General features: G+C 36.5%; 4 protein-coding genes across 4 annotated transcripts in view; 3 read left to right on the top strand and 1 right to left on the bottom strand.

Annotated features, from left to right (window-relative positions):
* macf1b (microtubule actin crosslinking factor 1b) overlaps positions 1–53512 on the top strand; it is a 79820-nt gene extending 26308 nt beyond the window's left edge. Inside the window, exons 13-40 of the mRNA XM_056475030.1 lie at positions 2595–2826; positions 4627–4853; positions 7670–7792; positions 8087–8188; positions 11092–11193; positions 14801–14965; positions 15049–15204; positions 17387–17584; positions 19741–19869; positions 19944–20114; positions 21692–21847; positions 22410–22616; positions 22707–22826; positions 27002–27171; positions 27587–27746; positions 31997–32191; positions 33696–33821; positions 33987–34130; positions 35339–35527; positions 39242–39356; positions 39436–39602; positions 41943–42105; positions 43777–43931; positions 46870–46944; positions 47024–47141; positions 47495–47661; positions 50728–50839; positions 51146–53512. Of these exons, the coding sequence (XP_056331005.1) occupies positions 2595–2826; positions 4627–4853; positions 7670–7792; positions 8087–8188; positions 11092–11193; positions 14801–14965; positions 15049–15204; positions 17387–17584; positions 19741–19869; positions 19944–20114; positions 21692–21847; positions 22410–22616; positions 22707–22826; positions 27002–27171; positions 27587–27746; positions 31997–32191; positions 33696–33821; positions 33987–34130; positions 35339–35527; positions 39242–39356; positions 39436–39602; positions 41943–42105; positions 43777–43931; positions 46870–46944; positions 47024–47141; positions 47495–47661; positions 50728–50839; positions 51146–51171 (4170 nt within the window). The 3' untranslated portion in view covers positions 51172–53512. The remainder of the gene's footprint in view (positions 1–2594; positions 2827–4626; positions 4854–7669; positions 7793–8086; positions 8189–11091; positions 11194–14800; positions 14966–15048; positions 15205–17386; positions 17585–19740; positions 19870–19943; positions 20115–21691; positions 21848–22409; positions 22617–22706; positions 22827–27001; positions 27172–27586; positions 27747–31996; positions 32192–33695; positions 33822–33986; positions 34131–35338; positions 35528–39241; positions 39357–39435; positions 39603–41942; positions 42106–43776; positions 43932–46869; positions 46945–47023; positions 47142–47494; positions 47662–50727; positions 50840–51145) is intronic.
* An 18641-nt stretch (positions 53513–72153) lies between these two features.
* On the top strand, positions 72154–80684 carry zgc:91890 (solute carrier family 52, riboflavin transporter, member 3-B). The gene is made up of 4 exons (XM_056476134.1): positions 72154–72440; positions 75738–76816; positions 79906–80029; positions 80138–80684. Exons 1-4 carry the CDS (start codon positions 72297–72299, stop codon positions 80345–80347), a joined length of 1557 nt encoding a protein of 518 aa, XP_056332109.1. The 5' UTR covers positions 72154–72296; the 3' UTR covers positions 80348–80684.
* Positions 80685–83401: 2717 nt separating this feature from the next.
* Positions 83402–115421, top strand: cyth2 (cytohesin 2). Its single transcript, XM_056475493.1, has 12 exons — positions 83402–83555; positions 92123–92273; positions 92498–92564; positions 94385–94503; positions 98088–98168; positions 98367–98479; positions 101375–101523; positions 103138–103249; positions 106020–106096; positions 106272–106343; positions 108808–108962; positions 110904–115421. Exons 1-12 carry the CDS (start codon positions 83489–83491, stop codon positions 110989–110991), a joined length of 1251 nt encoding a protein of 416 aa, XP_056331468.1. The 5' UTR covers positions 83402–83488; the 3' UTR covers positions 110992–115421.
* Positions 115422–125034: 9613 nt separating this feature from the next.
* On the bottom strand, positions 125035–136285 carry si:dkey-283b15.2 (neuronal pentraxin-1). The gene is made up of 5 exons (XM_056475924.1): positions 135626–136285; positions 132381–132828; positions 129960–130210; positions 126400–126579; positions 125035–125315 (listed from the first exon to the last, which is right to left on the bottom strand). Exons 1-5 carry the CDS (start codon positions 136283–136285, stop codon positions 125106–125108), a joined length of 1749 nt encoding a protein of 582 aa, XP_056331899.1. The 3' UTR covers positions 125035–125105.
* Between the last annotated feature and the right edge of the window lie 7894 nt (positions 136286–144179).

Below are 144179 nucleotides of genomic sequence, written 5' to 3'. Positions count from 1 at the left end.
AGCAGCTCCTTTGGGAGGTTAAACTTCCTCAGCTGACGAAGAAAGTACAGCCTCTGTTGAGCTTTTTTGACAATGGAGTCAATGTGAGTGTCCCACTTCAGGTCCTGAGAGATGGTGGTGCCCAGGAACCTGAATGACTCCACTGCTGCCACAATGCTGTCCATGATGCTCAGTGGGGGGAGAGCAGGGGGGTTTCTCCTGAAGTCCACTATCATCTCCACTGTCTTGAGCGTGTTGAGCTCCAGGTTGTTGTGGCTACACCAGACAGCCAACTCCTTAACCTCCTGTCTGTAAGCAGACTCGTCACCGTCCTGAATGAGGCCGATAAGTGTGGTGTCGTCTGCAAACTTTAAGAGCTTCACAGAGGAGTCTTTTGAAGTGCAGTCATTGGTGTACAGGGAGAAGAGCAGTGGGGAGATGACACACCCCTGGGGGGCGCCAGTGCTGATTGTGCGGATGCTAGATGAGAATTTTCCCAGCTTCACCAGCTGCTGCCTGTCCGTTAGGAAGCTGTTGATCCACTGACAGACAGAGGTGGGCACAGAGAGCTGAGTTAATTTGGGCAGGAGAAGTTTTGGGATGATAGTGTTAAACGCCGAGCTGAAGTCAACAAACAAGATCCTCACATAGGTCCCTGGTCTGTCTAGGTGTTGCAGAGCATAATGCAGTCAAAATTCATTCATTTTCCTTCAGTTTAGTTCTTTATTTATCAGGGGTCCTCACAGCAGAATGAACCGACATGATAAGAAGTCAAATTATGAATTTAAAAAGAGGCAATTATGGCAATGAAGAAAAAGAACTTTAATGGTAATGAAGTTTTTGATGTTGGATGTGGAACTCACTTTTATTTCTGAAAACTCGATGTGAAACGCACTGCATTATTGTTGATTTTATAAAAGACCCTTTTCATTTTATGATGGTCAGGCGCTATTTCTGCAGAGTTGACTTTTTCGAACTCCAGGCGCACAGAGCGCACCGTCAAAATGCGAAGTGCAGCAGGCGAACACAGGGCACATGATCACATCACAAAACACTGAATGCCAATAGAACACCATTTTAAAATGGTGCCTTTTGCCATAATATGATGCCTTCAATATAAGGCCCCAGGCCTACATGATTATTGCGTACGTGTGATATAAGTTGAATCGCTTTGCAAATTTAGAATAAATTTCAGTACGAAAGTTTTGATAAATCATGATTTATTTGTGAAATTTGTTCGTACACAAAGTTCATGTGACCAAATATCTTTTACTCGTCAAATATCTTTTACTTGTCAAAAATGCTTCTTTATTTAAGACTATTTTGATATTTGGACTAGAAACAAGATAAAAACTAAAAGTTACTAAAACTAAAAGTAAGAAAAAATGTTTTTTGCAGTGTATAAATTGCAAGATCCTAGAATTTATTAAGTCACACATCCGCAAAGGTTAGTACTTCTGATGAAAGTTTAAACCCTGATGTGAATAAATACTATAGCATTTTAGAATACATGTACTAAATAATACGTAGTAAATGTCCTGCATTCGTTGTCGTAACTATTATAGTAAAATTGAAAATACATACTTTATTCTCCAACTGTATTATACTGTATGTGTGATCCCTTTTAAAGTGTTTGGTGTGCCTACAATAAAGAAATAACAAGCACTAATTTTTAGTGGTTCCTCTATTAAAGAAATAGGTGGTTATTGGGGGTCATTTTAGCCTTTATAACCTTTAAAGGCATGTTTTGCTGTATTTAATATTTCAGTTGTAAGGCAATCAGAAACCCAACCATTTGCTCTAAAAGATATTTTACTACATTATAATGCACACTGTTCACATTAGCAACTCTATTTTACAAAAAGAAACTCTTATAAAATATTATCAGTCAATAATATTTATTATGGGCAGCACGTGGCGCAGAGGGTAGCACAATCGCCTCACAGCAAGAAGGTTGCTGGTTCGAGCCCCGGCTGGGTCAGTTGGCATTTCTGTGTGAAGTTTGCATGTTCTCCCCAAGTTGGCGTGGGTTTCCTCCGGGTGCTCTGGTTTCCCCCACAAGTCCATAAACATGCTGTATGGGTGAATTGGGTAAGCTAAATTGTCATTAGTGTATGTGTGTGAATGAGTGTTTATGTGTGTTTCCCAGTGATGGGTTGCAACTGGAAGGGCATCCACTGCAAAAAACATATGCTGGATAAGTTGCCGATTCATTCCGCTGTGGCGACCCCAGATTAATAAAGGGACTAGGCCGAAAAGAATATGAATGAATGAATATTTATTATTTCACTACAATTCTTTCAATAATATGCAAGTTTAAATACTATAAAAGTCTACTAGTTCACTGTGGTAAATTGTAAAGTGTACTACAGTATTTACTACAGTTTATCAGTTCATTACAGTTAACACTATACTGTAGTATGCTGCATAAGATGTAATAAAGTCAAACTGAACTGAAACAACGCATTTGTTGAGATTTTTTTAGGGCAAATTAATTATTTTATGTCCAATCCACTTGAATTTAAGTTAATTTAATCGATTTGGGTGGGGACGACATGAATGAATTGAACCCTGCATGTAAGCTCACTCTGTATGTTTCTCTATGTCCACATCAGCTGAATGAGAGAATGACTGTGATTGGTGAAAGACTGGAGCGTCTGTGCAGCCACCTGCAGGCCTCGTCTGCGCTTCAAGGCCTCACGCCACGCATTCAGGAGCAGCTGCAGGACAACAAACACACACTGACAGAGCTCTCCAAACTGGATCTGGACCTCAGCAGTGCACAAACACAGGCTCAGGAGCTCCTGTCCAGTGCAGGGGCTGTCGGGGGCACTTCCATAGGCACAGGTACTTTGACTCATTCTAGAATTTGCAGGTACATTTGAAGCATTGAAACTGGATTAGTATACAAATAATGTAAAGTTTACAGTAAACTGAATACATTATTGATGTAAAATAACACAACGTGCTTAAATGTGATAGAGAACATTTGATTCTGTTACTAATTGTTGTTTAACTTATTCATTCATTCATTTATTTTCCTTCAGCTTAGTGCCTTATTTATTAGGGGTCACCACAGTGGAATGAACCACCAACTATTCCGGCATAGGGGAGCGCGGGGCACAAAGTAACGCAGGGTTAAATGTAACACAAAGTTTTAAGGTATTTGCTCAGGGTTAACCATGACATGCTTTCTAGGTTTTCACCACAGTGTCAGCAGACGTCTTCCTGCTGAGTATTGAAAAATTTCGGCGAAATTTCATTTACATTTACATTTAGTCATTTAGCAGACGCTTTTATCCAAAGTGACTTACAAATGAGGACAAGGAAGCAATTTACACAACTATAAGAGCAGCAGAGAATAAGTGCTGTAGGCAAGTTTCAGGTGTGTAAAGTCTAAGAAGCAAAGCATTAGTAATGTTTTTGTTTGTTTTTTGAGAGAGAGAGGGCACAGTTAGTGGTATAGCCAGAGAGGCAGTTAAGATTAGGAGGAAAAGTGGAGACTAAACAGTTGAGTTTTTAGTCGTTTCTTGAAGACAGCAAGTGACTCTGCTGTTCTGATGTAGTTAGAGAGTTCATTCCACCAACTGGGCAGATTTAATGCGAGAGTTCGGGAAAGTGATTTCTTCTCTCTTAGGGATGGAACCACGAGGCGACGTTCATTCACAGAACGCAAGTTTCTGGAGGGTACATAAATCTGAGAAACACAGGAGAAACCATTTTTGCAGCATAAAAGTATTTTTTATTATAGTCGATATTTTTTTATTTTAAAAAAATCTGTGAAAGTATGAATGTAAAATCTTATATTGTTGTGATTACCATCTTCTAGGCTAAAAGATGAAACCATTTTGCAAGATGTAAGAGAAACAGTGACTGCTAGCCAGTTTTGAGGAAAACATGACACAGCGGGGTTAGTTGTAACAGGGTGTAACAATTAAGCCACACTGTGCTATGTAGAATAAAAAAGAAATGAGCCAACTACTAAGGAAATATAGCTACTATTTAAAGTAAACTAAATTTAAATTAATTGTGTGGAATCTGCCTTTGTAAGCATGTGTTACAACTAGCCCTCTATCTGTTACAACTTGCCCCGCAGGTGGGTAAATAGTAACATTTTTACTCCTGGCACTTTTGGCAATACTGCACAGAAACCACAGGTCCGGCGATCATAATTCCAGTGCTCATTTGTAGGGGAAGCTCGTGTGTTGTTGGTAAAAAAAATGCTTTGTCTAACCCCATTACTTTGTTCATTATTTGACCAAAACCAAAAAATATTACTTTGTGCCCCGCTCTCCCCTATGTTTTATGCAGCGGAAGCCCTTCCAGCTGCAATGCAGCACTGGGAAACACCCATACACTCTCACATTCACACAAGCCCTCATACACTACGGCCAATTTAATTTATTTAATTCACCTATAGCGCATGTTTTTGGAATGTGGGGGAAACCGGAGCACCCGGAGGAAACCCACGCCAACACAGGGAGAACATGCAAACTCCACACAGAAATGCCAATTGGCCCAGCTGGAACTCAAACCAGTGACGCTCTTGCTGTGGGGTAACAGTGCTAACCACTGTGCCGCCCACCCATTTAATACGCACTATTATTTCCAAACTATGGTCTGTCAGTGATTATCTTCCAATTCCAGCTATTCAGGAGCGAGTCTGCTGTTTGACAAGCCGCTGGGAGGAGGCTCAAAAACAGACTCGGGAGAGGGAGAAGTGGTTGCTCAACCTGCTGGATCTGGCAGTAAGATTCTGGAACGACGTGAGCGACGTCACGGCTGGTCTGAATGATGCTCAACAAGCCGTTCTGGACCTCAACTCCAATCGATCAGATTCAGAAACCATTCGGCAGAGCTTGGAGACCATGCAGGTAGAGAACAAAAGGATGAGAATGTTGTCACTGTTTTACCAAGCTGGTTCAAGTCAGCCATTGATGATTTGGTGCTTTTTTGGGGATTTTGGTTTTTGATGGCTTAAAAAACTCTGGTTAAGTTGACTGACCAGTGTAATCTACAACCCCAAATCAGAAAAAGTTGGGACAGTTCGGACAGTATGCAAATAAAAAAAATTAAGCAATGATTTCTAAATTTACTTTGACTTGTATTTCATTGCAGACAATACAACAGACATTATTTAATGTGTTCCTCATGATTTCTATAATTTAAAAAAAATAAATAAACATGTATTCCAATTTTAGTTACATATTCTCTATTGGAGACAGGTCGGGACTGCAGGCAGGCCTTTTAGAATTAAAAAAACGACTTTCTTTTTTATTTGTGTTTTTCTTATTTGAGGTTGTAATACATCCAGTGTTTTTTTTTTTGTTTTTTTTTTTACATTTTTTTTATTTTATTTAGAAAAGAAACAAGACAAAAGACAGGAGGGAGAAAAATTGAAATTAATTACAAAAAAAAAGAACAAAGTGATGTCATAAGGGTTACAAAATCAAACCATAATATATTTGACATACATTATCACTAATAGTTTACAATGATGTATTTAGACCATTTTTGCACTTTTCATTTCTTTTTTTCATTTTTGACTTGTTGCACTTTTTTGAATCTTAGGTTAAAAGTCGGTCTCTCCATACAGTGTATTTCCTATACAATTCTTATCCATTGAGCCCTTGTTGGAGGATCAGACTGAAACCATTTTCGAGTTATGGCTTTTTTGCTGCTTACCAAAAGGATTTAAATTAAGTTTTTGTCAATAGTTTAAATAATTTCTGGTATTTTCCCAAGGTATAATGTAATAAATGAGTAGTCCAATTCTTCTCCAGTTATCTTTTTTATTTCAGTCTGTTACGTCCCTGATGTTAAACGCCTAGGAGTGGGAGTAACAGTGAAAAGTTTTCAAATGTTGGTTGGGGTGAGTGTGGATCAGTCCCCTGCACACCAAATTCAAGTTAAATAATTTATTAACAAATGTACAATAGTAAATCAAAACTGGGAAGCAAAAATAGACTTCAGGAGGGGGAAAGGCCAAAACAACAAACAAAAGTACCCTCTAGCTATTTAGGGAGTAAAACTGTCTAAACTGACAAAGTAAAATTAAATCAACAACAGAAGTGTACACTAACTCCCTAACTAAACAAAAACAAGAGAAAAAGGGTTTTAGAAATAAAATGGCACCCATCTCCCTACAGCTTCCAAACACAAAGTTAGTTTTCAAGAACAGAGTTCTTGTGGTTTCAATAGCTTTTACAACAGATTTTTAACTTTAACAAGTTAAGCACAACAGCAAAGATAATTTCATTCAGGAGAGAGACCATACTCTGGAAGCAAGCTTCAATGTAGCTTGCAACTGGCAGGCTTTTAAGCTTGAGAGAAACCAAACACAATACATTCAAACACCATAGAATGTAACAAGTCGCTATTTCATATCAGAAGGTCTGTATTTTTAAGCCCAAAAAACGTGAAAATGGTTTGCCATTGAGGTTCACATTGTCTCCAACAAGAGCCCAAACTTTCAACCCCTGTACTCAATGCAGTTTAGGAATTATGAAGAACCTTATCAGATTTTTCCATCCAATTTCCCACCAAGCTCTCGAGTTTGTGGTTTTTGCGTCCATGACACATATCTGTCCAGTCTCCCTCTGTTATTTGTTGGTTTGACTCTTTCTCTTATTTTGTTTTATGTAATTTGATGAATGAGTCTTACTGTTTTGTATGCATTTATATAATTTAGAGACCAGTTTTTTGTTTTCTTCTTTTATGTATGCATCCAAAAATACTGTGATCAAATTTTAATCATCTATACATTTTATTATTTTTTTTATTTAAGTAATTTCTAACCTGCAAGTATCTGCAAAAGTCCTGCTTCTCTGGGCCAAATGTGTCTGATAAGGTCTGATAACTCATGAAATGTCCATTAGAGGTCACGTAATACATCCAGTTCTGATGACTAGCTTGTATTTTAAGGGTTAGTTCACCCAAAAAAGAAAGCTCTGTTTTTAATGACTCACCATCATGTTCTTCTAACACCCTGAGACCTTTGTTCAATTTCAGAACACAAATGAAGACATTTTAGTTGAAACCTGACAGCTCCCTCACCCTCCATAGACAGCAAGGGTTCTGAGATGCTCAAAGTCCTGAAAACAAATCAAAAATAGTGTTAAAACATTCTAATCTGACTTTATTGGTTTAACTTTGATCATACGAAGCTCTAAAAACACTTTTGTGCACCAAAGGTAAACTGTAAAGAGAACTTTGTTCACCTATTTCTTCATCAGGTCCTCAGGTTGTGCATTTACTACAGGCAGTATGACGTATCGCCATTTAAGTCAGCAGCACAACACACAAGCACCATATTTCCCATAGTAAAAGTGCATCCTGATTTGATGCGGAAGACATTTGGCAATGGTGAACAAAGTCATTTTTACTGTTTTTTGGCAGGGTTTTTTAGTGCACAAAAGTGTTCTTGGAGCTTCGTATGATTGCCGTTGAACCACTGAAGTCACATGAAATGTTTTTGGTTCCTTTTCTGGACATTTTGTAACCCTTGCTGTCTGTGGAGGATAAGGGAGCTCTCAGATTCTTTCTACAACAACTTCATTTGTGTCCTGAAGATCAATCAAGTTCTCAGGGGTTTGTAACAACATTAGACTGAGCAATTAATAACAGAATTTCCTTTAAAGATGTTTACTCATTGACATATTTTGCCTTTTCCCCTATTTTATTTCCTCAGACACTCAGGGAGGACATTGATGCTCTGCAAGGTGACCTGGAAACACTGGGAATTCTGGGAATGGAACTTATGTCAGCTTGTGGTGACACTGACAAACCGGAGGTCACCAAGTGTTTGGATGAGGTTTGTATTTGAAGCTACATCACTAAAATAAATGATTCATTGAATTCACATTTTTTAGGTAAGTGGTTGCAAACAATTTATATGGGCTGAATTTAAACAAATTAAGTTGAACATTACTAAACTGAATTTGTTTGTTTGAATTCAGCTCATATAAATTGTTTGCAACTACTTACCTTAAAAAAATTGTGAATACAATGAATCATTTTTAATTGAATGATACTCTATAATTTCCTTAAAATGTACAGCTAATTCTTCACATTTCAGTACATGGTAGTTTTTTTTCTTTCTGCACAGCTTTATGGCACATGGAACAATCTCAGTAAAATCTGGACAGAGTGCAACAGTAAACTAGAAGAATGTTTGCGAATGGCACTCCATTACCAGGACAGCATGCAGGTCAGTTAGCGACAAGTTCTCCATTCCTTCCAACACATTTTTAATAAACATGATACTTACTGTAAGAAAATTTGAACTTTATCCTTATTTGTATAAAATCCATCCTAATTGTATTAAAAAAATAAAACTAGTGTGTTGCAAATTGTATGAGTACTTAAAGGGGTCATGAACTGAGAAATCAAAATTTTCTAGATCTCTTGAAATATGTGAGCTTTTAGTACTACAAAAACATCCTGTTAGTTTTAAGACTCCAAACTTTGTGGTTCCTCTAAAAACAGCTTATATTGAAGGCGGCCTGACAAAACGACAGGTTTTGTTATGTTTTACTCTATGATGTAATAGGGTAGATTGAGCAGCGGGTGTTTACTTTTGAGTCTACAATAGGCCACACCCATTCAAACAGAGCCTATTCATTTTGAAAATAAAGGTCAAAATCAGCACAAAAAATAGTCATTTATTTCTAAATCAAAATGTATTTTAAGATCTTAATGTTTTGATAATATTCTAATTGGACATCAGAGAACAGTATAATATAAAAAACTGGGGTAGTTCATTACACCTTTAAAGTTTACCAGATCTAATATTGTCCAAAACACATTGTGCATTGGACATGAATTTAATTAGAACCATTGGTAATAAGTGTTAACAAACTACAAACATGGTGGAACAAACTAAGGTTTAAGTGGAGAAGCTTAGGTAAATATGTTTGAGTGACTGTTTTTCTATGTTTTCCACCTGATATTTGATCTGCAAGAGCAATGTCAACTTTTCTTAAGATTTTTTGTTTTGGTTGTTAACTGAATGCCTAATTTTGCAAGCACTTGAGGAGATTTCTCTGCATGAAAGACCTGCGAATGGCAGATTAACTTGCTGCTGCATCTCCAATACAGTAGGATATTAATTACAAAATAAATCATGTGATTAGATGATTGACAAAGCATGTAACTAGGCAACAGAGCGTTCCCTTAATATGGCAGTAGGACATCCCAAAGCTTATATACTCTTCTGTTACACACTAAGTAGGCAAACTGAGATGCACTAATAGTCACAAAGAATAGTCTGCTCAGCACCATTTTTTTCCCAATGGTGGTAGGTCTCTGTCTACAGTTGTAGTATTTCAGTATTCATGCCCCATGTGGTTGCGTTGGCCAATTTCCTTTGGCTTTGGATTCCCCTCTGAGAGAGGCCATCCCATGGGGAATTTGGATGATTATTTTTGTTGGTTGTCATGAGAAAATGAAAAAGAAACACAGTAAACATACAGTTTATTGTAAGGTAGCTTGGGTGAACAAAAATGCAGTAAAATCAAGCGGCAACCTCCCGCTCTCCCTCGGGAAGCCAACACGGAAGTAACTGAAACTGCAATTCATCAAAATTCCGCTAGTCCTGGCTCCATAATAGAGCAAATTGCAATTGAGCCCACTGTTAGAATGGCCAACTTTACAGCAGAAAAAAAGGTGTTTACACCCTGGTACAAAGAACGATTTTGGGTCATATAGTTATTACTACCCTTCATAACTACTGTGAGGGGGGTGGATTTTTTTATAACTCATCTATTTCCTTTATTTTAGGTTATATTAGTTTATTATATAATTGAGGGCGTGGCCACTTGAGTGACAGCTAGGTCTCGCTGGTCGCCGTCACTTCACCTCAGCTGAATCCGGCAGATTAGCCACTGATCTCGGCATATTCATCGTATTTTTGTGTTGTTTATGTGGCTTTACACAGTCAGCTGTCTTTTGGACTTATTTCTTACAATTATCAGATGATATGGGATGCTGTGTGCACTTAATTATGCTCACAAACCGTTCACGTGGCCTCCGTTTCCCATGTGAGTAAAGTTATATACTTGTATACCATCTCTATAAATGTATTTGTTTTATTTAAGATCATTTATCATTAATATTTTTCTTTAGACCTGTAATGCACTCCAGAATGTGACAGATTGATTAGCTGTAGGCTCTAGAACAGTCATCTGAAGCATTGTCATACAGTGTTATGCTGGAGTTCATCAATAGTCTTGCATTTACTAACACAGACTACATCTGAAGTGTTTGGAAGTAATTCGCGTTTTCCTCCTGTAGAAAAACGTCATAAGAACAATGCTTAGAGGCTCAATGTATTACAGCAGTGTTTTTAAAAGTCTAAACACTTTATTGATATAGTGTACAGCCAAGCACATGTGGTCAGAACACAAACGAGTCGCAGGTAATAGAGTATCAAGCGTTTCTCCCAAAGTTAAGTCTGTCTGCCAGGTCTAAGCAAAGTGCCAGCAGGTGTGTGTAGCTCCGCTCACTCTCTGCCTCTTTGCCCTTGTTTGGTATCCCGCCGTAGGTGCGATGACGCGCGAACAAAATGGCGACGGTTGGCCGCACCTACTTGTAGCTTCTTTTGCAGAGTTCAGAAACCTATGGGTGACGTCACGGATACTCCGTCCATATATTTTACAGTCTATGAGTAAAATACACTAGTTAGTACAACTCCATAGTATACATAAAGTGTGCTTTTTAGCACAACTAATTTTGTACTTATTATGTATTAAAGGTTAATCAAAGTGTACTCTACAAATTAGTGTATTTATATTAAATTAATTTATATTAAAGTAGCACATTTGGGAACACATACTTATAACTATTAAATGACTAATATATTTGGAATAAAATCAATATACATTGATCAATATATATTATGATGGCTGTATTTTTTGGCAACCTACACTTCAGTGCGATGTACTAAAAATGTATTTAAATATTAGTGATATTTAGTGTACTTTTCAAATTGCACTTAAGTACCAGATTAGAAATTTATTTTACTTAATGTATTATTGGTGTGTTTATAACGTGTATTTGAGTATTTTAAGTGCATTTTTTTACCTGTTTAAAAAATATAATCTTCTCTTGTAGGGACTCTTCCAGTGGCTAAAGTCTGCTGAGTTGAAATCCACCGAGGAGTTCTCAGTGGGATCTGACCTGGGATCAGTTAAAGAGCAGCTGTGTGACCTGAAGGTGAGACAATGTACAGACAAAATTATTTTGAAATGATACTTTCATTTCAAATATTTCCCAAGTGCTGTGAAACAGAGAGAAGATTTTTCCAACAGATTGTTAAACAAGTTTTCTTATAACTAATTTCTTTTGTCTTTGCCATGATGAGAGTACATATTACTAGATATTTAGTAAGAAGCTGCGATTTAACTAGGATAGCTAGGTTAATTAGATTAACTAGGCAAGTTAGGTTAATTAGGCAAGTCATTGAACAACAGTGGTTTGTTCTGAAGCCAATCAAAAAAATAATCTTAAGGGCAATAATACTGACCTTTTTACACTTTTAAGAATATTCTTTTATATTCCAGCCAAACTAAAAGATATAAGACTTTGTAGTGCATTGTAAAAATATATAAATACATTTAGCTGTATATCCGTTATATCTATCACTTGTTTATGTAAAATTTAATTCTGTTTATTTAGCTTATTTTTTAAAAGTGCTTAAGTTTTATCTTTGATATTGTTAAAGATTATTGACATACATTTAATTAAGGGTGTGTTCAATTATTTCTCAAATTTAACAACAATTTCTGAAATTTTACAACAGTTTTTCTCTCAAATATTTGAAAAAGAATATAAACTTTCGCAGGAGGGCTTAATAATTTTTTCTTTGACTGTACCAGGGTCTGTGGGTTCTTAAAAAGCCTTAAAGGGGTGGTCCACAGTGTATTTTTTAAGGCTTGGTTGTGTTTTTAAGATGCAAAGCAATGTGTGCCCATGCTTAATTCGTAAAAAATCCCTTTATTTTTTCATATATCTTACTTTGATTTTATACTGCTACTCAGCTAACATGAAAACGACTGTCATATTTCCTAGTTCCTCTGAAAGGCCCGCCCTCAAGAGGCTTTGATTGGTCAGCTAACATAATGTGCTGTGATTCGCGGATTGGTTTCATGTCACAAGGAAGCATCACGTTGCATTAGGCATGTGCTTTTTGCGCTGTGTAAACAGTCAGTCAGAGAATTAGCCGCAGCAGTTTGTGCTTGAATCTGGCAGAAAATGAAGAGGACACAGTTAAACCTCATGTCTGCACTCTAAAATAAAATCTGACTAGTGTCTTTTGCATATATGTGGAACAGGCATGTGTAAGTAATATCAAATGTTCACATATATTTTGCGAGTTTGTTATTTGAGATGTAGAATGCAGGGAAAGCGACCGCATAGAGAGACGCTGAAAGTGTCGCATAGAGAGACGCTGATTCTGGGTTTTTACAGTGGTTTGACGGATAAATATGAATTTATAGCTAAATTGTTAACGGTGCCAAACAGTATTTCCCATTGTTTACATCCTTGTTTACGTCTTCGCTACAACATAATGTTAACTCTAGAAACTGTGCATGTAGTTAATTAATTTAAACAAATAAAAATACTTACAGGTTGTGGCTCACAATCCACAGCTTTCCAAAATCCGAATCCAGCACTGAACTGGGAGAGATTCTGGAAGCTATCCTTTGTCAAATGCTAGCTATATATTTTTTGTAGAATTCTCTGGAACATAATTAAAATGAAATTGTAAGCACTTATCTCTTTGTGCTGTGTCCTTTGGAAGTTTAAATACAGAAACAGAACTAGCATTTTACCAGCATTTTAGTTTTCTCTGCTATAACATTACAGCGCCTCTGGCCACGCCCTGTTTCTGCGCAGGGTGTGTGCGCATGGTGAATGCGTGTAACTGTAAGCCCTCTCACTAGCCAGGATGTATTTTTTTTGTTGTCCCCAAACTTAATTTGCTGTGTTCTTTGCTAAGCTAACTCTGTAAAGCCAATGTCTCCATTTGCATTGATCTTTGAGTGTATTGCATTCAGAGAAGTTGTTTGTTCACACAGCTACATTACACATCAACTAAAGTTTAAAGTATGATATTGTAGTGGACCGCCACTTTAAATTCACCGAAAAATTGTTGTTTTAAACAGGTCTTAATTTTTCTACGTCAATGTAAAGCTACAAAATCTGGCCAATACCAATCCAGTCACCAATGATCTATCTCCATAAAATGTTTAACAAAATATTTATTAACTTTTTCCCACTATAGTTTAATTATCTTTATCTTCCTTACAATTACAATTATTGGTTCAAATGTTTATGATTTATAGCTACCTGGTGAGGACACTGACAAGGACAGACATTGTATTGTGCATGCATTTTTAATTTATTATAGTTTTTTATTCTTGTCTTGTTTTAAAAAGAAAAGTTATGTTGAGATGTTGAGATATGTTGTCTATGTTGAGATATATGTATACATATATATATATATATATATATATATATATATATATATATATATATATATATATATATATATATATATATATATATATATATATATATATATATACATATATAAATATACACACACACACACACACACGCACACACACACACACACACATATATATATATATATATATATATATATATATATATATATATATATATATACACATATATATTTATATGTGTATATATATATATATATAAATATATATACACACACACACATATATATATATAAATATATATATATATATATATATATATATATATATATATATATATATATATATATATATATATATATATATATATATATATATAGGGGAAAACTCATACACAGTGAAGTAAACAGGACTTTCCCGTGGAGTAGTCGAAGAGCAGGCGTTAGTTGGGGCTGGCAGAGAACAATCTAATATGAGAGGCAGGCAGAGATCAGGGCTGGTGGCGGACAGTCGGAAACGATATAACTAATAGTGGTCAAGGCAGGCAGAAAACTTCAGAAACGATAAATCAGTCCAGGTCAATACACAGGCAGGCAGGTAACAACAGGAAAAAGGCTCAGAGTGAGATAATAAACGTGTTTATATAGAGTCTAAATGAGTTTCAGCTGTGCTTAATCAGTCCCAGTAGAGCAGCGGAAGAGTTAAGCTACGGTCACACCGGGCTTTGTGTGTGCGAAATTCTGTCGTGTGGCACTGCGAAAATGGGCGGGATAAAACAAGATGATTAGACATTTAAAAAAGCGAGAAATTGCTCCATGCTTTAAATTTCTGTCCAGAGAGGTTATGTTTTGATCCTCGATTGGTCTCACGCAGTCAAGTGATGCGATTTCGCAGGTCAGAGTTCACCAAGCTTGAACTTTGCACTGCAGCAACCTGCGAAACTTAACGCATGACCCCGCGTTTCCGGTCTGACGTATTCGTGTGCGTATGAATGGAAGTCTATGGAGGAAAAGTCAAGTGTGACCGCAGCTTCAGTATTCTGGTGATGGCAGAATACACAACAATATATATATATATATATATATATATATATATATATATATATATATATATATATATATATTACTTTTATATATAAATACATGGATAATATTTATATGAAACAACTCAATTTCTTTTTTAGCATATATCTCTGTATAAGTCTGAAATATCATTCATGATGGTCTTAAAAAGGTCTTAAAAAGTCTTACATCTGTCTAGCTGAAACCTGCAGAAACACTGTTCACCTTATGAAAGTCAAAATGATGTCACAAATGAATGACAGATTTCATGCTGATTCTCTGTCCTGTCAGAAATTTAAGCGAGAGCTCTATCAGAAGAAGATCGAGATCGAAAGTTTAAACCATCGCTTCGTGTGTCGCCTTCCTCCGGGCACTGAGCGGCCGGGGTCTGTTTCTCCACTGTGTGACTTCAGGCAGAGATGGGACAGCCTGGAGTCAGAGACTGTCAGTAGACAGGTAAGATCTCAGCTACCCGAATTTGCATATTGTTTGATTAGAACAGTATATGAAAGAGTATGTGTGTGTGTGTTTCTGAGCAGCACCAGCTGGAGTGTGCGCTGCTGGGTTTGGGTCAGTTCCAGAACACCCTCGATGAGCTGCACGCCTGGCTCTCACACACAGCTGACCTACTGCAGGCCTCTCAGCCAATCAGCATCGACCTGCAGACCTGTGAAATAGAGCTAGCCAAACACAAGGTACCAACACTTGCTTTCAAACACACATTGCAGCTATAAGGCCCTATCATACACCCGGCGCAATATGGTGCCAAGCACGTTTTCAGACCAGCGCAGCTATTATTTTCACGTTTTGCGTCACGTTGTTTAAATAGCAAATGCATTATCACTGTTTTATCGATTGGTCTATAAAGGAGGTGTGTTAAGGCACGTTGTTGGCGCATTGCTATTTTGAGGAACTGAAATCAACCGCACCATTGATCAACTAAAAGCTGCTCTAAAGTCAATGACGCAGAGTTTTTATTAATTAAAGAGTGTGTTAGTTGTGCACTTATGAGGGTCCAAAACATGCGTACACATTGCTTAATACACACAGGATGTACAACAATATAGTAAAATCTTTACATAAGAAAAATTTAAAGAATTTAAATTATTATTTTCTACATAAATGATCTCATTATTATTTTTATTATTATAATTATTTTTAATACCATTATTCATTCATTCATTCATTCATTTTCTTTTCGGCTTAGTCCCTCTATTAATCCGGGGTCGCCACAGCAGAATGAACTGCCCATTTATCCAGCATTTGTTTTACACAGCGAATGCCCTTCCAGCTGCAACCCATCACTGGGAAACACCCATACACTCATATTCAATCACGCACACACACACACACACACACACACACACACACACACTGGAAAATTTAGCTCAACCAATTCATCTGTACTGCATGTCTTTGGACTGTGGGGGATACCGGAGCACCCGGGGGAAACCCACGCGAACACGGGGAGAACATGCAAACTCCACACAGAAATTCCAACTGACCCAGCCGGGGCTCGAACCAGCAACCTTCTTGCGATCATGCCACCCACTGTGCCACCGTGATGCCCTTAATACCATTATTATTAATAATAATATTTATTTATTATTATACATTATTATGATTAATATTATTATTATTTTTATATTTTTTTGCACTGCTTTGATTTTCAATTCTTAATTTTCCCTTTACACTATTTTGTGGGATTTTTAAATATTTTTTAACACAATAATTTATTTTTCTTTTGCAAACCTTTATATTCTTTTTAGATTATTTGCCCCTATATTGTCTTCATACTATGCATATAGATAATATAATAAGAAAATATCAGTTTGCGACATCAAACATCATAACAAGCTGTTTTATATATATATATATATATATATATATATATATATATATATATATATATATATATATATATATATATATATATATATATATATATATATAAATAAATAAGGTCACACTTAATTTTGATGGTCCGTTTATGTTATAGTACGTATATGTGGAACAGCACTGTAAAAATAAAGTGCTACCATAAATGCTTTAGAACTATTATTCATTGATAATTCATTTTAGGCATGCCTAACTAATGTTAAAATATGCAATCTTAGACTTATGGACATTATGTTTCAGTTCAAGGACTCTTATTTTGTGTATTTTCATTTTTCCTTAAATACTGATTGATTTTTCCATAATTACTGATTGATTTCTGTTATAACTGGTTATGTTCACCTGTGTCTTGGTTGGTTTGTTATTTAGATATGTACAGCCTTTAGTTTCTTTCTTGTCTTTGCAAAAGCCAGTGCATTTATACTAGTGCTGAGCAAAGATTAATAGTGATTAATCACATCCAAAATTAAAGACTGTTTTGACAAAATATATGTGTGTATTATATAATATATATTTAATATGTGATACACGCACATACATAGAAATTAAACTATACAAAAAAAGTTTAAATAGATATTTAAATGTATATATAATTTGTATCATACACATATATAGTTTATATATAAATAAAAATAAAAAAATGTCTCAAATATATGCATGCATGTGTGTATTTGGTCACACTTTATTTTGATGGTCCTTTTGCTGAATTTAAGTTACATTAGTTCTACATGCCAACTAATTCTCATTAGATTATAAGTAGACTGTTAGGTTGGGGTTGGGGTTTGTGTATGTTGACATGTACTTGCAAAATTTCTTATAGTCAGTTAAATGTCTGTTGAAGGAGCTGTATCAACGGATATTAAGCAGACAGTCTACTAATACTCGAATGGACCATCAAAATAAAGGGTTACCGCAGTGATATGGCATTTCAAAGATGACCATGGTATCGCCAGTTGAATGATGGTTTTTGTGTGTTTTTAGGTTCTGAGGAATGACGTGATGTCCCATGTGCACACGGTGGACTCTCTGAACCGGGCCGGCAGGAGTCTGATGGAGTCTGGAGCGGGAGACATGTCACATGTCCTGCAGACTCGTCTGGAGCAACTGAATGAACGCTGGGAATTTGTGCGCTGTGAAACCGAGCGCAGGCAGCTCGAGCTGGAAAACAACCTCAGTCAGGTGAGCACAGTAATCAGCCTCAAAATGAGAAGATCCCAATTAGAGAACAACATACAATTTACACAATTTCAAGGCGACTGCTTAGTCCTATTAGTAGTTATACTAACAGCAGCAAAAAAAAACAAGTTTTTAAGAAATATTACATACATACAGTCATAATTATTAGCCCTCTTATGAATTTTTATTTCTTTTCCAAATATTTCCCAAATGATGTTTAGCAGAGCAAGGAATTTTTCACAGTATTCTCTATAATATTTTTTCTTCTGGAGAAAGTCTTATTTGTTTTATTTCGGATAAAATAAAATCAGTTTTAAATTTTTTCAAAGGGTCAATATTATTAGCCCCCTTAAGTGATATTTGTTTTTTCGATTGTCTACAGAACAAACCATCATTATATAATGATTTGCCTAATAACTCGCACTTTAAGCTGAATACTAGTATCTTGAAAAATATCTAGTAAAATATTATCTACTGTCATCATGGCAAAGATGAAAGAAATTATTAAAACTATTATATGTAGAAATGTGTTGGAAAAATCTTTCTGTTAAACAGAAATGAGGGAAAAATATACAGGAGGGCTAATAATTCTGACTTCAACTGTATATTCTGAATCACATTATAAAGAATTAAAGGAGATTTGAAAAACAACTAAAAATACTTCTACTCCCTGCTCATTTTGACTGCTGTAACATAAAAAAATATTTTAGTTGAGAATGTTCCTCGTGCTTCAGTCCTTGTTGTTCTCTAATTACATTTGATCAACATGTTTTCCACAACATAAAGTTTTTGTTGTTGTTATAGTTTTTGTTCTAAAAGAGCTATAATTATTGAATAAAGCTGTTTACATGTTCTTCGCGCATGGTATAGACACAACAAAAAGTACTTCAAATTTTGAATGATTATTTACATAATTTCAAATAAAAATTGTTCATAAGTTGTTCTCTAATTTTGCACTCTATATTTATATCCACTAAAATGTAAATAACTCTTTATTTGCACAACCATTATTAAATGTATTAATACATGCTGTATTTGTTGTTTTTAACTTTCAAAATGTTACATTTTACTTTTACCTTTTCACTTTTCACCTAATGATACATTTTAATCAAAAAGATTAACAAGTCCTTGTATTAAATAAGGCATTTTAATCTATCTTCCAGTTTAGCTTTGGTTAAGGCTTTAGCACTGTGTCCTGAACACCCTGCAGGCAGAGGACTTCAACATGACATGAGATTGGCGTTGTACCCCAACATCGTGCGACATTGCATTTTGTTTGTAAATGAAAATCGAGTTGACGTCAGAACCCAACGTCAGGCTGACGTCAATGTCCAGACGTCACATTTTGGTTACTTTCCAATGCAACCTAAAAACAACAAGATATCAATGTCTTATGATGTTACAGATGTTTACACTATGATGTCTATCAGATTTTGGTCATTTGACATCAATATGACGTTGGTTTAAGATGTTGACTCGATGTTGGATTGTATTCACTTTCCAACACAATCTAAAATCAACCAAATATCAACGTCATTTCACATCCGTATTGGACGTCAAAATAACTTTGTCCTTAGATGCTGGCGACCTAAATCTAAGCTAATGCTAATGTCTTTTGTTGTGTGTCTGCTAGGCAGATGTAATGTGACACAATTAAAGCTATTGATCTTATTCTTTAATGCGGAAGTGCACACATTTTTGCGATTATTTTAGAACTTCTGATTCAGTTGCCTATGGGAGAAATGATTAGGAATAATAAACAGCAGGAAACGGTCAAACTGCTTGCTCTGCAAACAAGTGTGTCCATGACTATACATAAAAATGAGAATAAAATAATAGGAAAATATCAGTTTGCAACATCAAGCAGCATAACAAGCTGTTTATAATGTCTAAAAGAATTGAAGTGAATGAGACCAGAAGTCTCGAGCCAAAAAGATTCAATTGGCTGCACCCACTCGTACGCGAAGAATAAGGTCAATACCGAATTATAATTTTTATCTGCTCAATACTCACTATAGGTCATGAAAATTCAGGATTTTACTCAGTGAAAGTCAGAGAAAAGTTTAGCTGAAAGTAGGTTAACCAAGTATAATATCTTATGTTCTCACAGGATTGCTGTAGAATTGCATTGAAACTCTGCCTTTCTGACTGTATTTCAGGTTCAGGATGTCAGCATGGAGATCCAGGATCTTCTGCAGTGGCTGGAGCACACAGACCTTAGGCTGTCCTCTAGTAAGGCGGTGTGGGGGATGCCGGACTCATCTAGCGAGAGACTAAACGCTCACCTGGTGAGGATCAAGGTTTTGGACTCTGTGTTTATGAAGCGTGCTCCTGTACTGAAGTCTGTGTGTTTGTGATGCAGGAGCTGTGCAATGAGATGGACTCGAAAATGCACGCCTACACAAACGTTCGCTCCGCCATCCACAGGATGCTGGAGGCCAGTGAAGTGGCCCGCGGCTCCAGCACCGAACACAGCTTATGCATACTGGAGCAGAAGTGGAGCGCCGTCTACGCTAAAATGCAGGAGCGAAAGGTGATGAGAGATTACTGTGCATGTCTAGACTGCACTGTGAAAGCACTGTAATTAGATGAATTTACTTTTAAAAATTGAACCTGTTGCTTTTAAAGCGATTAGTTGACTTTACTTAAAAACATTAGTAAACCTGTTGCTTTTAAAGCGATTAGTTGAATTTACTATTAAAAGTGAGTAAACCTGTTGCTTTTAAATTGATTAGTTGACTTTACTTAAGAACGTGAGTAAACCTGTTGCTTTTAAAGCGATTAGTTGACTTTACTTTAAAAAGTGAGTAAACCTGTTGCTTTTAAAGCGATTAGTTGACTTTACTTAAAAATGTGAGTAAACTCGTTTCTTTTAAAGCGATTAGTTGACTTTACTGTAAAAAGTGAGTAAATTCGTTTCTTTTAAAGCGATTAGTTGACTTTACTTAAAAATGTGAGTAAACCTGTTGCTTTTAAAGCGATTAGTTGACTTTACTTAAAAATGTGAGTAAACCTGTTGATTTTAAAGTGATTAGTTGATGTTAACTAAGAACATGAGTAAACTCATTTCTTTTAAAGCGATTAGTTGACTTTACTGTAAAAAGTGAGTAAACTCGTTTCTTTTAAAGTGATTAGTTGACTTTACTTAAGAACGTGGTGTAAACCTGTTGCTTTTAAAGCGATTAGTTGACTACTATAAAAAGTGAGTAAACCTGTTGATTTTAAAGTGATTAGTTGACGTTAACTAAGAACATGAGTAAACTCGTTGCTTTTAAAGCAATTAGTTGACTTTGCTTAAGAACGTGAGTAAGCCTGTTTCTTTTAAAGCAATTAGTTGACTTTATTTTAAAAAATGAATAAAGCTGTTGCTTTTAAAGAGATTAGTTGATTTTACTTAAGAACGTGAGTAAACCTGTAAACCTGTTGCTTTTGTTGGATTTATTACATTTACATTTATACACACACACACATATATATATTAAAAATATATATATATATATATATATAAAAAGTATATATATATAGAAAAAAATATTAATAAAAAAATATATATACATAAAAAAATATATATATATATATATAATTTTTTTTAATGTATAAATATTTTTTTATTAATAATTTTTTTATATATATACAATTTCTTTAAAAAATATAAATACCCTAAAAATGCATATTCACTTATTTCAGATTTCCCACAATATTTTAGATTTTTAAAAAAGTTTAGCTCAGTTTAATTTAAGGGATGTGCCAATGTCAGCCAATTGGTTTAGTTAATTTTAAATTCTAAGCATATTGGCAATAATGTGAAAAAGGCGAAAATAGAGAAAAAACTAGCTAGTACAGTATAGTACTGTATACAATTGACCAACACCTGTAACTGTAACAGAATTTTGTTTTGTTTTTTAAACCAGTATTAGTATCGGCAACAAAAGAAAATCTGATTAGTGCATCTCTAATAAAAATCTATTTAGGAAAAAGGCTGACACTGATGGTTAATAATTACATGAAGACAGCGACTTTTAGAATAATCCAACATTTTTCTCAGCAAAATCATTAAATACTTTATTTATTTATTTATTTATTTATTTATTTATTTACTTATTGTTTTAGGCAAAGTTAACTGAGGGTCTTGGTCTTGCGAAGGAGTTCAACAGTAACGTCCAGGACCTGCTGACTAAAATGGGCAAGTGTGAGGAGACCATAAACACACTGAGCGCTCCCAGCTTCATCCTGGACACCATCTGTTCACAGCTGCAGGAGCACAGGGTACACACATGTGTGTGAGTGTGTGTGCGCGCGTGTGTGTGTGTGTGTGTGTGTGTGTGTGTGTGTGTGTGTGTGCGTGTGCGTGTGTGTGCGTGTGTGTGCGTGTGTTTGTTTGTCTATGAGTAAGTGTGAGACTGTTAGTGTGTATGTATGCATGCACTTTGTGTGTGTGTGTCTGAGACTATGTGCATGTGTGTCTGTGCTTTAGTAGTGTTGTGTGCAGGTATTGTTGTGTGACTGTGTGTGTGTGAGCTTACTCTGCAGGTATTGTGTGTGCGTGTGTGTGTGTGTGTGTGTGCGTGTGTGCGTGTGTGTGCAAGTGCGAGTGTGTTTGTTTGCAACTGTATGTTTGTGTTTGTTTGTTTACTAGTGTGTGTCTGCGACTGTGTGCCTGTGTGTTTGTTCTTTAGTAGTTTTGTGTGCAGGTATTGTTGTGTGACTGTGTGTGTGTGCGCGCGCATGTTCTGCAGGTATGGTTGTTTTTGTGTGTATAAATGTGTGTCTCTGTACATATGTGTGTGTGTCTGTATGTGTGTGTGTGATTATCTGCTGTTGTTTGCAGGTGCTTGTGGGTGAGGTTCAGTCTTACGGAGACAGGAAGTCGAGTGTGGAAACTGCAGCCACTCGTCTGTCAGAGCTCAGCAGGAAAGAGGATTGTGATGTCATACAGAACCTGATCATGACCATTCAGGACCGATTCAAGAAACTCCTGCAGCACACCACAGAGAGAGGCAAAACACTGGAGGAGGCAAAGAGACTCGCTAAACAGGTACTCGCTGCTCCTCTCATCTGCACAGAAAGCCCTCTGTCCTCAGTGTCCTGGAAAATAAATCAGCTTTTATGCTCTTGACTTGCACAGTTCAGTGAATCGTGGCACTTACTGGTGGACTGGATGACGGAGGTGGAACAGACACTGGACACACATAAAGAGATCGCTGTTTCACAGGAGGAGATCAAACAGCAGCTGACTGAACAGAAGGTACTCCAGCACTGAGCATTTGACATCTCAGACATTTGAATTGCAGTTTTGTAGCCTGTTTCTACTGAGCTTTATGGTTCAGTACAGTATGCATTTACAGGGGGAATATGTATTGAGCATGTCATGTTTTTTCCTGGCAATAATTTTTTTAGAGGAGCTGTTGACATTGAGTTGAACCAGATTTTGGTAAAAACCCAAACAATACAAGCAGAAATATAAAACAAACAAACAAAAAATCTACTGAAATGTGTTTAACGCTTTATATAAAAGGCTTTATTGGTGATGGCAGCTTAAAGACGCCTCTCATATGGAGAATGAAGTCACATGTAGGGCTGTGACGGTAACGGATTTTCTGTTATCGCGGTGATGAAGCAAGAAATCATGCGGTATGTCGGTTAACCGCGCATATATATATATATATATATATATATATATATATATATATATATATATATATATATATATATATATATATAAAATCGCTCCACAGAAAATAAACATTTTTAACGCACTGCTGTAATTTCTATATCCCAATCTCTTTATCAACATTTTTAATGCAAGTCATTACAGTTCAGTTTAAAACAGAACTGAACTCAAACACTAAAAACTGAACTACACTGTTCCAATTTACTATGACCTTTAATGTGAAGCTGCTTTGACACAATCCACATTGTAAAAGCGCTATACAAATAAAGGTGAATTGAATTGAATTTTAAAGATTATGACTTGAGAATATAATTTTACCTCAGCGCTGCACTTTTCTCCTTCTCCCTCGCGCTCAGTTCAGGTGACGGTGTGCTGTGAAGCAGTTAAACTATCAAACTGGCACAGGAATATCAGTATATTAATATATGCTAAAAGGCTGGTCAAATGTAGGTCTTTTTTTACAGAAGCTATAAACAGACGCGCATGCTGCGACCAAGAGTAACAATTTAATATATTTTGACTGCGTTAAAAATGCTTATTTTCTGTGGAGTGATTGATTTGAGTTAGTAGGTCTGCTTTATAAAATAAGCTTAAAATAAAAACAGCCTATGCTGGTTATTAAAAACGATTCAGTGTTTTCGTTTTGTAAACTAAACTTGTAATTTAAGTGGAAAATACTTAGGGCAGGCCTTTAATTCCTTTTATTTAGTTTATTCTGTTTTTCTATTCAATCCTGAAAGATTCACAAGCAAAAATAAATAATAACCTAAAATGGGCGGTGATGACGGTAATAACCACATCACCGCGGTTGACATCTCATTATGGCGGTAAGGCGGTGATGCGGTTATCGTCACACCCCTAGTCACATGCATTGCTCAGGTGTGAGTTTTCAGCCTGATCTCACGAGGAAACGTAAGTATTTTACGTTTTGTCAGTTAAGTGGCTAATTCGTACAATTTTGTACAAATGAAGTCGTACAAACTCGTACAATTTTTAAAAGGAGGCGTGGCAGCTAACCCCGCCCCTAAACCCAACCATCACTGGGAGACGAGCAAATCGTACTAAATTGTATGAATTAGATCGTATGAATTCATGCGAATTATCCACTAAACCAAAAAGTTACGAATTGCCGTGAGATTATATTGGAGTTTTCACAGACTTCAACAGAGTGTAAAAATCTTGATGGTTCTCGTCGATCAAATCTGATCTTTATTTTGTATTCTCTATTTGATTCAAGTCAGGTGATTGGCTGGGCCATTCCACAGCTTGATTTTCTTTCTCTGAAAGCATTTGACAGTTTCCTTAGCTGTGTTTTGGATCATTGTCTTGCTGAAATGTCCACCCTGGTTTCATCCTCATCCTCCTGCTAATGTAGATGTTAGACTGAAGCAGCTGATATTCATTTAGACTGAGGAAGGGCAGAGGGTTGCTAAATAACTACTGAGAGATTTCAGCTGCTGTCTGGTCTTTCACTGCCTTTCTACACCTTCCTTTTTTCATGTGTTCAATACTTTTTTTTCTGCGTGATTTCATTTTAGTACAAATAACTTCATTTGTAAACTAATTGGTTTTGTTTTATTTGCACATATTGATATTTTGGTTGTTTTCAACATGCGGGGAAAATTTCAATTCAACAGCACCTTTAGAAATATGTTTTCTGAGAAAAATGGTGATGTGTTCAATACTCATTTCCCCCACTGTATGTCCGTTTCCACTGTCAAAGATACCAAAAAAGCTAACTGTACCATACATCTTTTTGCCACCCTTTCCAAAGAGTACCTAGCGCAACATAGAGTATAAGATCATATCAATTAGCAGTTTTGTGCTGCTTTGTAATTTTGAGGATATTGTGATAAATTATGATTAAAAGTAGATACTTAAAAAAATACTTTTATCCAGCAAGGATGTAATAAAGGGGACCTATTGTGCCCCTTTTTACAAGATGTAAAATAAGTCTCTGATGTCCCTAGAGTGTGTATATGAAGTTTCAGCTCAAAATACCACACTAATAATGTTTGAACTAGTTGAAACTGCCCCTATTAGGCTTTGATCGCACGGCCACTTTAAATTCAAATGAGATTGTGCTCTTTTCAGAAAAGGCTGGAGCTATAAATGCCTGTGTGTCAGCATAGTGGCAGATTCAAAACAAAACTAACATCCTAGAGAGACATGGTCACTAATGAGCAGGGCTTTTCCCCTCTGATGACATGTACAAGGGGGGAATGTCAGTCACGGTGTTTATGCAGACTGTTTTTATCAAGTGTGATTATATAAAATAAAATTGATAAATGTTTACCATTAGATGCTGGTTATATTTACAGACTGTGTTCACACAACTGTGTTTAAACCAAGCGGCAACCTCCCGCTCTCCCTCAGGAGGCCAATACGAAAGTAACTGAAACTGCAATTCATCAAAATTCCGCTAGTCCTGGCTCCATAACAGAGCAAATTGCAATTGAGCCCACTGTTAGAATGGCCAACTTTACAGCAGAAAAAAGGGTGTTTACAGCCTGGTACAAACAACGATTTTGGGTCATATAGTTATTATTACCCTTCAAAACAACTGTGAGGTGGGTGAATTTTTTTATAACTCATCCATTTCCTTTATATTAAGTTTGCATAATTAAGGGCGTGGCCACTTGAGTGACAGCTAGGTCTCGCTGGTCGCCGTCACTTCACCTCAGCTGAATCTTGCATTTACTAACACACACACATCTGAAGTGTTTGGAAGTAATTTGCGTTTTCCTCCTGTTGAAAAACATCATAAGAACAATGCTGAGTTGCTCAATGTGTTACTACAGTGTTTTTAAAAGTCTAAACACTTTATTGATATAGTGTACAGCCAAACACATGTGGTCAGAACACAAACGAGCCGCAGGTAATAGAGTATCAAGTGTTTCTCCCAAAGTAAAGTCTGTCTGCCAGGTCTAAGCAAAGTGCCAGCAGGTGTCTGTAGCTCCGCCCACTCTCCGCCTCTTTGCCCTTGTTTGGTATCCCGCTGTGGGTGCGATGACGTGCGAACAAAATGGCGACAGTTGGCCGCGCCTACTTGTAGCTTCTTTTGAAGTGTTCAGAAAACTATGGATGACGTCACGGATACTCCGTCCATATTACATATATGTTACAGTATATTTTACAGTCTATGGTTTAAACCCTTTATAAAAGTGATTTTTGCATAATAGGCCCCATTTAAATAAATGATCAAGACAGCACAATTCTTTTAACATACATAATAAATAGAAAGGTAGAAACAAGTATGTTTCTGGATAACACTTTAGTTTAAGTAACAATTATCACTATCAGCCTGTGGCTTATTCTACATCCCTAATCCAACTCAATACCTAAATCAACCATTTTTTTTTTCTTTTTTTGTAAAATATTTGCATCGACAAAATGTCTAACTTTTTTTTAACATGTAGTGCTTAAAAAAATATATATATATTATTAATAATAATAATATTAAATAATAATTAACCTAAACCACAAAATAAATGTGCTGTTTTAACAAAAAAAAATAATAATAATTCTATTTATTCATAAGGAGCTTTTCTCAGACCCAACATGCTACAAGAATGTAAAAGAAGACTAAAAAAAATACTAGATATAATCAAATATAAACAACAAGATATATTGAATAATCCTCGATCGACAACATACCCATAATAAGCTATTTTCAAGAGGTGGATTTTCAACAATTTCTTGTAAATACTTAGTAAGTTCTTCTCAGTGGGTCATTTGTGTATTTACAGGAGTTCCAGAAACTCCTGCGCTCGAAGCGGCCCATGTATGAAGCGTGTCTGAAGAGTGGCCGCTCGCTCCATGAGAAAGCCCAGAGTCCTGCAGACACGCAGCAGCTGGAGAACATGGTGTCGGAGCTCAGGGACTCATGGGACACCATCAGCGGAAAATCCAGCGAGAGGTTGGTATGATTGAGGTTTTGTGCTCCAAATGTACACTCAAAAATAACTCCTACTTGATAAAATCCTCCAATCAATTTTCACGAGTCCAATCATTTTGATTAATCTTATATCTAGTGCAATTATCTAGTTAATCTTATATCTAGTACAATTAACTTTTCAGTCTCATTTAAAATTAAAATACGTTTTCTTTTTCAATGTTAGCGTCAGTCTGTTAGTCTTAACTATATCTATAAGCTATTGTGCTTCAAAATAGTGACACAATTTGCATTTAGAAGATATAAACCTGATATAAACAACCAAAAACATCCGCCGAAATGATCACTGCTTTTTTTAACCTCATACTTCAGTTTCTCATCAAAATTTCTGACCAATCAAATGCCCTCTACTAGTCATTTTTGATCTCTCCTTCCACAGACAACACAAGCTGGAGGAGGCGCTGCTGTTTTCAGGCAGATTCACTGACGCTCTGCAGGCTCTCAGTGATTGGCTGTTCAGAGCGGAGCCACAGCTGGCTGAAGACGTGCCTGTCTGCGGAGAGAAAGACCTGGTCAACAACCTCATCGACAAACACAAGGTGCGTCTCAGCTGATATTCCTCCATGCACCACAAAAGACGCTGAGGGGGTCTAGACCCCCAGTAATCAAAACTGTGAAATTAGCCATGTATGCTTGTAATAAGTTAACAAACATATGCAGACTGCTTAATATAAGTGGCTAATGCACTTTTATGCATCATGTCATATCACTCAGCTCTTACTGTGATTCCTCTGGGGTCAGAGAATGCCACAACAAAACTCAGGAGCGAAATTGGTTACTCTGGTTTCTTAAATTAGATATACCTTACTCATTCCTTCTAGCTAAAATAAACCTCTTCACCAATTCAGTTGAAAAGATGTAAGGCAAGTTTTTTTTGACAATATTTTTCATATTTGATAAATGAAGCAGGATTATTTATTAATTAATTGTTCTGTAGCCACTCATATGAACTATGGGAGCATCAGAGCAGAGCTTATTAATAGCAGAGCCATAGAGAGACAATTGACTCCAATGTAATGTTTTTTTTCAACAGCAATGGCGGTATTAATTATGGCGGAAGTTAGCACTTAAACCTGAGTTACTGCTTAAGACGGCTGGTTTTGCAATTTTAGTTTTTTTAATATAAGATTGTGTATGTTTGAATGTTGTCTAACATTATTTAAATAAACCACAAAGCACTTCCTGGAACTATTTCAGTCTTCATGAATCACGTGAACATTTTGGACTTCCGTTGTCACAGCTCTCTCTCTCTCTATATGGCTCTTATTAATAGTCACAACCCTTCCAAATATGGTCAAAATGGAGCTTGTCATTCTAGGGCTAATTTGTGTTCATAAATGAGAACATAAAAGCGTTTCTGCACTGCAAAAAATGCTTTTCTTATTTAGATATTTGATTTTTTCGTCTTATTTCTAGTCCAAATATATAAAAATATAAGAAGCATTTTATTGACAAGCAAAAATTACAGTGTTGTTTTAAGAAATACTAGGTCAAAATTAAGTGAGTTTTTCCTTAAAACAAGCTAAATAATCTGCCATTGGGTTAAACAAAATAATCTTATGTCAAAAGGAATAACAAGATTATTTTTCTTAACCCATTGGCAGATTAATTTGCTTGTTTTAAAGAGCCCATATTATAGATGAAATAGGGTCATATTTAGGTTGTAAGGGTCTCCAACAACAGTCTAATATGCATGCAAGGTCAAACAACACTTTGATGGTCTTATAATATGCATTTATTTTTACCTAGTTATCCCAGCGACTCCCATATGAATCGTTCAGCGATTCATTTGTACCCAAACCCCTCCTCAGCGCGAAGCTAATCTGCGCTGATTGGACCAATGACAGCCTGCTGCGATTGGTCGACGACACTGACAGGCTTCAGGGCGAGACAGAGTGAAATGCCCAGCAGATTATCAACAATATAAAAGTAGTCACAGTGCACACACGCTTCATAGTGGATTTTGGCTGCCAGTGGGTGAATGTAAATACAGACGATGGACTAGAAAATACTGACGACTAACTATTTTATCAAGCAAAAAGTCCAAGAACTGGCGAGGATATGTCCTAGCAATCTACTTGCTCTTTTTGCACACACAGGGCCGGCGCGTCCAGAATAGAGACGGCGCGGCGGCGACACCTCCCTCCCCCTCCGCGTCCTCAGTTACATCCGCGATTACAACCCTAAGATTTCAACCGCGACACCCCCTAAAGTCCTCACTTTACAAACGGGTCCCTTTGATCACCCTTTGCCTAGAGCTTTACCCTATTCAGAGACACACACACACACACATCAACCTCCTAAGAGGAGACACTCACACAAACGACCGTCCTCAGAGGAGCCACACACACACACATTACACACACACACATAGCTGACTATCCATAAACAAAGCGGCACGCGTCGCGTTTTCAACGTAGCTTTACACGCAATATGAGAATATAAAGAGTTAACCTGATACAGTACACGCGGTTACAAGTAACAAAACACAACTAAATGCATAATTTGCAAGCTAGAGTAAACGAGGCAACAATTTTAATCGCACGTACTTACACTGGTGAAATGGGGGAAGAAACTGATTCATGATCCACTGATCCTTGTTCTGACAGTCTTTACCGATCCTTCCTTTAACAAACTGATGAAGTCTTCTTTGTAAGCAGGTAGTTTCCAGAGGCTCTCGATCTGCTCAAGGCTAGGCTATATGCTAAGGTTTCATCTTTGGGTGAACTGTCAATAATCTCCATCTGCACAGCGTGACTTCATTCTACCGGTGTCTGTGTGTGTCTCTCTGTGTGTGTGTGTGACTTTTTTCTGTTAGTGGGCGGGGCCGCAGGTTTCAAATCTCCCGGGCTTGCGCGTGCAACTACTTGTGTTTCGTAGCTGCGTCATCGCGAAACACCTAATAACTCGTTATCAAGACGACTCGTTTGAAGCACTATGAGTCGACTCTTTTATAGATGAATCAATAGTTTTAAACACTGTACACTTACAGATTTAAGCCTTAGCTGGATATTTCACTTCACTTAGAGCTGTGTGACACACTACATAGAAGGGCATTTTCAAAAAGCCATAATATGGGCTCTTTAAGAAAAAAACTCATTTAATTTCTGAAGAAAATACAGTATTTTTTGCTTGTCTAGATAATGCTTAAAACGGTGAAAACTCTCTCCACTGAACACATCCACTAGCCTACATATTTAATTTTGTTTGTTAAGCACAAAGATTAGTTTCAAAACTATTTCTATATTCAGTTCTAATTTCCAGCAAATGAATAAATGAACAATATTAATCAAGTGTGGTCAAAAAACTGAGTTATATCCAAACACACGTCCTATTCTTATCCCCATATGGTGATGCAGACGTCTCCAAAACCTGACAGGTGGACAAATCTGAACTTGTTTTTATTAAAACAAAAATTAACATGCATTTAATAACTAATACAGCTGATAATAATAACATTAAACAAATGCAAATTGTCATGAATAAACTGAAATGTTCATGGAGGCATGTTTCAATATTAATGTAGAAAATAATGCACATTTTAGTCCTTTGATTTTTGTATTTATTTTTTTAATTACTGTAAAGATATTTGTGTATTGCTGTACATCCTGTGTGTATTAAGCAATGTGTAAGCGTTTGGACCTGCATAGGCGCAAAACTAACGCTTTCTGCACTGGACTTTAGACTAGCTTTTAGTTGGTCAATGGCGCGGTCTATTTCAGTTCCTCAAAATAGCAACGTGCCAACAATGCGCCCTAACACACCTCTTTTATAGACCGACACACTGGTCCACAAAGTGGCGCAAATGGATTTGCTATTTTAACAACGTGGTGCAAAACGTGAAAATTACTGTTGTGTTGGTTTGAAAATAGCAACAAATCCTGCCATACACATCTTGCGCCTTTTTGCGCTGGGTGTATGATAGGGCCCTTAGTAACAAATCATTTTTTGCAGTGTGGAGAATTTTTTAATTGACCTAAGCCACAGACATACAGTACTATGCATATCAGAGAACTTAATGAATCCATGTATTCTATTATAGATTAAGGTACAGTCAAGTCTAAAATTATTCACACCCCAGGGGATGGATGGGTGGATGGATGGATGGATGGATGGATGGATAGATAGATAGATAGATAGATAGATAGATAGATAGATAGAGAGAGAGAGAGAGAGAGAGAGAGAGAGAGAGAGAGATAGATAGACAGACAGACAGACAGACAGACAGACAGACAGACAGATAGATAGATAGATAGATAGATAGATAGATAGATAGATAGATAGATAGATAGATAGATAGATAGATAGATAGATAGATAGATAGATAGATAGATAGATAGATAGATAGATAGATAGATAGATAGATAGATAGGCAGATAGATAGATAGATAGACAGACAGACAGACAGACAGACAGACAGACAGACAGACAGACAGACAGACAGACAGACAGATAGACAGATAGATAGATAGATAGATAGATAGATAGATAGATAGATAGATAGGCAGATAGATAGATAGATAGATAGATAGATAGACAGACAGACAGACAGACAGACAGACAGACAGACAGACAGACAGACAGACAGACAGACAGACAGACAGACAGATAGATAGATAGATAGATAGATAGATAGATAGATAGATAGATAGATAGATAGATAGATAGATAGATAGATAGATAGATAGATAGATAGATAGATAGATAGATAGATAGATAGATAGATAGATGGAGAGGTTGTGGGCTTGCCGTGTGCTGTAGTTATGATCGTTCTGCTCTGGGTCTACAGGTGTTCCAGCGGGAGCTCGGGAAGCGGGCCAGTTGTATCCGCACACTGAAGCGCTCTGTGCGGGATCTGACGCGCAGCAGCACTGCCGATGCTCACTGGCTGCAGGAGCAGATGGAGGAGCTGGAGAGCCGCTGGGAGGCCGTGTGTAAACTCTCTGTGTCCAGACAGGCCCGACTCGAAGCCGCACTGCAACAGGTACAGCACCAAACTTTTTTTATATTTACATTTGTGCATTTGGGTGATACATTTATCCAAAGCACTCACATCACATTCAAAATAGAAAGAGCTTTTTTCATTCATTGAAGTAAATGGGGTAACACAATAACACAAGTGCCAGAGCGGGGCACGTGGGATATATTTGCTGCTATTAGATTTAGTTAGTTTTTATTTTAACGAAGGGGATAATTCAAGGTAAGTATAAATTACTGCTGAGCAAAAATGTATCACAATTCAACGCATCCAAAATAAAAGTTTGTTTTCACATTATATGTGACTGCGTGTTATATATATATATATATATATATATATATATATATATATATATATATATATATATATATATATATATATATATGCATGCATGTATTTGAGAAAGGATTTATTTATATTTAAATAAAAACTATATATGTATATGATACAAATTATGTATACATTTAAATGTCTATGTAACACAGTTGTTTTCTATAGTTTAATTTCTATGTATGTGTGTGTATCAAATAATATTTGTATATATATGTATATATATATATATATATATATATATATATATATATATATATATATATATATATATATATATATATATATATATATATATATATATAACACACATATATTATGTCATAAGAATCTTTTATTTTTTGGACGCCATTAATCTTTGCCCAGCGCGGGTATAATGGCAACAGCTTTTGCAAGGACAAGAAGGAAACTGAAGGCTGTATATATCAAAATCACAAACCAAACAAGACACAGGTGAACATAACCAGTTATAACGGAAACCAATCAGTAACTATGACAACAGATAAAACAAAGGAAAAATGAGAATACTCAAAATAAGAGTCCTTAAACTGAAACACAATGTCTGTAACTATAAGATTCCATATTTAACATTAGTTAGCCATGCCTACAATAAACTATTAATGAATTATACTTTTAAAGCATTTATGGTAGCACTTTATTTTTACAGTGCTGTTTCACATGTATGTACTGATACATAAACTGGGTAATAATTACCCCTGAAACTGGGTATGTTAAGTACAAATACTGTAAAATGATCAATGATTAGTGAATAATGTAAGACATGTATTGCTTATTATTAGTTGATGCTAACTAATGGTGCCTTTTTGAAAATATATACACAAATTGAATACAGTTAATTCAGTAAAGTATATACTGCAAAACTTTTAAATTTAGCTAATTTCTTTAAGCTAATTAAACATTAAATAACTTAATAACTAATGTTATCAAGGACAACTTTGGATTTTAATAAATAATATTAATAATAAATGTTAAGCTATGATATAAAATATTCATGTTATTTAATATTCATTATTATTTCATGTTTGTAAATACATTGGCTAACATTAACTATTGAAACTTTATTGTAAAGTGTGACCAAGTATTCAAAGTAATACTGAAATACTTAAAAATGTAGGATCAGACACATTTGATGATGTCAGCATATTTGTGTTATTTTTAGGCGGAGGAGTTTGATAGTGTGGTCCACTCCTTTCTGGATCAGCTGTCGGAAGTGGAGCGGGTGCTGAAGTACGGAGTGCTGCCGGAGGAAGAAGAGGCTCTTCTGGCGTTTCGCACATGTCATCAGGTATGCTGACAATTAAAGGGATAGTTTGCTCTAAAATGAACATTTCCTGGTCATTTATTCACCGTCAGGTCATTTAAGTGACTTTTTGTCTTCAGTTGAACTCAAAAGAAGGTTTATAGCTCTGTGATCCTTGATGATTTTCATGATGATGTTTGTGAACCGCAGGAGTCGTTGAGTTCACTGAACGCCCAGCAGGAGGAGCTGGAGAACATCCGCAGTCTTGGTGAGGAGATCCTGCGCTGCTGCCACCCGGATTCCATCATCACCATCAAATCATGGATTAGCATCACCAACACTCGCTATGAGGAGGTCAGTTGAGTTAACAGGAGGATTACTGGGTTAGTAAGTCGGCAGCAGTTTAATGCTGCGTTCACACCAGACGTAGCTTGTGCTAATAAATCACGCTATTTGATAATTAGATCATACCTGCCAACATTTGTTTTCTAAAATCTGGGAGACCTGGGTGCGGGGAGGGGGAGGTTGCGGTTGAGGTGGAATTCCAGGAGTTTTCACAGAATTATTCAAGTGAGTGTTGGCAGGTATGAATTAGATGCGTGAACATTTTGAGTTTACTCCATTCATTCACGCATCAAATTCGCTTCATTCGCACGTCAAATTAATTTCACAATAGATGCGGATTCGTATCATGGGCAGGGCTTCTGTCTGCCCTGTGACTCTAGCTTCATTGCTCAATGGCTAACATGGATTTTATTGAGAGAGTAGCTGTATTTATGTGCTTTAGGAATGCTGAAAAACAGCGTAGTTTCATTCGGCGCTGTGTCTGAGACTACTAGATCCATCAGAGGTGCACCCATCTCTGTAAGTTTATCAACTCCTCCAGAAACTATACCTGGATGATGGAGGCCTTCAGCTGTGCTTCAGACTGAGCCCAGCCCAGTTTGATGAGCTGTTGTCTGGTGTCGGCAGGAGGACTTTCCCATGGAGATACCAACAACAAGCACTACATCATAATTATGCCCATCCTAGAGCAAGCTCCTGATTGGTTAACGCAGTGCGAATGTCTGCTAAAGTTCAGATTTTTCAACTCAAGCGATTGGTATGACACACGTCATTCGCGCCGCCCAATTGGTGCGAATAGCACCGCAGGATGTTTTTGCATCTATTTGCATCTTAGCATTGAGTTAACATGTAATTTACTCATGCTTGACGATCCGCGTCTGGTGTGAATGCACAATAAAGCGAGTCCTACACCGGATGCGCCACACAGCACGCACATGGCAGTTGGAAGTATTGCACACCAGATGCGCACATTTGCATGTTATTTTAAACAAAACTATTCAGATGGCTCTCTGTGGCGCTGCAGAAATATGAACAGTCTCCTGAGTCGTAGCTGGGCACCTCGGACAGTTGCGACTTGATATAAATCTATGTTTAGAATTCTAAAAATTACGTCTGCTTGTGAAAACACTATAGGTTGGGTTTTGGCAAATTGTAGGCTGAGGTGCGTATTTTTGATAGACCTGAACTGCTTAAATGTGTTTTATGTATATTTTCAGGTGCAGACATGGGCAAGGCAGCAGGCCGAGAGGATCCAGATCTCACTGACAGCTCTACAGGGCGAGAGGGAGCAGATTCAGAGGATTCTGGACTGGATCTGCACCGCTGAAGACTCTCTCAGTCTGAAAGAGCAGGAGCCGCTGCCTGAAGATCTGGAGCTCACAGCAGAGCTCATCATGCAACACACGGTATTCATACACAACTATAATATTAATAATAATACAGTTATTCTAAACGAACAAACAAACTGTCCTCTTTTATTCAGTTGTTTTGTATTTAACATGTATGACTTTGAAGAAGTCAAGGTTTTGAACAACATGAGGATGGGTTTTTTAGGTGAACTACGCTTTTGCTAGTGTACTTGTATACACTTAAAACACAAATGCACTTTATTGAACATGTACACAATGACATCACCTATATAGTATATAACTGCAGGTTAACTATGCTCACATATAATCACTTTAGCTGTTAAAAACTATTAGTTACTATTTAATTAAATTAATGAGCAACTAATAAAGTTATGGTCACTAAGAACTTTTTTGATTGTGATACAATAATGTGCAACTTTTGTAAAGCTGCTTTGAAACAACAACCATTGTGAAAAGCGCTATACAAATAAACCTCAATTGAATTCTGAGAAAAGCAGAAATAAACATGCATTTAAAATAAAATATATATATTTCTGCTTTTCTGAAAGGCTTCTTATCATTTTATTTTTACTACATAACATTTTTACTACACACAAATGTAGTTGATTTTTTTTGAGCATATTTTAGTTTTAGTTTAGTATAAAATGAGGCAAAATCAACGAAAATTTACATAAAAATGTGCACTTAATATATTTCACTTTCTTTTAGTTAACACAGTCATAGTGTCCAAGATTAGAGTTATGATTTCCTGGTACCCTAAGGCAGTGTTTCCCAACCCTGTTCCTGAAGGCACACCAACAGTACACATTTTCAACCTCTCCCTAATCAAACACACCTGAATTAACTCATCATAACATCAGAAGAGACTCCAACACCTGAAGTTAATGGGTCAGAAAAGGGAGACATCCAAAATATGTACTGTTGGTGTGCCTCCAGGAACAGGGTTGGGAAACACTGCCCTAAGGAACAGGAAATAAATATATTTTTGTCAAAGATTATGATGTGATCATTCGTACATTGTATTTCGTTATCCTGTTTGACTCATGTTTTGAAAAATATCAGTGAAGGAACATCTATGTTTCAAAATCAAAATAAAAAAAAAAATTAAAAGTAACTTTAACTATGCTTCTTAACAACAAAAAAGATTCAAATGTTACATTTTATTGTTTTGTTAATTGTTTTATCATGTTTCCAAAGAAGCATTTAGAATTGTATTTTGCTTAATGTACTAAAATTACTGAAACTAGAACTAAAAATGAATGACAAACAACGTAAAAGCCTTGGAGTAACGATTGATGACCAACTGAACTTCTCTGAGCACATTTCTAGAACTGCTCGATCTTGCAGATTCGCACTCTACAACATCAGAAAGGTCCGACCCTTCCTATCTGAACATACAGCTCAACTCATTGTTCAAGCTCTTGTTCTCTCCAAACTGGACTATTGCAACTCTCTGCTAGCCGGGCTACCAGCTAGTTCTATCAAACCTCTTCAGCTGCTTCAGAACGCTGCAGCACGAGTGGTCTTTGATGAACCCAAAAGAGCACATGTCACTCCGCTACTCACCCGTTTGCACTGGCTGCCAGTTGCTGCTCGCATCAAATTCAAAGCTCTGATGTTTGCTTACAAAGTGACCTCTAGCTTGGCTCCTTCATATCTGCTCTCACTTCTGCAGATTTATGTGCCCTCCAGAAACTTGCGTTCTGGGAATGAACGTCGCCTCGTTGTTCCATCCCAAAGAGGGAAGAAATCACTTTCCCGAACTCTCACATTCAATCTACCCAGTTGGTGGAATGAACTCCCTAACTACATCAGAACAGCAGAGTCACTTGCTGTCTTCAAGAAACGACTAAAAACTCAACTATTTAGTCTCCACTTTCCTTCCTAATCTGCAACTGCCTCTCTGGCTATACCAATAACTGTGCCCTCTCTCTCTTTCTCTCAAAAAAAAAAAAACTACATTACTAATGCTTTGCTTCTTAGACTTTACACACCTGAAACTTGTCTATAGCACTTGTTCACTGCTGCTCTTATAGTTGTGTAAATTGCTTCCTTGTCCTCATTTGTAAGTCGCTTTGGATAAAAGCGTCTGCTAAATGACTAAATGTAAATGTAAATGTAAATGTACATATATATGTTTATATATATATATATATATATATATATATATATATATATATATATATATATATATATATATATATATATATATATATATATATATATATATATATATATATATATATATATATATATATATATATATATATATATAGGATGACAACTGCCACCTTCTCCTGGACGTGTACAAGAGGGACGTGTGTCTGAAATGTACAGAAAACACACCCTAAGTAATGTATTTCAGATTTGCAAATATGTAGACAGCGCCCTCTAGTGGACTTTTCATCTGAAACGTGCATCAGATCATACCATACCATATTAAAAAACTACGTAAATATAAAAAAGTGGGCAGTAGGTAGTGATGTCGCCTCACAGCAAGAAGGTCGCTGGTTCGAGCCTCAGCTGGGTCAGTTGGCATTTCTGTGTGGAGTTTGCATGTTTTCCCTGCGTTCGCGTGGGTTTCCTCCAGATGCTCCGGTTTCCCCCACAGGTACAGGTCCGTAGTGTGAGTGAGTGTATGGATGTTTCCCAGCGATGGGTTGTGGCTGGAAGGGCATCCGCTGCGGAAAACGTGCTGGATAAGTTGACTTATCCAGGTTCATTCTGCTGTGGCGACCCCGGATTAATAAAGGGACTAAGCCGAAAAGAAAATGAATGAATGTAAAAAAGTAATATGACAACAACGACCACCGCCTTCTAGATGTGTACAAGCACCTGTGTCTGAAATGTACAACAAAACGCACCCTAAGTAACGTATTTCAGATTCACAAAAGTGGAAACGGCACCCTCTTGTGGATTTTTCATCTGAAACGTGTAACGAAACGTACCTGGAAACTAGAACTGAAAATGAATGAAAAAAAAATACGTAAATGTGTTAAAAATAAATTAAATATGTCAACAACTGCCGCCTTCTCCTGAACGTGTACAAGAAGAACGTGTCTGAAATGTACAACAAAACATACCCTAAGTAACGCATTTCTGACTCGCAAAACTGTAAACAGTGACCTCTATTGGATTTGACATCTGAAACGTGCAACAAAACCTACCTAGAAACTAAAACTAACAATGAATAAATAACTACATAAATGTATTAAACAAACTAAATATGTTGACAACCCCCGCCGTCTTCTAGACGTGTACAAGAAGGAAGATTGTCTGAAATGTACAACAAAAAGATTTGAAAAAATGGAAACAGCGCCCTCTAGTGGATTATTCATCCGAAACGTGCAACGAAATGTACCTAGAAACTAGAACTAACTATAAATAAAAACTACATAAATGTATTTAAAAATAAATGATGACAACCGCCGCCGCCTTCTAGACCTGCACAAGAAGAAATTGGGTCTAAAATGTACAACAAAACGTACACTAAGTAATGTATTTCAGATTTGCACAGCGCCTTCTAGTGGATGTTTCATCTGAAATCTGCTTGTTTCAAAGCAGCTTTCATTGCAGTACAATCAATTCGGAAAAGTTAAGGTTTGAGTTTCCATAACTTTATTAGTTACTTATAACTTCAACTAATCAACTAGTAACTAATAGCTTTTTAAACGAAACATAATGTTGACGCCATGCAATCATTTAAGAAGGGTTGTGGTCAGGAAATGCTTCTGTTGGTTTTTTTTGCAGGATTTTATGGATGAGATGAAAGCCAAGCTACCAGAGGTTGAGAATGCCACAAAATCCTGTAAACACAAGCTGGTCCCCAAACAGCAGGTTTCGCCCAGCCGCAGACCAGCAACGAGTGAGTCCAGAATCACTGAGATCTGCTGATGTGTTGAGTCTGCGCTTGAATTTAACTCTGGATTCTATTGCATGTAAAGAGAGAAGAGGAGCAGCGAAGCCTCCACCATCTGTCCCCGTTCCTCTGGAGAAACTGGACCCTCAGACCCCCATCATGTGTCGCCTGGTGAAAGACTGGAGGAAACTCTGGCTTCAAGCTCACGGCAGACAAAGCAGGCTGGAGGAGCATCTGCAGCGGCTCAGAGAAGTGAGAATCACAACCAGAGCCAATACTAGTCATTAAAAAACAAAGGGCTAGGCATGAGAGGATAACCAGTTTTACGGTTTGGAAAAGTCAAGGTTTTAAAACCGCTTACATTTTCCGTTTACCGTTTCTATAGTATATGTAAATTATTACATGTTTTTTACAACTATTTTATTTAGTATTTTAGGGGATTAGTATCTCCAGAAAAAAACGGAAAAAGGTTTCCCAGTACTGGGTTGCAGCTGGAAGAGCATCCGCTGTGTAAAACATATGCTGGATAAGTTGGCGGTTCATTCCGCTGTGGCGACCTTTGATAAATTAGAGACTAAGCTGAAGGAAACTAATTAAACATTGTGTTCAATGGGGAAAAAACAACCCAGGCATTTAAAAAGAACATATTTTAGAGCCGAATCACAATACCGTAATACCGTGAAACAGTGATAATTTTATCGGTTATCGGTTTATCGGTTATATAATTTTAGGTTATCCTACCCTCAGAATCTTAAACCAGCTAGTCAGTGCTTTAATAAGAAAAACCCCAAAAGATCCTAAACACCTTAAAGCAGGGGTCTCAAACTGACGGTGTTGACGATCTGTGCTACCTTATCAGAATGTGCTACCGGTAGCTCAATCTATCATTTTTCATCTAAAAAAACAGGGTTAGCACATCTTGTCAGCTTCAAATGTCTATCAGAATGAACTACCTCCTTAAAGAAGGATGTAAAAACAGAAGTAGCACATCTTGTCAGCTTCAAATATCTATCAAAATTAACTAATACTCTATTGAAAAATGTAGGAAAAGGCGTAGCAGCTTCAAATGTCTATCAGAGGGAACTACTGCCTTATTATTTTATTTTTTCATTAGTTTTATATTTAATTTGTTTATTAGAGTGGTAGTTTATTCTGATTTGAAGCTGACAAAATGCGCTACCCCTGTTTTATATATATATATATTTTTTTTTTTTATTCACAATGTGAAGTTTAGTTATAAACTAATTTTGAGAGGATCACGTGCTTATGATTGCTAGCGGCTAGATCCACATTATACAATTCTCAATGCACCAATCAGTAGACTCCTAAGCTATTACAAATACCCTGGGTTACTTACCACCGCTATCTTCGTTTTGAAGAATCCCCCCATCCACCCCTACTCCTCCTTCTTCCTAGATGGGTGACACGGTGGCCCAGTGCTTAGCACTGTTGCCTCAGAGCAAGAATGTCTCTGGTTCTAGGCTTTACCAAACCAGCAGACATTTCTGTGCGGAGTTTGCATTTTCTCCCCATGCTCACGTGGGTTTCCCCCGGGTTCCCCGGTTTCCTCCCACCGTCCAAAAAACATGCAACATAAGTTAATTGACTAATCCAAACCAGCACTCTAGACATGCTCCTAGTAAATCGTTGCAGCAATCACTGGCTGTTCACTGGTTATTACAGCGGGGGAGTTCTCGAGATCTACCTGAGCTCAAACTTCCCTCTCGCCTTGCAACGGGAGGGAGCCCCGGGCTCGAGGATCTTATGAGCTCAGGGCTCTCTCCCGGGACAGCATGCCAAACAAGCTTATAATTAATCATCAGCTAAGTGTGAACTCTTGAAATAGTATTTTGGATGAAACCTATCTGCATTCAAGCGGTGATAAAACATGCACGTATCATTCATTTTTGGGTAAATTAACCCATTAAGTTACAATGGACGTGCTGCTCTTATATTCCAAAAAAAGCTGGATTCCAAAAAGGAGAATCAGCTCTGAACGTCACTGAACTCTACATTTCTATCTGTATCAGGTGTGTAGGCTTGACTAACCATCTGTAGGATACTCTCTCCTCTCTGTATGCTTAAATAAATAAATACAATAAAAAATCCCAAGTTCTTTTTAAGAGAGAAAATATTTTACTACCCATTTCTAACCATAATAGTTTTAATAACTCATTTCTAATAACTGATTTCTTTTATCTTTGCCATAATGACAGTAAATAATATTGTAATAATTTTTTTTAAGATACTAGTATTCAGCTTAAAGTGACATTTAAAGGCTTAACTCGGGTTAATTAGGCAGGTTAGGGTAATTAGGCAGGTCATTGTATAATGATGGCTTGTTCTGTAGACTATTGAAAAAAATTGCTTAAGGTGGCTAATAATTTGGACCTGGAAATGGCAAAAAAAAAATGAACTGCTTTTATTCTAGCCGAAATAAAACAAATAAGACTTTCTCCAGAAAATACTGCTACTCTCTGATGATTTGAAGTGCTTCTTTTATCCTCACTTGTAAGTCACTTTGGATAAAAGCATCTGCTAAATGAGGAAATGTAAATTCTGGTCTGAGACGCTTCTCTTTGGCACCTGCAGATGGAGGAGTTTGCTAATTTCGACTTCAACATCTGGAGGAAAAGATACATGCAGTGGATCAGTCACCTTAAATCCCGAATTCTGGATGTTTTCCGGAGCATCGACCGAGATCAGGATGGCAGGATCACTCATAAGGAGTTCATCGACAGTGTTCTGGCCTCCAGTGAGCTGTTTGAACTATTCCCATATAGAAATCTGATATATGGCAATATACGAAAATTTGTTCATATTTGGAGGGCGACACGGTGGCTCAGTGGTTAGCACTTTCGCCTCACAGCATGAAGATTGCTGGTTGGCCAGTTGGCATTGCCAGTTGGCATTTCTGTGTGGAGCTTACACGTTCTCCCCGTGTTGGCGTGGGTTTCCTCTGAATGCTCCGGTTTCCCCCACAGTCCAAAGATATGCGCTATAGGTGAATTGGGTAAGATAAATTCCGGTAGTGTATGAGTGTGTATGGATGTTTCCCAGTACTGGGTTGCAGCTGGAAGGGAATCCGCTGTGTAAAACATGTTCTGGATAAGTTGGCGGTTCATTCCGCTGTGGCGACCCCTGATGAATAAAGGAACTAAGCCGGAGGAAAATTTATGAATATATATATATATACCTATATATATAGTACTCAACATAAATGAGTACACCCCATTTTGAAAATTAATATCTTTATCCATTTCTCAGGGAATACAGGTCATATATTTTGGTGCATTTGAACAAAACAACTTATTAAATGGATATATTTATTAAAATAATACTTTAGTCACCGAACATTTTAGAAATAGAAAGATAATACATTTAAATTCATGGTAAATATTGGGGGGAAAATACAAACTACAAAATTTCAACACAATTTTATACATTTTTTTGTTTCTCTTGAATTTTGCTCTTATTTTATTTTATATTATATTTTTCTCTAATATATACATTTGGGTGTACTAATTTTGGACCATTATCATATAATTGAACATATATTTACATATATGTTGCATAATATGGCATATTTTATATATGTAAATTCCAAAATTGACTTGTATGTCATATACAGTGGTGAGCATAAATAAGTACACCCCTCACAAATCTCTCTTGAATTAATATTTTCTATAGGATGCTTAGGATACAATAATATATTTGTGCATATACATTAGATTAGTCAGCACTGAAGCCAAATCTGGAGCTAATCTCAGAAAATAAAACTTAACATCACAGTCCAAAAATTAGTACACCCTTATAAAAAGTAATTAAATAAAAATTTAATAAACAGGTAAAATCTAGAGAAACATACAAAATATAAAATTTAGTTGAAATTGTCCATTATCTTTTTATTCTGGGTCGCTGGTTCTAGTCCCGGCTGGGTCAGTTGGCATTTCTGTGTGGAGTTTGCTTGTTCTCCCCATGTTGGCGTGGGTTTCCTCTGGGTGCTCCGGTTTCCCCCACAGTCCAAAGGCATGCACTATAGGCTACTGGGTTGTGGAAGGGCATATGCTGCATAAAAAATATGCCAGAATAGATGGCGGTTCATTCCGCTGTGGCGACCCCTGTTAAAAAAGGGACTAAGCCGAAGGAAAATGAATGAATGAATGTATCTTTCTATTCCTAAAGATGCTATGTGACCAAACTTTTATTTATATGGATATAACCATGGATGTTCTGTTCAAATGCACCAAACATTATTGTCTATATCCACTGAGAAATGGATTCAAATATTAAATGTCAAAAGGGGATGTACTCATTTCTGCTTAGCCCTGCATGTAATTTGCACATATTAGATTTCTATATGATATGCATTGAGTTGTTTGTTATGTGTTAATGTTGGTAATATGAACCTTTTGCTTGTGGACAGAATTTCCTACTAATGCGCTGGAAATGGCTGCGGTTGCCAACATATTTGATGGTAACGGAGACGGATTCATTGACTATTATGAGTTTGTGAGTGCGCTTCACCCCAGCAGAGACCCTTACAGGAGGACAGTAGATATAGACCAGATCAACGAGGAGGTGCGTGCGCTTCTGCTTTCAGAAACACTCTCAAAATATGTCTTATGTGTTCAATTATGAATATGTAAAAAAAAAACATCAATTAAAGGGGGCATATTATGCAAAATTTACTTTAATAAGGGGTTTAAACACAGTTGTGTGCCAACAGACTGTGAACATAACCAGTTTCTATTGGTAAAAAAATTCTACAGAGATAATGTTAGTCCTGAATCTGCCACTATGCTGACACGCAGGCATTTGTAGCTCCGCCCTCTTTTGAAAAGAGCACAATCTCATTTGAATTTAAAGCAACAGTCACCAAAATGGCACAATTACAATCAAAGCCTACTAAAAGGTGCAGTTTCAAAGAGTTATAACACATTATTTGTGTGGTATTTTGAGCTGAAACTTTACAAACACACTCTAGGGACATTGGATACTTATTTTACATCATGTAAAAAGGGGCATAATAGGTCCCCTTTAAGATGCATTTACAGAAAGTGAAGAAGGATGCAATATTTTATGTTCTCTGACAAAAACAAAATCAATATTAAGTGAGTTTATGCTTAAAACTAACTAAAAATATGAATCCATTTTATTTAATTTTATTTTTCTGAGCCCATTGATAGTTTTTTTCATCATTTTAAGTCAGGATAATTCTATTTAGCTATATATAATAACCAATACAACCTTTTGGAATGAAACAACTGAAATAAAATAAAGTATATAATAGTCAATGTTCCAAGTGGATCAAAACGTTTCATCAAAGTTGTCCTAAAACTATTAAATGACACCAATTTTGAAAACCCTTATGTGATCCACTTCAAATGTTGGCTACTGTTTATAAATATATAAGCAGATTTAGGCCTATTTTGTCTCAAACTAGTTACCAAGGAAATATTGTGCATTTTTAAATAGTTGATCTTTTTGTATTAAAACAACTCAAACTTTTTTTAAATTATAAAAACACAAAAAAAAAGCCATACCAAAATTAAAAACATGCAAAATAAATCTGAAAGCTGTAATAGTAGCTAATACTAAAATAATGATAATAAAAGAACACTCTTTTAAAGATACGGTCATTTAATTGTGATGCATTTCAAATTTAAAAACACGACTGTATATCATAAATCTTGATTTCTTTGGGCTCAGAAAAATCTGTTTAAATAAAAAGATTTTTAAAAGAAATCAGGATTTAAGATTGAAAAGTTTGTTTAAAAAAAAACTGTCAATGCACTCAGAGAATTTTAATTCAATAAAAATTACATATATTTTTGTCATTATTTTTGTCATATATTTTACTTAGTTCATGAACTCACTTAATATTGAAAAAAACTATATAATATATTTATATATATGAAAAAATATATAGAGAGAGATTTTTCATATACATCATAGGTCTCAAACTGAATTCCTGGAGCGCCGCAGCTCTGCACAGATTTGCTCCAACCCTGATCAAACACAGCTGATCCAACTAATGAAAGGTGTTCATGGCTCGATTATTTGAATCAGCTGTGTTTGATAGGGTTGGAGCAAAACTGTGCAGAGCTGCGGCACTGAAGGAATTGAATTTGAGACCTATGGTGGACTGCAGTGGTGCTCAACCCTGTTCCTGGAGATCGACCTGATCAAACTCACCTGAACCAATTAATTAGGACCTGAACAGCACTTGATAATTACAGGCAGGTGTGTTTGATATGGGTTGCAACTGAAATCTGCAGGAAGGTCGATTTACAGGAGCAGGGTTGGTCACCCCTGGTGTACTGTAATACATCAAATATACAGTGTATATATATATATATATATATACATATACACTACCGGTCAAAAGTTTGGGGTGAGTTTTTTTTTTTCATGTTTTTTTTTAAGAAAATTATTCTGTTCAAATGGCGGCAATTATTAAATGTAAAAAAATTGGTAAACTATTAAATATTTATTACAATTTTAAATAACTGCTTTCTTATTGTATGTGGTTTCAAATGAAATTATTACTCTAGTCATTACTGCTTTTATATTATCATTATTAATAATAATAATAATAATAATAATAACAATAATATAACAATAATAATAATAATAATAACAATAATATAACAATAATAATAATAACAATAATATTAATTGTATTAATAAGGATCATGTGACTCTGAAGACTGGAGTAATGAAGCTGAAAATGTATTATTAAAATCACTGGAATAAATTATTAAATTTAATTATAAACCACTTTTGAACAGTTATTTTATAGGGTGATAACACGTCATAATTTCACAATATGTACTGTATTGATGAAGTATGTAACGAGGGGAGGCCGAGTCTTCTGTAACATGGGGAGTGACTCTGACAACAGAGGTGAGGATCCACATGGAGGTTTATTGGGTAGTCAGGCAAGCACTGGTCAATACAGGAGCAAACAGATGTATAAGGGCAATCCAGAGTCATAGTCAAAAGGCAGGCAGATGGTCAGAAGGCAGGCAGTAAACAGGATGAAACAAATAAACAAGGCAAATGATTAAAATACGGCAAAGGCAGACAAAGAAAACGCGTTGTAATGTCACTGTAGCAGATAACAAGACTCAGCAATGAGTGTCTCAAAGTGATCTGTATATTTGTGTGTGTAATCAGTACTTTGCAGTGTTTGCAATCAGTGTTTGCAATCAGTCAGGATCTGGAACCTGTTGTGTGTGTGGAGCATGACTGGTTCTTGTAGTCCATTCACCAGCAGATTTGTAGTTCATGTGAATGTGAGTGTTTACCAGCGACCTCTGGTGGTTAGATCGCTGGTGATCATGACAAAGTAAATGCAGCCTTGGTGAGCAGGAGAAGCTTATTTTAAAACATGTAAAAATCCTACTGACCCCAAACTTTTGACCGGTAGTGTGTATATATAATATTTTTTTATTTGCATTTGCTTTTCATTGATTAATTCTGTTAAATCATTAACTACAAGCTGATTCCGCAGGTGAGTCGTCAGGTCTCTCAATGCAACTGTCCAAAGAGATTTCAAGTTGAGCAAATAAGTGCAAACCGCTACAGGGTGAGTACAGGTATATTATAGACACAAATAATGCTGTTTATACCTGTTATAAACACAGTCTTTCTGTGTTTGTCTTCAGTTTGGAGACTCTCAGCAGCTGCGGATGGTCCGGATTCTCAGAAGCACTCTGATGGTTCGGGTCGGTGGAGGATGGACGGCATTAGATGAGTTTCTGGTGAAGAACGACCCCTGTAGAGGTGAATAACACACACCCATTCAAAAACTGCAGCATCTCTAAAACATTTAGATTTTATGGTTTTACAGGAAGAACATGTATTAATAAATTTGAAAGAACCTGGCCTTTTAGCTGGGTAGTACAAAAATATACAGTACTGTGCAAAAACCCAGGGCCCCCATTTACATTTGTTGGTTTAGTGAGGGTATAATGACATTATATATTACTTCTCATTCTCTTTATTAAAATACAATCAGAAATGACAGGTTCTAGTTGGTTTTTTTAGTCTGATTGTTAATATGAAAGATAGAGTTAAAGAAAGATGTCTTGGTTTGATCTGCATTTCTGACCAGTCCTCTTTTTTTTCACACCCAGTAAAGGGGCGCACAAACCTGAAGATCAAGGAGAAGTATCTGTCTCGAGACGCCTTCGAGACGTCGGGTCGCAGAGGCAGCGCTAAAGGACTGACAGTCAGCAGATCAAACTCCAGCCTGAGTTTATACAGCAGTGCTTCAGCTCCCAGCAGCCCTCTGACACGCAAGGTACTGGAGAACACTAACACAACCACAAATAACCATAAGCAACGACACACATAACCACAAATAACCATAAACAACCACAAACCACCATGAAAAAGCACAACTACAAACAACCATAACCAATTATAAACACAACCAAAAACAACCATAAACAATTACAAACACAACCACAAACCACCACAAACACAACCAAAAACAACCATAAACAATTACAAACACAACCACAAACAACCATAAACACAACCACAAACAATTACAAACACAACCACAAACAACCATAAACAAAACCAAAAACAATTACAAACACAACCACAAACAACCATAAACAAAACCACAAACAATTACAAACACAACCACAAACAACCATAAACAAAACCACAAACAATTACAAACACAACCACAAACTACCATAAACAAAACCACAAACAATTACAAACAAAACCACAAACTAGAGAACTGCGCAGGACTGAATTTTTAGTCCCGCTCCTGCCAGGTTTTTTTCCGCACCCGACCGCTCCCGTTGTATATTCAGCCTTTGTTCACCCGCTGCTTGACCCGCCCCATTTTCTACCTGACCTGACCTGACCGTTCCCACTAAATTTAGATCTGGTTTCCAAAATCTCACATTAAAATTGGCTACTACCAAAAGAGAGAGATAACAGATAAAACTGTAGGTTGTACAAGGATTGTAGGCTAAATGTCAATTTGTGGCTGGTGAGGCACTGGCACTTTCAGAGTCAGTTAACAAACATGTACACTCAATATATTTGCCAACTACCGATTTCATATATCATATCAGCATTATTTCTGTACATATTGGGCCAAGGAAGAATGTAAAATGTATAGCGAATAAATATGCCTCCCAAAAAACACCCAGCATTAGGGCTGATGCAGGTACTCTCTCTCATTCACACACACACAAACACAGTGGCCATGACGGATGCACACTCTTTCTCTCGCTCGCTCTCCCAGGAATAGTATTGTTAGACCGCCCGCTCCCATTCAAATTACACCAGAGTTACCCACTACTACCATGTTTTATTCGGAAATATATTTAATTTAACGCAGACCTCTACCACAAACAACCACATGAACCATAAACAATTATAAACAAAACCACTAACCACCATAAACAAACACAACCGCAATCACAAACCATAAACAATTACAAACACAACCATAAACTACCATAAACACAACCATGAACAATTACAAACACAACCACAAACCACCACAAACAAAACCACAAACAACCATAAACAATTACAAACACAACCACAAACCACCATAAACAAACACAACCACAAACCCAAACAACCACATTAACCATAAACAATTACAAACACAACCAACTACCATAAACACAACCATAAACAATTACAAACACAACCAAACCCCCACAAACAATCGCAACCACAAACAATTACAAACACAACCACAAACCACCGTAAACAAACACAACCGCAATCACAAACCATAACCAATTACGAACACAACAACAAACTACCATGAACACAATCCTAAACAATTAGAAACACAACCACAAACCACCATAAACAAAACCACAAACAATCACAAACAATTACAAACATGACCACAAACTACCATAAACAAACACAACCACATTAACCATAAACAATTATATACGCAACCAAACCACCATAAACACAACCACAAACCATCACAAACAATCACAACCACAAACAATTACAAACTCAACCACAAACCACCATAAACAAAACCACAAACCATCACACACAATCACAACCACAAACAATTACAAACACAACCACAAACCACCATAAACAAACAAAACCGCAATCACAAACCATAACCAATTACAAACACAACCACAAACCACCATTTACAAACAAAACCGCAATCACAAACCATAACCAATTACAAACACAACCACAAACCACCATAAACAAACAAAACTGCAATCACAAACCATAACCAATTACAAACACAACCACAAACCACCATAAACACAACCCTAAACAATTAGAAACAACCACAAACCACCATAAACAAAACCACAAACCATCACAAACAATCACAACCACAAACAATTACAAACTCAACCACAATCCACCATAAACAAAACCACAAACCATCACAAATAATCACAACCACAAACAATTACAAACACAACCACAAACCACCATAAACAAAACCACAAACAATCACAAACATGACCACAAAGTACTATAAACAAACACAATCACAACCCTAAACAACATTAACCTTAAACAATTACAAACACAACCAAACCACTATACACAAAACCACAAACAACCACATTAACCACAAAGCACCATAACCACAACCACAAACAACCATAACCACAACCACAAACAACCATAACCACAACCACAAACAACCATAACCACAACCACAAACAGGGCGAGTTTATGTTTAAAAAGGCAACACAGTGGCGCAGTCGGTAGCGCAGTTGCCTCACAGCAAGAAGGTTGCTGGTTTGAGCTTCAGCTGGGTCAGTTGTTATTTCTGTATGGAGTTTGCATGTTCTCCCTGTGTTCGTGTGGGTTTCCTCCGGGTGCTCCGGTTTCCCCCACAAGTCCAAAGACATTCGGTACAGGTGAATTGGGTAAGCTAAATTGTCCGTAGTATATGTGTGTGAATGGGTGTATGGGTGTTTCCCAGTGATGGGTTGCAGCTGGAAGGGCATCCGCTGCGTAAAACATGCTGGATAAGTTAGCGGTACATTCTGCTGTGGCGACCCCAGATTATTAAAGGAACTAAGCTGAAAAAGAAAATGAATTAATGAACAAATACAAACACAATCTTAATTAACCGTAAACAACCACAATTAACCCCAAACCGCAATAACCAAACAGAAGCACACACAACAGCAAAATGTTTTTGGTCGTGCTTATGGCTGTTTTCATTTTGTGGTGTTTTCAGGTTTTTCGGTTGTTTTCAGGGGATGGGGTGGGGGGTATTTATTAATACACAACACATCGGACTCTCAGTTTCTGTGCGTGACATTTTTACAGATTTGTAAGTAGTGCAAAGAGCTGAACTTTGTGCTTTGTGCTGCTGTAGGCGTTGCTGCGCAGGAGTTTCTCTGGCGAGAGGTGTGTTCGGCCCAGGAGCTCCATTGCTGCTTTAGGAAGTGACCATTTCTGTGCTGACATCGACTCGCCTTCACCTACAGGTCAGTCAGTCTGCTTTAAACTGATCATAAACCTGATGCTATGTTTAATCACAAAAGACTGAAACCTTGCTTGTATTTAAAATAGATGGTTTACCCAAAAATGAATGTTTACTGACTATTTAAACATTGACAGAGACATTTTTGAGTATTTGTACAGTAATAAACACAAAAAACTTAGAAAGGGTTGCGCTATTTTGGTAAAAACATAATTTTTTTCATAGCAAAGTTGACATTTGCATGGAATTGCTCATAATCAGTCATTTATTTATTTATTTATTTGTTTATTTGTTTATTTATGTCCTTCAGAAGAAGCAGAAAGACCACCAACATGACCACATCTCATCCCGAACCATGAGCTCAATCATACAGACAGATGTTCATTACTGTACCGACGCACAGGATGGACCGAAAAAGACCCGCCGCAGGCCTCAGATCAGTGGCCACACCAGGACGAGTCTGAGTTTACCGTCATAACGCTCATTTTCTTACCTCCACAGATGTTGTTTGTACAGAACCGACTGGATTTGAGTCCTGCTTTGAGTGTAAATTTGAGAGCGCTGGATGTCCTGCATGGGTTTGAGCCGCACGATTCCTGTAGATTACAACAGCAATAGATTATTTAGTGCTTTACTCAATATATATATGCATATTATTCGCTGTAGATGCACACTTTTTTCAAAACACTGCCTTCTTATGAGTTTCACCCCAGCGGTAGTGATGCGAGATACTGTACAAGCCAAAAACAATGTTGATTTGTGGTTTAGGCTTTATGATAATTCTGTTTTTATTGTTCTGCGTAACTGTGGTTATTATATCCTCAGGTTCGAAGTGCTAGAATACTGTATATCAGGGTATTAAATGGACGGTTCGCCTAAATGAAAGTTCACTCATTTTATAGTTTCTTTGTCATTGACTTTCATAGTATTTGTTTTTATTAGGCTGTAAAATATATCACAAATAGTTCACAAAATGTGTATTTTGTCATTCATTTATGAATGCTTTTGAATTGCATTATGGGACGTTGATTTTCCCTCTAATAACCTTTGATGTTCAAAGTTAGAAAAACAGATTTTTATTAACATTTTTAATAGTTTGATGTGATGTATCGTCTTCACGGTTCAAAAACCTGGAAATAAACTGTTAATACAATTATTTCTTATGCAATATATTGTTTCAAACTACTTAAATGTTAATTCAAGAGTTCACACTTAGCTCACGATTTATACATAGCTTGTTTGGCGTGCTGTCCCGGGAGAGAGCCCAGGGCTCCCTCCTTTCACAGGGCGAGGGGAGACTGAGCTCAGGTCGATCTGAAACTCCCCCGCTGCTGAGGCCAAGGTAAACTTCCTGAGAGTAAGACATTAGAAAAAGATTTAGGCTTATTTTATCAATAATATAGAGCACATTTGCATGGTGGGAGGAAACCAGGGAACCCGGGGGAAACCCACATGGAGAACATGCAAACTCCGCACAGAAACACCAGATTTCCTAGTGAAGACCCAACGCCATTGGTATTCTTGCTGTGAGGCAAACGTGCTAGTCATTAGGCCACCGTGCCGCCCATTCTTGATAAAGGTGGAAGAAGGGGAGGAGGGGGGTTTCTTCCAGACGAAGATAGTTGTAGAGAGGAAATGAGGATATATATAGTGACTTGGGATCCTTTGATTGGAGGATCATGATTAGCTAATGTGGACCAGCTGGGTCAATCATGAGCACATGCTCCTCTCGAAATTAGTTTAACATTTAAACTTCACTAAGAAGTCACTTTGTTTACCTGCAGAGTGGATTTTTCAACATCTAAAGTCGACAGAGCAGAGATCAACATCCCATAATGCAATTTATAACTGTAAATAACCTGAAAAGATAAACATGGAACCTGTTCATTTAAGGGATATTTTTACAGTGGACTATGGAAGTCAATGGTTGCAGGTCCAACATTCTTCAAAATATCTTCTTTTTTGTGTTCAACAGAAAAAAAGAAATTCATACAAAGGAAGCACTAAGAGTAAATGTTCATATTTAAGTGAACTACCCTTTTAAGTCTGAATTTAAAGACCACATGAAAATATTACGTGTTGATTAAAGATGATGAATGAAGTTATTTCATTGTTTTTAGTCCTGGAGGGCAAAACATCCACAGAGCTGTCACTATATCATCTAGCCTTACAGTATATACACTAATTTAAACACTCATTTTACTTATTTATAATGAGCTGAAACTACGCATTTCTTGAGTTTTTTGGGGGACAAATTATTTTATGTTCAATCCACTTAAATTTGTAAAAACTAGTAAGTTAACTTATTTCCTTCATGTTGTCCCAACACAGATCGCTTGTGTGGAACCCAGCATTTTTTACAGATTATTTAGATCATCTCTTAGAAAAAGAAATACAAGAATAGCAACTGATTATTCCAAAACAATGTGAAAAAATGAGTGTGGCCAAACAAAAAAAAAAAAGATTAAGGATCACAATTAAAATGCAACACTTTAAAGGGGACCTATTATGCAAAAATCACTCTTTTAAGGGGTTTAAACACAGTTGTGTGGCTGCAGTGTGTGAAAATAACTAGCCTCGAATGGTAAAAATTAATTAATTCTATTTTTTATAATCACACTTGATAAAAACAGTCTGCAGAAACACGTTGTAATTCTCCCGCTATACGTGTCATCGGAGGGGGAAAGCCCCGCCCATTAGTGACTATCTCACTAAGGCATAGGTGTTTGTAGCCCCGCCCTATTTTCCAAAGAGAGCTGGGAGCACAATCTCATTTAAATTTAAAGCAACAGTCACCAAAATGGCACGATTTGTATCATAATAAGTTATAAACATTATTTCTGTGGTATTTTATACTGAAATTTCACACACACACTCTAAGGAATTATTTTACCTCTTGTAAAAGGGGAATAATAGGTCCCCTGTAAAGTCATCCATATGAGCTCACAATATTAATGCACTTGTATAAATTTAATGTATAAAATGCAGCATTAATATTGTGGCTTTATGTGCTTGCCTTTACGTAGTGTGTTGTATTAAAGAAGTGTGTGCTGAGCATGGTCATAAGGTGCATTAAGCCACATTAAACCTGTTTATCACGGTTTTTATTTGGGAAAACACTTAACGTGCGAATTAGAGTGTGAATTAAAGCAGTTCTTTTTGCAGAATAAAGTGCGACAGGTTTATCAGCAGCTGTTGTATAAGACAGAAGGGCTTTATTCCGCGAAGACAACCGCCTGGATGTACTTTATCCCGCTTTTTCGTGGCTTCATGCCACAACACACAAACAAATCAACCCAAAGCATTGTTCTAAGCCGTAATATTTCATCAATTCTTTAATTAAACGCAAAAAGCTGACAGAAACAAAAACTGCTGAATGGAGTATACACTAACCTACGTAATATTCAATCACAAGATGGCGCCAAACAGCAGATAAACATATAAGCATAGACATGAACGTATTTACTGATGGTCAAGATTATTCCCGGTGAAGCCTGTGTTATAAATTTCAGCAGTTGTTATCTGGGAATAACATACCTTGGAATGTCTTATTGACCAATCGGAATCAAGTATTCCAGACAAACTTGTAATAATCTGTGATTACTACAGCTCTAGTACAACGAATCATCTTGACCATTAGTGAATTAGAGTCTGTTTTATTTGTTTAATTGGTTTAAATCTGAGAATAACACTGTAACTTCGTGATTAACCAATCAGACGCAAGTATTCCACAGAGCTGTGTTATAAATATGAATAAATCATGTATTCCAGCCCTAAATCCAGAGATTTGTAACACAATCGTTCCAGAATACCTTGAAGTGCACACAAGAAGATGAAAAATAACAATATTATTTTCATGGGGTCTTTAAATACTTGATTTCTTCCATTGTGAGATGGTTTACGGTTTAGAACAGGGGTGTCCACACTCGGTCCTGGAGGGCCGGTGTCCTGGAGAGTTTAGCTCCAACCCTAATCAAACACACCTGAACCAGCTAATCAAGCTCTTACTAGATATACTAGAACAGGGGTGGGCAAACTCGGTCCTGGAGGGCCGGTGTCCTGCACAGTTTAGCTCCAACTCTAATCAAACACACCTGCTTATAGATTTCTAGTGATCTTGAAGACACTGATTAGCATGTTCAGGTGTGTTTGAGTAGTGTTGGAGCTAAACTGTGCAGGACACCGGCCCTCCAGGACCGAGTTTGCCCACCCCTGTACTAGAAACTTCCTGGCAGGTGTGTTGAAGCAAGTTGGAAATAAACTCAGCAGGACACCGGCCCTCCAGGACCGAGTTTGGACACCCCTGGTTTAGAATGTTCTTTAGTGTTCATGTTTACTGTATTTACATCCTACTGTGTGTAAAATACACAATATAGTGTAAAGTCCAGTGTAGAGTCACATATAAAATATTTCTTTCATTTTTTATTCTCTTGATTTTTGAACAATCATCAAAAATCCGCCGGTTGTAATGACTTCCTTTGAGGATATGAAAGTGTAGGTCTCAATGAGATTAGCTGACATCACACAACTCTTTTTATCACTTTTGTTTGAGCCAAAATCCGAAGCGCGTTGATGTGATCTGCTTTTTTTTACAGTGTGTGCCGCTCAGGGCAAATCTGCTGTTTTCATCGTTTGCCTTAAAGCTCTCTGCAAATGTCGTTGTTGGGTGATTTTTCTTATTATATCACTGTACCAAGTGTTATGGATGTAGCATTTGATTCAAATTACATATCAGATATGTGTGTGTGTTTTAATTTTGTGCGTATGCAGTTCGGTTCTCTTATTTTCTGTGAGCTGAAATGGGTTTTGAGGGTTGAGGATTACAGCATTTGTGTTTATCTGAGAGTCATCAAATGAAGAAAACGTGATAAAATAACAGTAATATGGCTGAAAAGATGCACAGTTTGAGACTAAATTATTTTCCCTAGTGCTGTTTTATGGAGAGAAGCTATTTATAAACGCATTTTTAAACATTCATTTTCTTTTCGGCTTAGTCCCTTTATTAATCTGGGGTCGCCACAGTGGAATGAACTGCCAACTTATACAGCATATGTTTTACGCAGCGGATGTCCTTCCAGCTGCAACCCATTACTGGGAAACACACATACACTTCCATTCACTACGGACAATTAAGCATACCCAATTCACATATGCCACATGTCTTTGGACTTGTGGGGGAAACCGGAGCAACCGGAGGAAACCCATGCAAACACGGGGAGAACATGCAGACTCCACACAGAAATGCCAACTGACCCAGCTGAGGCTCAAACGAGCAACCTTCTTGCTGTGAGGCGAGAGCACTACCCACTGCGCCACCGTGCTGCCTTTTTAAACATAAGTTTTAATAACTAATTTCTAATAACTCATTTATTTTGTCATATTGACAGTGCATTTTACTAATTATTTTTGTAAGTTGCTAATATTCAGCCTAACATGCTATTTTAAGTCTTAATTAGGTAAGTCATTGGATAAGAGTGGTTTGTTTTGCACTGCAAAAATAGCAGTGTTATTTCAACTCTTATCAGAATTGAAAATGAGGCGACATTTTGTCCCAATATTTTCAGAGTTAAGATGACACTGTTTTTAAGAGTTACTTGTACAACATAAATGAGTTACACTAACCGGCCACTTTATTAGGTACACCTGTCCAACTGCTCGTTAACACAAATTTCTAATTGGCCAATCACATGGCAGCAACTCGCAATGCATTTAGGCATGTAGACATGGTCAAGATGATCTGCTGCAGTTCAAACTGAGGACCAGAATAGGGAAGAAAGGTGATTTAAGTGACTTTGAACGTGGCATAGTTATTGGTGCCAGACTGGCTGGTCTGAGTATTTGAGAAACTGCTGATCTACTGGAATTTTCACGGACAACCATCTCTAGGGTTTACAGAGAATGGTCAGAAAAAGAGAAAATATCCAGTGAGCGGCCGTTCTGTGGGCGCAAATGCCTTGTTGATGCCAGAGGTCAAAGGAGAATGGCCAGACTGGTTATAGCTGATAGAAAGGCAACAGAAATTCAAATAACCACTCGCTACAACCGAGGTCTGCAGAAGAGCATCTCTGAACGCACAACACATTCAACCTTGAGGCAGATGAGCTACAGCAGCAGAAGACCACACCGGGTGCCACTCCTGTCAGCTAAGAACAGGAAACTGAGTCTACAGTTCACACAGGCTCACCAAAATTGGACAATAGAAGATTGGTAAAATGTTGCCTGGTCTGATGAGTCTTGCTTTCTGCTGCGACATTCAGCTGGTAGGGTCAGAATTTGGCATCAACAACATGAAAGCATGGATCCATCCTGCTGGAGGGGGTGGCAGGCTAGTGGTGTTGGTGGTGTAATGGTGTGAGGGATATTTTTGGCACTCTTTGTACCAATTAGTACTAATTGAGAATTGTGTCAACACCACAGCCTACCTGAGTATTGTTGCTGACCATGTCCATCCCTTTATGACCACAGTGCACCCATCTTTTGATGGCTACTTCCAGCAGGTTAATGCGCCATGTCTTTAAGTGCGAATCATCTCAGACTGGTTTCTTGAACATTACAATGAGTTCACTGTACTCAAATGGCCTCCACAGTTAACAGATCTCAATCCAATAGAGCACCTTTAGGATGTGGTGGAACAGAGATTCGCATAATGGCTGTGTAGCTGACAAATCTGCAGCAACTGTATGATGCTATCATGTCGATATGAAGCAAATTCTCTGAGGAATATTTCCAGTATCTTGTTGAATCTATGCCACGAAGGATTAAGGCAGTTCTGAAGGCAAAAGGGGGTCCAACCCGGTACTAGTAAGGTGTACCTAATAAAGTGGCCAGGAGTGTATATTTACATTTAAAAATATAACTCTGGTCTACACTATTGGGAGTTGATTGTTCCCTCACTCTAGTGTAAAGAGTGACAATTTAACATTAGTCTAGCTAGTAAACATTACAATACTCCCGATTGATAGTTCAACTAACTTACATAGGACAATTCTCCAAGAATGACAGGAAAAACAAATCACAATTATGTTATTAATTTCTATTAACAAAACATGTCAACACAAGCCAGCACTACAAAGTGACACTTTTTACAAATTAAGACTTTAAAGCAGGGGGTCTGGAACCTTTTTTCAGCAAAGAACCATTTTTTAAAAAATTTGGCAAATGCATTTTTTTAAAGAGCCATTGGGAATATATAAGCATCACATGACAAGCAAATCCATGTATTAAGAAAGGATAATTTATAGAATTTTTTTTTTTTTTTCGCTATCAACACTCATGAAATGTAACTACTACTATGGAAATGTAAGTTGCATACCCTTTATTGGTGTCCAATTCAAGTTAATCCACAGCGCTGCACATGCGCATTGGTTGAAATGTCCTTTTTTTCTTATCCAATTTGCTGTAAAAATATATTAAAAAGGTCATTTCAATTGTATTTTCAATAGGAAACTGATTTTTAGTAACAGTTTTAATTTTTAATTGAAGGGAGACAGTTGGAGAGCCTCATATTTTTGGTCAAAGTGTCACATGTGGCTCCAGAGCCATAGGTTCCCTACCCCTGCTTTAAAGGATTTTAAAAACGGCATGACTTTTATCTTCCATTAGGATTTTTGGTCAAGTGAATGTTGAAAATAACACCATCAAGTGTTGGTTACCTGTAACTCCCGGATTTTACACCTTTGGGATGTGGTCGAACAGGAAATTCGCATAATGGATGTGCAGCTGACAAATCTGCAGCAACTACGTGATGCTATCATGTCAATATGGAGCAAAATCTCTGAGGAATATTTCCAGTATCTTGTTGAATCTATGCCAGGAAGGATTAAGGCAGTTTTGAAGGCAAAAGGGGGTCCAACCCGGTATTAGTAAGGTGTACCTAATAAAGTGGCCAGGAGTGTATATTTACATTTAAAAATATAACTCTGGTCTACACTATTGGGAGTTGATTGTTCCCTCACTCTAGTGTAAAGAGTGACAATTTAACACTAGTCTAGCTAGTAAACATTACAATACTCCCGAGTGATAGTTCAACTAACTTACATAGGGCAATTCTCCAAGAATGACAGGAAAAACAAATCACAATTATATTAATTTCTATTAACAAAACATGTCAACGCTTGGGAGCCAGCACTACAAATTGACACTTTTTACAAATTAAGACTTTAAAGCAGGGGTCTGGAACCTTTTTTCAGCAAAGAACCATTTTTAAAAAAATTTTGGCAAATGCATTTTTTAAAGAGCCATTGGGAATATATAAGCATCACATGACAAGCAAATCCATGTATTAAGAAAGGATAATTTATAAAAAAAAATTCTTTTCGCTATCAACACATGAAATGTAACTACTACTATGGAAATGTAAGTTGCATACCTTTTATTGGTGTCCGATTCAAGTTAATCCACAGCGCTGTACATGCTCATTGGTTGAAATGTCCTTTTATTCTTATCCATTTTGCTGTAAAAAAATATATTAAAAAGGTAATTTTATTGTATTTTCAATAGGAAACTGATTTTTAGTAACAGTTTTAATTTTTAATTGAAGGGAGACAGCTGGAGAGCCACATATTTTTGGTCAAAGTGTCACATGTGGCTCCAGAGCCATAGGTTCCCTACCCCTGCTTTAAAGGATAAAGACTTTTATCTTCCATTAGGATTTTTGGTCAGGTGAATGTTGAAAATAACACCATCAAGTGTTGGTTACCTGTAACTCCCAGATTTTACACTGATCAAATCAGTTTCAAACTCTGATTGTGTTACTTTGTCAAAATCTAACTGTAATTTCAACACTTTACTCTGAAATGCTTTAACACAGAGAATTTAACACTGATGAATTTGCTGTGTGTAGCCAATCAAAAAAGAATAATGTAATGACTTAAAAGGGCAAATAACATTAACCTAAAATTAATTTAACTGCTTTCATTCCAGCCAAATAAAAAAATATGACTTTCTCCAGAAGAAAAAAAACTATATATATATATATATATATATATATATATATATATATATATATATATATATATATATATATATATATATATATATATATATAATAGGAAATACTGTAAAAAAAAATGTCTTGCTCTGTTAAGAAAATTAAAAAATTATTGAATTTCACTAATAATTTTGTCTTGGACTTGCATCCCGAGATGATCAGTTTTTATTAGGCATTAAGTAATACTGCAAAAAGGACTGTATGTCAACTTATTAAGTGATTGATTATCTATGCAAAATCCATTTGGCACTCAACATCCATTTCACTTCTGTGATCGTTCCTGTCGACTTTATAACTGCTGGTTTCTATAATGTGTTTCTGTAAAGAGATCCTCTTCTGCTATGCACCTGCTCTTATTGTACTGTAAATAATGATATGGTTGGTAGCATTACTGCTTATTTACTGTGCATTTCTGAACTTGTAAAATAAGGTCAATTAGGGTTTGTGTTCAGCGCTGCATTAGTTTAGAGCCCAGTTGTGGAATGACACTTACTGTAACTATTTGCAATTATAATTGTGTTCAAATAAAACGTTTTATAGAATTTTGTGTATAAAATGGCTTGTAAACTGATTTCTGCTAAATGCGGTATAGCCTAGTCTAAAAAAAAGGTTAACACTTCACAATGATTTTTAGTGGTTTAATTAATCTGTTAAAACTTGAATAAATGTACTGTTCGCTATTAATTACAGGGTTTTAATTAGAACTAAAACTAAAATTAAAAATATGCTACCTCACAAAAGTCTTGTCGCCTATCCAAGTTTTAGGAAAAACAAATAACTTGACTTCTAGTTGATCATTTGGTATCAGAAGTGGCTTATTTGAAAGGCAATACGCTTATTTTACCAAAATAAAACATGACCGTGCCCTGACTTTTAATTATTTCATTAGGACAGTAAGGTCTGACTTTGCTTAGATAAAAGTCTTGTCACTTAACAGAAATAATGTCCAGTATAGAATATTAAGTCAAGGTGTAGTGGAAAAATAATGAATATTGTGTATGACTCCCATGAGCTTGGAGATACATCTCTGCAATGACTCAAATAACTTATTAATAAAGTCATCTGGAATAACAAAGAAAGCGTTCTTGCAGGACTCCCAGAGTTCATTAAGGTTCTTTGGATTGATCTTCAATGCCTCCTCCATCTTACCCCAGACATGCTCAATAATGTTCATGTCTGGTGACTGGGCAGGCCAATCCTGGAGCACATTGACTTTCTTTGAAGATTATCAAATACACGATAAAGAGAATCTACTTGACGACACAGAGCACCTTGAGGAGTGAAATACCTTGAAATCGTTTTGTTTTTCAAGAATTATGGGATTACATTTCCGCCAAAATTTTTGCGGGCTGAGAAAGATAACAAGCGTATTCGTGACAGATACTTTTGATGGAAATTTTATCCAATAAAGAGTCTTAATGCGGTCTTTCTATACAGTAACAGCAGATACATTATTGACATGCTCAATAATGTTCATGTCTGGTGACTGGGCAGGCCAATCCTGGAGCACATTGACTTTCTTTGCTTTTAGGAACTTTGATGTGGAGGCTAAAGTTTGAGGAGCGCTATCCTGCTAAAGAATTTGCCCTCTCCTGTGGTTTGTAACATAATGCGCAGCCCAAATGTCTTGATACCTCAGGATGTTGATGTTGCCGTCCACTCTGCAGATCTCTCGCATGCCCCCATACTGAATGTAACTCCAAACCATGATTTTTCCTTCACCAAACTTGACTAATTTCTCTGAGAATCTTGGCTCTATGCAGGTTCCAATAGGCCTTCTGCAGTATTTATGATGATCGGGATGCAGTTCAACAGATGATTCATCAGAAAAATCAACCTTCTGCCAGTTTTCCAAATGATCTAGAAGTCAAGTTTTATTTGTTGCTCTTACAACTGGGATTGAAGACGACTTTTTTTCAGGTAGTGTATATAAATATAAAGCATTTCAATTTTTAAGTTACTGTATAAACCTAAAGTAGTTTTATTCAGCTCTATTAAATTATGCCAACAAATTTAACTTTTGCCGATTTTAATAATACACTAATATATGTTAAAATTATTGTTGACAATCAACTAACAATAAAAATACTGCTAAAGCTTTTAATAATCAGAAGAAAATGCTTAAGAAGATATTTTCACTGTTCATGTTAATGAATGGAACCTTATTACAAAATGTTGCAGAAAGTCTGTATACTATGCTAATATGAAGGTATTTTCTACACTGATTTTAGGCCACAGATGGTAGGCCTACATCCCATTTTTTACTTTATATTGTATTGCATTTTGTTCTATAGGGTTAAATAAATTATCAGTAAACATATTGGATATGGATAAACATAATGAAAATTAATGAACTGTAATTCTAGTTGGTCTTTTCACATCGAGTGTCACTGAGTAATAGTTAGCAGAAAGAGGAGCATATTTCATTTGTTATATAGCATTATTTGTTAGTAGACTAGATATAAGCACATTTATCAGAGTGTTGTAACTTATTCCTAATTTTTTTCAGTGAGTCCATCAAGCTACATACATACATCAGAATGCATTCAATAGCTTTCTAATATGTATATAATTTAAGTCTTCAAGCAGTCCGTTTTAGGGTATGTTTCTGCTGGATTTATCTCTTTTAGCCTCAACATTCTTTGAGTTTTTACACACTACTGACTTCATTCAAGGATATTAAAAATGCTGACAACTCTCGCTGTGAGGCCTTGGAGAAAACAAAGAGAGCCTCGCTGAGGAAAGAAGATTATCAAATACACGATAAAGAGAATATACTTGACGACACAGAGCACCTTGAGGAGTGAAATACCTTGAAATCGCTTTGTTTTTCAAGAATTATGGGATCACATTTCCGCCAAAATTTTCGCGGTCTGAGAGAGAAAGATAACACGCGTATTTGTGTAAAAATGGTTTGGCGCGAAGTTACGTGACAGATACTTTAGACGGAAATTTGATCCAACAAAGAGTCTTAAAGCGGCCTTTCTATACAGTAACAGCAGAAAGAGTAGCTCTAACAGGCTTTGAAAGCACCATTAAAATATCAGATGTCTTCCTCTGTCATATGAGAGCTTTGTATGCAGAAAAAAAGTCATTTTGTTAATTAAAAACCTTCTCAGATCTCATCTGTGATCAAGTTCGGAGATGGCTTATTATATCATGCAGTATAAACTCGTATTCTGTGAATAAATTCATGTTTATGTAGCCTATATTTTTAGTTGCGAATAATATAATATTACTAAAACAAAAATCATTTGAGGGTGGCACGGTGGTGCAGTGGGTAGAGCTGTCGCCTCTAAGGCAAGAACACTGCTGGTTCAAGCCATGGCTGGGTCAGTTGGCATTTCTGTGTGGAGTTAGCATGTTCTACACTAAACTGTTTGCTAAATTGTCCGTAGTGAATGTGTGTATATGAGAGTGCATGGGTGTTTCCAAGTGATGGGTTGCAGCTGGCATCACTGTGTAAAACATATGCTGGATAAGTTTGCAGTTCATTCCGCTGTGGCGACCCCAAATTAATGAAGGGACTATGCCGAAAAAAAACATTAATGAATAAATAAAATCATTTGAGTGTAATAAAATCAAATGTATAATGTTTTGCTTTTAAACATTGTTATTTTTTATGCAAATAATTAATTCGTGTTAACCCTCTGAAAACAAACCTGTTTGTTTTGGTCATCTTCAAACAAAGTCTTACCTTCTCTGTTGACATCAGTTTAACGCTTCTGTCACAATGTTCGTAACCATGCCCCTCTTATTAAGTTATTTAGCTATGTTAGGTATGCAAAAAAGAAAGCGCCGACCACTATTTAATATTCCGTATCAATATGTTGGATGCTGTGTTGTATTAAAACATTCTGCATGAAGAGTTGACAGGATATGGACTTAAAGTAATTGAGGCTGAAACTTGAGTCAAGCAATCATTTGTTATTGTCTATTCTGTGCTGAAGAGAAATCGCTCAGTCGTCAGTGCCTCCTGAAATCAGTCAAAACACTGAGACCCGCAGCATTTCAGCTCTTCGGTTCTATGCTGAAGAACAGAGACTTCACACACCAGGTCAGTTTCATCCTCTTCATCTACGATACAAGAAAATATTATTAGATCTCCTGTTAAATTTTAATTAATTTTCAAATATTCAAATATTTCCCAAAGGAATTTTCATAGTATTTTCCTTATAATGTTCTATTGGAGAAATTCCTATTTCTTTTAGTTTGGCTTGAATAAAATATAGGGCATTCGCTGTGTGAAACATATGCTGGATAAGTTGGCAGTTCATTCTGCTGTGACTTAGCCGAAAATAAAATGATTGAAAAAATAAATAAAATTAATAAATTAATTAAAAAAAAAAATATATATATATATATATATATATATATATATATATATATATATATATATATATATATATATATATATATATACACACACACACACTACCGGTCAAAAGTTTGGGGTCACAACGTTTTTAAAATGTTTTAAAATAAGCTTCTCCTGTCCACCAAGGCTGCATTTATTTAATTAAAAATACAGAACAAATGGTAAAATTGTGAAATGTTATTGCACTATAAAACAACTGTTCAAAAGTAGATTATAATTTAATTTAATAATTTATTCCAGTGGCTTTAAAGATGAATTTTCAGCTTCATTACTCCAGTCTTCAGAGCTATATGATCCTTCAGATATCACTCTAATATTAATTCTTATTCTTCTTATTATTAATAATGGTAATAATAATAAAATCAGTAATGATTGGAGTTATAATTTCATTTGAAACTAAATACACTAAAAAAGCAGTTTAAGAACAATTTTAAAAAGTTGCATAAAAAACATGAAAAAAAAAAACTCCAAAGACTTCAAACTTTTGACCAGTAGTATATATATATATATATATATATATATATATATATATATATATATATATATATATATATATATATATATATATATATATATATATATATATATATACACACTATTTTATAAATATACTATTTTTTTTAAATAAAACTTTATATCTTTATATAATGCAATTTCCATTTTACATCTCATAATTCTGAGGGAAAAAAGTCACAATAACCTCTGTTTACTTTTCTATTCAGATTTATTGTACTAATTTTTACTAGTCAGATGTACTTATGTGAAAAAGTCTATCAAAAAAATAATAAAATCACAGAAAAAAAGAAAACTTATATTTTTTGACTCAACATTGTCATTAAATTGTTCCATAAAATGGAAAAAATATAAACATATCTAAAGAGGCAGTTAAGCTGAGTGAAAATAATCAATTAAAAAATAATTTTACTTTTATTAAGTTGTCATAACCCAATGTTGGGTCAATTATTCAATTCAGGTTTAATTGTTGAGTGCTTTTTACTATAATTATTGTTTCAAAGCAGCTTTACAAAAGGCGCACATTGTTGCATTACAATCAAATGAAGTAATAAGTTACAATCAAATAAGTTATTATATATGAACAGTTAACCTGCAGTTTTATAGCATATAGGTGATGTCTATATGTACAGTACATTGAGTAATTAAGTTTATTTGTGTATTAAGTGTATGTATTGTTCTTGATGGGTGGCATCATCTCTTCGTATATGTTGTCCAAATATGAACAAATCCAATCATTGAGTTAATTTTTTTGATAAACTTAAAGTACACTTTTTAACCCAACAGATTACTTTGTCCATATTTGACCCAACAATGGATTGCAATACGCTTATTTCATGCGGCCTCCATTTTAAAGAACCAAAGCGAGGCTGCGGTGGGAAGAAACCCGGAAGTATAGGACCAGCACTGTAAACATTGCAGTGACACGCTGTGGAATACACACCTCCAGCTGTTGCTGTGATTTCAAAATGCAGAAATGGTGTAAACATCACTTTAATATTATTCAGTACGTTTAATTTAAACAATTAAAAGCAATTTAGCATCAAACAACATCACTTTAAGAGTAATATGCTCAAGTGTCCTCCTAGGCTTCAGTTCATGGCACTAGTTGAACAACGTGGGGACGCTTCCAAGTTTCAGCCTATGTAACCCGGTAACTGATAAAACACTGCACTCCTCTGTAGCACACCCTGGTGTTGCCTGTATTAGTGTTGTCACATTACTTAAGTTTTAAAACCGTCTATTTCCTGCTAACATTAAAGCGCCGCTGAGCGCGGATGACTCGACTGATCTTCACGGCTGCTTCGCGCTCCAGTCTCCGTGTATCTGTGTTTACACTCAGTTTACCGCTCTTCACCCAGTGCAAACACAGATACACAGAGACTCGAGCGTGAAGCAGCCAGAAAGATCAATCGAGTCATCAAGCAGATCGCTCGACTCGTCTGTGTTTGTGCTTGGTAAACAGCAGAGGGTGAACGGATGACCTTCTCGGCCAATCACAACCATTTCTGTTGAGCATGTGAACACAATGGCAAATCAGCGCTGTTTTAAGAAAGCCATCAACAGTGCCTTAAATGTTAGCGGGAATTTGATGGTTTTTCTTTTAATTCAGTATCATGACGAGTCTAATATAGTGAAAGAATCAGTATATTAACTCAAGTTTGATAAAAGGCATCTAAATCGTGTGTTTGGGAAAGAAAACGTTAGCTAACTAGTGACATTTCCCTTAACTTAGCTGAAAATGAGCTCTGATATGCCTTTTTATTTTCACCATTCATTGAGAACGGACCTTCGGGTCACTCGGAAGGCCGTGAAATTATAAATTTGTGTCACTTTATCTTCGCTGGCAAGATATACAGCCAACTCCACAACGTTCCTATGTAACTCCCAACGATACTTCGGTGTTACTTCCCACCGCAGCCTCGATTTCATTTTAAAAATGGTGGCCGTGTGAAATCAGTTTATGGATTCAGTGCATGAATTAAATGTTATCTCAGTTACAAGCTGTCCTCTAAATAAACAATATTGGTTATTAGTTATAGGGCTGCACAATTAATCGAAAAAAGATTGCAATCTCGATTCGACCCCTCTCACGATCTTAATCCAGCATCCCTACGATCCAGCCAATTATATTTTCAAGTTCAAGAGAAGCATAAAGGCAGACGCACAAGTCTTTATGTTGTTTTATATACGTTGGTCCCCAACGTGGACACCTCCAAATGGTGTTGAAAGTGTCACATACTGTATTCATAAGGTATAATTCAACCAAACATGCCATTTTCATCTTAATGTTAAGATGTATTCGCGGCCATGAAATGACACGTGATCTGACGCACTGTTTGTTTACTACTAAGAGGACGCATGGGTGCCCACAAATGATATATTGAACAGAACTTACAAAGGCTTTGAATAACAGGTATAAAGTTGTAAATAACATTCAGTTTGTTGCAAGAGTGATCGTTTGGGAGCCGCGCGGGAAGTATGATTTTAATGGGTTTTTTTTCTCAAAGTGACTGCAGCCATGACAAGAGTGCACTCGGCAGTGAAAGTGAAACCAAAACCTCGCATATCATTTAAACTATCAAATCGCATTTAAGACTGATTACGACAAGCATTTAATGTTTTTTCTTTCATAGCGAACACAAAATGGATGAAAATAAATGTTTACTGGGTCAGTATAACTACTCTAGCCTACTGTATATATTGTTGAATATAATGCAAGAGGGAATCTGATAATGACACTGATAATGACACGGTCTCGTTTTACCAGTGAAAACATTATAATGGCAAATTAAACAAATGGCAAGCATATGTCTCAAACAGAATAATTCAACTTTAGAATTATGAATAGTTGTTTTCTGATCACTTTATTGGCATTAACGACCAGGACCATAGGTGTATGGACCATATTGTGTGTAAGGCTGGGGAAGGCTTAGCATAAGTAAGGCGTAATATGAATGTAATTTAATGTTAATGATTAACACAACACTTTAGCCATTGTAAGTTTGTCAATCAAATTTAAAGTCCCCCTCTGCACAAAAATGGAACTGTCCAACCCCCCACGTTGGCCTGATGAGCGCTGTTTATTACTGGAGTTCGCAGCTGCGCTGAAAACCAAACCAAAACTGCTGGCCAGCGGACTATTTTGTTTTGCTGGTCAAGGACATAAGTAATAAAACGACAAATGAGTATTACGAGAGAGGTATAATAATGACTCGACTGATCTTCACGGCTGCTTCGCGCTCCAGTCTCCGTGTATCTGTGTTTGCACTCAGTTTACCGCTCTTCACCCAGTGCAAACACAGATACAAGGAGACTGGAGCGTGAAGCAGCCATGAAGATCAGTCGAGTCATCAAGCAGATCGCTCGGCTCGCCTGTGTTTGTGCTTGGTAAACAGCAGAGGGTGAACGGATGACCTTCTCGGCCAATCACAACCATTTCTGGTAATACATTATTCTGGTTTAATTTGTTTTCAGCATTAAATAAGTAGTTTGATTGTAACAGTCTAACCTAAGTGTAGTAATCTTGTTTAGGCAATCGTTTGGAGTTTTATATTTTAAAGGTCTAATATTTATTGCTGAATTACAAGTTCGGTTTTCGATTGGCCTCGTGAAAAAGAGAATGATTTCATATTCTTGGGGCCGGCGCGTCCAGAGGCAACCTAGGCGGCCGTCTAGGGTGGCAGAATAGTGAGGGCTGCGTCCGCGATGATGCATTTTCAGCTTTATAACTTCTGTCTCCAGAGTCACACGATCCTTCAGAAATCGCTCTTATTAAGAGTAATAAAGTTATTACTGGTAATAGTAATAAAAGCAACAAGTAGTAATAATTTCATTCGAAACTGCATACAGTAAGTAATAAATAAATATTTAATAAATAAGTATTTAACAAATTTTTTATATTTAATAAATGCCGCCTTAATTAGATTTTTAAATAAAAGTAATTTTAATAAAAAATAAATAAACTGACCCCAAACATTTGACCGGTTATGTAGATCAGTGGGTGAGTTTAATAAAATAATTTAATGTGTGTGTTGAATATAATAGATGTTTGTTGATAGGCGGTGCTTTTGTTAAAACCTCTTATTGGTCGGTCGCAAAACTTTTTAAATGCATTAAAGGGCAGTGCATATATTAGCCTTACCCTGGAGTTTGCTCACCCTCCACCTATGACCAGGACATATTTAAAGTCTGTTCAAGTCCACCAATCAAAGTCTATACAAATTAGCATTAGCAATTAGCATTTTAACCAAAAGTAGACCTACACATAGGCTTAATATTATTATTGTTCTTTTACAATAAGTTTGAGAAATAACAATAATAATAGCCTACTCATATTAACCTTTATTTCACATCTATAGAATCATGAGAAATTCGTGATCTTGATTTTAAGCAAAAAAAATAATTGTGATTCTCACTTCAGCCAGAATTGTGCAGCCCTAATTAGTTATCAACAGCATAATTCCAGATTAAGAGCACCGTTAGTGATCAGAGCAGCTCTGCTGATGTCAGAACACACAAACAGTTACTTCTTTCACCCTTTTCTTTCTCAAATGCCAGTTGTTTCTCAGAGTGTGTAAATAATGTGTAATTGTGTTTCCCATGAGTGTAGGTGACAATAAAAGCTTTCAGGATCTCACTGAGCAGTAATTCAGCGATGTATGACCTTTGACATACTTCAGCGGCAGCTTTATATAACTACTGTACTGTATGAAAGTATTTCTTGGGAAGCAGGTGGATGAAGACAGAGGCGTTCACTGCTTTTAATTCAATCACAGGGTTCCTACTTGAAGCCAAGCATCAAAATCACTGACTTTCACAGACAAAAAGCTAAATTTTATATAACGAATCGAAAAACAGGCTGATGTTGTATTGAGCAGTCCCTCCAAAATTTGTGACTGCTCAAATTCAAAGGTGCAGTATGTACAATGTATGATTGAGGAGTGGTTGAACTAGCTCTTGCAGTCCAAATTCAGAATATTGGATTTTTTCCATAAGCACACGCAGGTTGCCAGATTGACGACACCAACAGGAGCGAGCGTGCCTGTTGGTGTCTAACAGCTGATCAGCTTATGCTCGTATTTGTATATTTTGTACTATTTGCTAATTAAAAACCACCTCTGCATCTGCTTCTCATTTCAGAGGCTGCATTTTTTAAATATAATTGAGTAAACTGGCGGTGGGTGGAGTCACAGATCAAAACAAAAACAGAGGGTGCATCTGAAATCACCTACTACTAGTACAGGTACATTTGAATTTACGGTAACACTTTATTTTGATGGTCCATTTGAGTATTAGTAGACTGTCTGCTTAATAGCTGTTGATACTGCTCCTTCAACAGACAACGTCATTCCCGCATCTGGTGTAAACGCACCATTAGACTTTCCCCCAATTTTACAGTTATTTACTGCAAAAATGCCCAGTCAAATACCACATACATTTTTTACAGTTCACTACTGTAATATTTACTGCATTGTGGGCAGGGGCGTAGCAGACATTTTAGAAGTGGGGGGACGGCTATATGAGATCATACATTCATACAATTATTAATCACCTGTTTCTAAATGGTCTGTCTTTAAAAGTGAGGGGGACGGATCCCCCCCGTCCCCCCCGATTGCTACGCTCCTGATTGTGGGTCAATTCACACTGAGCTGATGATACATTATAAAGCTTGTTTGGCATGCTGTCCCGGGAGAGAGCCCTGAGCTCATAAGATCCTCGAGCCCGGGGCTTCCTCCCATTTTCAAGGCGAGAGGGGAGTTTGAGCTCAGGTAGATCTCGAGAACTCCCCTGCTGTAGCAGCTAATGAACAGATAGTGATTGCTCTTAAGAGATAACTACTTACTAGGAGCGTGTCTAGGTTCCCAATTTGGATTAATCAATTAACTTAAGTTGCATGTTTTTGAACTGGACGGTGGGAGGAAACCAGAGAACCCGTGGGAAACTCACGTGAGCGCAGGGAGAACATGTCAACTCCATACAGAATAGTTGGCTGGCTTGGAAAGGACTAGAACCAATGACATTCTTGCTGTGAGGCAACAGTGCTAACCACTGGGACACTGTGCCACCCATCTTGGAAAGGAGGAGGAGTAGGGGTGGAAGGGGGGATTCTTTAAAAAGAAGATGGCTGTCATATGGAACTTAGGGTATTTATAGTGGCTTAGGAATCGTCTAATTGGTGAATCATAAATTTAATAATATGGGGCCAGCTGCAAGCAATCATAAGCATGTGATCCTCTCGAAATTAGTTTCTAAATAAACTTCACTTAAAAACTTTGACAGTAACTTACTGCATTTTAGGATTTTGCGGTATTCTACTGTAATCAAAGTAACTAATTACTGCTACTGTAGTTGAAGACAAAAATGAGACAGTTAATGAAAAAAATGATTAATTAACATCTTGTGTCACAAAATGTATTTAGAACAGATTGATAAATGAAAATTACTTTCGTAAATCATTTAAAATGGATATAATAACAATGAATAAAAAATAATACTGTTGCGCATGATCTCGTCATTTGTTTGGATTTTATTAAATTCAATAGTACAAACTAAAAATAAAGGTTTTGTACTGCCTGTTTAAAATGAAAGAAGAAATTACAGTAAAAATACTGTAAAAGTGTCATACTGTAAAATGAAAAAATAAATTACAGTAAAGTACTGTAAAAGTGTCATACTGTTAAATGAAAAAGTGCTGAAGTGCATTTAAAGTTGTCTATTTTACTGTAAAATTAAATTGCGCTAAGCCCCTGCTACTGTAAAACACATTTACAGGTAAGTTACTTTAAAGAGGCAATGCTACCAGTAAGTTACCGCAAAAATACAATAAAATGTCTAACAGTGTCCATTGGATTAGAATTAGTAGGTCATCACGATACTTCTCTCCTATTGTTTTTTGAATGCTATGAATGCGGACATACTACTCAGATCGCATACTGTTTTTCACAAACTAAATTGTATGGAAGTATGGGATTTCAGATGAAGCCAGACAATCGGAAATAGAATGCACCAATTTAAAAGAGATTACCTAACTTTAGCATTGTTTTTCTGATAAACACGTATGTTTACTTAGCATGTTTCTTAAATATCTGGCATCTGCAAACATATTATGGTATTTTTTGGATTTAGAAGAGTCAAAAAGATACACACAGCACCTTTAAGTACACAAATACATGTCAAATGTGCATTCAATACTATCATTTTTTAATCATAAAGGGTGTCTGACTTCAGAATGTGTTGATTTGTGTTTAACCAAAGAAGAAAGTCATAAAAGTTTAGAGCCACTTGATTGTGATTGAGGAAATTTCATTTTTTTGGTGAACTGTCCCTTTAAAGGATCATTTGAATGTCAGGAGGTGGTGCTGCTTCAGACTGTGTCATGTAATAAACACCACTTCCTGTTTTGTGCAGTGTCAAGGTTGTTAGGAGAGAAAGAGAGAGAGAGAAGTAGGAGGAGTCATGCTTTCCCTGTTAAGTCTCTCTGAGCACATGCTTTTGAATGTTCGCCCACTGGGATAAAGGACCCCTACTTCACACAGCTTGCGCCTGCCTGCTTTTATTACCATCAGGTGAATTAATTTCATGAAAAAGAGAGAGAGACAGGGAGAGAGAGAGACAGAGAGTGAACTGAGGAGCTGGTATTTAAAGAGCGAGACAAACAGATCTCAAACTCACACACTGAAGGCTGAAGAAACTTGTCAGAATGTACTAAAACAGGAGAATCAGGTGAGATGTATGTATGTGTATATGTGTGTGTGTCTGAGTGGTGTTTTGTAAACCAATAAGGCAAAAGGAGATTCAAGGGCAGGGAATAGTCTGTAGCTGCTGGTATGAACACAAACAGGTTAAATGATCATATAATCAGGCATAAGGAAATGGTTATGTCACAAGGAAGGAGTTTGTGCTGAATGGGAAAGTGATTGCAGGAACTCTTAGTGTAGTATTGTGAGTTTATGAGTAACCTTTGCTGCTGTTTGGATTTAGTAGTAAGTTTGAATGGGACAGGACATGTGACATCTCTGATGCAATGCAGGATTTCAGATAATATACACAAAAAGAAATGTCATAGGGAACTTGTATTTAAAAAGGAACTGCTATGGGAACATAAACATATACAGTTAAAGCCCTCCAGTGAATTTTATTAATCTTTTTTTTTATTAAGGATTTCCCAAAGGATGTTTAAAAGAGCAAGGAAGTCTTAATGGTTAAATTTCAGCTAGAATAAATGCAGTTTTAATTTTTTAACCATTTAATGTCAATATTATTAGCCCCCTTAAGCAATATTTTTTTTGATTGTCTACAGAACCATCATTATACAATGACTTGCCTAATTACCCTAATTAAGTCTTTAAATGTCACTTTAAGCTGAATGCTAGCATCTTGAAAAATATCTAGTCAAATAGTATGTATTATCATCATGGCAAAGATAAAAAAATCAGTTATTAGAAATGAGTTATTAAAACTATTAGCTTAGAAATGTGTTAAGAAAAATCTTTACGCTGAACAGAAATTGGGGGGAAAATATGCAGGGGGCTAATAATTCAGGAGGGATAATACTTCTAACTTCAACTGTATATTTTAAAAATATATTATTAAAAGGTATTTTCTATGTAATTAATGGTGCATGCTAATGTAAACATCACCCAGTCAATAGAGATGTCTTAATATGCTTCCACAGGGTTGCTTTTTATTAGAGCTTAGCTGTAATTAAACAGCCTGTTTTACAGTAATTTTAACAGCTTTTGAACTTGTTGAATTCTAAACATAGTTTTTTTTTGTTTATGTACACTGACACTACTATTCAGCATATTTTAACATTGTTAAATGTAAATAAAAAATGTAAAGACATTGTGTGGTGCAGCAGCGTTTAGTGACCCTTGATCCCATTAGCGTTTCCTGGTGGTTCAGCGGTATGGGTTGTGTATAGGGAGGATCGGCTCGTTGATGTTTATTGCCACCCTTCATATAAATTTTTTAAATATGGAAGAAATACGGGAAAATACCTTTACGAGGTTGATAGTGGGATAGAGTTGTAAAATATGAGAGAATCTAAGGAAAATTAGGAGGGTTGACAGGTATAATTTATCACCATTTTCAAAATAAGTCCCACATGTATAGAAAGTTTAACATACACTTTTTTTTTAAAAAGGGGAAAATTTGTTGTAACCTTGCTAGGAAACACTGGCCATTCAAATGCAGTCTGGGGTGTGCATATTAATAATCTCGTGTGGATCATCAGGGGCGGAGTTTTGTTGCGATTGGCCTGTTTTTCATATTGATTTTACACTCACAGGATTTACAGGAGAATGAGGAAATATTGGTGTTTGAGGCTCAAATGCAGTCTGGGTTGTGTGCATATTAATGATCCCGTGTGGATCATCAGGGGCGGAGTTTTGTTGCGATTGGCCTGTTTTTCATATTGATTTTAAACTCACAGGATTTACAGGAGAATGAGGAAATATTGGTGTTTGAGGCTCATGGTGTGACCATTTCCATGAACTGAACTCTTATTATTCAGCTATGCCTAGCTACGTCCAGATATTCATTAAATGGTACCTTTAATACACCAGAAAATCTACAGGCTCACACTACCACACTACACGCACACACGCACGCACGAATACAGGTACCTTTAGCATTAGAAAACATAAATCTATACTTTAGTCAAAAACAATTGATACCCACTGATTTACTGAAATATTGCATACTGATCAGTTAAAACATAGATATTCACAGTTCGTGGTGAAGATGAAGTTGGTTTTTCATGCAAAATATGACTGAATTTAAATTCAGCTGCTTTGTTATAGAGGTGTATTATTTATATTATTTTGACCCTTAGGACAATAATATTTTTTAATAAATAAATAAATAAATAAATATATATATATATATATATATATATATATATATATATATATATATATATATATATATATATATATATATATATAAATTATAAAGAATATGAATGTACAGAATATATTATAGATGATTTCTGACATATGACAGACGATTTCTGGATTGATGGAAACTTCTAGCCAAGTGTTTTGGAGCCGAACTCTACATGAATTTGGCCCTCTGGGGTAAACTGAACACCCCTGTTCTAGAACATGATGCATTTCCCAAGAGAACTGTTAGTCCACTGTGGTTTTTAACTATGTGGATTCCATCATTAACAACATAGTTCAACAATTCCTAAGACCACAGTTTCAACATTTGCAAACAGCAAACTTGGAACTTGGAATGCTTGCAATATGCTGTCATGCAGTACATTTAATTTACTCTTAAATTTGTATACTATTATTACTATTATATTTATACTTTACTATCTTATATAGATATATTCAGCTCATTGGTGGAAATGGGTGTGTCAGGCATGGAAGAAATACAAAATGTGCTGTGAGAAGTCCAGGATAGTGTTTAGGAATCACTGTTTAAGCATGTCAGCACAATTTATGAAGAGTACACATACATAAATAAGAAAGAGAATGACATACAGGTAAGGGAATGAGATGTAATAAAATAAACAGACAGTGCTTAAAGACCAATAAAACAGGAGATGAGGAGGTTTTAAAGTTGTAAAATTCCATGAGGTGCAGCTGATCACAGATAGTTGGAACAGATCTTTTAATCCCAGTTTCTTTGCAAATCCTGTCTTGTGGACATGATAATACTCACCTGTCAATCAGTATCGGTGGGTGGGGAAAACCGCACTGCTGCGGTTAAGGTGCGGTTATGCTCAAAATCACTGGGTTTTGGTTATTTGTTTAACTATCAGATATCTAAAAAAAAAGAAACACTTGTATCACCCCAATTTGACTGAGTACACACTATACTTTAACAGATTTTTGTCCAAACATCTTCAAACGCTGATTTTGCATCATAGGTGTAATTTAAGCAAGTGAATGTAATTTATGTAAGAGTACACATGCATAAATATAAACAAACAAAAGGTGTATGAAGACCAATTGAAAAAGGAGCTGATATTAAAATAACCATTTTACCTGTGCTTCCATCTTTCAGATAAACTTTAAAAATCAGTTGTCTTTCGGAGGTGTGAACATCAGTGCCTTCATCATGTCGCTGTTCACGCACGTGTTGGCCTGCCTCTTTGGCATTGGCTCATGGGTGGCCATCAACGGGATGTGGGTGGAGCTTCCTCTGATCGTCCCTGACATCCCAGAGGGCTGGTTTCTGCCCTCCTACCTCACCATCATCATCCAGATGGCCAACATCGGGCCTCTGTTCATCACGCTCATGCACCGCTTCAGACCGGGCATGCTGGACGAGCGGCCTGTTATCTACACCATAGTGGTGGTCGGCGTGGTGGCCACCTTCCTCCTGGCCTTCCTCTGGAAGCACACACTTACTTTTGGAGATGGAGAACACAGCGCTGCGTTACTGTCACTCAGTTTTCTGCTGTCTGTGGTGGACTGCACATCGTCCGTCACCTTCCTGCCCTTTATGATGCGTCTGCAGCCTCAGTATCTCACCACTTATTTCATCGGAGAAGGTCTCAGCGGTTTGGTTCCAGCATTGGTGGCTCTCGTCCAAGGTGTTGGAGTGGTGCACTGTAAAAATGCAAGTGCGAATGCAAACTTTAGCTCAGGGAACATATCCCAGAGCTTACTAGAGACACACTATCAGCCAGCCAACTTTTCAACTCAAGGTTTCTTCTTATTCCTCAGTGCGATGATGACGGTGTGTCTGGGGGCTTTTTTGTTACTCAACCTGCATCCAGCTGTGGCGCGGGAACACAAGAGCACGAAAGGTTATATTGACAATTCCCGGCGGGTGGAGAAGATTGATTTAAGTCAATCAACAAACAATGAAACTCCAGAACAGAGGCCCATGCTAGATTTCCCAGAGGGGTCGGTGATAAAACAGCGTAGCTCATTTGGGAAAGGAACCTACAGCAGAACAGAGCTGGTCTTTATTTTTGTAGTTCTAGCCTGGGTAAATGCGTTGACCAATGCAGTTCTGCCTTCCGTCCAATCTTACTCCTGCTTGCCATATGGAAATCAGGCCTATCATCTTGCAGCCACCTTGTCCTCAGTTGCCAATCCAGTGGCTTGCTTCATTGCCATGTTTGTACCAATCAGGTGAGAATAATGACACCTTGGCTATGTCTGAAATCACCTACTACTCAGTAGGTACTATATTTGAATTTTAATTTACTACACGACAGTTAGAAGTATGAATGAAACTCAAACGTACTACATCCGCCATTTATCATTATTACATGATTTTGTCAGTTGTGTGCGTTTAACTCCAATTCATGAATTCTCTTGCGTTGCATCATGGGATATCGTTAAGATCATCGGATGCGCACTCGCCAAAAGTATTAGGTCATCCGGAAACTTCACGCATACTGTTTTTTGACCTTTTAAAAATTCATACATACATACTACTCAGCTCACATACTGTTTTTACTATACTATATAGTACTAGCGTACTATATAGTATGGAAGTATGTGATTTCGGATGCAGCATTTGATTAGACCAATGTTAGTCAAACCTTTTCTGGCAGAGCTTATCTCTAACTCTTTTTATACACACCTGAACTAGCCAATGAAACTCTTTAAATGGACTGTTTACCAAACAAAACTTTAATTCTGTCAGCATTTATTTGCTCCTTACTTTATGAGTTTCTTTCTTCTTTCTTAAACACACAAAAAAGAGATTTTAAATAAAGCTGTAAACTTGTAACCATTGATTTCCATAGTATTTAATTTTTTTCTGCTAAGGAAGTCAATGATTATATATTTTTAGGTTTCTTTAAAATGTCTTGTTTTATTTGTTCTACAGAGTAAAGAAACTCAGAAAGGTTTGAAACCACATGGGGGTGAATAAATGGTTTGTAAATTCTCAATTTTGGGGGAACTGTATACGTTAATTAAGAAAATCGCCAAATATTTCACCTAATTAACGAAATAAGACCAAACATGAATGTTGTCTTGTTATTGAAATCCTACTTCAGGTGGCTTCAAACACATTTTGTTACTCACACAAATTTTTTTCTCATGTCTGCCTAATTTGTTATAACTTTTGGCAGTCTATAGTGCTCTAAATGTTTGTTTTTTTCAGTCTGACAGATTAGTACAGCCTAAAACAAGACAGTAACTGATCATTTTCTTTTTTTTTTTTTATAACTTTCTTTATTGTTTTTTGATTTTATAACACAACATCTTACATCTTTGGACTAACAAACACAAACATTCACACCACAATTGACAATAAAGCGTGTAATATACAAACAATCTGTATAAAAATATGGTGATAATAGATTAATACAAAAAATAGTAATAATAATAATAAAAAAAAGAAAAAAAAAAAAAAGAATTTGAATTGAAATTAAAATTACAAAAAGAAAACAAATAATAAATACAACATTAAATAATAATTAAGAGTAAAGAAAATTTTAAATAAAATAATAATACTCTTCTGTTTTTAAACTAAATTGGTCCAATCCTCTTCAATTTCACTATTTCCTGTCGAGTTTATGTCTTTAAAGTAAGCCATGAAAGGTTGCCAGATTTTATAGAATTTGTCTTCTTTCTATTTTAGGGAGAATCTGATTTTCTCTAGTTCCATATGTTTCATAACATCCCTCATTAGATGTGTATATGTAGGAGCGGCTTTCTGTTTCCAGTGTAATAATATTAATCTTCGTGCTAGTAACTGATCATTTTCAGCAACAAAAATCAGCAAAATATGCTAATTTCATTTGGTTCAGTGGAATTGTTTACATTCAGTGACTCCAATATGGACGACTGATGATGTGTTGTGAAAACAGCCTATAGACCTATAGATATAAGTTTTTAATATTTTGATTTAAAAAAAACAACAACGTATGTATGTACATTTATATGTATGTTGTATGTATTATACAGCCTGATCTCACAAGGAAACGTAACTATTTTATGTTTGGTCGGTTTAGTGGCTAATTTGTACGAATTCGTTCAGCTCAGTCATACGAAAATGTACGATTTTAAAAAGGAGATGTGGCACCCAACCCCACCCCTAATCCCAACTGTGATTGGGGATTAGCAAATAATATTAAATTGTATGAATGAGATTGTACAATTCATACAAATTAGCCACTAAATCAAAAGGTTACGTATTGGCGTAAGATAGCTTTGGTATTATATCATCTTTGCATCAAATTCCGAAAAAAATTATTTCCACTTATGCTAGGTGCTTCTAATTATGTTTTATGAAAGTCTTGATAACCCCATCATGTAACTAGAATTGTAAACAATATATTTATTGTACTCTCCCATTCACTGCACTCTAAGCTTACCAACTATGACGACTTCTGCTGTTGAGAAACCCGGAAATGTGAAAAGGGTCAATTAACCCTGAACACCTTGGCTGTTTCTCAATTCCAATAACACAGAGAACGGACTTCCGCTCTTGTGGAGACCGGTCTTGCCAGGTGTCCTCGGAAGAATGAACTCGGGAGAGCGCAAGAACAGAGAACGCGTCCTCTGAGAAATGAGATGCTGCATTCTTCCTGATGGTCACATGACCTTCACACATTTAATGCAAAATTATTTAAACATTACAGCATTCATACAACAATTTAATGTTTTCACTTTTTCAAAATATATACTATGCATAAAAACATTATAAATATACGTTGCACAATATAAATATTACATATTTTAATACGAACCCTTAATGTGTTTATGCCTTTATTAAGATTTTCATGGTAATGTTTATATTCACTGTTTCATTTAGGGAAACTCCTGAGATAAATAAATTGTATCGCTGAACTTTAATATTAAATCTATATAAAATGCTGCGCTTCCTACCTCCAGTCGCAATGACTTCTGGGACTTCTAGAGCGAGTTCGGTGCTCAAGTGTGCATCGGTGCATCCTCAATATCAAGAACACATCCGGGAAGTTTCACGCATCCTCCGTTCTTGCGGCCTTGAGTATTGGAACTGAACTTTGGCAGCTGATGATGACGTTACACGAGAACACGAAGACGCAAGACCGCTGAAGAACGCATATCGAGAAACAGCCCTTGATTAGCTTGTTTAGTTGTCTTTGATTAGGGTGGAGCTAAAATGTTAGCTCTGTCTATCATGTTGGAGACACCTTGCTTAAGTAAAATTTTATGCAACTATTGCTTTTTCAAGAAACGTTTGACTGGCTGACATGCTTTCTCTAAATACATCTAAGGTCTCTGATGCTGATGGGTGTTCTGACAGTAACAGGAACAGGGTTTGGAGCGTATATAATGGCCATGGCAGCACTAAGTCCTTGTCCTTTGCTTATCAATGATGACCTCGGAGCAGCACTCATTGTAAGACTCTAGAAGTTAGACATGTAAATAGACAGGCACTGGTATTTACCTTACTTTTGCGTACTTAATTCCAAATTATCTCTGTTCTTTTTCTCCCTTCGTCTTTAGGTCATAACCTGGGTCATATTTGTCCTCTCTCTGTCCTATGTGAAGGTGATTATTGGTGTGATCCTGCGAGATGAAGGCCACAGCGCCCTCGTATGGTGTGGAGCTGTGGTGCAGCTGGGCTCTATGTTAGGTGCCCTGTCGATGTTCCCTTTGGTTAGCGTTTATAGACTCTTTCAATCAAGAGATCCCTGTAATACCAAGTGCCCTTAATTAAAGCACGTATTATTCTGATTGATTCAGAGTATGGTGAACTCACTGTATTTCCATTATACTTTTTTTATTTTTGTCCTAATTACAACTACTGTTTCGTTCCAAACATGTCTCCTTTTGGTTGTCATATAGTTCATAGTACTGTTACTTCTTGATAAAATAAGCTTACTCTGCTGTAATATTTGCCAGCTTACAGTTACAGTGTAACTTATAAATTATGACATTTTGTTGTTTTTGATTTTATACTTGATGCGTAGTTTTTTTTTATATTGTGTTTTAAAAAAAACAAAGAATATTTTAAGATTTGAAGACAAATGCACTTAAGCCTTGACAATTCTATTTTTGTTCTTACTTTCTTTTTTATAATACTTTTTGAATGTAGGAAATAATAAATATTGTTGTCCAAGTATAAAGTATGTTCTGTTGTCGTACTTGGCTAAAAAAAAAAAAAAAAACTACATAACCTGCTCCAAATACTTACAGCATATCAGCAAATGTGAGAGGAATCATCAGGCACATTATTTAGCATTTTTATAATAGACTGCACCTTCTCCCAAAGCAGACACAATAAAAGTCTCAAATGGGAGGGCATTTAGACAGTCACATAAGCACAATCAACTGGCTAAAAAAGATCCACCCCCACAATGTCATCATAATTATAGGTTACAGTCTATTTATATAATCTAATTAGCCTACTGTAAAACCAGAATGAGGTAAAGTTGGTTTTATATTCGCACATTCAGACTTTGACATTAAATAATATGGTAAAGCAGAATTTAAAGAGGCTAATACAGATGAATTAAAACATAACTTGTGACATGGTCCCTACATTGTTTACCACGCTACTTTGAATCGATCTAAAATCGCATATTTGACTTCAAAACAACATTAGCAAAATATAAATGACTGTGAACAATGCTGCACTTTGATTGGCTGCTAATATGATTTCACTATTTAGAATTTGCAAAGAATACTGTTCTGAAATGATATTAAGAAGGTGAATGTACAAATACGCAAATATAAAAAGAAATTTACCCAAATTAAAACTAGTTGTAAAATCGAACTAACTAAACAATGCTATGCCTAATACCCTACTGAAAAAAAAAATAGCTTAAACCAGCCTAAGCTGGTTAGCTGGTCAACCAACCTGGCTTTACAGAGCCCAGCCAAAACCAGATGATGTCCAGCTTAAACCAGGCAGGTTGGAAGATGGAAATGGCTGGAAACCAGCCGAGAAATGGCCAAACCCCCTCTAAAACCAGGCTGATTGACCAGCTAAAACAAGCATAGGCTGGTTTAAGCTGTTTTTTTTAGCAGGGTAATCAAATTTATAACTAAAGTCTGATAATACAGCTTTAACCTGAAATTGTGTTTTCAGTTGTTAATGTGTCATTTGTATAGCTACTATTTAGGAATGCATTTGTTATATAAAATGAAAATGTTTAATAGCTAGGATAATTAGCATACTGAAGTGTTGCATATAAACTAGGTTAACGGTATTACTTTAAACATTGTGTAGCATTTTAAACAAATGATTAGAATTAGGTGGAGTTTGGGAAGATGTTGTTGACCGTTTGCAATTTTTGATTTCCAAAATAGATGTTTTAAATTAAAGTTACGTTTACTGTTGGTGTCTAAATCGTAATTAATTACAGACGTTAAAGGGAAAGTGTTACTGTACTAAAACTTTTCCTTTAAAGTTGTGTATAAATACACGTATTAGCAAGTAATTAATAGATATTGTGAGGCACAAAAAAGTAAAATTAGCTGTTAATGTGGTGAAATCATAGACTGTAAAATATATGGACGGAGTATCCGTGACGTCACCCATAGGTTTCTGAAGAGCGCAAAAGAAGCCACAAGTAGGCGCGGCCAACCGTCGCCATTTTGTTCGCGCGTCATCGCACCCACGGCGGGATACCAAACAAGGGCAAAGAGGCGGAGAGTGGGCGGAGCTACAGACACCTGCTGGCACTTTGCTTAGACCCTATGCTTAGACCTGGCAGACAGACTTTACTTTGGGAGAAACGCTTGATACTTTATTACCTGCGACTCGTTTGTGTTCTGACCACATGTGCTTGGCTGTACACTATGTCAATAAAGTGTTTAGACTTTCAAAAACACTGTAGTAATACAGTGAGCCACTAAACATTGTTCTTATGACGTTTTTCTACAGGAGGAAAACGCGAATTACTTCCAAACACTTCAGATATGTGTGTGTGTTAGTAAATGCAAGACTATTGATAAAATCCAGCACAACACAGTATGACAACGCTTCAGATGACTGTTCTAGAGCCTACAGCTAATCAATCTGTCACATTCTGGAGTGCTTTACGGGTCTAAAGAAAAATATTAATGATAAATGATCTTAAATAAAACAAATACATTTATAGAGATGGTATACAAGTATATAACTTTACTCACATGGGAAACGGAGGCCACGTAAACGGTTTGTGAGCACAATTAAGTGCACACAGCATCCCATATCATCTGATAATTGTAAGAAATAAGTCCAAAAGGCAGCTGACTGTGTAAAGCCACATAAAACAAAACAAAAATACGATGAATATGCCGAGATCAGTGGCTAATCTGCCGGATTCAGCTGAGGTGAAGTGACGGCGACCAGCGAGACCTAGCTGTCACTCAAGTGGCCACGCCCTTAATTATGCAAACTTAAAATAACCTAATATAAAGGAAATGGATGAGTTATAAAAAAATTCACCCCCCTCACAGTTGTCATGGAGGGTAATAATAGCTATATGAACCAAAATCGTTCTTTGTACCAGGCTGTAAACACCCTTTTTTCTGCTGTAAAGTTGACCATTCTAACAGTGGGCTCAATTACAACTTGCTCTATTATGGAGCCAGGACTAGCGGAATTTTGATGAATTGCAGTTTCTGTTACTTCCGTATTGGCCTCCCGAGGGAGAGCGGGAGGTTGCCGCTTGGGTGAAATACACAGAATTAGCCCTTACCAAAATGGCCGCAGTTCCAGGTCGAGTATTTTTTTACTGGCAGGCGTAACTTCCGCTCTCAACTCCTCCTTTGTCTGGGTGCTTTCGGTCCTCCGCCTAGATATTTATTTATTTCCTTTTCGTTTGTGGGGTATATTTTTATATATCCTTATCTCTCAGTTATTGAATGACATTCGATTCCGAGACATATATGCCTAAAAGCAAAGCCCCCAAGATGGATGATCTGGACTACAGTGAGTATCGCTGTTTGGCGTTGTGTTTAGTGCCGCATCGCCGCTGCTGTTTCCTTATAACATATACACACGAGATGTGGAGAGGTTTCACGTAGAAGTGCTGGTTATTTCTTTTGTTAAACATTTTAAGTCTAAATCTAATATATTGCTGTCACATGTCGAATTTGTGCAAAATGTCACTCAGCACTCATTGTTCTGCGTTCATTCATGTTTGGCCTCCTTCGGTTGTTTACATCTGCACGGGGTCTGTTTGCTTTTATCAGAGGCTGGATATACTATTGTCAACGCTGTGTATTTAGCATAAGTGTCGTTGATAAATTGTGTGACAGTTTGCCACTCCATCACACATTTGAGGTTTTAAAAGAGCCCCTTTGTCTCTGTCGGTTTAAAAGGGGTCGTTACTTAACAGATACTGCTTTGTCAGTTCATTATTACTGAATTGTAAGCTTAATTTGGACACACAGGTCATCATTCTGTTAATTAACTGAAGGCCTGTGTTTGGAATCATGTAGAAATCTGAGACCTCATTGAATATTTGAGGTTTAAGGAACAAAGAAACACTGTGATGAAGCCATATACTGCTATTTATATGATTAATTAATCAAACTCAGTGTCACAGATTTTGTTCTTTTGTTCTCATTGGGGTCAGGTTTTATTTTTGCACGTTTGGACTTTCTCCTCAATATTATAATTTCAGAAAGGTTTTCTTTGCAAATTCTTAATAGCAAAATCAATTATCAGCCAACGACTATCAAAGTACAGCACCGTTGACAGTCGATTAAATGGTGCTGATGTTGTTTTGAAGTCATACTTGCATGTGATTTTTAAACCAAATATTCAAAGTCAACTCAATTTACCACTGAATTTCAAACAGAGGTAAAGGTGGTTTTATATTTGGATATTCAGACATTCTCCTTAATAAAATAATTTCAGAAAAGTAATATTTGCAAATTCTAAATAGGGATATCATATTAGCAGCTAATGACTATCAAAGTACAACATTGTTCACAGTAATTTAGATAGTGTCAATGTTGTTTAGAAGTCATACTTGCATGCTAATTACGATCGAATATTCAAAGTAACATGGTAAACAATATAGAGACTTCTAAAAGAACTAAAGTGCGAATATAAAACCAACTTCACCTCTATGAATTTCAAAATGGTCTTTGTATTAGGGCTGCATGATATTGGAAAAATCTGACCATGCGGTATTCTGTTTTTCTGCCATCTATATTGCGGTATACTTTGTTATACTTGGAGATAAGTTTTGGTCACACTTTATTTTAGGGTTCACTTCTCGCTCTTAGCAAACAATTTTGACTTTTGCTTCAATAAACTCCTAATTTGCTTCTTATTAATAGTTATTAATGTAGTAGGATTAGGGATGTAGAATAAGATCATACAAAATGTGCTTTATAAGTATGAGTAAGCAGCAAATATCTCAATAAAATGAATGCTAATAAGCAACTAGTTAATGGTGAGAATGGGTCCCTAAAGTGTTATTGAGTGTATTCATTTTGATTGACGGATGATTCTGTTAGGGAGTGAATCATGCATAACATGTAATAAACAAACTAAAAGCATAGAGACAGTTGAAGTCATAATTATTAGCCCCCCTTTGAATTTTTTTTCTTTTTTAAATATTTCCCAAATGATGTTTAACAGAGCAAGGAAATTTTCGTAGTATGTCTGATCATATTTTTTCTTCTGGAGAAAGTATTATTTGTTTATTTCGGCTAGAATAAAAGCAGCTTTTAATTCTTTAAACACCATTTTAAGGACAAAATGATACGCCCCTTTAAGCTATATAATTTTTCGATAGTCTACAGAACAAACAATAACAATATACAATAACTTGCCTAATTACCCTAACCTGCCTAGTTAACCTAATTAACCTAGTGAAGCCTTTAAATGTCACTTTAAGCTGTATAGAAGTGTTTTGAAAAATATCTAGTCAAATATTATTTACTGTCATCATGGCAAAGATAAAATAAATCAGTTATTAGAAATGAGTTATTAAAACTATTAGCTTAGAAATGTGTTGAAAAAATCTCTCAGTAAAACAGAAATCGGGAAAAAAAATAAACAGGGGAGCTATTCAGGGGGGCTAATAATTCTGACTTCACCTGTACATGCAAAAAAGCAAAGATAAAAGTGAAATAAACAGTGCATGCATCATGGTTTTGTATATGTAAATTTAAAAAAATACACTGCAAAGTCAACTTAACATTGCAAATCTATGCGATGTGACTTGTAGATGCACACATTGCGATATCGATGCTGAAATGATCTATTGTGCAGCCCTACTTTGCATCAACATTTTTTTTTACATTTATACTTCAGTAGCAGAAGAGAATCTGACATTCTGAATCTGTACAAAGAGTTTATGCTTGATCAGTGACAATCGTTTAGTTGTATTTGAATAGTCGCATATAAATACACGGATCATCTAAATTGTACACGTCGTTATAGAAGGCAATTTGCAAAAGTAATTAGTTGAAGAGTAAACAATATTCATAATATGCAGTGCCAGGTTTAGTAGACAACTAAATTAGGATGTCATTTTCATGTAGCTCTAGTTTTGCTGTCATTACGAAAAATAAAAAATACAGAGAAAAACTAAATATTGAGACTATGTAAATTTAAGAATATATATTTTTTGTTAAGATTTTTTCATTGCTTTATGAAGTTTAGAGTTCAATATGATATAAAATAATGGTGCAAATAAAATGGAATTATATCATTACTATAATCTGATTATTATCGATTTGCATTTAAGTTTTAATCAGTGATGTTATTCAAGAATGTTTTTTCTTATTATTAATGGAAGTTCTTGTTCAAATTTATCAGATTGTCAAGATGATAGTCAATTTATAGTTTAAATATTTAACAAAAAAAGGCTTAATTTATAAAAATTGACTTGAGAATGCATAATAGATTTACACTAGCAATTTAACGTTATTTATTACTAATTCAAATAGAAGTTACTTGGGATTACTTTAGACCATAATTTTGGGTTCGGTTCAGTACCAGATAGTAATCTCTCTTTATCGATACTGAATTGATAAAGATACCGAAAAAACTAGCCTCAAAATATAAGGGATTACAAAATTATTGAAATTACATATATTTTTCAACTAAATTTATACAATGAAAATGTTTTAAAACCTTCGTATATTTTTGGCACAAACGAGTAAAACAACGAAAGAGTCAAGTTTATATTAATGAACTTAGGCTGCACAATATATTGTTTCAGCATTGATATTGCAATGTGTGTGTCTGCAATAGTCACATTGCAAGACATGCAATGTTAAGTTGGGATTATAGTCGATCAGCAACAATTGAGAATACATGAGATTTGTGGAGTCATTGCAAAGCATTAAAATAGAGTTAAACTTTATCGTTTGCATGCATTTTAAAGGAATTGCAAGAAAGTTTTAAAACATCGAGGCACAAACATTTGTAACTTTAATGTAGGATAATTTAATAACTTAATTATTAAAACAGTGAAGACTAAACTGTTTTATTTTTTTCAATTTCTGTACCTGAATACTATTGAATACTTGCTTGATTTTTAATAATGTATTTTTGTTTTATTTATACATAATTCACACCTTTGCAAAATCACTCCAATCTATCTAATTTAATGACCCCCCACTTGCAACTGCTGTTTAATAAAACTATGATAAATGAATAAAAATGCTTGCAAAGAGGTGCAGTTGGCCAAAGTGATTAGTATATTCTGGGTTAATAAAATACATTTGTGTTCAAATTAGCGTCACATTGTTACGCTGTGTCTGTTTGCTTTAATCAGAGGCTGAACTTTTGCAACTTCATCGCATGTCTTGGATTTTTAAGAGAGCCTTTTTATATCTGTCTGCCTCAAAGGAGTCATTATTCAACAGATACTGCTTTGTCAGTTCCTTATTACTGAACTGTAAGCTTAATTTGGTCGCACAGATCATTATACAATAAAAATATATAGTCAGATCCTTATATATTTACTGTGAAAAAATACAACTGTAGTAAAACAATGAAAGAGCCTGGTTTGTACTCTTTATGTTTGTTTGTTTTTTTACAGAGACATTTGCGACTAATAAAATGTTGCCTTTTTTATAAAAATGCATAAAATGGGGTGTTGTTGGGCAAAGTGATTAGTATATTCTGGAGAAATTAAATACAATTGTCTTAAAATGGTCATACTAATGATTGAAATCAATAAATAATTGAAGAAATTAAAATAGATAAAATAGGCAAAGTATTTATGTTTATAACTGACTGTTTCCAAAAAAAAGAAAAGAAAGCAGCCTGAAGTGGCATGTTTTGTGGTTTTCAGATTGTGTAAATGCGTTCTAAGGGGCGTCACGGACCAGCATCCGCCTGCAGGCCTGTGTTTTCAGAGCTGCTGAGGGTTTTGTCTTGTTCTGTCTTGCTCTCTTTAAATCTCCCAAACACCAGCTGGTGTCGTAAGAGTCGCTCGTTCGTCCACAGATGATCTGAATGTAAACTTCACCAGTATGTGAACTAGGGCTGTGAGGTATTGAGGAAAAATGCGTTGCTATAGCATGCTAAATAACACACCCTCTGAAAGACTGTTCAGGTAATGTGATTATATATTATATCTACATGCATCTCAGAAACCAAGCAATTACACATGCTGTTTTATTGTCCAAAAATCTTGACCGATTCTAGTCTGCATGCTGAAATATGAAAAAAAAAAAAAAAATGTAAACCATGTTATGAAAGAAATAAGACACCAAAGAAGTTTCTCAGTTTTTTATTTTATTAAGTGTTTGTGTGATGGATTTTTATTTGTTTACATTGTTAAAATATCATTGTTAAAACATGGCTGTTTACTTTCAGATGTTGTAGTGACGCTTTCTTTAAAAAAAATAAAAATAAAATAAAAACTAAACTTGTTTTATATAGTTTGGATTATTACAATAATAAACAATATTTAAAAAAATGATATACAGTCAAAAAATTAGCAAAATCGATTAAGTTAACTTAATTGATTCGTGTTGGGACAACATGACGGAATTAAGTTAACTATTTTTGTTTTTACTAAGATAAGTGGATTGAACATAAAACATTTAAGTTGTCCCCCAAAAAAATCTCAAGAAATGTGTTGTCTGAGCATTTTAAATTAGTTTGAACAAACAGCAAACGTCATTTTTTGAGTGTAGCCATCATACGTATGGTATTATTTAACTTTTTAATAAATGACATGTTTACTTTGCCTGGTTTCTGAGGCCCGTTTACACTAATAGGTTTTAGTTTTACAACGGCGCTTTAGAACAAAACGGTCCACATCTACACTGGCGATGTTTCTGAAAAGATCTCCGTCCACACTACACTGCCGAAAACGCACATCACGTGACCACACATACTCTGGCATACGCTGCAGAGTGCGCGCACGTCTGAGCTCCAGGCAGTCAGTAGCCGCATTTCCACTATCGGGCCAGTGCGAGCCAGGGCTTTAATCGGGCCAGGCCGGGCCAATAGCCCGGGAGGTTGAGAAATGAGGCCGAAATCATGTCGCGTTTCCACTGTCGGGCTAGTTGCTCGCAGCGCGTCACGCAAACACCGCCCCCAGAACATCCCCCGAATCAAACGTCACACAACCCGCCCACTTCAGCGGGAACAAAAAACTCAAATTATAACCACAAACACAACCTGGCATCACTACGAGAGCTGGAAGATGGAGAACACCGAAGCGATCGCTTTTTTACTGTTTGTGGTCTGTTGGTGTAAGGCCAGACAGCGATCCCTGGATAAGGACATTCGAGTTCGGCGGCATTTACTTCGAACACAGATTTTTCTTAGTGAGTTGATCAAGCGCGATAGCAAAACAAATGTAAGGGAAGAAAGCATCTTGTCTCCTCTTTACCTGACAGGAAAACTCCGCCTTTGTACGTAACCCCGCCCCGAAGCCCCAGTTGGCCCTCCTTGGCCCAAGGTATTCGGCGGGCCGAAAAAGGCCGGACGCTGGCCCCAAGGAAGCCCCGCTTTGGCCCGATTACGCCCCGGAAGTGATAGTGGAAACGCGACTGGCCTTGGCTCGCCCTGGCTCGCTCGCTTTAGGCGCGATAGTGGAAACGCGGCTAGTGGGTGCTTTCACCACATCTCCCCAGATGAGAGCAGTGCAGGTCGGACTGTTCATGAAGGATCTACTGCTGGATCTCATCACACTATAGTTGTTAAATGTGATATTTAATTCATCCTGTCTATATCTAATGACTCTTTGGTCTCTGAATCGATTACTTGTTCTCAAATAACGTGTTTTGTCCGAGCGCAAAGATAAGTTAATATATTAATTTATGTAACCACGTACACTGATTCTGCACCTTTAACTGATCGCTTGCCTTTATTTCCTATATTGTATTAACTTATTGTATGTTATACTTTTATAATGACCATTACTGATTATTAAAACTCGTATTCAGCAGAAGAGAGGGTATGTTTCTTTTTTTTTTTCAATGAAAGTGAAGGAGGCAGTTATGTTAGGCTCCGTTTTGTTATAAATATGCATACAGTGAAGATGACGGTCATGTAAATATGTAGCTACACAATGCCTTAACATTTTTGGTGTTAAGTTGTTGATATCAAAATGTAAATAGGCAGTATTATTATGTTTTCATTTAATTGTTAAAGTAGTGAAACAGCGTATCCAGGGTGATGTGAATGAGGTTAAAGTAGCCTACACTGTTCCATTTGAAGGTTTGGCCGACGTCTGAACTTACAAGGAAAGGATGGACGACGTGTAACTGCATTGCCGATTACTTTCAGACAATTTTGTATTATCACTCATTTATTACATTTATATGTATTGCGATATGCACATTTGAAGTATTGCGATATATCGAAATAGTAGACATTCAAAAATTCAACATATCACAATAATGAGCATGCACAATATTGATATTATAGACTCTTCAAAATACTATGAATTATTTATTATTTATACTTTAATACATAACTTTTACTAATATTTACATTGCATTTCCAGTGGTGTTTATAACAAAAAACAAATGCTTGAAGACTTAATTTATCAATTAGATTTATTGTTCATACATGAACATTTTCACATTATTTTGGCCTACTACATGCTATAATTTTGATAAAAAATTTGACTATTTATAAAGCTGTTATACACGAACACTGTGCAATAAGATTATCAGTAGTTAGCTAATTACCCTAACTTGCCTAATTAACCTAGTTAAGCCTTTATGCTGCAGCTGAACACTAGTATCTTCAAACATATCTAGTCAAATATAGGCATGTGCCGGTATCACATTTTCATGCTGCGATTAATTGATTGAGCTTTTATCACGGTATACGGTATTATCACGATATTGTAATTTTACTAGAGAAACAGGTAAAAAAACACAAAAAACTTCAGTTTCGTCAACTTAGTAACTTAAATAACTTTTTAATGAACTAAAAGTACTTCAAACATTTAAATACAAATAAATATAAATAAAACAATACACAATATAAAAGTAAACTTGAGCAATTTTATCAAAGTAAATGTGCAAAGGGAAACCGTCTTCGATCAGCAATCCCTCTGCATTTTTTTGGAACCCAAAATATTTCCAAACCTCTGACTTTACCCCTTTTTGAAGAGGGATAAATTGTCGGCAGCGTTCCTCCTTCCGCCATGCTTATTCTTCGTGTGAGGATTAGAGAGCGGTGGCAGCGGCGGCGCGCCCTGCGTGCACACAGTGCTTCTACATGCGGGGATTGTTTACATCAGAGTGCGCATCAGTTCTGCGCAGCATATACGCAGTGTTTCTTCAAGCGGTTGATGGAAAATAAGCTGAAGGGGGATAAATTGTCGGCAGCGTTCCTCCTTCCACCATGCTTCTTCTTCATGTGAGGATTATAGTGCGGTGGCAGCGGCGGCGCGCACACAGTGCTTCTACATGTGGGGATTGTTTACATCAGAGTGCGCATCAGTTCTGCGCAGCATATACGCAGTGTTTCTTCAAGCGGTTGATAGAAAATAAGCTAAGGCACGTTCTAAGAATATAAATTCGGATCTATTATTTTTCACGGTATTTTGAAGTGCCCGCGATAACAATATCGTGCATATTCATTACCGTGATTTATCGCATTACCGAATACCGGCACAAGCCTAGTCAAATATTATGTACTGTCATGGAAAAATCAAAGAAATTAGTTATTAGAAATGAGTTATTAGAATTATTATGTTTATAAATGTTGAAAAAAAATCTTCTTTCCATTAAGCAGAAATTGGGGAAATAAATATTCAGGAGGGCTAATAATTCTGACTTCAACTGCAGTTCAACTTTGTGATAATACCTTGATTAAAAATGAACCGCAACAAGAAAATTTGATACCGTCATAAGCCTATTGCACAGCCCTAATGTAAACATTGCCTGCACATGTGCAGAGCCCCGAACCCTCATCAATGTTTCCATATGGCATCATAAAGTGAATGACATTAGGCACAGGCCAGCAATTCTGGAATGCCCTGTGCATGACGACAGATTGTTAACATGGAGAAATGAGGCAATGAATTGTCCTCATTTGTGTCTCCCCAGTCCCAGCGGATCTAAGCCCAGAAGAGCGCTCCGAGCTGGAGGAGATCCGGCGCAGGAAAGGAGCGCTGCTGCTGGAGATCCAGAGGCTGAAGGAGGAGCTGAGAGAAGCTATTATTGAGGTGGAGGGACTGGAGACCAGCACTGAGGGCAGGTGAGCCTCTGTTTGCGCTCTCTGATAGATAACAGTCAAATAAAAGCATGCACACACACAGGTTGTCTCAGTAGGCGTGTGAAAAGGACAGTCACTGACATGAGCTTGAACTCTCTGTTATGAATGTTCAGTAGGTTTGTAGGACACTTTTTTTTTTAAGTTTAGTTTTAGTTTCACCTCAAACTTGAAAACATTATTGATCTCTTCTCTGTTTTTGTGTGAAGTAAAACATTACAAAAGAGTCGACATGTGGCCATGGGCAGGAAAAAATTCAACATGGATCCGAAAAAGGTAAGCTGAGCTGAAAGTGTGGGTTGGTGATAATTTGATTTGTTTGCTTAAAAAATGGTGATATTTATTACAATTTCAAATAATTGTTTTCTTTGAGAATGTATGCTTCATTTAAAGCTTTTTCTAATTCACATTTTTTGGGAGAAATAACTTATTTATTTATTTAAGATGCTTAAAAATGTAAAAATTTTTATCAATTATTAAAATAAATAAATGTCTGTGATATAGCTTGCGTTTGTTTGTTTGTTCGTTTGTTTGTTTGCTGTTTTTTTTTAAAAAATTGTATTTATTACAGTGCTTCCCACACATAGACTTTACTTGAGCCACTAAGGCAGGGGTGTCCAAACTCGGTCCTGGAGGGCCGGTGTCCTGGACGGTTTAGCTCCAACCCTAATCAAACACACCTGAACCAGCTAATCAAGCTCTTACTAGGTATACTAGGAACTTCCTGGCAGGTATGTTAACGCAAGTTAGAGCTAAACTGTGCAGGACACCGGCCCTCCAGGACCGAGTTTGGACACCCCTGCACTAAGGTATTAACGGCCACCCAGGTATTTTAGCTGCCACCCAAGTATTTGGTGATGCATCTTTTTTTATTATTAATATGATAATATTTATTATTATTCTTTTACACTTTTTTTTGTATCTACTCAAGATAGCCAAACATTCGATTAACAGTGGAAAATCTTCTCTTGACCTACACGTTTCATACTACTGATTCTGTGTGCGCGAGAACTGTCAACACTCCCACAGACAATCTCGTGCTCAGCAGAGACCTACAGAGGCCTTTTGTGCACTTAAAAAATGTGACCGGTCATAGTTTCTAAATCTCCTAAAATGCCTGGGATTTGGCTTTTGCTTTCGCTTGCATTATCTTTTTATTTAAGCCTATTTCCAATTGGTTTTGCAGCTGACAGTGTGCACACAGTCGCAAGAGAAACATTAAATAGCCTAATTAATTCTTTAATAAACTACTTGAAAAACTACGATGTACTCAGAGCGGACCAAATGACATCTTTACTTTCTGCAGAATATTTGTCCACCATTCAAAATAGTTCATTAACTAATTTGCCTCCTGTTTGTTTCTTTTATTCTTTTTTTCTGTCATTAATTTCTCATTTGCTGTATATTTTATTAATTTAATAATGTTAATATATTAAATACATTGCACATATCTAAAATGCTTTGGCAGTACTTTACAAAATGTCAAGCCAATGAAGCAACTTGAGACGGAGATCATCTTTTAGTCCATCTGTCAGTCACCTGTTAGTGGGTGCAACTGGCTCCTAAATAGCATAAAAGTAATATAAATAGTGGATTTCATTTTTTATTTTTTTATTTTAACAGCATTTTTTAATAACTTAATAAGATACGGTGTATAACAGTGTCAAAATACATAAAAATATAGTAAAAAAAACACATTTTTTTATGTTTGTCGCATGTGACCATTCATGTGCTGTGGGTAAAAGGATTTTCAAACCCGTGGGAAGCACTATATTTTATTTTTTTTGTGTTGTTTTCAGTTTTTATTGCAATGAAAATAGTATTTGATGCTGGCATAACATTTATTTAAAACATGCGATTTCAATACGATATTCAGGATTCTTAGATAATGGAAAGTTTTAAATAAATAGAGTTTTTATCGTCTTTACCGTCATTTTTTTTCCATTTTAATCTATCCTTGTTGAATAAAAGTGTTTTAATCAAATTACACCAAAATCAAACTTTACACATGCACAAACATACAGCTATAACCACAATACATGTTGAGTATTTTTTCAAATTAAGTCCTATTGTTTAATGTTTTGTCTTTTTCATAGGGCATTGTGTTCCTAGTGGAGAACGAGCTTCTCAGACACACTCCAGAGGACATTGCTCAGTTTCTGTACAAAGGAGAAGGACTCAATAAAACTGCAATAGGAGACTATCTGGGTGAAAGGTACTGTGGACTTCAGTTATATTAAAGGGGTCCTATTATGCTTTGTACACTTCCTGTAGCGCTTAATGTTGCTGTTTGAACATTACAAAGACATTCAAAGTTGCAAAGTCACTCCAGCAGAAGTTTGTCTCTGTGTCTGTAACACTGTTTCTGAACTTCATCAAAAGCCTTCATTGTAGTCCTGAGTTTTAACAGTTTAAATAAATTCTACCAAAGAGGATGGAGCCTGGTTGACTTATGTTAGTAGTGTATTGTAGTGTTATCAAATATTTTGTGGTTTCCTTGCAATATCGAGAATGGGATAGAATATTAATGTTTTTCTTGATATCGTATAGAAATTAGAAATTGGAGTATCGTTATTACACAAGTTGTCACCTCTGCTTAACAGATATAATTAACTTGAAACACAATCAATGTATATATATATATATATATATATATATATATATACATACATACATACATACATACATACATACATACATACATACATACATACATACATACATACATACATACATACATACATATGTATGTATGTGTGTATATACAATATATATATACATATATATATATATATATATATATTAGGGATGCTCATAATAACGATTCATCGTTAACCGAAAGGGTGCATTTTTAACTGATTAATGGTATCAGTTCAACGATTAAAAAATAAAATAAAATATATATAATATATATATATATATATTTTTTTTTGACTGCATGAATGAGCAACACATATTTGGTAACTCGTGGGATGGTAACATCTGCAACCACACATACCTACAGATATATTTTGCCAAAGAATCAAAAGGAAAGAAAAATATTGCTGGTCACAGTTTGACACAGACGAGCTGATGTTAAACCAGCGCTGATGCTGATTGCCTCTGTCCTCGATCCGCGTCGTAAACACTTCTTTTTATTTGCACAATTGGAGAAAGAAGCCACAAAATAAAACTTTCTGAAATGTGCGCTGCTTTGGAATTAAGCTGGCCACAAGTCGGAGGATCTGGGTTTTCTCTTTATCAGAATGCGCTCCTGCACCGCTCATAAACACAACAAATAGGCTATAGTTGTGATGATTTAGTGTACAACCGACAAACCTTTTTTCCATTTGGAAAATTACAGTTATTAATAATACTTATAAAATATCCATTTTTAAAATAACCTACATAATCTATGAATCGAACAAATCCAATGATTTGCAAATGTATGCAAATGATAAAACATGATTATAAAACATGCATGCAAATTAATGCAATATCATATGTAAACAACAAAATTGTTATATGCAATAGTAGCCAATACTTAAAAAAATTCCACGTATGAGCCTTATCATTGTCTTTTATCATGCTTAGAACCGAGAGTGAGAGAGGAAATAAAAGCACACAAGCTCTAAGGTAAAACCAGACGCACAAGTCATAATCTTTAAAATAAATGCTTCAATTGAAAATGTTGACAGTGGTTTATGATACAAGAATAACAGCGGAGCATTAATTAAATGCATATTTTCAGTGGAGCGATCGATTTGAGGTAGCCTGCTATTTTTATTTGACAGAAGAAAAAACTATACTATGGGGAAAAAAACTGCCTATGCCGGTTTTTAAGAAGGATTCAATCTGTGTTTTCATTTTGTAATCTAAATTTGTCATTTAAGTGAAAATATCTAGGGCAGGCCTATTTGTTTTATTCTTTTTTTTTTTTTTTTTTTTTAGTTTATTTAGTTTTTCTATGCTGTTGGAAACACTGCAGGTGCGTGAAGGTGCTCTGTTGTTAATATGTTCTCATGTTAAAATAAATCAGTATTTTAAAATGCAATTTTTAATGTGTCAGACACAAAATAGACATGCCAATTTTTTTTAAAGGGCACCTATGGTAAAAAATCTACTTTTCAAGCTGTTTGGACAGACATATGTGCATGTATGGTGTATAGACCGTCATATTGGGGTGATATAAGCACACCCAGTGCTTTTTTTTCAATTTAACAACATAAAAACGGTGGACCAATTGGAGCGGTTTTCAGACCGACCGCAACTTTACGTAGGAGAGCGGTCCCCCCACCCACCAATATTGATTGACAGGCGCGTCATCATATCCTCAGTTTGTTGATTCACGTCCGCCATTTTCAGCGTGAGTTGAAGCAATATCACTAAAGGAACATCCTTGCTCTATTTTTAGATGCAAGGCTCATTGGGCTCAACACAAGATCAATATTCTCCACATTATTGCTCTAATCGGAATTATTGGTTGTATCTTTAGGTAGGTTTGCAAACATGTGTACTTCTCATTGAGTCTACCTTATACTTCAGTCGTTTGCATTTCTCGCGATCACAGAAGCTCCCTGTGATCTTAACTAGGTGCTGCTACACTTGACGCTGCGCCATGCGTTTTAGAATTCTAAACATAGGTTTCTATCAGGGTACACACAACGGCGCGACGATTCGGGACACTTCATGTTTCTGCCGCGCCACAGAGAGTGTCTGGTGTGCCATGTCGCAGCTTCGAGCGACGCATCCCGTGCCTCAGTCAAAGTTAATTCAGTGTGCGTGGTTATTAGTCTCAGTGTACAAGCTCGGCACTTGAAACTAGCACACAGTTGGCTGTAAAACTGTACAAAGACACAAATGATTTTGTACTCTCTGCTTGGTCTGTGTCCGAGTCATACATGTACAACTGAATGCTGATCCTTTCACTCCTGCTCCTTCTCTCAGTCTGCCCAAACACAGAGCGGGTGAGCTCATGGCTCCGCCCCCTTGTTACGTTGAGCAGGAAGCTGAAACTAATCTACATGTGAAGCAACACACCCCTAAATCAGCGAACTGTGGACACGCCCCCAACATGACACTTTTTAACACATTATAATAAAAAAATCTGAATTGTGTTTTAAACTGAACTTAAACTGGCACACTCAGAAGAACCATAATATTAATATTAAATCAGAAAAAAATAGGTAAACTATGTTCCCTTTAATTAAACAATTGTTTAATATTAATCTGAGCAGTTAATGGTTAATATTCAGATAACTAGCAGCGGTTGTCGGTTGGCAAAATTAACCTTAATGAGCATCCCTGATATATAAAAGCAATCATATGGATATATGTATATATTGAATATGGTAAAAATGTTCACTATCAAGACATTTAATTTTTTTTGTATATATTTTCAACATTTTCACCATATTCAATATTTATCTCCTTATGATTGCTATTGATTTCAAACAATAAACCCAAATCTGCTGAGGTTTTCAGTCATACATAATGTTTTAAAGACTAAATGTTTGTATATTGACACAGTTTTTTAGTCTGAATTTGAATTAGATAAAGAAATATATATTTTACCTCTTTATTTTAATATCATTAAATAAATAAATGACTTGAAATCATAGCTAATAAAACTACAATTTTTTCTAGGGGAATGTCATATCGAACGAATATCATTATTAAAATACTTTTCCAGTATTGCATAGTTTTCCTGTATCTTGCAGCCCGGATTTAAAGACTCTTCTTAGAGCGTTTATTTTTACAAACTGTCTAAAATCTCCATTGTTTCAAGGATCTTAAAACATTACACTCTTTTTCTTTCAGAGATGACTTCAATATTAAAGTATTGCAGGCTTTTGTGGATCTTCACGAATTCACAGATCTGAACTTGGTACAAGCACTTCGGTAAATCATTCTTTCATATATCTATATCCTAAACAATTGTATCTTTGCTACTGTTCTGGATGTTTCTTTATAGAGCATTTCTAGAAGCCTCTTGCTATTTTAGATTAATTCTGCATAGTTATAGTTAGTTTTGCAGTGTTCATACAGTATCTGTGTAGTCCTCGTCTTCACGCTCTGGTTTGTGAATGTTCATTACAGGCAGTTTCTGTGGAGTTTCCGCTTGCCAGGCGAAGCTCAGAAAATCGATAGGATGATGGAGGCCTTCGCACAGAGATACTGTCACTGCAATCCTGGAGTCTTCCAGAGCACAGGTCTCACACACACACCACTTGCTCTTATATCCCAGTGGGGACTCTCTTGAGGTTTTCATATGTACACTAGGGGTGTGAGTTATTAAGTGTCTATGATAATATGGTAACTGTTGTTTTTATTATGTTCGCACCGATATCATGTCACTCAGTGAGTGCTTTTTTTTGTTTTTGTTTTTGTCGTTGATGATATTGCACGGTCCTAATGTAACATTTCGCAATAAAAATGCCATTTCAGATTTTTTTTAAACTTTATTCCTATTAGGGCTGCACAATATATCGCAAAATGATCATTGGTCGTGATAATAATTTATGCAATATACGTATTGCAGACATTTATTTTATGCATTGCTTATTCAGATGAATTTGACCAATCAGATGGGACCTTATCCATACCTCCTCAGTAGTTGCTGCTTTGCTATTGGCTGGAGCGGCCCAAAGGTGAACCCAGAGCTAAAAATAAATACTTATACACTTATTTTATGTAGCCGGCATTTTGAAAACAAAAGCGAGGCTGCGGTGGGAAGAAACCCAGAAGTATAGGACCAGCACTGTAAACATTGCATCAACATGCTTGGACTACAAACCTCCAGCTGTTGCCACGATTTCAAAGTGCAGATGTGGTGTAAACATCACTTTAATATCATTCAGGACAGCTTAATTGAAACAATTAAAAGCAAATTAGCATTAAACAAAATTATAATATTTTTAAGAGTAATGCACTTAAGTGTCCTCCTAGGCTTCAGTTCATAGCACCAAATAAACAGCGTGGAGATGCTTCCCTGCTTCAGCCTTTGTAACCCAGTGAGCGATAAAACAATGCAGTACAATGTAGCACACCCTCGTGTTGTCTGTAGTAGTGTTGTCCCGGTACTAAAAATTTTAAAACGTCCATTTTCCTGTTGATATTTAAGCGCCGCTGAGCGCGTTCTTAAACACTGCTGATTTGCCATAGTATTCACCAGTACTCAACAGAAATGACTTTGATTGGCTGTGAAGGTCATCAGTTCACCACTCTTCACAGAGTGCAAACACAAATACAGTGACACTGGAGCGTTTTAAAGCCGCGCAGATCAGTTGATTGCTCGTCTGTGTTTGAACTCAGTAAACATCAGTGAAGTGCAGTAAACTGATGACCTTCACGTCCAATCGCAGTCATTTCTGTTGGGCACTCGTGAATACTATGGTAAGTCAGCGGTGTTTAAGAACACAATCAACAGCGCTTAAATGTTAGCAGGAAAGTGACGTTTTTTTATTTCAGTACCGAAAATCAGTATCGTGACAAATCTAATATGGTGAAGGAATCAGTTCATTAACTTGAGTTTGATAAATGACAACTAAAATGTGCATTTGGGAAGGAAAGCATTAGATAACTAGTGCCATTTCCAATAACTAGCTTTAAAATGAGGTCCGATATCCCTTTTTATTTTCATTATCCATTCAAAACGGACCTTCGAGTCATTCGGAAGGCGGTGAAATGATAAATTTGTGTCACTTTCTCTTCACTGATAAGATATACAGCTAGGTACACAACGTTCCTATGTGACTCCAGGCGATACTTCTGGGTTTTTTCCCACCGCAGCCTTGATTTCGCTTTCAAAATGGCAGCCTCGTGAAATTAGTCTATGGCTGTAGTCGAGGTGAAAGAGGGAAAATGACAACAGCCAATTAGAGTCCAAATATCTGCTGAGGTTTTCAATCATTCATAGTGTTTAAAGACTAAATGTTTGCAACTTGACAGTTTTTGTAGCCTGAGTTGGAATGAATTAGATCTGAAAAATGTTTTTTACCTGTTTGTTTTTATCATTAAATAAATAAATGATTTAAAAACATAGCTAATAAAAAAATGTTTTTTTTTTTATATATCCTAAGAATTATTGTTATTTCAATACTCAATGTATTTAGTATTTAGTTTACCCAATATTGTGCAACCCTAATTCCCATTTATCCTATTTAATTTGAAGTGTAAAATACACAATGGACCCTTTTTCGCAAGACCGTTTAGATGTGTTTAACAGTCATCATAATCTTAAATCCTTGAAAACTTTTAATATTTTGCATTTTTTTTTAATTATGTGCATTTACATGTGTTACATCAGTATTATATCATTTTTGCATTAAATTACAAAAAATGAATTGGCGATTATGTAGCTACCCGCCGGTTAATAAACAATCCACGCTTCCAAATACTGATGTCCATATGCGTTTTCTTTATTGAACACCGTGAAAACTAAATAAAATAAACAAACCGAATGTTTTACACAAACACAAAATTAAAAGGAACATCAAAATAAACAAATAATATACAACAAAAGTGTAGTTTACCGTGTTGGCCTGATAACCATCTGTAGAATAAGCAGGAGCATTAGACAGGTGCCTTCGTTGAGATCTCACTTTGCTATCCATACAAACTCTCACAGGTTAAATCAATCACAAAAGATCATGTGACCTCCAACTCAAGCCAACCGGAAACAAGGAAAATTATAACATAAACCAATAAACACTCAATAATGAAATACAAAACAAACAAAATACAAGCTGACCGATCAGCGTCAGCTACAGATTATGTGAGCCGTTTCTAATCCAATGTCTATGGGCAGGACAGTAAATGTGACCTTGTTCTCTCTTCTGTCTGCCGTTATCAGTCTCGCACTATTTTTTTCCTTTTTCTGAAAGTTTTGATAACACCATCATGAGTTTTTCTTTCATTATTTCAGCATATAGGATTGTCAAAATAATAATTAGTTGTACTCTCGCATTCACTGTGCTCTAAGTTGACCGAACTACAACGACTTCTGCTACTGAGAAACCCAGAAATATGAAAAGGGTTCATAAAGTTAGAGTTTATTTTGTCAGAGCATTATGTTGAACTTCCAACCTCTGTGTTTCCCCTCACAGACACCTGTTATGTGCTTTCGTTCGCCATCATCATGCTGAACACCAGTCTGCACAACCCCAACGTGCGGGACAAGCCCACGGTGGAACGCTTCATCAGCATGAATCGAGGCATCAATGATGGAGGAGATTTACCAGAGGAGCTGCTCAGAGTGAGTCTGAACACCGCTGCATGTCTCCAGCCAGTAGTAGATGCTCGTTACACTAGGCTATCATATAAAGGCATCAGCAGTGTTGGGCAGTAGCGTCGCTACAAATAGTGAGGCTACTAGCTTAGCTACATATTTTAGTAGCGTCACTACATTCTAAATCAAATAGCTTTTCAGTAGCGAAGCTAGTATTTTAGGCAAGTAGTGCAGTAGCGTCCACACAAGCTACGTTTACCGATCGCGGATCATTAAGTGATGCCACCGCTATTCACGGAGCTGTGAAGCCGGTGTCTAGCCGATGAAAGTAAATCCATATGATAGAGAGATTGTCAAATTTTTCTTTTTCGTGTTTTATGGCTATTGGAAACAAACGTTTTAGTAAGTTACTGCCACCTCACGCTGATGTTGTCAATTAACCATTGGGCTGTAGAGGAATTATATCTGAAGCAGGACCATACCTCGAAGTACATGTCTTGAAGTTAATTCTGATGCTGTGCTCTTGTTAGAATTTAATTTACTATCTTTTAAATTCATATTCTTAAGAGGAAGCTATACAATATTATATTTGTGCCTATACATTAGATTAATCAATACTGCAGCCAAATCTGGAGCTTATCTAACAAAATAACTTATGATAATTGCCCAAAAACTAGTACAGCCAAATTTGTTTTAATTTTAATGTTATAGAAAAATATTAAATCTAATTAAGAAAAAAGGAAAAACCAAAAGAAGCAAAGCAATTGAAGTGTTGTTGAAATTTTGTAGGTTGTAATTTTTATTTGCAATATTTAGCTTGAATTTAATTTTATTATTTTTCAATTTTTAAATCTGTTTGGTGACTGAAATATTATTTTAATAAATATATCTGTTTAATAAACCTGTTTTGTTTAAATGCACCAAAATACATTGCCTATGTTCACTGAGAAATGAATAAAAATATAAATTTTCAAAATGGGTGTACTCAATTATGCTGAGCACTGTATATATTATTATATATTTCCACTTGCTATACATTACTGTAGTACTAGAGTAACACAGAATTTTTTTTATTGCAGAAAATAACTGAACTTGACAATTATGCCACATATGTTTCATTGGCAGTTTTATTGATCGCTAAGACAGAACTGACTTGGATAAAAGTTGCTTCGATTTAAAAATGAAAAAATGTATAGCTTAGATGTAGCTAAGCTACTTTTGCCATGTAGCTTTTAGCTTAGCTTGCTACATTTCCCAGGGTAGCTTTTAGTGTAGTTAAGCTAGTAACTAATAGCCTAGCTCACTACATTTTCCAAGTAGCTTGCCCAACACTGGACATCAGTGTTAAATGTCTCGTGAAATTAAAATATTATTTTTAGTGTTACAATCAGTATTATTAGTTTTAAGGATATCTATAAGCTAGTGACAAAGTTTGCGTTTAGAAGATATAAAACTGATATAAACATCCAAAGCTTGCAATTTGTCTCATCCGCCTTAAATGAATCAACCCTTATAGAAAAAAAATGAAATGAAAATTTAATTGGCTTTCAGTTCTCTATTTTGATGGTTTCTTTTTATAAATAATGGCACATAATGCTTAAATTAACTAAAATGCTTTAATAAATGATGTGTTGTCTGTAGAATCTGTATGACAGCATCAAGAACGAGCCCTTTAAGATCCCAGAGGATGATGGGAATGACCTGACGCACACTTTCTTCAACCCGGACAGAGAAGGCTGGCTCCTCAAGCTGGGTGAGTTCCTCATGTCTGCTTCTCTATCAGTGCCGATGCATGATTTTTCTATGATCTCATCGCTGCGCTTTTGCACTTGTTTCCCCCCCCAAAAAAACAAGCGAAATGTGTTTGGCTCTTCCAGAGATTGACTTTCTTTCTGCATGGCCAGCTCTGTGGACTCACTAAAAGCTTTTGAATCTGTTTTCCTCTCCCTGTGTGTCTCTTTCTCGTCTGCGTTTCTGTTTCCTGTGGTTCGTTCCCCCTTTTTCCGATCTCTTCTGGCTCCTGCTCTGCTTGACCTGTGATTTCTCTGCTGGTGATGACGTTCACTCTTCAGGAGGTACGTACAGCCTCTCTTGCCTACTAAAACATCTCACAGAGAACGGCTGCATGTGTGCGCAGCAAGATTATTATTGTAGTGGATAGGGTTGCAAAATATATCATTTCAGCATCGATATCAACAAAGTGCTCATCCATAATAGTCAAATTGCAGGATATGCAATTTTGACACTACACATCGTCTGTTGTTAAACATTAGCTTAGAGCAAACTGGCCCTGAGCGCCTTCTACTTTTAAACACTAGCCTAGAGCACCATCTGCTGTTAAAACAAGCCTAGAGCACTGTCTGCTGTTAAAACAAGCCTAGAGCGTCGTCTGCTGTTAAAATTAGCCTAGAGCGTCATCTGCTGTTAAACGCTAGCCTAGAGCACAGTCTGCTGGTAAACAATAGCCTAGAGCATCGTCTGCTGTTAAAACTAGCCTACAGCGCTGTCTACAGTTAAAAACTAGCCTACAACTCCGTTTACAGTTAAAACTAGCCTACATTGCCACCTGCTGTTAAAAACTAGCTAACAGCGCCATCTGCTCTTAAACTAGCCTAAAGCACCTAGCCTAGAGTGCTGTCTGCTGTTAAAACTAGCCTAGGTCACCATCTGCTGTTAAAAACTAGTGTAAATCGATTAGCCAAGAGCGATGTCTGCTGTTAAATACTAGCCTACAGCACCATCTACAGTTGAAAACTAGCATACATCTCCAACTGCTGTTAAAAACTAGCCTAGAGTGCCTAGTCTCAAGCGCCGTCTGCTATTAAACACTAGCCTAGAGCTCTGTCTGTTGTTAAAACCTAGCCTACAGCACCATCTACAGTTTAAAAACTAGCCAACAGCGCCGTCAACAGTTAAAAACTAGCCTAAAGCGCCTAGCTTAGAGTGCTGTCTGAGGTTAAAACTAGCCTAGAATGTGTCTGTTGTTTAAAAACTAGCCTAAAGCGCCTTCTGTTGGTAAAAACTAACCTACACCACTGTCTACGGTTAAAAACTAGCATACATCGCCATCTACTTTTAAACACTAGCCTAGAGCACCATCTGCTGTTAAAACTAGCCTAGAGCGCCGTCTGCTGCTAAAAACTGGCCCTGAGCGCCTTCTACTTTTAAACACTAGCCTAGAGCACCATCTGCTGTTAAAGCTAGCCTAGAGCGCCGTCTGCTGTTAAAACAAGCCTAAAGCATTGTCTGTTGTTAAAATTAGCCTAGAGCGTCATCTGCTGTTAAACACTAGTCTAGAGCACAGTCTGCTGTTAAACACTAGCCTAGAGCGTCATCTGCTGGTAAACAATAGCCTAGAGCATCGTCTGCTGTTAAAACTAGCCTACAGCGCTGTCTACAGTTAAAAACTAGCCCACAACTCCGTTTACAGTTAAAACTAGCCTACATTGCCACCTGCTGTTAAAAACTAGCTAACAGCGCCATCTGCTCTTAAACTAGCCTAAAGCGCCCAGCCTAGAGTGCTGTCTGCTGTTAAAACTAGCCTAGGTCACCATCTGCTGTTAAAAACTAGTGTAAATCGATTAGCCAAGAGCGATGTCTGCTGTTAAATACTAGCCTACAGCACCATCTACAGTTGAAAACTAGCATACATCACCATCTGCTGTTAAAAACTAGCCTAGAGTGCCTAGTCTCAAGCGCCGTCTGCTATTAAACACTAGCCTAGAGCTCTGTCTGTAGTTTAGCCCTAGCCTACAGCACCATCTACAGTTAAAAACTAGCCTACAGCGCCGTCAACAGTTAAAAACTAGCCTAAAGCGTCTAGTCTAGAGTACTGTCTGAGGTTAAAACTAGCCTAGAATGGGTCTGTTGTTAAAAACTAGCCTAAGCGCCATCTGTTGGTAAAAACTAACCTACACCACTGTCTACGGTTAAAAACTAGCATACATCGCCATCTGCATTTTAAATACTAGCTTACACCGCCGTCTGCTGTTAAAAAACTAGCCTGGAGTGCCGTCTGCTGGGTTAATTCACCCAAAAATGAAAATTCTGTCATTATTTACTCACCCTTCACTTCAGTCCTTCTGAGTTTCGTTCTTTTGTTGAACACATCTGGAAAGCTGTAAACCTGTAACCTTTGACTTTCATAGTATTTCTTTTTTCCTACTATGAAAGTCATTGGTTTCAGTTTTTTTAGCTTTCTTCCAAATATCTAATTTTGTGCTCAACAGAATAAAGAAACTCCTAAAGGTTTAGAACCACATGAGGGAGAGTAAATAGTGAGTAATCTTTCATTTTTGGGTTGAACTCTCTCTTTGAAACCAGCGCCATCTACTGTAAAAGACTAGTAAAATTAAAATGGTGTTTGAGCGGGAAAACGGAATGCATTTACTTTTTTTTTTTTTTTAATTGTTGTTAATCTTCAGTTGTTAAATTCAAGAAAGAGCTCATTGAAGCAAGACGATGCAAAAGAAATTATTGATATTTTACAAACGCATCTGTAATCCTGTGATCTTCTTCCTCAGGAGGTCGTGTGAAGACATGGAAGAGACGGTGGTTCATTCTGACAGACAACTGCCTCTATTACTTTGAGTACACAACGGTAAGGCCAGGACTAGAGAGCTAATGCATCTTATTACATACCTCTATAAGATACTTCTGGGTAAAAAAAAATAAATTATATATTAGTTTATTACACAAGTTAGAATAAGTAAATGATCATATCTGATATGTGTTTATGAGTCTTTCTTTGTGTGTGTCTGTCTGTTTGTGTGTAGGATAAGGAGCCCAGAGGCATCATTCCACTGGAGAACCTGAGCATTCGTGAGGTTGAAGACCCCAGAAAGCCAGTAAGTCTGCTGATCTTTTCATTCATCAATGGTAAAAGTGTTGTCACCTAGCTAAACTGCATTATATTTGCTTTATTTATCATTTTTTTGTTTTATTTTACAAGACAACTGTGTTATTGATATCCCATAAGAACCTATAGAGCAGTTCCTGTTATACATCCTTGTGCATACAAATTCTTAAGAGCAAAAACATAAATAAATAGATTATATATCAAAATTAGAAAGACAAAGACTAGTCACTGTGTATAAATGAGGAAGTTCAAGAAGAAAAAGCACCGAAATACCTCAGATCTTTAAGGCAAGTCAAAACTAGGGCCAGACGGAATTTGCTGACATTTTGTGCTATTTCTGCGCAGAATTTTGTTTAAAATCTGCATTTATGTGGAATGATTTCGAGAGTATCATAACTAAAACCTTAATATATGAAATAAAAAGTAAAACATTACAGTTATTTTGTATTTAATGTTTACAATGCAAATCCAATTAGATTCACTTTATTTGGTAAACAAAGCAAGTCTTTCATATAATATATCTACTAAAAGAGAGAAAATATTACTTTATAAACTATATTGTTAATAAATCATGTAAATATTTTCATATTGTTCAATAATATTACTGAAATCAATTTAAAAACTGAAAAAATATTACACTAGTAAATAAACAGTCAATGATGGGCTAAAAATCTGCGGAAATATGCACATACAGATTCCGTGTGGGCCTAGTCATAGGTTAATTTTACTATGGTAAAACTGTTGTCGCCTATGTGATATTTTCTTAATTTTTTTAAGATACAAGACTTGTAGACAACTATGTTATTGCTGTCCCGTAAGAACGTACAGCAGTTCTTGGTTTATGTTCAAATGTATAAAGAAAATCCCTAAAAGCAAAACATAAATTCAAGATTATGAACCAAAATCAGAAAGAGATATATATATATATATTTGAGTATAAATGAGAAAGTTCCAGATCAGGGGCCTCATGTATCAACGCTGCGTGCGCACAAACTTTGCGTATGCCAGGTTTCACGCTCGTGCTTTACTAACGATTTAATAACAATAAAATTTGTGATGAGCAGGAATCACTCAACTAGCTCATTACAACGAGGTGTGCTATTTGCACTTAGCCTAAATAGACACTACAAAATTATAACACCTTTACATCGGACCATTTCTTTGTTAATTCACTCACAGTGCGATGTTCAGACCCCACTGCGTTAACCGCGTCAGCTAAACTCTCCCACTCTATTTTTTTATTTTGTTACTAATTCTGGAGAACAAACTTGCAAATAACACAGTTTTTCTCCGATCTACCTTGGAAAGGAGCACCTCCAATTCACATTCTGTTCAAAGTTTCTCTTCTTGCTTGTTTTTGCCATTACTTTTTCATTTGGTTTTGCCAAAGTGGAGTCATTACCATATTTGTTAGGAGGCAGGGAGGGGTTTTGCGCTCGTGCACGTACGCTCAGTTTCACGTTAATTCGGATGTACAAAGAGAATATGCGTGGGATTCCGCGTACGCAGTGTTTCATACATCTGAATTTTTTTACTGCTTGCGTACATTTACAGCTTTGTGCGTGTATGATGTGTGTGTCGGTGGTTGTTCACTGATTTTCCTGCCGCAAAATGCGTCAAAAATCCCACACGACTGTAATAGTTTGATTAAGGTGTTTACATGTCTGTACTGCACTTTAATAATGCAACTAAGATCAGCATACTCCACTTGTCTTAATCCGATTTCTCTTTAGTTTGATTATGACCTTAATCTGATTAAATAAATCAAAAATCGCCGTTTACATGGTAGACTCTTAACCAGAGTTATGTCTTAATCGGATTAAAATCAGATTACTGGTGTCTATGTAAACGTACTCGCTGAGTATAAATGAGAAATTTCCAGAAAAAAGGACCAAATGCAACAAAACACCTCTTTGATCTTTGAGGTAAATCATATACTTTAAATGAAATAGTTTTAAATGTGAATCCGTCTAAAATTGTACAATTTTATCAAAAGGAAACCTTAAAAAACTGTTTTAAATTTTTATCTTATATGTTATCATTATTATTTATGTATTTTACCTTGTATATTATTTATTTCTGTTGATTACTTTTAATTGTTAGAATATTTTTATAATTATAGAAAATTGGTATTTATAAAACGTGGTAAAATTGATCTATTTTTATTTTTTGCCATGACATAGCCATAGAAGCTGAAATGGCAATAAAATTAAAACTCTCTCTCTCTCTCTCCCTGAGGTAAATCATATCTTTTTCCAATGGTAAAAGTATTGTCACCTAGCTCAACTGTGATATTTTCTTCTTCTAAGTCAAAATTAGAAAGACAAAGTGTAGCCACTGAGTATAATGAGAAACTTGCAAAAAAGAAAAAAACAAATGCACCGAAACACCTCAGATCTTTGAGGTAATTTTCCAATGGTAAAAGTGTCGCCTGCCTCAACGTTTCTGTGCAGAACTGCTTTGAGCTCTACATCCCGAATAACCGCGGTCAGCTGATTAAAGCCTGTAAGACGGAGGCTGACGGTCGAGTGGTGGAGGGAAACCACATGGTATACCGGATCTCTGCTCCGACCCCCGAGGAGAAGGATGAGTGGATACACAGCATCAAGTGAGTGATTTCTCAGCATCTCAGTGGACCAGACTGGAGTTAAAAACACCAATTTACACCAACATCATTCACACTGACTGTAGTGCAAACTTTCATTTAGACCCTGACAGATGGTTCAAATGTATTTGCATTTCCTGATGGTGTTATCAGTGTATGTGCTGGAGCGGGACAAAGAGGCTCCTTCAGGGTACAAGAATTAAAGATATGCACATGCAAATGTAAATTTTGGGCTCACGAGCCGTCCATTATGTCCTTTCTCAACATAATGCTAAAATATATATGTCAACGCAGCAAATAAAACATATTAGCACTGTTCATTGTAGCATATTTAGTTTAACATTTGTGGCGCAGTGGGTAGCACAATCACCTCACAGCAAGAAGGCTGCTGGTTCGAGCCCTGGCTGGGTCAGTTGGCACTTCTGTGTGGAGTTTTCATGTTCTCTCCGTGTTGGCATGGGTTTCCTCTGCGTGCTCCAGTTTCCCCCACAAGTCCAAAAAAAAAAAAAAAAAAAAAAAGTGGTACAGGTGAATTGGGTAAGCTAAGTTGTCCGTAGTGTATGTGTGTAAATGAGTGTGTATGGATGTTTCCCAGTGATGGATTGCAGCTGGAAGGGCATCCGCTGCGTGAAACATATGCTGGATAAGTTGGCGGTTCATTCCGCTGTGGTGAACCCAGATTAATAAAGGGACTAAATCGAAAATAAAATAAATGAATTTGCATTTCTGTTTTTATTGTTATTGTTTATGTATAATATAATATTTTATATGTAATATAAAATGTAATACCATTCAGTGGACAACTGCATAATTAATTTTTTTAAAAGCTCAAACTCAAAAATTGTTCTGATGTAGATTTTTATGTAGACACATGGCAGAAAATGTTTTAAATAGCTTGCCAGGCTTTTATATCTATACAAGTTTGCTTAATAATATCTGTTGTTATTCTGAATATTTAAATACTTTGCTTTTACAGTTCTGTTTCATATGTTTCAATGTTTGAGAGATTAACTTATTATTATTATTATTATTATTAATTATTAATGGGTTATCAAAGCAAAGCTACCTTAGTGTAATATTTGGAAATATTACTAACTATATCAGAGTTATTTTCAGTTTTAATATAATTAATAAAAACCAGTAATAATCCGGCAGTGACAAGAAACATGAAGTGCAAGCTAAAGGCTGTACGCTTACACTAAAATAACTTTTACTGGATAAAACAAGTCTTATCTATGAGATGAAATATCGTGTCTGCTGTAAAAGAATGCTTGTGATTTCAGTTGTTAAAAAAGAAATTGTAAAAATGCTACAGTAAAAATCTTTTACCACACAGTAAAAAAAAAAAATAAAAGTTGACTCAACTTAAAATTTTAAGGCAACAAACTTCAGGACATTTTTGAGTTGCCTCCACTTTCAACCCAATTACTGCACTCGACTTGATTTAAATTGAGTAAACTCAAAAATTAAGTGTGTTGCCTTAAAATTTTAAATTAAAATGTTGACCTGCTTGAGGAAAAGCTGTTTGAGAAAAGCTTTGGTTTATTGTATGACTTTCTCATCGTCACCTGATTATTGTCGTGTTTTTATTAGTGTATTTTAAATATACAATGTAGATGTTAATACTTCAAACCGTTAGTATATTAATATTGCGTAAATGAATGGAACATGGTAGTGACTGAAGGTTTTGAAATGTTTCTACAATATTTGTAATGTTAAAATTCTGGAAACCACAGCTGCAATTTGTGTTTTTATTTGTGTATTTTAAATGTACAATGTAGGTGTTAATACAAACCGTTAGTATATTAATATTGTATAAATTAATGGAACATGGTAGTTAACTGTACATTGTAATGTTAAAATTCTGGCAACCACAGCTTACCGTATTTGTTTTCTTCTTCTTTTTTTTCCGTATTTTTATGTTTGATCTTGTTTGTCTTGCAGATCTGCTGTGAGTGTTGATCCTTTCTACGAGATGCTAGCCGCCAGGAAGAAGCGCATTTCCCTAAAGAAAAAGGAAGAGCAACCCTGAAAACTCCTCTATTCCTCATCTATCATTCCATCCACTCCCTTCATTCTCCATCAAACCAATGATCATTCATTAAGGTAGCTCTCATCCTCTCATCAGAAGAATCATGATGTTGGATGTCTTTCGCGAACCTGAATGTCACCTGTGGTTTGCATTCAGGTGGTCTGGACTGCACAGTTCTCTTATATTCACACTACACAGTGTTATTCACTATCACACTATAGTCATTTCCACACTGTATTATGCGTACATTCCATAAGACTTTACTGAGAAACCTAAGATTCAGGTGTTAATGTGTGCAGAGCTGAGGCGGAAAAGTCTTTCGAGATTTCTAAATTGTATCACTGGTCTCTCTTGAATCAATTCTGAGATTAGTTTTTAACAGTAGATGGTGCTCCTAGTTGGTTTTTAACAGCAGATTGTGCTCTAGGCTAGTTTTGAACAGTTCCAGGCTAGTTGTCAACAGCAGATGGTGCTTTTGGTTAGTTTGGTAAGAGCAGACGCCTCTTTAAAGTGCCATCTGCTGTTAAAAAGTAGCCTAGAGCTGTTCAAAACTAGCCTTAAGCGCCATCTGCTGTTAAAAACTAGTCTATAGCTGTTCAAAACTAGCCAAAAGCACCATCTGCTGTTAAAAACTAGCCCATAGCTGTTCAAAACTAGCCAAAAGCACCATCTGCTGTTAAAAACTAGCCTGTAGCTGTTCAAAACTAGCCAAAAGCGCCATCTGCTGTTAAAAACTAGCCTGTAGCTGTTCAAAACTAGCCAAAAGCGCCATCTGCTGTTAAAAACTAGCCTATAGCTGTTTAAAACTAGTCAAAAGTGTCATCTGCTGTTAAAAATTAGCCTATTGCTGTTTAAAACTAGCCAAAAGTGCCATCTGCTGTTAAAAATTAGCCTATAGCTGTTTAGCCTAGACCACTTTTTAACAGCTCTAGGCTAGTTTTTAACAGCAGATGGCGCTCTAGGCTAGTTTTTAATAGCAGATAACACTCTAGGCTAATTTTTAGCATATTGTTACCTAGGCTAGTTTTTAACTGTTTCGGGCTTGTTTTTAACAGCAGACAGTGCTTTGGGCTAGTTTTTAACAGCTCTAGACTAGTTTTTAACAGCATATGGCACTTTAGGCTAGTTTTTAACCACTGACTGTGCTTTAGGCTAGTTTTTTACCTCAGACAGCATTATAGGCTAGTTTTTTTTTTTTTTTTTTACTGTTTGAGGCTAGTTTTGAACAGCAGATATGGCGCTTTTGTGTAGTTTTTAACTGCTCTAAGCTAGTTTTGAACAGCAGATGGCACTCTGGGCTAGTTTTAACAGTTCTAGGCTATTTTTTAACAGCAGATGGTCCTTTTGGCTAGTTTGTAACTGTTCTAGGCTAGTTTTTAACAGCAGATGGCACTCTAGGCTAGTTTTTAACAGAAGACTGCGTTCTTGGCTGGTTTTTAACAGTTCTAGGCTAGTTTTTGTAACTGCTGACAGCGCTCTTGGCTAGATTTTACCAGCTCCAGTCTAGTCTTTAACTGCAGACGAAGCTGTAGGCTAGTTTTAACAGCACATTTTGGTTTTATCTGCTTTTAAACACTAGCCTAGAGCATGCCACCTGCTGTTAAACAGTAGTCTAGAGCATGCCATCAGCTGTTAAAAACTATTAAGTGTTAAAAATCTAGCTTAGAGCCTTATCTGCTATTAAAAACTAGCCTAGAGCACCATCTGCTGTTAAACAGGAATCTCAAAATCGAGTCAAGACAGAATAGCATTTTGAAAATCTCAGAATGGGCACAACTGAAATCGTGAGCTATTATTCAGCACAGCTCAAAATGTGCATCACATTCACTTCTGCTTCCTATACTCTTTGCTCATTGACCGACCGCCGCTTCTGCTATTTACAGCATTTACTGTGAAGTTCTTACACAAACAGGGTAGACGACCAAACAGCCTGATGTTTCTTCATCACCATCATCATCATCAGGGACTGATATAACTGAGCCTTTAGTGGAAATGAGCAGAAAGTCTCGTTCACAATGAAGCCTTTTGTTTATTCAGTCGCTGTTGATTTACTGCGTCTATTCGGAGTTATTTAATCTTAACTCGCACTATCTCTTCTACACTTGAGTTTATTTACATGTTGTAAATGAAGATGTAAATGAAGGTCATTGCTATTTAAACCGCATATCAAGAGGCGTTTAAGTTAAAGGGGTAGTTCACCCAAAAATGAAAATTTCCTCATTATTTTATATTCATTTATGAGTTTGTTTCTTCTGTTGAACACAAAGGAAGATATTCTGAAAAATGCTGGAAAAATTGTGTAACAAAACAAACTATGAAAGTCAATGGCTGTTTTTTTCTCCCAGCATTCCTCAGTATATCCTCTTTTATGTTCAACAGAAGGTTTAAAACATTGGTCTCAAACTGGATTCCTGGAGGGCCGCAGTTCTGCACAATTTTGCTCCAACCCTAATCAAACACAGCTTATCCAACTAATCAAGGTGTTCAAGACTACTAAAGACTATTAAACAGGTGTGAGTTGGACGTGGTTGGAGCTAAACTATGCAGAGCTGCGGCCCTCCAGGAACTGAGTTTAAGACCATTAGTTTAAACAAATGGAGGATGAGGAAATGATCACAATTTTCATTTTTGGATGAACTGTTGCATATCCAATCAGTTAATTAGCTACATATCATTTGAATATTACCGGTGTAATATTGGTTTGGACCCACATGATAAAGTTAAACCGCTAATGAACTTCACCAGCCCATCAAAACATCTGTAGAAATTCATCTCCTCAACTATCAATCCATACAAAGCTCCTTCATCTTTGAGAAAAGAGCCTTAAAGTTTCCCGCAGCCCTGTTTCTGAATGTTCGTACTAGTGTTTCAACTGAACAAACTAGGTTTAGATGGATAACCTCAAAGGGCCAGTTCACCCAAAAACTGAAAATTCTGTCACCATTTCCTCGTCGTCTCTTTCTTTCTTCTGTTAGGAAGATATACCGAGCCATTGACTTCAATTGTACTTTGTTTATTCCTACTATGGAAGTCAATGGCTGTTTTTTTTTTTTTCGCCCAACATTTATAAGAATGTCTTTTGTATTCAACAGAAGAAAGAAACTCATAAAAGTTTTGAACCACTTAAGTTATGAGCAAATGATGGCCTTAATGATGCCTTTTAAACAAAACACTGTCATAAAAATATTTTATAAATGAAAGAAATTTAACAGTTTGTTCAAATTTCCCCTCCATATGCTTCTAGTTTAGTGGAAATAAATCTAATTTATTGAACCATTTACAAAAAGGTCTCATTTGTTAGCATTTGTTGATGCGTTAACTCCGTGTTTCCCAACCCTGTTCCTGGAGGCGCACCAACAGTACATATTTTGGATGTCTCCCTCCTCTGACCCATTAACTTCAGGTTTTGGAGTCTCTTCTTATGTTTCTATGAGTTGATTCAGGTGTGTTGGAATAGGGAGAGGTTGAAAATATGTACTGTTGGGTGTGCCTTCAGGAACAGTGTTGGGAAACACTGCGTTAACTTGACCTAACAATAAAAATGTGTTTTTATGTATCATAGATTTAATCTTTGCTCAACTTAAAAACAGTGCATTATATAATAGTAACAAATGCAACTTTTGATTTCAGTTTTGTAAATGTTGAAATTTAAGATCGATCAGTGCTACAGAAGTATTGTTTGTCATTAGCTTAACTCAGTGTTTCCCAACTCTGTTCCTGGAGGCACACCAACAGTTCATGTTTTGGATGTCTCCCTCATCTGACCCATTAACTTCAGGTTTTGGAGTCTCTTCCAATGTTCTGATGAGTTGTTTCAGGTGTGTTTGATTAGGGAGAGAATGAAAATGTGTACTGTTGGTGTGCCTTAAGGAACAGGGTTGGGAAACTCTGGCTTAACTAATGCACTTAACAGATGTTGACAAATGAGATCCTACTATAAACCCTTTATTTCTTCTTAATTTGTGATGTAATTGGACTGATTTGATGCGATTCGCTCTGCTTTTTTTCTGTGAAACTGTCAGTTATTTGTATTTGCGAAGGCAGAAAGTGGTGTCTGCAGTTTTATCCTCTGAAATGAGAGCAGTTTTTGTGCCTCAGATGTGTGCCAGACGTAAAGATGGCCTGTTTTGTTGCTTGTCTGAAACACTAGATACTCCCTCTTACTCAGTGCTGTTCAGTTTGAAGGAGTCCATGGCAGCTTTTTTTCCAAATGTACATTGTTTTGCCTTTTCTGTTTGTAAATACATGTCGTTATGTTTGTTTACAACGCATATTGATAGCATTTTCTTTAATTTATTGTTCTTTTTGTGAAATAAGGGTCGTATGGAAGCTCGTTTTCTCAATAGGATTAAAAAAACAAACTGTAATTGCAGGTTTTTATCTCGCGAAACAGTTTTTGTTTGTTTGTTTGTTTTTTTTCTGGATTGCAACTTTGTATTTGAAACTTCTGAAAAAAAAAAATTATATATATATATATATATATATATATATATATATATATATATATATATATATATATATATATATATATATATATATATATATATATATATATTGAAATTTTTTTTTTTCTTGTTTGTTTGGTTTTTCAGAATTGCAACTTTTTATCTCAAACTTCTGAAAAAACAAACAAAAACATTTCAAAATATAAAAATTGTTCATGTATATAATTTTTTTTTTTTTTTCTTATTTTTTCTTTTTGCTTGTTTTTTTTTTTAGAATTGCATCTTTGTGTTTTAAACTTCGGAAAAAAACAAAACAAAAATGTAAAGATTTTTTTTTTTGGGGGGGGGGTTGAATTGCAACTTCAAAAAAGTTCAGAAAAACTTCTGAAAAAACTAAACAAACAAAACAATTTTCAAAGATTTAGATTTTTGATTTTTGTTGTTTAAAAATTGCAACTTTGCATCTCAAAATTCTGAAAAAAAAAACATTTTTTTACTTTGTTGTTTTTTCAGAATTTCAACTTCGAACTTCTGAAACTTCTGAAAAAAAGATGATTGCTAAATGTTAAATTATGAAATACAGAATTGCAAACTTGGAACTGAAACTTTTTTTTTTTCAATTTAAGTTTATTTCTTGAATTTCTGACTTTTCACAGTTTTGAATCACAAGATTAAAAATTAAATATAATCTTGGAATTGCACGGAAAATGTCAAAATTATCTCAAGTCAACCTAATCTCTTCGGTTTCTCATGCACTTAGAATTTTCAATTTGGCCCAGAATCTTTTCCAAGTGTCAAATTTCAAATTCTGGCTTTTTTTGTATTCCAGTTGTCACTTACAATGCAATATAATCTCATAATTCCATGTGTTTATATTTCTGAGTTTCAATCTTATAAATCAGAAACGTGAGAAAAAATTGTCTTCATGCAACCATTTTCATTGTGAGAAATACATTCAGAAGTTCAAGAAAGAAAAAAAAAAGCAGTAATTATGTAAGTATTGCGAGAGGGAAAAAAAAGAAAAAGATTAATATATATAAAAAAGTTGCATCTTTTTGTTTTTGTAATCCCACGGTGGAAACGGCTTCTATAGGATCAGGGTTGCATGTTGTGCTGAATCAAAGCATCTTTTATAAAGGATGAATCTGACACCAGTGTTTTGGGCGACTATTAGCGTTCTGTATTCCCGAAAAACTCACACGAGCGTATAAGTCAGCAAATTCGCTTAGCAGATGACAAACAATTAAAGCACGTACTTGATCAAAACAAATCAATATTGAATGATTTTCTTTTAAATAACCAATTATACAGAACACTAATAGCGTCTGGAGTAATAACCACTCTATTTAAATATACTAATTATGAAACGCTGATTACTGAGAATCGTTTAGCGGTGCGTTTTTGCTTGACATTTGTGATTTTTCCCGATTAATATAAAGCTTGGCTGTAGTAATCGACGTCTTGGACTTTGAGACATTATTTAATAGTTTGGAGTTAGGATCCATGTTTACGGCACTTTAATAGAGTTCAGCACAGTTTTGACTAAACGACGGGCTCTTTAGCGCCCTCTATGAGTATATAACTAGTACTGCAGATCTTTACTGGTTTAAGCTTGGCTGCACATGTGAAGGATGTCGATATACAGCATCCATTTTCAATCATTTGGAGCCAATCTGCTTCAAACTGTATTGTATGCGAACACATACACAGGCCGTATCAATCCCCATGTCTATATATGTATGACTGAGAGACTCCAAGTGTTAAAGCGTGTCAACCGCTGACTGCAAAACTACATTCCTCAATATATATAAGCTATGTGTTTAAATGGTTAGTTTGGGCATGATGTGGTCTGATGAAGACGGTAGAATGACTCTATTGACTTGAATCTGTTTTGGAGACTCTGGGCATTCTTGATGGGACGTGCAAAGGTGCCAAAGCCTTTCTGTAGGACAAACGAAAGCATTTCTTCCTCTTCTTCTTCCTCCTCTTTTTCTTCCTGCTTGGCCTCAGAATGGTACTGATTGTTGGAAAAATTAATGTAGCAAAATGAAATCTCAGTTATGGTACACTGGTGCCGTTCAACTCTAATAAACAACAAGATAAAATAAAAAGTGAACTTGTTGTGTTTGTTTTTAATGATCGTCAGCATTTCTATTGTTCTCAGATATTTATTCAAAATAATCACAAATTGTCATGAGGCTGTTGCTTTTGAAAATTGTTTGCTGTTATTTATAAATAATTCATTCACAAAGGACTGAACGAACGAAGGACCAGATGAAAGGAGGAACAAACGATGGATGGAAAGAAAGAAGGAACGAACGAACAAAGGAAGAAACGAAAGAAAAAAGGAATGATGAAGACAAGGAACAATGGGAGGATCGAATGAATGAAAGAAAAAAAACGAACAAATGATAGAACAAATGAAGGAACGAACAAATGAAGGAAGGGATGAAAGAAGGAACGAAGAAACAGACAAAGGAAGGAATGAATGAAGAAAGAAACAAAGGAAGGAACGAACGTAAGAAGGAATGAACAAATGAAGGCACGAAAAAAGGAACAGATGAAAGAAGGAACAAACGATGGATGGAACGAAAGCAGGAACAAACGAACAAAGGAAGAAACGAATGAAAAAAGGAATGATGAAGACAAGGAACAATGGAAGGAACGAACGAATGAAAAAAAAAGGAACAAATGATGGAACAAATGAAGGAACAAAGAAAGAACTGGAAGGAACAAACAAATGAAGGATAGAATGAAAGAAGGAACAGACAAAGGAAGGAAGGAATGAATGAAGGAAGAAAGGAACGAACGTAAGAAGGAATGAACGAATGAAGGAACGAAAAAAGGAACAGATGAAAGGAACAAACGATGGATGTAACAAAAGAAGGAACAAAGGAAGAAACGAATTAAAAAAAGAATGATGAAGACAAGGAACAACGGAAGGAACGAATGAATGAAAGAAAAAAAACGAACAAATGAAGGAACAAACAAAGAACTGGAAGGAACGAACAAATGAAGGATAGAATGAAAGAAGGAATGAACAAACAAAGAAACCGACAAAGGAAGGAATGAATGAAGAAAGAAACAAAGGAAGGAACGAACATAAGAAGGAATGAACAAATGAAGGCACGAAAAAAGGAACAGATGAAAGAAGGAACAAACGATGGATGGAACGAAAGAAGGAACAAACGAACAAAGGAATGATTAAGACAAGGAACAATGGAAGGAACGAACGAATGAAAGAAAAAAAAAAAGAACAAATAATGGAACAAATGAAGGAACAAAGAAAGAACTGGAAGGAACGAACAAATGAAGGATAGAATGAAAGAAGGAACAGACAAAGAAAGGAAGGAATGAATGAAGGAAGAGAGGAACGAACGTAAGAAGGAATGAACGAATGAAGGAACGAAAAAAGGAACAGATGAAAGGAACAAACGATGGATGGAACGAAAGAAGGAACAAAGGAAGACACGAATGATGAAGACAAGGAACAATGGAAGGAACGAATGAATGAAAGAAAAAAAACGAACAAATGAAGGAACAAACAAAGAACTGGAAGGAACGAACAAATGAAGGATAGAATGAAAGAAGGAATGAACAAACGAAGGAAGAGACAAAGGAAGGAATGAAGGAAGAAAGAAACAAAGGGCGGAACAAACGTAAGAAGGAATGAACGAAAAAAAGGAACAGATGAAAAAAGGAACAAACGATGGATGGAACGAAAGAAGGAACAAACGAACAAAGGATGAAACGAGTGAAAAAAGGAATGAAGACAAGGAACAATGGAAGGAACAAACGAATGAAGGATAGAATGAAATGAAGGGACAAGAAAAGGAAGGAACAAACGAAAGAACAAAAGGAAGGAACGAACGAATGAAGGAAGGAACAAATCAAGAAAGGGACGAAAGAAGGAAGGAGGAAAGGAACTAAGGAAGGAAGAAATGAAGCAAGGAAGAAAGAAACAAGCGAACGAACGAATGAAGGAACTGATAAAAGGAACGAACGAAGGAAGGAAGCAACAATCGTAGGTAGGAAGTAACGAAGAAAGCAACAAACGAAGGTAGGAAGTAATAAAGGAAGGGACGAAAGAAGGAACAAGGGAAGGAAGGGATGAAAGAAGGAATGAAGTAAGGAAGGAGGGAAATAATGAGGGAGGGAAGGAAAGAAGGAATGAAGGAACTAATGAGGTAGGGAACGAAGAAAGGAAGCAACAAACGAAGAAAGGAAGGAACAAATGAACAAAGGAGGGAACTAATAAGGGAAGGAACAAACAAACAAACAAATTCAGTTTCTGTTCCAGATTCAAAGTTAGTATAATAAAAATGTGTGTGTTTTCTGCTATCGTTTACTTGCTTTACCAGAACTCAAACGTTTCTAACAGATACCACCCAGATGCATGATTCATTTATAGTTTTGTTTATTTGTCTGTCTCTCCTGTTACAAATCTGTTCATTTTGGTCATTAAATATTATTTTCAAAGTAATGTTCCAGTTTTACAGTAGTTTTTGGTGGATCAATTTTACATTTTTTTGCTTGTGAAAGAAACGTAGAGCAGTAGGAATACTAAAACAAGAGCCAGCTTATATTTAAGCACTTGTACATAATAAAGCAAAATCTGTACGTTGTATAATTGGGTGGCGCGTGTAGAATGACTAAATTCAAAGATAATTTTTCAGAAAGGAGCACTGTCAGCTCCGCTATGTGAGGAAAGCACCACTGGCAATTTTTTTTGCAAATTTTGCCCTAATCTTAGTGAAGTTTCATATACTATATTCGAGAGGAGCACGTGATATGATTGAGCACGACTGGCTGCTCATCTGTAATCAGTAATAATCCAATCAGAGTGATCCTAGTTTACTATAAATGGATTATTTTCTCCCTACTGCTCTATCTTCGTTTGGAAGAATCCCCCCTTCCACCCCATCTCCTCCTTTTCCTCCCTTTTTCTAAAGGGGGAGCTCTCGAGACCTACCTGATCTCGGATCTCCTGATATGCTTATCGACCGGGCGGGAGCCCTGGGCTCAAATATCTCCGAGCTCAGGGTTCTCTCCTGGGACAGCATGCCAAACCTGCTTTAAACGCCAAGCATATCTAAGTGGGAACTCTTGAAATACAGTTTTTCTGTTTGTGTATGTTCAGTAGGCCAATGAGTGTGTTGATTTATTCCTGCTCTACTTAAGCCTGTTAGCTCATTTCCTGACTGATAACCAGAAAGATTAGAGCTGCTTAACCTCATTATTCTGAGCCTCAGAAATTCTGAGTCTTCCCATAATGCAACAGTATGAGGAAACCAATGCACTTTATTGCCAGTCCATCAAGTCTAAAAGTTCAGTTCAAATTAAAATTAAAATAATTTAAAAATTCAAAAGTAGCTAGTTTAAAATAAGACATACACCGTAAAAAATGCAGAGTTCCACACAATTCAATCTTGTTATCCCAACACAAATCCATTAAGTTATTGGAACTACTTTAAGTAGATTGAACGTAAAACTATTAAGTTTCACTGCAAAAAAAAATTTCTTTATTTATGTTGTTTCAGCTCATTTTAAATAAGTAGCTTGAACATGCAGTGAAAAGAATCATCTTTTGAGCGCATCAAATATATTGTATTAATTAAAGCACATTTATTAAACTTAGGAATAACAAGTTAAGGGTGCTGTAGGTGATCTGCCAAAATGCTAACCGCTTAGCATAATAGAGGGGGAAAGCCCCGTCTATTAGCGACGATCTCTCCCTCATTAGCATGGACAGTCCTGAGAGGCAGCCGTTTTGAATCTGCCACTATGCTGACACACAGGCATTTGTAGCTCCGTCCTCTATTCAAAAGAGCACAATCTGATTTGAATTTAAAGCGACAGTCACCAAAACGGCACAGTTTGCATCGAAGCCTAAAAGGGGCAGTTTCACAGAGTTATAAAAAAAATGGTTATGGGGTATTTTGAGCTGAAACACTTCCACTCTAGGGACATCAGAGACTTATTTTACATCTTGTTAAAAAGGGGTATAATAGGTGCCCTTTAAATAACCTAAGAAAGCTCTTGCCAGATTTAGCTAAGTATGCTGTCCACGTTAATATATATTATGCAGATATGTTAAGCTTTAAAGGGCACATAGTTTACTTCTTTTTTATGATTTAATATTAATATTATGGTCCTTCTGAGTGTGCCAGTTTAGGTTCAGTTCAAAACACAATTCAGATTTGTTTATTATAATGTGTTAAAAAGTGTCATGTTGGGGGCGTGTCCACAGTTCGCTGATTTAGGGGTGTGTTGCTTCACATGTAGATTAGTTTCGGCTTCCCGCCCAACGTAACAAGTGGGCGGGGCCATGACCCGCTCTGTGGTTGCAACACAGACAGGCAGACTAGAGAGGAGCAGGAGAGTATCCGTATTCAGTCGTACATGTATGACTCGGACACAGACCAAGCAGAAAGTACAAAATCATATGTGTCTTTGTACAGTTTTACAGCCAACTGTGTGCTAGTTTCAAGTGCCAAGCTTGTACACAGAAACTAATAACCACGCACACTGAATTAACTTTGACTGAGGCACCGGATGCGCCGCTCGAAGCCGCGACACGGCACACCAGACACTCTGTAGCGCGGCAGAAGCATGAAGTGTCCCGAATCGTCGCGCCACGCATTTTTGAATTCTAAACATAGGTTTCTGAAGCGGTCCGCGGCGCTCAGCCGTCGACTTGAGTGTACCCTGATAGAAACCGATGTTTAGAATTCTAAAACGCATGCTAGTTAAGATCACAGGGAGCTTCTGGGATCGCGAGAAATGCAAACGACTGAAGTATAAGGTAGACTCAATGAGAAGTACACATGTTTGCAAACCTACCTAAAGATACAACCAATAATTCTGATTAGAGCGATAATGTGGAGAATATTGATCTTGTGTTGAGCCCAATGAGCCTTGCATCTAAAAATAGAGCTAGCGTGTTCCTTTAGTGATATTGCTTCGACTCACGCTGAAAATGGCGGACATGAATCAACAAACTGAGGATATGATGACGCGCCTGTCAATCAATATCGGTGGGCGGGGGGGACCGCACTCCTACGTCAAGTTGTGGTCTGTTTGAAAACCGCTCCAATTGGTCCACCGTTTTTTATGTTGTTAAATTGAGAAAAAAGCACTGGGTGTGCTTATATCACCCCAATATGACGGTCTGTACAGCATACATGCACATATGTCTGTCCAAACAGCTTGAAAAGTAGATTTTTTTACTATAGGTGCCCTTTAAATAAAAACCAAAAACAAAACTGCCAATTGACCCAGATTTTTTTTTCTCTCAGAATAACTCAACTTTTTTTTTCTTTCAAAATTCAGTGCCTTTATTGCATTTCTGATTTCAGAACTGTAAACAAATTAAAAAAAAAAAACAATAAACAGTAATTTTAAAACAAAATGCGCAAACATTACAGTGAAAATGATACATTTTTAAAATCAACATTGACAGAAGATTAAACACAGTCAAATCAACGACAACAAAATCTAAACACCAAATCGTTAAAAAAAATCTCCCACAATACACTTTACAAAATAGTTTCTTAGAGTTGAAAACGAGACACAGACTACTGGAACGGAACTTTTCTCTACTCCCCATTTGAATTAAACGTGTTCCCATCTACTTCATGTTAAATTTACTATCTATTTATCCCCCAGTTTTATTGTCAGAGGAGCTGTTTATTTCACAGGAAAACATCCGGACAAGTGCGGTTAAACCTACAAAGACATTTAATTAGACAAAAACTGTGCAGACAACAGTGCACGTGGCTAATCATCTGCTGTAACTCTTCTCTTTGGTTTCGCTGTATCTTTAGATTCTTCTTATCATACAAGAAAACGAATCTTTATCTTCAACCCTCAAGTTTCTCTTCTCTCTATTACAGACATCTACATTTTCAGCACTACAGACAAAATATTATTAGCCCTAATTCCTTTTTCAAATATTTTCCAAGTGATGTTTAACAGAGTTTTTCAACATTTTAATAGTTCATTCATTCATTCAGTTTTTTTTCGGCTTAGTCCCTTTTTTAATCAGGGGTCGCCACTGCAGAATGAACCGCCAACTTATTCAGCATATGCTTTAAGCAGCGGCCGCAACGCAATGCTGGGAAACTCCCACTCTTGCATTCACACACATACACTACGGACAATTTAGCTTATTCAATTCACTTATAGCGCATGTCTTTGGACTGTGGGGGAAACCGGAGCACCCGGAGGAGAACATGCAAACTCCACACAAAAATGTCAACTGACCCAGTCGGTGCTCGAACCAGTGACCTTCTTGCTGTGAGGCGATTGTGCTATCCACTGCGCCCTTTTAGATATGTAATTACTCATTGATTTTCTCTTTGCTACCATGACAGTACATAGTTTTGCAAAATGCTAGGATTTAGCTTGAAGTGCAATTTAAAGGCTTAACTAATTAGGCTAACAAAGTTAGGTTAATTATGCAAGTCATTGGACAACATTGGTTTGTTCTGTATCTGAAGAAAATAATTTTTAAGGGGGCTAATAATATTGACCACAATTCCAGACAAGCTAAAAAACATAATACTTTCCCAGAATAAAAATATTATAGAATAACACTGTGAAAAATATCCTTGCTCTGTTAAATATCACTTCAAATTTCTTCAACTGTACTTATTATCTACAATTTTTTCTATCCAAGTTATGACAATATGTCATATACTTGCATGATCACAATAAATGACACTGAGCTGCCATTTATAGAATACAAATACAAACAAATCAGTAAGAAAACATCAGCTACGTTAAACAGTAAAAAACGGGTCCCTGTTGAAATGGAGGTCAAGGGGTCATTCAAGTGTCACAGTAAACAGAAGGCAAAGTTTTGAAATGGTTATGTATGGATCTGTTTTTGCAGTAAAGCAGCTCTGGATGCTGTAAAACCAACACAGAAGCTGCGTCTCAAATGGCACACTATGCACTCATGCACTATGGACTTATGCACTTACACACTCAACAGCATTGTATATGTATGTAGTGCACTGTTTTTACTAAGCGGAAATTTAAACCGTTTCCCTGATGACATTTGACGGTTGCCAAATCATTGAAATAAATGACCAAACTATCAAATAATACCTGCCATGAGTATAACCGCATTCACCATCAGGAGGCGCTATAATCACTCTCTTAGGAGAATTTTGCTTTCACCATCCAAAATAAATAAAGTTATCCAACATGTGCGCCTGATAGCTCCGCCCCTTCCGCTACGTGAGCAAACCAGAGTGCGTGAAGTGTCCATCATTACACACTTCGTTTTACCGGCTGAATGAGTGCATCATCCGGGTAATTAAAGTGCACTTATTATTTTTTGAGTTTTCAGTGTAAACACTACTTACATTATTTATACTACAAAATGGCGTAGAATAGTGCATTCGTATGCAATTTGGGACGCAGCTAATCTCACGGCAATTCGTAACTTTTTGATTTAGTGGCTAATTCGTATGAATTCGTACGATCTCATTTGTACAATTTGATACGATTTTCTCATCCCCAATTACGGTTGGGTTGGGTGCCACGCCTCCTTTTTAAAATCGTAAATTTTCGTACGACAGACCTCGACTTAGCCACTTAACTGGCAAAACGTAAAATAGTTACGTTTCCTCGTGAGATCAGGCTGGTAAAACAGAGGGATCAGTGACAGGGGTCGAAGGGGTATTTGGTGACGCCGCCGTGCAGCTCCACCGAAGCCTCGGACCAGGCGATGATGTCACCGGTCATGTGACCGCCGCAGGAGGCCAGACTGTAGACGTCATGAGGGGTGAGGACGTGAGACCACATCTGCACATCCGAGATTTCGCCCACAAAAGCCTGCGTCGCGTCGAAACGTCCACCCAGAGTGTCCTGCAGGGGGCAACACAGAGCAGATTAAGGGGAGTTATTTCATGACATGCACTCACCGGCCACTTTATTAGGTACACCTGTCCAACTGCTCGTTAACGCAAATTTCTAATCAGCCATTCACATGGCAGCAACTCATTTAGGTGATTTAAGTGATTTTGAACGTGGCATGGTTGTTGGTGCCAGATGGCCTGGTCTGAGTATTTCAGAAACTGCTGATCTACTGGGATTTTCACGCACAACCATCTCTAGGGTTTACAGAGAATGGTCAGAATGCTTGTTTGCATTTACCAACAGATAAAATGTTGACCATGTGCTAAAATGTTAGCAGCATGCTAACATATGCTAGAATATTGATTAAACATGCTTATCCGTGCAACGAGTTAAAACATGCTAAAAGCATTTTAAATATGCAAAACAAATGGTAACATGCTAACTCATGTTAAAGATGTTAACATACTAATAATAAACAAGTGTATTGACATGTCAACAATAATATTTATTTGATGTAATTTCTATAGAAAGTGCATCGTGTATTCAAATATGGAAAAAAAAAAAATGTAAACAGCACTTGAAAATTCTGTATTTCAAGATCGGTTGAATTTATTTGGGTTTAAGTAGAAAGTTAATGTTTGTTTTATTTGAGTATTAAAAACATTTTGTATAAAAACATTGTCATTAAGAATTTTATTTTCCCCCCAGAAAATGACAATTAGTCAGAATAACAATTGTTTCCATTAGATGTGATTTAAAAAATAGGATTATTACACCAAATATTAATTTCTAAACTTATTGGAATTGTGTTGAATGGAAAATAAACATGTCTTAAAATGTGCCACTTTGTTTATTTTGTGCAAAAAAGGTGATCAATTAGAAATGTTTTGATTTTAAATTTAGAAGAAATGTCAGATTAAAATGACAGAATCAAATGTATATTTAAAATGGTTTTACTCTTAACTCTCAAAGTACACAAATTCATATTTAACACAATTAACAATATTTTTCAGCAAAGATTTACATTCAATTAACGGTATTATATTCTGCCGCAATGCAAGTCAAAGGTGTGTTTGGTTGACTGTGTGTTTACCTGCTCCTGTCCCAGTATGAAGACTCCTCCAGGTTTGATGGGATGCCACGGCGAGAGGTTTTCTCCAGATCCTCTCTTCACCCCGTCCTGATAGGCTTCCCACAGACCGTCCCGTGTTGACCACGTCACACACACATGGTGCCATTTACCATCACTCACCGACAGGGGTAAAGTGACCGCCTGACAACACAAACACAGAAAAAGATCTCTATTAAACGCACTCATTTCTTGACATCCATTTTTTTCTGTTGTTAAAAAGTAAATAAATAAAAAATAATAATTGTATTTATTAAAAATTAATAAATGTATAAATTATATTTATTGAAAAATAAATAATTTAATAAAATTATTTTTAATTTCTTCATAGAAAAATAGATTTTTAAATAAACTATTTAACCTCAAAATTAAAATGATCCCATTATTTATCCAAGTTCTGATAAATAAAAAGTGTAAATTATAGCACACTAAGAGGAATGCAATGAGAGGTATATTACATAATATTCTAGGTATTCTAGGTATATTACATAATATTCTATCTTCATCCAGTTATATATATATATATATATATATATATATATATATATATATATATATAAATTCTATCCATCAAATAATTCTAATCAATGGGTAACACTTTACAATAAGGTTCATTAGTTAATGCATTTACTAACATGAACTAATCATGAACAACACTTGTACAGCATTTATTAATCATAAGTGAACATTTACTAATGCTTTACTAACATCCAAGTCCATGCTTGTTAACATTGGTTAATGCACCGTGAGTTAACATGAACTAACAATGAACAACTGTATTTTCATAACAAACATTAACTAACATGAACAAATACTGTAATAAATGTATTGTTCATTGTTTGTTCATGTTAGTAAGTGCATTAACTAACATTAACTAATGAACCTTATTGTAAAGTGTGACCAATGAATGCCTTTTAATGCAAAGCATCTGGCATCTGTTTTCATGATTACATTGTGGTGATAAAAACTACATTACCCATAATGCTGTGTAGCAATTCCACCAATCAGAATCTCTCTGAGAGTATAATAGTTTTTTAGCTTCACCCACTCCCATTAAACACAGTGAAAAATGTAAATTAGCTCTCGCTATGTTGTGAAAACACTGTAGCATTTGTATGAATATATGCACTTTATAATGTTATATTGTCAGAAAGGAATTTTCACAGTATTTCCTAAAATATTTCTTCTTCTGGAAAAAGTCCTATTTGTTTTATTTTGGCTAGAATAAAAGCAATGACTTGCCTAATTACCATAACTTGCCTAATTAACCTAGTTAAGCCTTTAAATGTCACTTTAAGCTGAATACTAGTATCTTGAAAATTATCTGATGAAATATTATATACCGTCATCATGGCAAAGATTAAAGAAATCAGTTATTAGAAATTAGTGGTGATAAACTACATTACCCATAATGCTGTGTAACAATTCCACCAATCAGAGACTCGCTATGAGCATAACAGTTTTTTTTAGCTCCACCCACTCCCATTTAACAGAGTGAACGATGTAAATTAGCTCTCGCTATGCTGTGAAAGTTCTGTAACATTTGTATGAATATATGCATACTTCTTTATATTGTTAGTATTTTGTAAGATTCTTACTTCATAACTGGTTGTCATGGTTCATAATGTAATGCGTTAAAGGTCCAATGAAATTAAAATAACGTTTTTTAGATGTTAGTATCAGTATGTAAGTCTTCAAGGATATCTAGAAGCTAGCGTGGTACAAAACAGTGACAAAATTTGCGTTTTGAAGATATAAAACTGATATAAACACGTAAAGCTTGTAGTTTGTCACTAACGTTTTTTTTTCACGTCACCTCGTACTTCAGTTTCTCATCAAATCATAACCAATCAAATGCTCTCTAGTGTCTGACATGCTCCGCCTCCTTCGAGACGCTTCTCATTTGCTTTTCATTTGTTGCACTTGAGCTCCCACTGGCAGATGAGATTTGTGCTAAAAACAAAATGCTATTGGCTGCTTAAAAAAAGGGGAAGGAGCTACTATATGTCCCGCCCTCTCTTTGTTTACGTCAAACATCAAATAAAAAATTTCAAAGCACTTCACAGGACCTTTAACCAAATCCCTATGGCAAAAATGAATGTATTTTTGAATAAACAGTGCTGAAAAAGCATCTATGTTTCACCACATATCCTTCATATGTCTAGACCACAGGTGTCAAACTCAATTCCTGGAGGGCCGCAGCTCTGCACAGTTTAGCTTTAAGCCTAATCAAACGCTTCTGATAAAACTAATTGAGTCTTTCAGGGTTGTTTTAAACCTCCAGGTTAGTGTGTTGAAGCAGGGTTGGAACTAAACTGTGGAGGGCTATGGCTCTCCAGGAACTGAGTTTGACACCATTGGACTAGTCAGAAATGCATAAGGAATGTAAGCTTCATTTTGGAATTTATGCCATAATTTAAACAAACAAATCTTCAATGATCCAAATGGGATTACATGGGAATCCTTTAAGGTTCAAATAAGATCCGACTGGACAAACAAAATTCCCACAGGGTTTTTTAAATCCTTATTTAATAACCAGAGTCTTACTGTATGTTGAATTATATTCAATATGCCCGTTTGAAAATGCAACTGGAAAGTGCTTGAAGTACAAGTGAAATCAAAAGTAACCATAAGATTTTGTTAGCTCACATAGGCCTATAGTTTTGTGGTGAACGATTCATCTGTGCATGTCATTAAGACAAAAATAAAATAGTTTGCCCAAGTAATCTAAAACTAAAATCTGAAAATACACTTCCTGTTTTCTGTCAGTTAAATTATCAGATTAGGCAAAGAGCTTAGAATGACCAAGAGGCGACACTCAATAGAACGTTCCATTTCAACAGCAGCGGCCAGCAACAGCCCCGGATTCCGCCATTTTGGAGTGAAAGCGATCGGCTGTGCATTGGATCTTACTGCTGTCGCGATGGCAAGCAGCTGCTTTGTTTTTTATTTATTTATTTAAAAACCGCATTAAAGCTGAGATACAACCTGAAAGACGACAATACAACACTTACTATCACAATCATAAGCACTTTTAATAGTTAAAGTAACAGACTTATAATATGCTGTTGTTCTATTGGAGTTTTCATTCTAAAATGGCCGCCATGCCATCTAGTGGCTGTTGTCCAAATTGCACTAGAGTGTCGCGTCTGGGTGATTCTATGTTCTTTGGATTAGGTAGGTCTGAGGTATTGGGTGTGGCTAACATACTTAACCACGCCCCCTCCAACTGTCAGCTTTGACAACAAACAGAAATGGTGAGCGGGAAAAGTCTGTTAGGTTGTAATAACTCTCCCCAAACCCTTTTCCTGATCTTTCCGAATGAAATGCCTAATGTACTACATCAAATCAGCTCGCAGTAGAAAAAAAACTACTCTCACTGTATTCTCATTTAATATTCCATTTCTCTAAAAACTGCTTCACAATATGAAACAAAAATGGTCGCGGCTTCCGGTTTATGTGAACTTTAAATTTGACTTTGGAAAAGGTGTAAGAGCCCTGATATTAGCTCGTCTTTGACTCACTTTGTCATCCACCAGCAGCTCCATGGGGTTGTTTCCCCACTCAATTAGCACCAGTTCATTTGCCTGACCCGGGACGGAGTAAGAGAAGGGTGTGCCGAGGCCTGGGCCGATCCCAGCCTTCATCCACAGACACAGCGTGAAGGAGAAGATCTCGTGCAGCAGCGTGCGCTTCACTCGGCCGTACATGTAGTTGGTTCTCATGGGGAAGCCGATCTGGAAGGCCTCAGTAGATTTAATCTTCTTTCTTGGACCTGTGAGGTTAGAAGATCGTTAATGTCAAAGTTTACATCAAAGACACAAACAAGATTTTTTTGCTTGTTTATAATCCTTCATGATATAAGAAATCGTAGATATTTGGACTAGAAACAAGACAGAAACTTTAAAAAAGTAAAGCATTTATTGCCGTCACCAATCCTGTGGTCTGTTTTATCCATACTGGCTCTTTATTAAGATTGCCTTAAAGTAGTGATGTCAAACTCCATTACTGGAGGGCCACAGCCCTGCAGTTTAGTTCCAACCCTGCTTCAACACACCTATCTGTAGGTATCAAACGAGCCTTAAGCACTCAATTAGTTTGATCATGTGTGCTTGATTAGGATGGGAACTAAACTGTGCAGAGTTGCAGCCCTCCAGGAATGCGGAGTTTGACACCTGTGCCCTAAATGGAAAGTTCACAAAAGAAAAAATGCCTTACCATTTCCACACAATCATGTGATTCTTTGACATAATTCACATAATTTGACAATTTTTTGGGGTGAACTGACTCTATCCAGTTGTTCAGATTTAAATTGGATTTTGTTTTATTATACCCTAATTACAGCTTAGACCAGGGGTGGCCAAACTTTTAGGTGGCCAAACTGTTTTAGAAGCGATTCCGATTTAGCTTCCTCTGGGAGAAATGACTAGGAATAATAAACGGCAAAAAACGGTCAAACTACTTAATCTGCAAATAAGTACGCCCATGACTATACAGACAAAATAGAATAATATAATTAGAAAACATCAGTTTGCAACATTGAGCAGCAAATTGAGCTATTTATAATGTCTACAAATGAATAGAAGTGAATGAGACCGGAAGTCTCGAGCCAAAAAGATTTAAATTCCTGGATTCAAATTCGCTCGTACGCGAAGAATAAAGTGAATTAGGTCTTTGTCTTACATAGTTTATGCTTCAACTTCCTTCAACACAGGTTCTTGAGGTTTCTTGAGGTTTCTAGTACACCTAGAAAGACCTGGTTAGCCCAAGACTGCCCTGAAGAAAAAAACAGCTAAAACCAGCCTAAGCCGGTTTATCTGGTTTTAGCAGGTTGACCAGCCTGGTTTTAGAGGGGTTTTGGCCACTTCCAGGCTGGTTTCCAGCCATTTCCAGCCTGGTCTTAGCTGGCCTGGCTGGAAAACGACTAGCTAAATCCAGCTAAAACCAGCTTGACCAGCCTGGTTTAAGCTGGACATAGCTGGTTTTGGCTGGGCTCTCAGCCTGGCTAGGCTGGTCAAGCTGGTTTTAGCTGATCATCTCCCAGCCTGACCAGCTAAGACCAGGCTGGAAATGGCTGGAAACCAGCCTGGAAGTTGCCAAAACTCCTCTAAAGCCAGCATGGTTGACCAGCTAAAACCAGCCTACCAGCCTTTTTCAGTAGGGTGGTTACTCACTGAAGCTAAGTAGGGCTGTGCCTGGTCAGTACCTGGATGGGAGACCACATGAAAAAAACTAGTTTGGAAGTGGTGTTAGTGAGACCAGCAGGGGGCGCTCAACATGTAGTCTGTGTGAGTCCTAATGCCCCAGTAAAGTGAAGGGGACACTATACTGTTAGTGAGCGCCGTTTTTCGCATGAGTTGTTAAACCGAGGTCCTGATTCTCTGTGGTCATCAAAAATCCCATGGAGTAAGGGTGCAACCTCAGTGTCCTGGCCAAATTCTCTCAATCTGCCCTTACCGATCATGGCCTCCCAATCATCCCCATCCACCGTATTGGCTGTATCACTGTCTCTCCACTCCCCCTATAGCTGGTGTGTGGTGAGCGCACTGGTGCTGCTGTCCTGTGGCTGCCGTTGCATCATCCAAGTAGATGCTGCACACTGGTGGTGGTGTGGAGAGAGTCCCCACTACCATGATTGTAAAGCGTGATAAATATACATGATAAATGCGCTATATAAATGCACATTACATTACATAACATATACTCTGCAGGACACCGGCCCTCCATTACCAAGTTTCGCCACCCCTGGCTTAGACAATAACAGTATCATGTCATCTTGAATCACATTTTTAGTTTCCAGATTCAGTCCCCAAAAATGCAAACTGCAATGTTTTCTGTTTGTAGTTGAGAACCTTGATGTGTGAAATCTCCTGCTGGCAAGATCCACCAGCAGTTTTATCTATTTTCATTATCTCTTCTTATCTACTCTTTTACCACACCCTTACCCTCAGTAAGCCTGTGCTGCAGCTGATTCAGAACCGCGTCCAGTTTGCTGTGAGCTCCAGCCTGCGACTCTCGATGTCCCTGTGGGTCATACAACAACCTCTCGAAGCCATGCTCGGAAACCTCGTTGTCGTGGTGACCGTTGTCGTGGTGATCATCGTCATGGTGACTGTCGTCATGGTCGTCATCGTGGTGACCATCGTCATGGCGATCACTGTGATGGCTGTCATCGTGAGTATCGCCGTGGTCTCTATCGTCGTGGCCGTCCTCGTGATGGCCGTGATCGTGATCTTCGTCGTCATGGTGACCGTCATCATGCTCGGCGTGGTCAGTGTGAGTGGCAGAGGTCAGCGGAGACGAATGATGCTGCATCTGTTGCTCCAGAGCGCTGATCTTCCTCTGCAGCAGATCCTTCAGGGAACTGGAGTAGCTGGCTGATGTATTTCTCGTCTGCAAACACAATTACAGCATTCGTGGTTAGTCATGGGACAATAAGCGGTTTGATGGATTACCGCGGTTTGGAAAAGTCAAGGTTTTAAAAACACAAAAATGTTCTGTTATACTGTTCCAACGGTATATGTACTTTTTTATGACAATGTTATTTAGTTTTTTAGGGCAACAGTTTCTCCAGCAGAAAAGGATCCTCGGTACTACACACTATGAATAATTTATTAAGCATTTATTAAGCATTAGCATCTAGTAAATTCATCATCTGTTAAGCATTAACTCTACATTAATAAATGTTAGTAAACAGTTTATAACTGCAGCTACAAATGCTGTATTCTTGACTTTTAACCATATTTATAATGTGCTTATTATTTGTACTTTCATTATTTGTTACTAGTTGATTTTTCATTACTAAATTAAGTATTGCATTATTTACAAACCATTTGTATTTCAGAGTAGTCGATGGTTTTTAAAAACATTCAGAATGAGTTAGTAAATGATTAATAAACCATTGAAATTAACGTTTATAATTCTTGATATTCAGGCATATACTAATAGCAACCCAGGCTCATTCTGAAAACGTAGTCCCGAGGACGTTTCTGGAGACCGCGAAATACATCTTGGGAGGTACGTATTTTTGCAGTTTTTGGTTCTGCTGTGTGCGCCTTTTTGGCTTCACATACGTCTTCCGCGAGTGCCGTCCGCGCCCGCGCTGTTCTCGCGTAAACCCACCAGAGGCCAGTCTTTCCGACTGGCTGAATGATTGACTGGGCGACCGGCCAATCAGCCGGCCGACACACCCTCCTCCTTCCCTGAACTCAACCAATTTTACCGATTGACCCGCCCGCCCTAAACCCAACAAACAATTTACAAAAGCTGTCCAGAAAAAGAAAAGCCCTCATCTGATTTTTTTTTTTTTTTACCATGTTTTCGGATTTTACCACATTCTCACCCTGTTATGAAGTTCTTCGCTTTATTTCTTGGATTCTGTTTTAGTCTTACCGGATTTCTGGAACCGCTATTCCCCGGACTCGAACCCGGTCGGCGTCGTCGTGGTCAGCTCCTCTCTGCGTCTCGAGTCCGCCGACGTACAGGACGAGCTAACCGGACAAACTGGTTGCAGCGGGAAAGCCCTCCATACGAAGGTAAGCGGTCATTCGGCAAGCTCTAAAAGGAAAGGCGTCATACCGCCCCGCAGCGTTCGCTTAAAAAATGAAATGCAGCCATAGGTACCTCCGGCTACATAATTCGCAGTCTCCAGAAACGTCCTCGGGACTACGTTTTCAGAATGAGCCTGGGTTGACTATAAGTTAATTTGTATGTTAATAAACGCTTTATTAACTCAACTTCATACAGTTTTGTAACCTAATCTAAAGTGAGGACTATTTATGCTTTATAAATCCCTTATAAATGACAATATAAGGCTCAGTATCAAATGAACAATAATCTTTGTAGTCTTATTTAAAAAGTATAATTACTGTAAAGTTTCAACATTGCCGAATAACAGCAGTGTCAAAATATAACATACAACTGTATAAAACAACAACAATATAATAATTTAACAATATAATAAAATGAAATGTTTAAACTGTACAGTAACTTTATTTTAGATAAGGTTGCAAGGATTTATTTTTTATTTGATACAGTTTCATCTGTGTATCTTCAAATCAATAGAAATTAATAAAGTCATATATTTTCTTTTTTCCTGTTTAGAATATAACTGAGCCTTTAATTGTCATGTATAAGGGATGTATAAAGCATGAATAGTCCTCACTTTAGATTAGGTCACAAAACTGCATGAAGTTGAGTTAATAAAGCATTTATTACCATACAAATCAACTATTAATACACGCCTGAATATTAAGAATTATAAACGTTGATTTCAATAGTTTATTAACCATTTACTAACTCATTCTGAATGACCTTAAAAAACAACCAACTATGCTTAAATAGCTGGTTTGTAAATAATGCAATACTTAATTTAGTACTAAAAAACAAATCATTAAAGTATAAAAAAAACTATTATTAAGCACGTTATAAATGTGGTTATAAGTCAAGAACACAGCAGTTGTATCTGCAGTTATAAACAGCTTATTAACATTTATTAATGTAGATTTAATGCTTAACAGAGAATGAATTCACTATTTGCTAATGCTTAATAAATAGTTCATAGTGTGTAGTTATTACTTTATTATTATTATAAAGTGTTACCGGACCCTCCACGTCAAAAGCTACTGGTCAGCCCACGATTCAGGGAACATTTGACAGGGTTCCCACGCTTCTTGAAAGTGCATGAATTTCAGACATATGGATTCAGGGCCTGGAAAGTTCTTAAAAACAAACATAGGTCCTTGAAAGTGCTTGAATAAAAATTGAAACAAAAATTTTCTATGGTTGTACTCAATTGTAAAATCAAAAAACTTAAAATGTCAATCTTGTACAATAACACTGACCAATAATGCACATTTGATCAATATTTCAGAAACCGAATTTAAAATATATCCAGTATTGAATTCATAAATTTTTATGAAAGTTCTTTGAACATAACTTGGTCAAAGGTGAGCAGGAGGTGTCTGTTAGGCTGTAATAACTCTACCAAAACCCTTTCCTGATCTTACTGAATGAAATGCCTACTTTAATACATCCAATCAGCTTGCAGTGGACAAAACAAGCCACGCCCACTCTTTTCTCATTAGGAACTACGTCACAATACTGACAAAAACAGTTACAGTTTCTGATTCAAGTGAACTTTAAAATGTACATGCAGTTCTCGAACCCCCCACACAGTTTCAATGCGTACCTGCAGGTTCTCCAGGCGCTCCTTCAGGGTCTCCAGCATCCTGCTCATCTGCTCTGGTGTGGAGGAAAGTGAAGGAATCTCCCCTGTCACATGCTTCTCGCTCACTGCTGCCTTTCCACGGTGATGCGCTCCATCCCCGTAATGGCTGAGCTCCAGCCCGTGGCCACCATGATGCGCGTCGGGTGGTGGTGCCCATGCTATATGCCCAGGCTCCGGTGCACTGGGGTAGGCATGATGTGCATGGTGCGCCAGGTGAGTGGGTGCGCGGTGCGGATGATCATCATGGTTGCCCACCCCGCGATTAAAGCCCTCGCACAGGTTCAGTTTAGCAGTGAGCTCTCGGATGGTCTCCCGCTGGTCCAGGATGGTTTCTTTCTGCTGGACTAAACTCTCCCGCAGATGCAGGATTGTGGTTTTGGCCTCTTCTGAGATTCCCCACCAGCTGTTGCTGCTGCTGGCGCTCGGCCCGCTGTGGTGACCCGCACTGGGGCCGCCTGCTGACGGGAAGCACCCGGGATCTGCATCTGCAGGTATCGGTGTGCAAATGAAGCGAGGATGAGGGTTATAATCCGAACCTGGCATCCCAGTTCCAGTGCATGCCGAAAAACAGCAGAAGAGGAAGAAGAGAGCCGTCTTCCTCAGGGCTGTTGGAGAGCTCATCTCTGTTGGATGCATGCAGATATTAGGATCACACTTTACAATATGGTTTCATTACTTAATATATTTAGTAACTTGAACCAATACGTGAGCTGGGGGTCCTCAACCCTGTTCCTGGAGATCTACCTTGTGCAGATTTCAGTTGCAACCCATATCAAACACACCTCCCTGTAATTATCAAGTGCGGTTCAGGTCCTAACTAATTGATTAATTTGTGTTTGATCAGGGTTGGAGCTGAGCTCTGTAGGAAGGTCGATCTCCAGGAGCAGGGTTGAGCACCCCTGGTGTAGAGCAATTATTAACCATATTGTAGTTTAACATTTACTAATGCGTTATTAAAATACAAACTCATGCAAGTTAAAGATAAAGTACATCCAGGAGGTTGTTATCGCAGAATAACATACATTTTTTAGTGTGCCTCACACAGGTGAGTGGGCTTGACAAACCACCTGTAGAAAACATTCTTCTCTCTGTCAAAAAGAAACTCCTTAAGGTTGGTTTATACTTCTGCATTGAGTGATTGCCGTTACTGTGCATTTCAAGAGTTCACACTTAGCTGATAATCAATATAGCGTATTTGGCATGCTGTCCCGGGAGAGAGCCCTGAGCTCGTAATATCATCGAGCCCGGGGCTCCCTCCCGTTAGAAGGGCGAGAGGGGAGTTCGAGCTCAGGTAGGTCTCGAGAACTCCCCTGCTTGTCACCGTGTGAGAAGTGTAAACTAGGGTTGTTTTCGGTGATAATTTGGTTTAGTCGATTGGCTATGGTTTATGTTTTTGGACGGTGAGAGGAAACCGGGGAACCCGGGGGAAACCCACGCGAACACGGTAAGAACATGTAAACTCCGCACAGAAACACCAACCAGCCCGATAGGAGGTTGGACCAGCGGTGTTCTTGCTGTGAGGCAAAAAGGGGGAGGAAGTAGAGGTGGAAGGGGGGAAGCTTCAAAACGAAGATAACTGGAGTGAAAAACTCTGGTTATTTATAATGCTTCCGTAATCATCTAATGGGTCAGATTACGGAGCTAATGAGGAGCCAGCCGTGTTGATCATAAGCATGTGATCCTCTCGAAATTAGTTTATAAATAAACCTCACTTATACTTCTGCATGCTGTTTGTGTTGCTCTGCATTAACACTTCTGAAACACTAGCTGGCAGTAGGTGTTTATGTTCCTTTGTGTCGAGTTTATGCACGGGTGCAGTAGCTAAAGTAGCTAAAACTCGCTCATTCAGAGGCGGGAACCGGCGGACTTTAATCATAAGGTAAACACAAAACAAGAGTTTCCATCTGGAGCTCCTTCATGGGACTCCACACTTGTAAACATTCGTTCCATTGGGTTTGCGGCTCTCAGGACTGCCCACATTCGTCACAGCTACCAAGGCGACCAAACACAGAGCTTGCGCTACAAGTTGTTGTAATGTGTAGTTAAATTTTATAGAGGTGTGCGTTAGCGTCAGCCACGCCGATTTGGACGAAAGCGTCTGCTATATGACTGAATGTAAATGTATGATAAAGAATAAAGCCCAAAACAGAGCACTTTTTTTTAAATTGAAGACTGACGAGTTTTATTCTGCGAAAATAACAGCGCTATTTTACGGCAATTCGTAACTTTTTGATATAGTGTCTAATTCGTACGATATCATTTGTAGAATTTTGTATGATTTGCTAATCCCCAATGATAGTTGGGTTTAGGGGTGTGGTTTGGTGCGACTGTACGACTGAACTAAATTTATAAAACATAAAATAGTTACATTTCCTCGTAAGATCAGGCTTTAAATAACTTTACTCAATATACTTTATAAGCAGAATATTACACGGCCTTTTGCCACTAAACATAAAAAGTAGACACAAAACATTGTTCTGAGCCGTATTAGTTTAATAATTCTTTACTTAAGTGCAAAGCTGATAGAAACAGAAACGGCTGATGGAGTATACACTAACCTATGCGTTATTCAGCCACAAGATGGCACCAAACAGACAAAAACGCAAAGCTGACACAAGCGAAACTGCCCAAATAAAGCATAGACTGACCTATGTATTTTAATTTGCAAGATGACACCAAACAGTTTAAAACGCGACGTGAAAGACAAGCAGATACATATGAATATGGATGTAAGTATATGGATTTAAATGTATTAACTGAAAATCGAGGTGATTTGAAGATTTTGGATGAGCCTGTGTTATTTAGTGGTTGTTATCTGGCAATAACATATCTTGGAATTGTCGCCACTAACCAATCAGAATCGAGTATTCCAGACAGCCGTGTAATAACATTGGTTTATGCACTGTGAGTTAACATGAACAAACACTGTAATAAATCATCACCTTAGAATTATAAGGTTCTATCTGACATTTTTGTCAAAATTGAGTTATTGACATATTCTTATTAATTGAAAACTTAATTACATTATGGGATGTTTTTTATAAGTTGTTTACATTTTAAGACTTTTTATTTTATGTTTGCTTTATGGAATGCAAAAACGTTTGAAGCTCAATATCTCAAAATCATTCAGAACGCAGATAGAACCTTTATAATTCCAAGGTGATGAAATGTATTTATGTATTAACTAATACAGCATTATTGTAAAGTGTTACCGATATGAGATCTCTCTCTGCTTCCTGAGTCGCTTTACAGGATTGCACTCGTCTTGTAAATCCTGTAAAAGTGTGTGCTGCTGCTCAGTGTGTGTTTTCCGGCCTCCTGCTTTTCTCCAAGGTCATCAGCCGCTCACACACACACCATGTGTATTTACAAGTAATCCGTCTGATGATCCTCTGCTGTCTCCGAAGAGCAGATCTGCCTGGAGGAGAAGGAAAACACACAAAGCTCTCGATGTTTAGAAGATTTTTCTTTACATTTTGAAACTTTTCTTTGCTATACAGAACTAAACAGACACCCAGAGTGAAATGAGTGTGTCTGTCGTTTAGTGTTAACAGTGTGTACTTAAAGTCACGGTTAGTGTGATTTCACCAAGTAGGACATCTGTGTTGATCCTGGAACAACATTCCAATTAGCCAATCAGAATTAAGGGATAAGTTTACTGTTTATTTGTTTAATCTTACAGTTATAGGGTTATGTACATCTACATGACTGTTATCCGACTATTATCCATTCCCCTCTGATTGGGATTATTTTTATAGTTAGGTTAGGGTTAGGATTAAGTATGGATTGCATGATTTAGCATGTCAAAACAGAAGGATCGTTAAAACATTATTTAAATGTAAATTTGAGATTAATTGCAATTTATTACACCATACTTACCATGCACATGTTTCCAATTGCACTCAAGTGGCTTTTCCTTTCATTAATATTATATTACACCCTCAAAAATGCTGTGTTGTTTTGATCAAGCGTTGGGTAAAAGATGGACAAACCCAAAGTAGTTTTGTTTTATTAAATTAATATGATACTCTAAAATGCTGAGTTGTTTTAACCAAACGTTGGGTCAAAGATCAATAAAACCAAAAGTATTTCTTTTTAAATTAATTCAAATTATTCTCCAAAAATGCTGGGTTGTTTTAACCCAACGTTGGGTCAAAGATTGATAAAACCAAAAGTATTTCTTTTTAAATTAAATTCAAATTATACTATAAAATGCTGGGTTGTGTTAACCAAACGTTGGGTCGAATATGGGAAATCTCAAATTATTTCTTTTTAAATAAAATTAAAATCATTCTCCAAAAATGCTGGGTGGTATTAACCCAACTTTGGGCCAAAAATGGACAAACCCAAAGTTTTTTATTATTAAATTATAATTATACGCTAAAAATGCTGCATTGTATTAACCTAATGTTAGGTCAAAGATGGACAACCACAAAATATATAAATATTTTTTTATTAAATTAAATTAAAATTATACACTAAAAATGCTTGGATGTTTTAACCCAACGTTGGGTCAAAAATGGACAAATCTGACCACTGGAATTCAAATAAATAAAATTTATATAGTTTAACTCAACTGTTGGGTTTGTCCATATTTGACCAAAAATCGGGTTAATGCAACCTAGCATTTTTAAAGTGTGCATTTTTAAATCCAACGGTTGGCTTTATCCATATTTGACCCAGCTTTGGATTAAAACACCTCAACAATGTTTAGAGTGTATGGTATAACAACACTTTATATAGTAACTACAGTTTTAACCAAGATTTTAAAAACACAATACAAGTGATATAAAAAGGCTGGGTTGTTGTAACCCAACATTGGGTCAAATATGTACAAGCCCAAAGTTTTTATTTGTATTATTAAATTAAAAGTGTACTCTAAACATGCCTGGGTTGTATTAACCTAATGTTGGGTCAAAGATGGACAACCACAAAATATATATATAATATATATATAATTTTATATACATAAAATATATATTTTGACCCAGCTTTGGATTAAAACACCTCAACAATGTTTACAGTGTATGGTATAACAATACTTTATATAGTAACCACAGTTTTAACCAAGATTATAAAAACACAAGTATTATTATTATTGATATTATTGAACCCAACTATTTGGTTTATTCTTTTTTTTTAACGTAACATTGGGTTAATTCATCCTAGCATTTTTACAGTGTACATTTTCAAACCCAATAGTTGGCTTTGTCCGTATTTGACCCTGCGTTGGGATAAAACATCAACTGATTGATATGATAACATCCCTTTACACAGATTTAACCAAGATTTAACCTCAATGAACAACACAATGTGAATGGTATAACATTTGCATTGTTGTAACCCAACATTAGGTCATATATGGGTGAACCCAACTGATGGGTTAAAAAGTGTAAAGGACAAATCCAACACTAGGTAAATTTAACTAAAAAATTAACCTAGTGTTGGATTTGTCCATACAAGCATTTTGGTTTTTAGAGTATACCAACACATTTCAACCATTGCACAGTCAACATCAATAACTTGTATCATCTCTAAAATAATTTTTAGGATGGTGTCTCAGTGTAAAACTGCAAAAGAAAAATAAAGAGCGTTTGCTTTGATTAGCGCGAGTGGATAAATTAACACTGAAGTGGAAATGTGTACGTCAGAGTGTCTCTAATGAGGATAAATCGAGAAAAGAGTCGTCATCCAGGGTCTACAGAGGATTAGTGTGTGTTTGAGAGACATGTATTCAGGTCTGCACTGTATCTTACACTTGCTGAACTTTGCGCATTAATTGGATTAATTAAGTGCTTGGATGGATGGACGACCGCTGGCAGGACGAAGCGGACAGTCCAGCCTCCAGAGCGTAAAGAACAGAGTGTGTGTTGAGTTTGAGAAGACGTGAGCGTCACTAATGAATGAATCTCAGTGCTGGAAGTCATGTTAAATGAAAACTAGAAATACTTTAATATTACAAACTCAGGCTGAGTTGACAAATCAAGCAGGATTTGAGTTAATTGAAGCATAATTATAATTAAATGACACTGCTGACACTCTTTTTTATTTGTCAATACACTTCGTAAAGTGCTGGGTTGTCGTAACACAGTGCTCCCTCAAATATGTGTTCCACACAATAACTTCATATTGACACAAATAGATTAAGATATCTTAATTGTTTTACATATTTAGGTGGATTGAACACAAAACAATTAAGTTGGCCCAAAAAAAACATAAGAATTGTGTTGATTCAACTCATTTTAAACAAGTAGATTGAACAAGCAGCAAAAGTATTTTTTGAGTGAACATTACATACATTTTTTATGACATTTTTATGACTTTTCATAACCCAGTGGTTGTGTTCGTCCATTTGTTTGTATAAATTACACAATATGCTAAACAAAACATATTGAGTAATTCTAGAAATGTTAAATTTTATTATTATTGATATTTTAAATTATAAAAACAGATGTGTGTTTATTATGAATGACTTATTGTTATATTTGCCTGATTTTATGAAAGAACGTCTGTTGAAATGTAATGCAGCATGTGGATCAATTAAAACCAAATATTAATAAATAGAGGAACAGGAATAAATAAATAAAGACAGTCCTGTTTGTTCGAACTACTTATTTAAAATGAGTTGAAACAACACAATTCTTGAGTTTTTGGGGGGGACAGCTTAATTGTTTCATACTCAATCCACTTAAATTTGTAAAAACTAATAAGTTAACTTAATCACTTCATGTTGTACCAACGCAAATCGATTGTGTGGAACCCAGCATTTTTACAATGTGTGTGTGTATATATATTAGTGGTGTGCCGTTATCGGCTTTAACGCTCTGCGTTGACAAGAGACTCTTATCGATTAAAAAAATTTCGCCGTTAATCTATTCTCAAAGTTTGGTTGGGAGCTGGGTCTATTCTATGCCAGCTATGATTACTTTCACCTTGATATTTTAGCGCGGATGTATACCTGGCCGAATTGCACTGTAGGTGGTGAGAACGAGTCTTCGAACCTGAGAGTATTCCTACTGTGAAGTTACCACATCAAACGTGACGTGCTAACATGGATGCAGTTCACTAGAGTGAATCTGATCAATGTTAGCTCCACATCTAACTATCAGGCACCTGTAGATTTTATGCGTTTGAGTAAAGCATATACAAATAAAATGGACCGGGGGCTTTTTAAAATGAATGACAGTGAATGAAAGTCAAACTGCTGAGCCGTCTGACAAAAAAGTGCCCTTCTGAATCAAATCAGCAGGATGCCCTTCTGGATCTTTCACTTACTTTGAAGACACTACTGACTACGTTTACATGGACATCTGTAATCTAGCTATTTGCCTTAATAGACAATAATATAATGAAGGTGTTTACATGAAATGCTTTCATATATAAGTTTCCTGTAATTTTGGGTGACTTTAACTGCAGTTCAGCAGTTTCACTTTCACTCATGAACATTTCATTCATGCCTCCATGACAAACTGGGGATTTAGACGCAAATAAGGAGTAAGGACTGGTGGAAGAGTGTTATGGAATTTAATAACGCACACCGAATGGAAAGAAAAAATGTCCGCATCTTGCGATCTTGTGTGTGAATCTTGTCGGAAAATATGGTGAAAAGTCCTACATGACAGTAATAGTTTGATCGCGGTGTTTACTTCAATCGTGCCACAAATATACAGTATGCATACTCCACGTCTTAATTCCATTTCTGTTTAGTTCAGTTATGACTTTAGTGGGATTAAAGTGATTTAAAAATGGCAGTTTGGAGCTTATGTAGGTCTACAGTTCAACATTCATCTTTAACTGAATAAACAGTAAACACAAGTACATCTTATTGAACATCATTTATTTTCATCACCAATTGTCAGTGTAGAACAGTTTCTCAAGCAGTTTGTGATGCATTTTGGAAACAGGAGATGAGCCCCTGGTCTAATGCGCCACCTGGCTTAAGAAACCCGTTCTCAAAGACTTACTTTTAGTCATTATTTGGGTAGCACACACGGCAGAATTCAAATGAGCCATTTTAAGATCTAGATTAATCTAGATTAAAAAAATGTATCTATGCCCACCTATTTTATATATATATATATACACGCATACACATATTGCTAATTTGCAGAAACTATGATTTTCTTTTTTTTTAAAACCTGATATACAACAATATATTTGTTTGTTACTGTTTAGTTAAATAAAGGTGTAAAGGTGCAGTAGGTGATCTGCCAAAATGCTAGCCATTAGCATAATTTCTTTGAAACACAGTCCCACCCCAGCCGTCTAAAGCCACACCTCCTGAAACATGAACACGCACCTTAAAGATGACAGAGACCCACCAGATCATGTCATTCGCAACTTTACAGTACTTTATAACACGACAATTCTGACCTAAAACTGTATTATATCAAGCACGTTTTCAGTTGTGTAGCAAGCAAAACTTGCTACATAATGTGCAATATTTCACGCATGCAAGGATCACTGGTCTCACTCTCCTATGCGCTTTGTCCTAAAGCCACTACTGCGTGCTTAG

The sequence above is a fragment of the Danio aesculapii genome, chromosome 16 (genome assembly GCF_903798145.1).
Source record: "Danio aesculapii chromosome 16, fDanAes4.1, whole genome shotgun sequence".
Taxonomy (NCBI): Eukaryota; Metazoa; Chordata; class Actinopteri; order Cypriniformes; family Danionidae; genus Danio; species Danio aesculapii.
The sequence above is the reverse complement of the archived record's forward strand: the minus strand, read 5'-3'. Positions and strand labels throughout refer to the sequence as shown.

Excerpts from the sequence above, each read along its gene's own strand:
- zgc:91890 (XM_056476134.1), top strand. The coding sequence starts at position 72,297 with ATGAAAAAGAGAGAGAGACAGGGAGAGAGAGAGACAGAGAGTGAACTG. Across the intron at positions 72,441-75,737 it reads TACTAAAACAGGAGAATCAG|ATAAACTTTAAAAATCAGTT; the intron begins GTGAGATGTATG and ends TCCATCTTTCAG. Across the intron at positions 80,030-80,137 it reads ACCTCGGAGCAGCACTCATT|GTCATAACCTGGGTCATATT; the intron begins GTAAGACTCTAG and ends CTTCGTCTTTAG.
- cyth2 (XM_056475493.1), top strand. The coding sequence starts at position 83,489 with ATGACATTCGATTCCGAGACATATATGCCTAAAAGCAAAGCCCCCAAG. Across the intron at positions 98,480-101,374 it reads TGGAGTCTTCCAGAGCACAG|ACACCTGTTATGTGCTTTCG; the intron begins GTCTCACACACA and ends TTCCCCTCACAG. Across the intron at positions 101,524-103,137 it reads TACCAGAGGAGCTGCTCAGA|AATCTGTATGACAGCATCAA; the intron begins GTGAGTCTGAAC and ends TGTTGTCTGTAG.
- si:dkey-283b15.2 (XM_056475924.1), bottom strand. The coding sequence starts at position 136,285 with ATGAGCTCTCCAACAGCCCTGAGGAAGACGGCTCTCTTCTTCCTCTTC. Across the intron at positions 132,829-135,625 it reads AGCGCCTGGAGAACCTGCAG|ACGAGAAATACATCAGCCAG; the intron begins GTACGCATTGAA and ends TTGTGTTTGCAG. Across the intron at positions 125,316-126,399 it reads TCATACTGGGACAGGAGCAG|GACACTCTGGGTGGACGTTT; the intron begins GTAAACACACAG and ends TGCCCCCTGCAG.